We start from the raw sequence: 102,788 nt of genomic DNA on the forward strand, positions 1-102,788 counted from the left end.
AAATTTGAATGGATAGATATTAACCACTTTTCTGGGCTCACCTAGCTTGCCGGTAGCCTGAGTCAATTATTTCATTAGTTCCAAATGTTTTGGAATAATATTCTTTCTCTTCTCACTTCTTCATTCTTTGTTATTACTTGTTTTATTTTTATTGTGTGGGTTGTTTTTTCTTTTCTATTTTTTAAATTTTATTTATTAATTAACTGAAATTACCTGAATTGATCAAATAATTTGATTTTTTTTTTCCACAGATAGAACATGTGAGCAGTAGAAAATATTTAGGAAAGCATACCTTTTCCTCAGAAATACAGGAGTCAGGATTACCATGAAACATTCTCATGAAGAAAGTAACACTAATGTATTTCACATTACCTAACTTTACTCTTAAAATTACTATAATTTCAAGTGGGGTTTAAATGATTTTGAGTTTACAAGGAGGGCATTTTAGCTAGAGCTCCCTAGCTGTGAGAGCTACAGTTTATACAAGATGAAATGAGGTTGTGTGTACTTGTAATGTGGTGTTCATTTTAGGAGACAGATTTCATGCTTTTATCCTGTTGTCAGGCACTTTGGATTAGATCCCAACAGGGACTTTGAGAACACAAGCCAAGGATTACCAAATTTAACTTCAGAAGGCATCTGGCTCCAGGGTAAGATCCACAATTGCAAGTGCAAAACCTAGGGTTTTTAACTTGCACCCATGCAAACATTTAGGTACCTCAGTATAAAGCCTAACTGCATTAAAAAAAATATATATATATATATAGATATCTATACATATATATAGGGTGAACTAAAAGCTTATTTCAATTTGTTCAGATGAAAACACTTTATGATTTTTCCCCCCCCCACCCCCCCTACTTCCCATACTTTTGGTTGTAATTCCTCTCACTTTTCAAAACTAGATTCTTCTAGCCCCATGGAGGCAGACTTCTTTTGACATCTTGTTCGTGTAGTCTTAGCATCTTACACGAAATGTACAAGCAGACACAGGAAAAGCATGTGGAATGCAGTACATTTTGTGGAAAGTGGAACAAATTCACTGGGAAGGTCATAAAATCCTTGACTAGGGTCTCTGCTTGATTTCCTAGGAGATGTTATTGACTCCTTTTAAGAGGATGAAATGAGTCTTCCACGTGAGAACCTTGAGCTACCAGTTGTTTCTTTCCACTGTGGGGCCAAGTAGATGAATGTGCTTGTGAATATATATACCTTGGTAAGTTAATGTACTACCCTGAAGAGGAAATTGAGTTTGAATTGTTAGTACATAGACTGTGTTAAATTGGATGATGAGAAAATCTATAGGCATCATTGTTGACATTAAAAATAAATCATTGGATTTACTGTGATTTATGAAGAGAAAGAAATTAAAGATAAAGGCAGGGGGGAAAAAAAAGCATCTTTGGAAAAAATCTGTGTGACCTTGGTAGCAAATGTATAGACTGAAAGAAGTCTAATTATCGGGATTTGTGAACTGAATAAGTTATTGAATTTCAGAATATTCTGGGTATAAAATATATGCTAAAATTACTGATTTGAAACTCATAAAAGTACAGTATGAACCACAAGGAACATGAAGCAGAGCTATTCAAAGGAATTATTTCCATGATAGTGGTAATTGTAGCAAGCATTAAATTATTCTTCTAAATGTTGCTTTGAATGTAACATTGCTGCATTTTGTGATACATTTTGGAGATACATAAATACCTACAAACAAGAGCCTGCCACCATCATCATTTGACACCAAGAAAACCCCAACATAGAAATGTATCCTGTGCATAAAAGACAAAATTATCTTTAGACCTAGAGCTGCTCTGAAGCAAACCATCTCTCCCTGATCCTAATGAGCTAAACAGCACTCGTCTTTAGTGCCACTTCAGTACAGACTATTAGGAAATGAACCAATTTTAGGTGAATATTTATATTTCATCCAGATGTGAAATGTGAAAGAAGGCTCTAGTAAACCAAAAATCTGCTTGAGGTTCAGGCTATAAGTACTCTATTAACCTACAGAATAGCTTTGAAGTTCCCAACAATTTTCTCCATTATTTTATCTAATTGAGTTGGTCTCATCATTTGGACAATGCCATAACAAGCAAGCGAACTACATTTAAACTTAATAATAGTGTATAGCAGCTTCACTTTTGGGATTGAGTCATAAAGAAACTATTACCAGAAAATCTATTTTTTGAAGGCATTGTACAGAAGTATCAGTTTCTAAGCTCAAAGCCAGTCAACTTGTGCTGTTCCAGTGATGCCATGAATTTTCTTACTTTCTTATATAAAAGCCCTTCAGAGAAAGTGACCTTATTTACATTTTCTAATTGAATCATTCTAAAAGTTCTCACAGGACTTAAGAAAATCATTTTCCTCAGTGTACACACCAGCCTACATAAAAGATAATATATTTGAACAAATCAAACATTTTAATACATAATAAAATAAAGGAGAGCTGTATTTCTGAAGTGTTCTTGAAGATATCAGAAGTGAAAAGAATGCATTCATGCTTCATGCAACATCTGTGAAAAGGAAAAGGTTTTCCTACAAAAATAATGCCATCAAGCAAAGTCTGATTGTTTTTTTCCCCCTTCTCTATAGTTGCTATCCAGTTTATAGTTGGTAAAGCTCTTTAGGATCGACATTATCAAAATCATGTCAGAATAGACAGGCAACTAGGATCTTTTGAGATTAAAATGAAGTAGAATTCACAACTGCACAATCTGGATAATAATGAATCACTTTTTCTGAAACAAATTACATCTTTACGTGATTTTGCGTATTTTGAAAAATGATCTGACTGTAGCTCCATGAGTTCACCAGGCTTTGCAGATTACTCTTATTAAGATTCCATTATTCACAATTGCAATTGTATGTTGCAATGATACCTCCAGTATTAAAATGTTTACCAGTCCAGGAAAGAGACCTGCTTTTTGTCCAGAAAGTTTATTAAATAACAAAATAAGGCAGAATAGTGTGAGCAGAACAAGGTGGAGAGGGAATGAAGAGTAAGAAATGTGGTGATAATCACTCTCTCAGCCCTTCCAGAGCTATGATGGTATTCTACCTGGAAAGAAGGGAGCAGGGGGAACAAACAAACTTAGTCAAATAGCTCTCTTTTCTTTTAACAGCTTAGCCAGGGTTACTGACACTGAATCACACTAAAGAATCATTGCTGACAGGAATTATATTTTTGTAGCTGATGTGTGTTTTCAAGATTATTTTTTTCAATAAAAATGGGAATAAGAACTGGAGATTTCATTTTCTGTTAAGAAGAAATTATATTAGTTATGCATATTGTTATTTAGGGGTGAATACATTGTCATGATATTTGATGGATGAAAAAACCCGGGAAAGCACTTGTGGATCATTTTGTTGACTGATAAATATTTAGAAGGCAAGAATGGAACAGTAAATTGCATTTTAATTCCCTTTTTTATGTATTATGACACAGAGGAGATTTGATACTTAACACGTGCTACCTATTAAGCTAAGTACGTAAGAACCACGAAAAAGTGACTCAGTTCATCAGTAGACACTACATGACATTCTACTGACTGTTACAGACAGGAATAAACTAGTTTGCTTCTGTTAGACTGAGCTGTCACATCAGTTCACTCTGCTGTTTCATCAACGGGAAAGAGCTGTAAATTTCTCTGGTTTTCAAGGTGAATTTTCCCTCCTATCACCCCAAAGATTCACTGAAATTTAAACACTTGGTTATAGTTTCTCCAAGGGGTAATCCAAGCCATTTTAAACAAATTTAATAGTTTCAATCTTCACTTCTTCTTCATTTTTTTTTTTTCCCCTCAGCATTTATTACATGTACAGTAGCCTAGAAAACCAAATAGAGCAGAAAGTCTTTAAATAATCCATCACAGAATAACTCATAGCCCAAAGACTTCTAGTGAGAAGCAGAAAGAAAACAGATTCTCAGGTCTGTTTTCCTTGTTTGAAACAGGAATTTTTGTCTTCGTCCTCCTCTTTCTCCATTGTAAGTTTCTTTGCACAAAGTAATTGAACAGTTGTTGATCCAAAACAGAATAAATCCTAAAGTGGAACATGACACCTAACTTGAGACATCCAAATATTTATTTTTTCAAGGTGAAGTTTTCACTTTAAAATGGGTGCATTAAACTTCATTAAACTTAATTTTCAAAGTAGATTAAGCAATAGTTGCAAATCTCATATTACTATTCCTCCTTTCTAGCAGTGCTGGATTAACATATACACTTGCCTTCCTAGTCATTGGATGTGGTTGGAGGCATGTAGTTATACAATTAAAATCAACCACATTCCAGCTCAAGAACTGTGGTTACTTAGTTCTTAATGAGTATATCTACGTAGCGGTCTAATAAGGAATTTAAAGTGTGTGTTGTTTTGTTTTCACTAAATTCATTTTAAGTCTCCTGTGAATAAAATTTCTTAGTATTTGTTTTCATTGATGTTGCAACTTCAGTTGGCATAATACTGTTATCCTGGGAGTATATGAAGGACTAGATAAGACTTTTTAATTATTTTTTTTCTCTATAGAGAAACCATGATGAAAAATTCAGGAAATCTCTAATTTGTGTACCTATCATTTGGTGAGTTCTCTATGATTGTTGTATTTAGCAATTCATATATTTTTGCCTAAATAGAAATGCAAGTTTTTACTACAATTCTCTACTGACTGCTTCAGACCTAAAGGGTGCCAAGTGTACATATTTAGTCAATCTGCAAAATGACTTTTATAAAAATATAGGTTTCTTTAAATTATGCACTTGGAAATTATGTAAATAGTCCCCTTTAAATTATATACAATAATCAGATAGTCACTATGAAATCAGAGATTAGATTTATTTTTTTAGACTAGGCTGCAGTTAGACTCAGCCCTTCCTGTTTGCAAAGATCCCTTGCTTTACTCTGTGTGCACAGATATGCATATATATATATATATATATATATATATATATATATAAGGAGAAAGCCAGAGAAAAATTATGTTTTAGATTATAAGGTGGGAATGAAAGGTATTAGAATGGAAAGTATACTCCAGATGTTTTAATTGTTGAATTTTGTGTTGCATTAATGTATCGTTTTATAATCTCATGGGTGCATGTCATATTTGAGCAGGGAGGAGGAGAATAATCAGGCTGTAAATGAGGCTTTAGAAGGGCTCCACAACTGAACAGCAGAAGGCTGCTCCTGCCATTTCTTTATTCTGCAGCAGGGCTATGAAGCTTCTATATGTAAATTAAGGGTATTGAGGGAGAAATGTTCTGCAGCCTCATGAGAAATAACAGTGAATGAACTCAGAGGACTGAGAGCTGGGGCTAGAAAGTCTGTGTGTTCCTCCCTGTGAAAGATGTGTACACGTGAAGGGCAGAATAACCTGAGCAAAGCTATACCGTGGCTGTACAGTACAACTGTAAGAGTAGAGAGACAAAGAATTTATACAGATCTTTGGAAAAACACATGTAAAACAAGTCTCTCTAGAGAGCAGTACCACTTTACATTAGCAGCTGGCAGGGAGTGGAGTAACGTGTGTGTGTGTCCCTGCCCATACACTGGAAAGGAAGGAAAGGCAAAGGAAGCCAAATATAACATTTGGCTGTAGTTAGGAGCTGTCAGAGGAGAGATTAAGGCCTGGTTAATCCAACCAGAGGAAAAACAAATGATCAGAATTTCATCTCTCCCCTCAGGATTCACAATCTAAAACTTGGTCATAAATGTAAACACTTGCTGTATAAGAAAGCATCTTTCTTGCTGAAAAAGTGTTTGCTTTGAAGGACTTCATAACAAATTCTCTTTACAGTTTATTTGGTTCACAACAGGTAAATTTAGCTGGAGGAGAATCTTGTTCCTTAGAAATCAAAAATGTAATAAATATGGATTTAACTCACAATACAAAATGAAAAATTATCCCAAAAGTTTCATCTGAAATAAAATTCTACTACAAATTTAGTGTGCTATCACAGTCCCTGAACAGATGAGACTGTGAGTGGAACAAGAAAATCAGATTCTGATTAGAGACAAAGAATTAAACCGAATCTTGAGGGCTGCAAACATTTTGTTTTCAAGAAAACTTGAGTATAGTTACACCACAGTAACTAGGGATATGAAAATGTTTAGAAAAACTGTACATTATACATGGATTACCTGTAGTCAGCACCCTGGGCACAGGAACTGCATCACAGATGTGTTCTATTAGTTCAACTGCAGCATTGTGGAAGTCAGGAACAAATACTTACCAGAAAAATGGATTTATTGTCCCATACCATTACTGCTGATAATTCAAGAAACATTTCTGAAAGTAAAAAGATATTAATGTTACTTTACTATCTACATTATTTGTTTGATAATTTGATTATAAATTTTTCCAAACTGAATGCTATATAGATATTGATGTTTTTAAGTTTGAATTTGTTGCTGGGTTTCTGGTTTTGGCATTGTGGTTTGTTTTGTTTTGTTTTCTTAACGTTCTAGCTAGTGTTAGGTAGAGTGGGAGAATAGGAGGGAAATTATTCTTGAGCAAGTGGTAGGGCTCCAATCACTAAATAAAAGGATTTATGGCTCTCCTGGATGAATTAGAAAGATGGGCTTTAAGAATTACTGTCCTAAAGAAAGCAAATGCATACTAGGGTTTCCCCCCTCTACCTCCTACATTCTCCTCACCATTGTCTCATTCAGTTCAAAATAACTTTGCACCTGATGATTCAAGGCTATGTGTGAATTAATCAGTGGAATTTGTACAATTTTTTCTTTAATATATGTAATAAATGGGGCAGAAAATGGTTTACAAAAATTAAGATTTTGTAATTAAGACAGCATAATTTATGTTGCTCTAGAGAAATCCATTTTTGTGGCTCATTAAAAAAAAAAAAAAAGATGGTCACTTAAATAAAACTTTCAGGTCAGTACTTTTGTGCTAGGCACGGATAATGCAATCAGGCATCCAGAAAACATGATCCTGGGGGTGTGATGTGCAAAACTGAAGAGCACTCAGAGGTAAACTTCAGTTAAATGTACTCTGAGAGTGTATCTCTGAGGTTTATACCCTGCTGAATTAGACTTATTTATCTAAAAGTAAGTATCTGCTTAATCAATGTGATTTAAGGTGCTCTTCAGGGTTTCCCTGAAGAACATTTGTAATTCTTAATTTCATTTTTAATTCTTAATTTCTATTTTAATCCCTTTGCATTTATCATTTGGTGGCAGAGCACCTCTGCCTGAAGAATTAAAAGAACTAGCAATCAAACAGAGTTTCATTCATTTGCTTAGTTTATATTAGTACAAATATGCACACCATTTTAAGTGCATATAATGAAATGTATATTTACAATATACGAAGCAGCTAGTAGTTGCTCTTAGAAGCATAAGCATAATGAAATATACAGGAGCTTAAAAGACCTGAAAGTTCTGAAAGTCCTAATATACAAGTTTCGAATACATCTGGTCTGTTGCAGAAAGGAAATAAAAAAGCACCAAAAAGAAGAATAAACACAGGTCACTTATCTCTAGAGAATAGATTATGCTAAGACACTGTTTTTCTATATAAAACTGCTTCTTGAAGGGAAAATAAATTGAATGCCGTGCAACAAATGCATGGGGCCACATACAGAAAAAAAAGAAATAGGGACCATGGAACCTCTTGGACTTTCTTGCTTATGTTCCAAGGAAAACAAACAATAGCAAAAAGGGCGTGGAATTACAAATACAAAAATGAATTTTGTTTCAATTCTGGTGATGAAACATGCATAAAGCCTTTGAAATTAATGTAGTAGCTCTTCAAAATCAGACTAATATAAACTCTTTTCATTTATAGTTTTTAGGTGGAGTTTTTTGTTGTTTTTTGGGGGTTTCTGCTTTTTTGGGGGGGTGTGGTTTTCTAACTTTTTTTTTTTTTTTTTAATGGAAAACCTCCTAAATGACAAGGTTATAATCAAGGACAGAATAGACATATGGTAGATAACATAAGCAGTCAAATTAAAATCTAACAAAGTTATATATAACTTCACACAGCATTAATTCTCAGCATAAAACATCTGTAATGTACTGTGAGCTAAATTATGAATATTCAATTCTATCTTGCTTTAACTTTATTAATAGTATCAATATTTACTATGCCATATGCAAAGCTAATTAAAATAATAGCGTTGCATTAATATACATGAGTTGACTCAATTTGCATGGATCATAAATGCTTTATAAAGCTTAACAAAGAACACATAGGTCAAATTCTGTTTCAATTATTCAAGTCAATTTTACATTGGTTGGACTCGCTTGAGTTTCAAGGTATGACAAAGAATATACCTTGTCATAATACACATGAGAATCACTTTGTTCACAAATGAAGTGCAACCATCCCTAGAGTGAACATCTGCCATTTTTAATTGCGTACTGCAGCATTACACAAGATAGGAATCTAACTGTAGACTACTGAATGATCAGAATGTTTCAGATACACAAAGTTTATCCATCACATGACACTTTTTGATAAGTGGTTTGCATCAAAATGATACACAGCTGTGCTTAAAACAGTACAGTTCTCCTGGTGGAAATACTGCTAAAGTATTGTGACACCCACGCACAGATTGCATTTAACTAACCTGTGTAACTAAAATTTCAGAATTTTCATAATCACAGTTCTAGAGGGGATAAAATCTATCTGTAAAAAATGTTCCAGTAAGAAATAGCAAATAAGGGAAACACTAGTGGGGAAAAAAATAAAATAAAATTGCACTACGTGCAACTTGCACCTATTTTAAAATGTGAGATGTGAGATATAATTCAATTTTACTCCAAAATAAGGAAAAATACAAATATAAAAATTTGTGAAATATTAAAGAAAGAGTGTTGGCTTGTGTTTACTTACCCATTGGTGTCACAGATACTGGGGCTAATGCAGAGACTGTCACAGTCTACTTTCATCTCCATGCCACCCTCCTTCAGGAGGTAATTTCTTCAGACTGAAATCCTCTCAGCATTGGTGGGCAAGCTTTGCTCTGACTGTGATTAATAAAAAGGAAGAACATAATTATCTTTTAGGATACAAGTTTGTGTTCAAAGCTGAAAAGCATGGAACACAAATTAACCCCTTCACACATAACACACACAGATTCTGAAGTTTCCCACATCCAGAATCACATTTCACTGTTACTTATCCTGCCCCTATATATCTGCCTTTTTCCATTCTTGGGCTCAACAAGTTTTTTGTTTTGATTTTTCAAGGAAATGTCTCAAATACAGTACTGAAAAATACTGGCACCAAAAAAATCAGGAGAAAAAAAGGATTTAAACGTGGCATCAAAATTACTTACATGATATTCACACAATAACAGGAAAAATGTGAACAAAACAGTGTCTGCATTTACAGAAGAGCTCCTGCAGGAAAAACTGTTCTGTAAATAGCTTTGGGCCTGCTCCAGACGCATGATAGATGTTGCAGAGGTGGTTCCACAGCTCTTACAGATGGCTACAAATGTTGTGCTACAGCTTGTAACAGTTGAGCACCTGAGAATTTGGATACTGGTTAACTATCAATTATGAGTGTGTAGTAAGAAACTGAGATACTGAGCAGCTATACACACAGACAACCTCCAGCTGGCATATGGTGTTTGCAAGGATGCATGGCATGTGTGGGTCAGACGATCCCATTACATCCTATACAGAACAATAACAAATAAAATGTGGTTTACAAAGCTTCAAGTTCACTAATGCTTATGAATGCCACTAGAAATTAATGTACCACTGCTGACTAGGGCACAGAGGGGTGTGTTTGGGGTATCCACAAGTACACGAACAATCTTCCAATGTCCTCTAACATAAGCATTTAAATATTGACGTTTTGCTTAAAAATCAGATTGAGACCAAACAATATAACCCAAACCAAGATCAAAAAAGTGGCTCTAAACCATATCCTATTAGCAGTTAAACAGGAGCACTGAATACGGCGATTCTTGACATCAGGTTATTTCTGAAAAGATTTGAATTCTAGAAGGGTTGAACAAATCCTTGTTCTTAGAAAATGTAAGTGTCAAAGTGCGGAAGTTTCAGCTCACCTTGGCAGAGTTTTCTTTGGCAAAATAAGTGCAATCCACACCATTCTTCAGATACTCAAGTAGGGCGGGCAGCGAGGAAATAGCTGGGAGCACATCACAGTCGATTCAGCATGACGGTGCATTCAGTGCCTGAACAGATTGCATGGGGAACAAGTCAACACAAATCTAACCTTACATGTATGTGCTTATCCTCATGCCTGGTTATATGATCGTGTTTCTGTTAGCTAGTACCAGTCTTAAGAGAGACAATATGGACTAGAGATCTCTTGAGGAGTTAACAAAAGGGAACTTGGAGAGCGTACAAAGAAAGGCCCTACCTATGACCAGTAGCCAGGGTGAGCGTGGGGAGACGGATGCATTATTTTGACTTCTTTTTCCCTCCAGCCTGCTAAATTTCTTTCTTTCTGGATAAGCCCAAAATAGCTGAACACAGACACAATGAGAACATTTTCCTTTAGTTACACGAGGAATTTTCTTGGGAAAAGGTGTCTGATTCCAAATTCCTTTTTACTCTAGATGTCTTAGCACATAGTTAGACAGTACACTTGGGAGATCCTTGTTGCCTAAACTACTCTATGGGCTGTGTTTAACATCTAGGCAGACACAGTATGTCTTTAGTTTAAAAAAAAAAAAAAAAAACCACTAAATTATAGATGAACATTTTCATTCTAATGAAAACATTGCAAACTGTAGCAAGAAACAGCAGTAATAGTAAACAAAATAGCAAAAGTAATAAACCAGTAGAAATTACCTGAGACAGCCGTTAAAAACATGCAGATCATAGTATGGTTGCAGTTGTCATCATCATAACCATATGCCTCCTACAGTGGTCCAGAAAAGCATAAAGACACTGTTTGGAGAAAAACAAATAAGACTGCTAACCTTATCTGTAACAAATCCGTTTAAAAAAGTAATTTGAGAGTGCCAATAACAAGAGATATCCAAAGGGCAGAGAATGGAAACCTTAGAGAAAACTGTGAGAAGAAGTTGCTGAGCCCCGTCCTCCCCGCAGGCTCTGAGGGTACTGCACAGCAAGCAGTAATAATTAAATTACTCACAGACACTTATAAGGAGAGGGCTGTCAAGTGTTCTCGCAATAGCACAGTTAAAATTAAAAGCCTCTTTCTTTTCTGCTGTGGGCATGAATGAAGATGGAGCATTTGTACGCTCAAATTCAGAAAGCAACTTTCACCTTGAGGGTTATAAACCATACTGCACGTGCCCCTTCCTAGCTTAAAACTCTTATCCACTGCCAATGAAGGAGGTTGTGACTGTGTGTGTAGAAATCCTGTTCTTGTCCACCCTTGTCCCTTATATCCTCCACTCTAAATAATAACCTTTTTTTCCATATTAATCTGTTTGTTATCAGCATTCAGGAACTCTGGAAAACAAACCACTTTTTCCTGAATAGTCTCTGGAATAAAGGTCATTATGCTTGACCCCTTTTCAGTCATTGCAGAGGGATGGGGAATTATGTTGATTTGTTTAACTTAGGCACTAAAAATCACATTTAACCCACTTTCTCCAATGTGCTTGTGTTCCAAAAAAAGAACCAAATATACCGGAAAGGTATTTTTACCCAAAGGAAAAAGACACAAAGGCACACAAATCACACTTAAATTGTTTTTTTAACCTACTTCACTGATAATCATTTATGCCTTAGAAAATGTTATTTCTCCTCATTTCCAATAATTGCCAGAGAACATCAGACTGCTATGGCATGGATAAAGGTCTCTAACTGTCACTAGCCCATCTGTTTCTCCTGCATCTATGCCACAGAAATTGCAAGAATCCCCAAAATAACCATGACTTTCTTGGGGCTAAAAACACTGTCACAAAAATTCCACATCTTAGAAGCATTTATATGTACAATTGTAATGCTTCTTTGTTTCACAGCTCTGGTGTAGAAACAGAGAAGCATATATTTGTGCTATCAAAAGGAGCAACTCCAAGATCCTGCTCTAGTATCCCATAACATGGCAGAGCAGTGGATGTCTGTTGCCTGTCTAATCTGCTACCAAAGAAAAAACAAGACAAAAATAGGCAATGCAGTAATGACCTGCAGGGCCACAGGTGTGACATAACCCCATCATGGAAGTTCTGAAATACTTAACTGCAGATAAGAAACATGAAAAATCTGAATTTCTAAATGAGAACTCTACCGGATACCCCAACACTCATTAGAAATGTGTGTTAATAGAAATATAAGGGGTTTTTAATCCTTTCACTTGGGTTGGCTTCTGTTTCTGCAAAAATATCCTTGCCCTCCCTTAAATTAGGATTTTTGGATCAGACTGTGCACCGTTCTATACAGAAGTTCACCATCTTTCATTCTTCTTTCACTGGTGGCATCCCTCCTTGTCCCTCAGACCTGTTCCAGAACTCTCCTGGGTAATTTACTTTCTATTCTGTGCCTGTCAAAGTCACCTCAACTTTGTGCATTACAGCTGTAGCTGTATCTCACCCTCCATAGGATCAGTAACTTATTATATTACCTGTTTTCCAGCAGCTGCCCTTCCTATATAAACCACCTGCTCATTTTACTCTGAAGACCTTGCTTCTCACAGTTCTTGGTAGCTGTTGTCCTCTGTTTGTGGCTGACTTAAAATGCTCAGTTCCTAACACGTCCTGTCTTTGGTGGCTGAGTTTCTCTTCCTCTCAGCATCTCTTCACCTTTCCTGGGAATAAAAAGGGACTTTTGCCATTTGCTAGTCCAGGATTTCCAGGTGGGCAGCACCTGAGCCAGACCAACAGCCATGAAAAAGTCCCAGCCTGTGAGTCAACTGTGTTATGAATGCATGGGGTTTCAGTGTTATGAATGCATGGGGTTTCAGTGTTTTCAATTAAGAGCTGTACATTGCTTTCACACTACATTGTGGAAGTGCCACAGAGCCCAACATTAACCTCTGTCTGAGGTCAGTGTCAGGTACATGAAGGAGGTATTAGAAGAGGACAAGCCTGAAGTGATATGGCTCCTGCCATACTGTTTCCATCAATCAGAAGTTCATTAACTTCCTTATTTTATTTCTTTTAATTTGGTTAATCATATCTGAAACCTGGTAACATATGAATCTCTGTGGAATCCTGTGAAATGTGGCAATTATAATGAAATATCTATATCAACAAATAATTAACTCAGTTACCGCTAAGCGCAGCAAGTCGTGCTCTTTCCTCCGCTCTCTCAGTTGTGAATGCAGCCCATTTGTGAGTTACCTGAGGCTACAGCTGCCACATTTTGTCTTTGCTGATATGTTCAATAGCTTGGGATCTACTGTGCTAAACAGATAAAATGTTTTGAAGCAAGTGCTCTGGGAGAAAAAAAAGCAGCAGCCACAACACTGTTATATAACTGAGGGGGTAGGGAGATAAAAAAAAATAACCTGAAAAATTTAGATTTTTCTTAGATTGAGCTCTTCCACGCTACACTGTCAACACAATAAAAATGTTTCAATGTCATGAACTAAGGAAATAAGGATAAGAGGGTACATACATTGTCTGAAAGGTCAGTGATACTAGCTTCAGAAGTTTAAAAAGTATGAGCTGAAGAAGAGCTGAAAGGAAGATCCATCTAGTAACAGTTTTTCAGGTAACTGGAAAAGATCCAAATTTTGGAAATCCCACCTGCCTGGCTTTTTCTTTATGCCTGCAATACCTATGTTTTGGTAGATTAAACTTTGTACTAAAACAGTCACATTGCATTGCATACCTCTCAGCTTCAGGGCTTAAAAATGCTACCACAGTATTCATTTTTTGTTCTGCTTAAATTAATCGTTAGCTTCCTTGGAAAACAAAGTATAAAATTGCATGATACACAGTGAAAATTTACAAATGCCATCATGTAAGAATTTCGGAGGATCTGACAGCTGAAAAGTGGCTGCAATTCCTCACATCATGCGTTTCTTTGCTTAACATATTTTCTTGTCCAGTACCAACCTAAACTCATATAATGCCTGCAGCATCCTATATTAAGGCCCCAAAGTCCTCGTACTGAGGTTAGACCTGCCACCTTCTACCTTAACTTGATACTTAAGCTTTTCTGGTGGAAGAGACAATGACTATAAATACCCACACTCTCTCTAGACTACGTTCAGGTCTTTTGCTAGTTCTTCAGAAAAACTCCCAGCTTATTTGACCTTCTTTGCATGGAAGCTACTCTACACCTTTGAACATCCCTTTTATTCTTCTCTAAGCCGTTTCCTATTCCATCATTTTTTTTTAATTATTATTTTTATTTGGGAGGACTATATCTATACACACTATTTAGTACTTTTAGACCAGGAATAAATCACAGACATACACACCAGCTTAATCACCAGGGAGTGGGGTGGTAGTGGTTTCCTTTAATCTCATAATTATTCCTTTTTTTTTTTTCTTTTTTTTTTTTTAAACACAGTAAAGACTATATTTCCCTTCCTCCCTCACATGCAGGTTTTTTGTGGCTGAAAACTCTGTGATAGCTGCTTGGTGGAATTATATTACTGTACCATGAGCACGTCCCACATGACATACCAACAAATGTGGTATAAAAACATCAGCCAAAAATACTGAAGATCTATATAATGTGAAATAGCTTCTCTAGAACTGAGATTTTAGGATAAAAATTTGGCCAAAAATGTTTTTGATATATACTGGCACACATACACATGTGCACATACACATATGCAAACACACAGCCACAAATGCAAAGCTCGTGCTATTCTCATTCTGTACCAAAACCTCCATTACTGTTAGTTTGATTCTTCACCTATCTCACCTCTGGCAAATATATATATATATATATTTTTTTTATTTTTTTTTTAAAGAAGTGTACGCATCTATTTATCTGCCTTGACTGATAAAATATCACCAGGTATAATTCCACTGACTCTAATGGTTCTGTGCTGTGCACAAAGATTGACCTCATACACATTACAAATACTTAAGTGTGTTATTTTTGAAAGGTTATAATGATTTTGGATATTCTGAAAAACTCAGAGAGGAATATAGACAAATAGCAAGACAGGCGAGAGAGCAAGGGAACATCCAATTAAGAATGTCAAAAGGATTTAAATGCTCTGCTTTCAACTGCTATAACTACTTATGTATTTGGAAACCCAGGCTGAAAACTTGTCTACCCTCCTTTAAAACCCATCATTAAATGTCACCACTCTCTTTGATTTTACTCAGAATACACCAGGTTTTAATTTCTTCTTAATGGAAATATGTTAAAAGTTACTTTTAAAACACATTTTCCAGAAAGTATCTTAAAATAAGAAGCATAAATTAACATTTAAAAACAACTCTGTCTTTTCTTTCCCTCAGATAATTTAAGTTACTAGACAGCTTTTTAAACTTTACAGTTTAAAATTATGAACCTATTGTTAAAACATAGCTGACACTGTACTATGTTAAACAGTGTGACAGAATCATTTTAAACTGAATCATAAAAGACTTTTCGATTGACCGCTATAGGGACTCCATATGTTCTGATGTGTACAATGTGTTGAAACACAAAAAGAAAAAGTCATATCAGCCCAACAATCTACAGTCTATATAGGGAATAAAACGGTATGTATACTAGTACTTAATTCAGATACTATGAGATTTTTGTGATTTGGTATTTCTTGCTTACTAATGCATGAGGGGATAGACTTACAACCTTTCGCAAGGTTAACACCTTCAAATGTAAATCTGTAAATACAGTGTAGCATCTAGGTAATGAAATATTTGAATATGGGTACTGCTTATGGGAGTGTATTTCCTGCTTATTAAAAACATTTCCTACAAAAGACGAGCACTATTTATTTTTTTATCTTATTTTATAGTTACTATATAAATTAACCCTCTGGTCTTCTACTGTGGCAACACATTTTAGACAAAAAAAATCATCAGACTAGATCCTTGACATATAAAACACTCTTACAGGATATTAGACCTTCCAGTTTTCCAAAGATGATGAAAATGATGTAGTGCATTTTTCATAACCTGATTATATTAATGTCTTAATTATAAGTACATATTTTCTGTAAAAGTGTACCTAAAAAAATGACAATAGCTACCACGCTCGATTACATGTATCTACTTAGTTATCTCTGTGGCTATGAACACTGGGTACTAAAGTAGGCTAACCTGAAGATGTCCATCATTTCATCAACTCAAAAAAAAACAATTGGCATTATTCATTGGATGGCTATAATTTGTGTGCATTTTATAACTCTGTAACCACATTTTACACTAGCATCTGCTCAATCTAACATCTTTGCCGTATTCTAACTTTAGTTTGCTGAATGTTGCCAGCCATACATTGTTTCATTTACTTGTAGCATTGTTGCACGTCTCCCTCCAGTATTTTTGGGATTGAGCAGCTCACTGATTAAGCTGAATATTTTACTCCAACATAAGTGTTTAGCTTCATATATAGACCTCGGGCAGACCTTCTCTTCTGGCATTTCACCTTGGGTAATCTCCTGATGCTTGCAATGCATTGTGCCATTTTTTTCCACATGTGAAGTATGGATGATGATTCTTTCCTTAGCTGTGAAGCGCTTTGAGATCTGCATATGTATAATACTTTTAAAGAGAGTTCTCTCTCTTTCAGATAGTTCTTACATTCAAAATAAATAACTTTGGTCTTTTATCTGTAAACAAATTTAGGGTTCAGGGCTCAATGGCAGTAAAATTCCTCCATTCATTTAACAACAAGCAAACAAACAAAGGTTTAGGCAAGCAGAATTTAATACCTAGTGTGGAATTTTGCCAGGACCGAGACTGATATGTCTATGTTTAAATTATTTTATTCTAGCAGCAAATAAGCTGAATCATTATGTTGGATGTCTTAGAAAAGCCAATTCTATCTGCAGAGCAATGACAATGATTCAGAGCTAAATAAGGAATAAGAGTTTATCTGCTGCTACTAGATCACCCTGTGAGACAGCAGATCCTTCATCCAAGTATTGACCTGGTTTTATCCTATTTTATTAATTTAGACATGAAAGGTTACAACTTCAAAGCTTTCAGGTAGAAATTGGATACCAAAGTAAAACTCTGCAAACTGTGGAGGTGTTAAGTCTGTCAAGACTCTAAAAGACATGTTTGTGACTAACAAGCTAGGCTTGTGAAGTTTGTAAATTCGGGTTTAGCTAATAATTAGTTAAGGAAAGGTCTTCTGCTAAATGTTTCTAGAAGCTTTGTATAACTTTATATGATGCAAACAGTGAAAGTGAGACTGATATGTAGAAGATAGGGCCAGCTTTTTCATTTTGCCCTATAATTTAACACAAGCAAAATAAAGAGGAGTAGGAATACTGTTGTGGGGGTTTTTTTCTGAATTCATCTGTGTGCACAGTAATCATTGACCTGAAAAAACCTACAACGTATGCTGTAGGAAAAGCTTCAAGCAACCTCAGCATCATTGTGCAAATTTCAGTAAAACGTCTGTTAAGTAAGACTTAATTATGGAGTTGACACAATTCACATGATATTAGAATTGTTTTCATAATAACAAATTTGTTTCTCAATTTCTGTTAAAATGAAAGTTCAACAGCTTCTATGTTTTCATTGTCACAAGACCACCAATGCCAGGCTTTTAGTTCATTTTATTTACTTCCTGACCAACAACTGTGGTATGTGCTAACGATGCAGAATGGAAACCACTTCAGTGCTATTTCTGGAGACAGCAGAGCAGCACAATGATGAGAGGTTGTAGGTATTTGAAGCATCAGCTTTTTTAACTATAGTGTGTTTTCCTCAGAGCAATAAGAACTCTCGTCTGTCAGGTGCTCTACAAATTCAGGGTTTGGTTTGGTTTGGTTTGTTTTTCTAAATAAAGCATGACAGACTTTGAGTTGGCTCGATATAGTTCTGAGACAATGGATTCTTCTGAGTGCACATAATGCTAGTGCTTAAACTGCTATATCAAGAGATTCTAATGTTGCTCTGTTGCATATATTTTTGCTGATTCCACATAGTAGAGCTGTAGCATAATAAAGACTACCGATATTCATTCAAGCCAAACCATTCTATGATTTCATGATTACAAGAAGATGCTAGAGTTGTTAGGCATGAAAACTATTCACTTCCTTCCTCCTATTTTGTGTTACATTGGATAGCATTATCCGTGCTCAGGTTTATTTTAGAGCACTCCTCAGACATCAATTCACCAATGCTTTTGTCATAATCCTTTATGTTTTCAGCTCAACTCCTGCTCTTCCACAAAACAACAGTGTAGAATAAAATCATCACTGTTCCATCCATTTACCTATTTTCTATCTCCTTCTGAAATATTTTTTATTCCCACATGAGTGATGTAGGGGCTAGAAACTATAGTGATTTCCTTGTACAGTTATAATCTTCAGCTTCATAAAAACTGTACAGAAAGATAACAGGTATGTATAAATCCCATCAAGGAGGACTTTTGTTCACTTACAAACATGTACTAAAATATACTTACTTTCAGATAAAAACAAAATCAAACAAAGAAAATCTACATTTGAGGAGAAACTTTAAAAATTCAGTAATTTTACAAGAATTTTGTGCATATGTTTGAATAACAATTTCTCTCCTACTTGCAGACTTGGCTTCCTACAAACTCTGGGCTGTTTTTGCAGTTAGATCTACGTATTTTTAAATAATTTGGTGTCATTGGACTGCATAAGAGGGACCATATTTTTTTTTTTTAGTGACACACTAACCACCAATTTCACAGTAATTTTGATTGGAAAGCAGCAGTATGCTTTCAACCTAAGTCTGGAAGATTTTCAAATTATCAGGACTTAATGAGCGACTGTTAAAAACAAACTAACCAGCTAAGAAATGGAAAGCTAGCTAACATGTTAAAAGATTTGAGCACAAGTACATGGCTTACCAAAATGCCGTAATCCAACACCTTATTTGGTCTAAGCAATGCTAGCATTGTTCCTAAGATGTATTAAAGTTTCAGTTACATCAAGATGGAGAGGGATTGGTAATCACAGTTATGGTTCACTCAGAACTGAAATAAGAAATTCTGGAAGCCAGCTGAGGAAGCTACATTTGTGCTTCCTTCTTCCCCCAAAGTATGTACAAGGATGTGGAAAGACTAACAGGAGGTCTGGAGTAGCTATGGGCTACTGTGAGAGGGCAGGGCTGCTCCTGGCATCACTGCATGGAGAGGCTCAGGACAGATTTCACTTTGTCCTTTCATCCCTGCCAGAGCTAATTCTGGAACTGGCAGGAGGGAAGAGTGTCTGCAAAGTGTTTGCCTCCCTTCTCCAGTGTCATGAGCTCTTTTCTCTTGCTGAGTACAAGGGTCCTTTCTGAAGCCTTGCTGCATGTGCTGCAGGCTCAAGTGGAAGCTTCCAGTTTGGCAAGCATCAATTTCTACCTCCCCATGAGGCTTCATAGGTACAAATTCAAATTATGACACATGTAGATTAAAAACAAAAATTACAAAGTTCCTTCAGCATATTTTTTGCCATTACGTTGAAAAGAAACAGGCTGTGAACACTCTCCACATTAAATGACTTAGAAAACACGTTTCTGTTCCTTCCATGGCAGATATTTTTAATCTCTCTTCTTTCAAGATCAAGCTGGCTCTTTGACCTTTCTGTAACAACACACTTGAGGTTTTCTGGCCTGCTGCTGCTGTTGCATAGCCTAAGGCAGCTTCCTGAGCCTTGGGTACACTGAACTTCAGCTTTCACCAGTCAGCCCTCATGTGTTACAATACCCTCACCAACTAGAAGAACCCTCTGAACTTACCCTTGTCTGCTTTCAACAAAGATGAGAGAAGAGCTCTGAGATGGGAAGATGCCGGCGGGGGTTGTGGTGGTGCACTAGCAGAGGTGAGCTGTCTGGTCTCTCTCTTGGGGCATTACTACATAGTTTTCCACATCATACATCGTCATAGTTAGATGAAGAGCCTTTTCCTTTATCCTTTCACTTCACCACTGACATCTATCAGATACTTAAAAAATTGCTTTCTGGAAGTCCTCTAGCCAAAATCTCAACCTTAGTTTTCCATATGAAAATAGAGCCTGACTCATTGCCTACCTAATCAAATTATACCAAGCTACATGAGTGGCAGAAAATTAATATTACTCTTTGTTCCTCTTGCCCCAACAGTTTACCACCTCTATCTCTTTCGCTTTTTTTTTTTTTTTTTTTAATTAGGAAAAACTTCCTTAAGAGATGCAGACTCTTGATCTTGCACAAATGCCACTTCCTTTCAGTGTGTCCTACTGCCAGTACAGGGTCATACCCTAGCAATACAACTCAAAAATCCTAGGCGTGAAAATAAAAGTGATAACAAAATTATAGACTAGTTGTAAATGGAGAAATGGATGTCTCTATAAAATGTTTATGAAGCATTGTTTAATTTTCTAGCTAGCAAATATACTATTTTAAATAAAACTCTCATTATTAATTTTGTTTATTATAGACTGTCTATGAATAAAACTTGAATGCAATTCCATTTTCCAAAATGCAATATACAATAATAGGCATCTCCGCTCCCTCAAGAAACTATTTTTACTATAAGCAGCCAAAAATTTTCAACAGCCATTTTTCTTGTTTTCAAATAATTCTTAAAAAAAAAAAAAAAAAAGGTCAACAGTAGAAGGATATAGATAAGTTATCAGTCTCCCTACAAGATAAATATTCTCTGGAAAGTATGGATTAGACTGACTGGACATTCCAGCCTATGTAAATTAATTTTCTGAAGACATATCTACAGATATTCATCTAGGTAAACAATGGTTAAAAGCAAATAAAATTATTTTTATGAAAAGCATATATTAATATGTATATTTAAGCTTTCTAGTAGATCTAGGCATGGCACTTGAATCATTCATCATAACCATACCTAAGAGCATTTGATATCACCTGTCACTGGGGGTAAATTCTGAATAATTTCAAAATGAAGAATACTGGCTAATGCTGTCAATTCTTCAATGCGAGCAAATAGATATATTTCCTAGTTCAATGACCTAAGAATGTGAAAATATCCTCATTTTTCAAGGTAGAGTACCCTCAGTTTTCTACGGTCTCTCCGCAGTGTCCCAAAAATAAATTCTTTTAATAAACTTAAATATATGATTTTTTAAAATAAAAATAAGCTATGATGATGAAGTAGCTTCCTGGTGGATGGAGCATGCCTTTTCCAGTGGTGAGAGGATTATAATGACATCTTAAATTTCTTTCCTTATACTCCATGTCTTCTCAACAGAAATTTTCCCTTCTCTCCTGCTTTTAGGGAAAAGGAAATGGTTGTCTTCTGTAATTTTCACATCTTTTATTATATTCATCTGTACTCAAAAGCAAAGCAGCAATTTCACAATAGGAACTCCAATACTGGTGAGCTGTTTCTTTAGTCTGTTCCAAGATTACTCTCTTTTTTTCATGGCTGTGGCTAAAATTCAGTTATAATAATTTCCTTTTTAAATGATGAATCAAGTAGATAACATAACCCACTGTTCAAGCACATGAATAAATCAGGTTATGTCAGATCTCATGCTACAACACTTGCTCCTACCTCCATCACCCTCACCCCAAGAGAACTACATGCTAACTGTAAAAGATCTGTAGTGCCAAATACTGTAACCTTCAGTCATTTTTCATGTTGGTTTTAATGTTACCTTCCAGTAATAACTACAATTCCTGTGAAATGTTCTGTGCAAAAGCACTTGCCTGACTAAAAGCTGTTATGTACTACAGGGTGTAACTATCAAACTTGGCACTTATAACACAGCATGTGTCTGTGCCCATCAGCCCCCCAGCTGCATTCAGATGGAACGCAAGACCCCAGCAGAGCAGCTGGCCCACAGCAACAGTGGGTTTGATGGCCCACATCAACAAATTAAACCATGTTTAATTTTCCCTTGACTTTTCTGAAACACTGACAGTACAGTAATACATAGGTAATCTTTTAACCCCATTAGTGCATGTAGTCAAAGAAACAGGACACCACCTATTTCTTCTTATTTTTTTCCTCTTTTGTCTTTTGAAATTATGGTTAAAGAACTGAAGATTTTTTCCTCAGTGGACCTGGATTAGTTCCCCTTTAATTCAGATATCTAAATGCAACAGCTATTTAGGAATTTAACCAAGGTCTCTCCCATAGTAAACGGAGGCTGTGCACTGACACCCATTTGTTGTGTCTACATGTTCACAGTGTTCCCCCGGTTTGGATCTCTCTGAGGTTAGACTTAGATGTTAAACCTGTGTTTGAGACCCTCACCAGATTATTATCTGGACTTCCTTTATTCCTGGAGAGAAATAGTGAGTGAATCATTAAATCTAAAACCCATACTTAAAACAATGAACTGTGGTATGAAACTGCCTCTTCCTCTTCACTTACGAAAAAAGGTGGATTAACATACATGTAGATGTTTACAGTATGTATATACATTTACAATATAGACAAAAAAGGATAAAAGCTGAATCCCAAAGCATCATAACTGTGCAGTCCTTCTAAACACCAACAGCAGTACAACAATGGGAAATTATTACTAATATTATTCAAATGTAAGTGTATCCTCAGGCCTGATATTTTTCATACAGTTTTGCCATCCTCTCTTTTAGCTAAAAGTTACCAAGCTAATGTGATTGGCAAAATGTTATGGATTATGGTTATTACAAGCCTAAACAAAAAAGCACCCGCTGTTGTTTCTATATCTGCTTTTACTGCTGCAGGAAGAAAGAAAGATTAGCAATTTATTTTACTCTCTTCCCTTATTTAACTAAGAATTTAATAAGGCTGGAGGTCCTGATGCCCAGTATATGGGAATATAGCGGAAGAATGGGGAGGAGATTATTTAAATGTAAATACACTCAAGTAACTTGCATCTCTCTGTAGAAAAAGCACATACATCACACTAATTGTTTTACTGACCTTGTGTGCTTGATGAGTAGAACCTCTGTGTTAGATAACATAGGCCTGTGAGAAACTCTAGGCACCTTATCACCATGTCTGAGATTCCTGCTGACAAAGAGCGGGAGGCTGCGCCTGCCTGAAGCCTTCAAATACAGGGGAGCTCAGCAGGCCCAGTGATCTTCCAGCAGGGCTGAACTGACCAGCGCCTGCGTCCCCGCTTGTGTCACCTCTGCCTGGGAGCTCAGGTGTGACTTTGGAGATCCCCCAGTAGAGAGGTAACTAAAATGAAATTTGTTCTTTGCAATGCATTCGTGGCCTCTGGCTCTTCTTGTGATGTGCCTGCATATGTGTACATCCACAGTAAAATGAGGAGAAGTTCCTCATTCTTCAGCTGTTTAGGTCTCATATGAAGGTCACACCTGTAAGTATAAGAAACTATGAGAAATATTTTATGGAGTCTGAGTTTAAAAGCAATTTGTCCTGGAAGATGACCTGGGTTGAGGCAAGAATCCTTGGATAGTTGAGATGCACTGACAAAGAGACAGAATGGTTAAATCTTTTGGGGAGTAAAATAATTATTTTAACAACATAATGATCTGGCTCTAGGTACAAAAGAATAAAATATATTTTATCCTGGGATCAAAAAGATTGGTCTGAAAATAAAAACTCTTGTATTAATAAAAAGCAAACTTCCTCATTTTCAATTCCTCCATCTTCATTATTCTAAATGCTAAAGTTTCACCAATTTATGAACTTCCTTTTTCTACAGTTGTGAAAGGCTGCATAAAATTGATATATCAAGAGAATTTTCTAACATTCAGGCCAAAAAAATTTGACCAATTTAAGATATTTTCTTTCCTTGTTTGTTTGGTTTTTGATGTTTTGTTTTCTGTTTTGATTGTTTGTTGTTGTTGGGGGGGGGGTGGTGGTGTTTGTTTTTTGGGGGTTGTTGTTGTTGTTCTTTTCCCCACAAGCACATTTGCTGTTAAGGTCTCATTTCCAAGACCTAATGTTCTAAACTTGACAGCAATTCTCATTACCTGCTAATTTCCATGAGTCTCTTGCACTAGTCTCTTAGAGTTAGAATCTGTCCTGAGAGAACATAAAGTTGCCTAGACAAATTTTGAGAAACTCCTCCTGGGTGACTGATGTGCCTTCAGGTTTGCTGGGCGTGGAGCACTCTGCTGGAGTAGGGAGGGCACGGCTCTCCCCACCCCTTCTAACTCTGCCTCCTTCACGCAAAAGTCGATGATGTCCATTTACTTTTCGTTGGTGAAGTGGCAGCCCAAGCCTTTGCATGCCTCTGGTGGGTGCTGTAGTTCCCTGATCACACCATGGCGTGGCAGGCTGGAGGCACTACTGACTTCAGCTTTCCTCAGCACGCAAAGGAGCATCAACCTTAGTCAGGTCCTCCTCTAACTTCGTATGAGCAGTTTCACATTCTTGTTAGACCCAGGCTACCTACAAGAGGCTATTATGTTGCAATAAAAGGTACCTTTGAAAGAGAACTTTCTATTTACTGTAACACATCCTTAAGGCTAGAGATTTCAGGGCCTGGATACCACCCATTTAACATAAATGCAGACTGTAGCTCCTAAGAACATACACATTAAAAATGTGGAGTGCACCAGTACTGAGAAGCACAAAGTATCCGTCAATTTCTGTGTGTACCCCACCAGCTACACGACATGATCCCTCTCTCCCTGACCTCTAGATTGCAAAACTCTGAACAACTCTTGGAGAGAAAAATAGCAGCAAATGGTACCTAACACTCAAGTAATATTAATATCAGTAGTCAGATTAAACAGTATTAGGACTGAATTTGAGAAAAAGATTGAAAGATTTATAAACTTGAGATCACAGGAAAAAAAACAAAAAAAACAAAAAAAAAGAAAATGCAAGCCTACAATAACATGGGGAAAACACCATGCCAGTTTCTGTTCGTTCAGGTGATCTTCAAGAATAGTATAGGTTTAAAACCAAACAAAAAGTATACCTTCAAAAACAGATGAAGTTCAACTTCAAGAGGAATAAAAGGATTACACAGTGAACTGAAACCTAAGAAAATTCAATAAAACTGGTATCTGATTTGAATTGAGGAAGCAGATTACCTTACAAGCTGGAGATGCTTGTAAGGTTATATAGACTTGAAGTACATTAAAATACTCTGCTCTTACTCCTCTAAAAATACATGGCTTTGGAAGCCAGTAAAGATCAAAACTGAAATGATTTTCAGTCTGTAAAGAGAAAACCAGATTTTTAAAATAAAAATTATTCTTAATTCAGCTTTAAGTATATTATAAAAAGACCTGCTGCTCTGGGTCCTCCAAAAGTTTTGTTTGTGTGTCAAATACAAATTGTTTTCTGCTCTCAGTGGTTTTTGGTTTTTGAAGGAGAAGGGAGGAGGAGAAGGGAAAGGTTATTTTTAGATTTTTTTTTGTTATTTTTTTCTGGAGAATTACAATTTTTTTTAAATGCTCTCATTGACATAACACATTATGAAGCATTGTGCTGTGAAGTGTAACATCAGCTTGTATCAGTCACACTGCATTACTTTACATGCCTAAACTAATGTGTCACTGCACAGTAACAGCAGAAACATCCTACATAACTGAAAGCAGTAATAGCTTGCAGATGAAAATATTGTTAAATAATTTTTATACGCAGATATAGTGCTTGTATAGACATGCTCCCAGTTCTGAAAGGTAACACCACTTGCTTGTAATTTCCCTAGGACAGCAGGAGGTTATCTGCAATAAAACTGGCATCAGAAAACAGACCATCAATAAAATTCTAGCAAAAGGAAGTATCTCCTGTGGCTATTTTAGAAATATCTATGTGCTGAAAAGCGGCTTTTTACTGTTCATACAATCCTCTGAAAAATCAAATATTTCTGAGAAAAACTGCTACTCTTACGGCTAAATCTGTCTGCATTTTGGTTTGGAAACCTTATTTTCATGTAAAAGGAAGCATGACTTTTCTGTCAATTTGTAGATATAAGGGACTATTTTTGGATTGACTAACCCTCTCCTCTGTTCCTCCTGTCCTCACAAGCTGAAAGGGTTTATTTTTAGTTACATTTTTACATTCTCACTCTACAGCAAAGATTCCATTTAACCCTTTTGTACCTACATGTTTTCAGATGATGAGTAATTACCGTCTAGCTTCAGTATTTTATCTAGGTATGATTATACAGATAGCCAAGTTCATAGGTAATAATCTACTTTTGAATGAATAGGCAAGAGGTAAGAGAATAAAATTTTAAAATAAAGGTTATTGTCTTCTAGGTGTGACATGCTCTGATTTGAAGTTGGGTTACTGATTGAACCACTTCATGTTAAAAACACCAGACATTTAGGGATAATTTTTCAAACTGTCTGTTATGTTCTCCAACAAGAAAACTTTTTACCATTTTTCAAGACTTCTGTTTTATCGCAAGTGAAGACTAAAGATGGTTTTCATAGAACATGTTTTTTTGATAGTCTGATTTAAGCATGCAGTGACATAGAGCTCTGGTTTATTTCCCTTTTCTGTTCAAGTTATTGCTTGCATGTTTGTATTTAATAGCAGTCTTATGTACATCTTCTATTAATTTAAAATGGTAAGAAGGGTTCAAAAACATCTGTAAGGGCATTGAATGTTGCTGTCAGTTGCAGTCTGATCCCATCTGCTCAGCTAAGGGAAAGCAGAGCTGGCTTCACAGCCCAGTACTAGAGAAAAACCTGAATATGCCTACTAAGTGTCACGTGTGTACAATTAAACAGTCCATGCTCTCAGAGTGCTGTCAGTCCTCACCCATCCTATGCTACATTCCAGGAAGGTTTTCAGATTGTCTAATTGTGCATTCTTCCCCCATTTTCTGATAACAACTCCTCTTTTGGTGTAAGAGAAAAATACAGCATTGTCCATAATTGGACTGGACCAGAAGGAAATTATTCTTTCCTCTTTTTTTTTCTTTTTTTTTGTCCTGAAGCCCCTGTATGAAAATGTGCACAGAGCTTACCAGAAAGCTGGCTTGGTCTCCTCTCCATTAAGTGAAAGTGATAGTACTGGAGTTGTGAAGTAACTGTGCACTATCCTCAAATCACATCCCTCTCCACAAGATTTAACTCTCCCTGTGATTAGCAAAAGTGATTTTGTGTGTGATTCCTAAATCTTCCAGTGCATTCAACAAGTTCAATCTAGCTGACATGTGTAATTTCTCTTACACTATCACATTCCAGCTCAAGAAATATACATTCTTTCTTCTGAGGATCAGAGGAGTTGATAATTGGTCTCAAGCATGCAGAAAAAAAAAAAAAATGAAACTTCTTCTGTGCTCAGGTTACAGGAACACAAAAGTTAAGCTACATTAACCTGTACTTTTGGAAACAACGCATCTTCTGTGGCCTCCTCTGTGGGTGTATTACAGCTGACTTTCACTACCACATGAGAATTGCACAGTCTTCTTTCTGTTTTAACTTGTTTGTCAGGTATTTTTCCTTTCCTATTGTACACCAACTTTTCCATCTATGGATACCAAAACTATATTCACAACAATTTATAGCTTCCAAAATAACTTCAGTGGCAGCTAATGAAAATTACCATAGTCTTTTCATATAATCTTCCCTTTATTATCTATTATAATTTTCAGTGTGAAACCAATGCTTAGATTTTTCAATTAGTTCTCCAGCATCATGTAAGGAAGCATCAAAAATTAAATTAGTTTCAATTTATATAAAAGTCACCTAGATTTTAATTGCATATATTCGTGGCATTACCTTGTTTAAATCTCTAGATCCTTACCGTGAGTCCTGTTAAGTGGTAGTTTATCAATGACTGACTGAAATCTGAAAAGCTTAGATCTGCAATTTATTCACATACATGTATAACTTCGCAATCTGACTTACAACATATTTAGATAACTCTAGGAAAGACATTAAATCAATGACCCTTGTTCCTCCTAAAATCTAATCCACATCCACTGATCACCACAACTATTTTATAACATTTTTAACTGAAAAAATCAATAAACAAGTAGGTTTTTTTCCTTTTTTATCATACTGCTGATTTTCAGAGACCAGAGGAAACAGAGGACACTTGAAAGAACGTAAGTGCTGACAAAAGTAACATCCCAGAGGGATAAGATTATCAAGTTTTTATGTGCTTCCCAAAAATTTACTTTCACCAAATCCTCATTTGCCAGACACTGAACCTCTCCATTTTACATTCCTGTTCTTTGCACGGCCTAGTCTAGATTTTTTAAAAATAATGATTTTCTGTTCCTCTTTATAGCTTGAGACATCATTTCATCATGTAATGTGTACAGGTGAAAATACTTTTTCAGTAAATGAGCTTGCCTCCAAGGCAGTAACTAATTAACAGCCAGACACAATATTCCAGTAGCTAACATTCTTTTTTTTTCAAAGTAAGTATACAATCTCCAGACTCTTAACAGTTAGTTAATCTGTAGTTTAGGAGCTGATAGTTTGTTACTCGCTGCAATGGCACTGGCAGCAAAACTACTGGGGCTTTATCCTAGCGGCAGCATGAGCACCATTCCTGCATTCCCTCCTGCCAGGGTTCTACCTACCAGCCAAGGCAAGCATTGCAACATCATGCAAGCTGAAATCATCGTTAAACAAATTATGAGGGCTGGTAAATACTAAATCTTGTTTACAATGTACTCAGGAGATATTACAGGCCCACGAAAGAAACTGATCCGTAAGTTTGCTATTTCAATGTGCTTTACACCAACTGTAACACTGGACTGTACACGAGGAGTTTCTGAACTGCATTTTCCCTTTTATTGACTTACTAAGAAAAGTGAGGTGAATATATCAATGTAAGTATTGTTATCACAAATTGTTTACGCATAAATGTTAGCACAATCATTAACAAACAAATGTGAGAAATTATCTGTTTACCATCCACATTGCAGGTTTATACTTTGAAAGGTGACTGAAGACCTGTGAGTGTAATATTGGGAAACAGTAAGTACCAACAACTCAGCTGTCAAAAATTTCTTTTGAACTACTAATTTGATTTAAAATCAACAACAACAACCCAACAAAACCAGTCTTGAAGGTGTAATTAAAAGCACGTAAGTGTAAAGATGACTGATTTGTTCACATTTTACCTGGCAAATAAATGTAGGTCAATATAGAAAAGAACCATTTTTACAGTGTCCAGAGCAGTTGTCATTAAGATCTCTGAGGAAATCTTGGCTCCAGTGGACATTTCTCCATAGACTTCAGTGAAGAAAAGACTTTGCCCTCTATACAACATATAAAAAAAAAACCCAATAGCCTCTCTTCTTTTAGATACAAAAAAAAAATTACTTCGAACTTTTCAGTGTTTTAGATATTTCTGGAAGTAGCAAGCCAAAACAAGGGCATAAGTTACATATGAATGCCTTATGTATCCTTAATAAAATTTTAACAATCTTAAATGAAAGCAGCAATAGTTGAAAGTAAGAAGAACGGTTGAAGGACAATAAGGCTTTCTTTTCCAGTGCATGTGGCACAGCACAACATTTAAGGATTCATTCCTGCTCATCATACATTTGCACAGAAGTAAAACAGATGGGGCCTAAAGAATTTTTCCAATACCTCAGAAATTTCAAAGTACAGTTAAACATCAACTCTGAGAAAACCTTTTCCATGATTTCAGAGATAAAACACTCCAAATAAATCTGTGAAAAATGTCTGCATTGTCAGCATTATACGTATTACAGAGCACGACAGGTCTCTGATTATTTTTTTTTGCCTATTAAATCATTACATGCACACATATGCTATGCTATACATATGCTTTGAAACAAAAAGAGGTAATAAACACATGTGCCATAAACACATGGCACCAATAATCCACAAGCTAATTGCATTTATCATGTTTCATTCACCTTCACTCTGCTCAATAACCCACATTTGCAACCACCTATTAAGAAAACAAAAACCTCCCTTTCTGACTTTATTAGAGATGAAACTGGCTCTATTTTAACTTCCACGTGGGAAACCATCCTGCTAAATTCATCTTCATGAAACCTTTATATTTTGTAAGAGTGCACTGTAATAATGCATGATGTGTGAATATATAAAAATGCATCATTATGCACTGACAAGAAAATCCATCTATACAAAATGAATGGAGATAATTAAGTAGTGAAAAATACAGAACAAAAAGCACTTATCAATTTGTAAATATCAACTTTATATATAGGTTAATTTGCAAAGAAATGTAAGATACTATTATGGGTATATGATTTTATTTCACTGGAAACTAAAATTTTTGTTTAAGTCTACATTTCAAATGTGTACATTTAAAAAGTATTTTGAGGAGGTACAAATGTTATTTTTCCACACTAATTCCATAGAAATCCATAGTTTACTGAGCAGCAGCTTTGTTAATGTCAACAGGAGCCTCATGATTTAGCTCTGTTGCAGTAATCTGGTACCACTTACATGTATAAACATGTATGATCTCGAGCAAGTTTAAGATAGAAACACTGAAATGCTTTTTATTCTAATTTGCTGTTATGTTTGGAAGGTGGTGGTGGTTTTGTTGTTACTTTTGGTGATGGTGGTGTTTGTTTTGTTTTATTCTGTTATTCAGGTGTGGTACAATATTTTGTTAGATACCACAGTCTGGTTGAGTGATAAGCTGGATAATAAACATTCTCACCCAGACACACTTGCGTCTGTTTATTTCAGCTGAGTGGAACTGATTATATGTGCACTTGCAGTATCACAGTGATCTGCAACTACGCTCCTGTGACAAGGATATTCAGAGACAGACACTTAAAATCCTTCTTGTCACATTCCTGGCCAGTGCAAAGTAGGTCTGTAAGAGGAGCAAGGAACAAAATCTTCCTGTCATTACTTCTACGCTGTTCCTGCAGTACAAGGGAAATGCAGCACCTCATCAAGAAGCAAAGTGAGCTAAAGAAACCAGGGAACTCAGACATATCATTAGAATTCAGTCTTTTGGCTCTTCATTAAGACAAAACACAGAATTTAACTGGTTTAGACAGAGGTGTCCTATAATACTATTAGCACTTGTGTTGTAGACATTGCTTTTGAGGTCATGGATATTGCTAAATATTTAGTCATTTATTCTTCCATTTTTCATTGAGACAAAATTATTGTTGCAGCAGTTGGAAATTCTAACTGGGAGATTCTGTGTGATTAAAACAAGAATTGAGGTTGTGGCTGGCTTGGAAATACACTTCATGATTTCTTCTGGTCCTTCAGCTGTCTCTATTCAAGTGTCTACTGCTCCTATGTAATTGGGTATTTGTGTATGCACTAATTAGCAGAAGAGCTCGCTGCTGTCGCCTGCCTGAGCAAGCAGTGTTGCAGGCTCGCCTAGCGAGGGCAAGAGATGGGTGAGACTCTTTGCTAGCTCACCAGGGCAGCCCTGGCATTGCTGTTACATGCTCCAGCCTTTGATTACATCCAAAAGCAAGTGTGCCTATGTATATATGCTAACAATGTCTCATACTTCAGTACAGAGCTACTTTTCAGCCTTCATTAAAAAATAAAATTAATTTTAAAAAAATCTACAAATGTATTTTTCTCCATTTTGCTGGCAGTTAATTAGATGTAGATAATAACCAGTCCTGGCAGGTAGAACAGGTACACCTAGTGTTTTACTTTGACAGTTGTTCCAGAGGTTATTTGGGATTAGTTCCTCCATGGAAGCAAAATGCCACAAACGAACTATTTTATTTGATATTTTATTTGACCTCTTTGCTAATTAGTGCATATGAAAATGTCAGTTTACCCAAGGGCAGCAGTAACCCAACTAACAGTTGCTGAATTACCAGAAAATGTTACTATATTTTTATTCCATTATTTTATTTGCAAAAATTTGTGTTTCAGTATTTTTTTCTGTACTTTTATTCTTCCTTTATTAATTCATAACAAATTGCTTGCCGTACTTCTTCCATCAATAGTTCATTAAGAAAGTTATTCCAACTAATGTGTCAATTACTGTGATCATAAGGGATCCTGGGTGGTCATCTGGAACAGGATGATTTATTTTATATAAGCATACACTGCTGTCCCCCGAAAACACGTTCTGGAGAAGTTTGACAATAATTTCCCAGATAGTAAAGCAATTTTTCCCATTAAAAATTATTTAATGGAGAGATGATGTAGAAAGGGTCTTAAAAATATGTGCACTTCAAATGACTAGGAAACATATTGTACTATATGATCTTTCTCGTTTGTATCACAAGAACATTGCTCGAAAAAGTAAGACTTCTACAGCATAATGCAGAATAAACACAAGAGGGATGCTGCTACACAGCCACAGGCAGTATGTTTCAATTCCTTTCTACCAGCAAAAATGTAAAATGTAAATAACATTATTGAAAAATTAAAAATATTGTACTATAGCCTGCTGTATCTGGATTTGTAGCAGTTATTTTAGCATAAACGTTACATTCAGAAAGTTTAACATAGCAGAGTGAAGAATGAAAAATACTGTGATAACAACAACTATTAAAGCAGATTTTTAACAGGTGATGATGTAACTCTGCAATGACTGAAAAGTGACTATAGTGCTACTGTAATACTTTTGGCTGAGGCTCATGAGCAATGCCAATAATAGCCAATCCTCTCCTCAGGACAGAGAAATGGAGTAAGTGTGACATGGAAAAGTCATTTTCAGTTATTTGCTATGAAAGTTGGAGAGAAATGTTTCTGGAAATAAAATATTAGTTCAACATCATTAACATTTCATGGCATACCGCACACACCTTGAAAATATATGGCTTTTTCAGATGTTCTCACATATATTCATTCATTTTGTTCAACTGCATGGCAATTCTTTGTTGCCAGTTCCTTCCTGAAACCATTAATATTGAAGCTCTTCAATTATATGAGACATATTTAGTTTTAACTTCACACATGAACACTGGACCGTTTACTATGAACTTCAAAATTCAATTTAAAACAACAACAAAAAAAACCCACACATGTACAAAACTGATTTCTCTGCCTATAACTCTGCATTCCCAAATCAGGTACTGTATTGCTTCATCTTCTTTCTGTTGCTCCCCCAATGAAAAAAATTTCTCCATTGTTACAACATTGAATTCTGAAATTTTGAAAAATGAGATTTCCAATGTCATTAGAAAATGATAAATAACAGTTACAAAAGTTAGGGGATGCAGTATTCAGAATTTACATCAGAAAATAGATTCATAAAATTCATTCAAATGTAATTCTCAAATTTTTCTCGATTAAATATTAAAACATATTTAAAATATTAAAAACATAAATACCTCAGAAAATACAACTCTTTTATACAGTATGAAAGTCTACTGATATAGGAGAAGACAAAAGGGACTGCAAAGATAAGAGTGGCAGTTCAGAGATTACAGTTTCTACATTTCAAAGGCCTGAAGGCTAAAACATCTAGACTTACTAAAAATAGAAAACGTGGGGAAAAGAGCACCAAGCCAGCCTTGCAGCAGGTAAGAATGCTTAAAGAAAAACAGAGAAAGGACGGGTACATGAGCAATGAAATCTGGTACAAAATTTCAGAAATAGAATTGCCCACTGTGACTTTTTTTGTTGTAGGCCTAGGAAACTTGAAGCATATATAGCTAGTAAATAGCATGAGAGGTGTTCTGTGAATCGAAGAAAGAATATGAGATGGTGAAGTGTTACCAATTTTTAAACTAGAATGAAACTTTGCTGATGTCTAGGAAACACCTGCCTTCCTTGAGGGCAATATGGCTACTGAAGGCCAGCAGATGAGCTGCATTAGACAACTGTCTTGACTTAAGTCCAAAATATATAGGACTTGTGAGCCTTCTAGGATCTTAGTTTCTCCCAGCTGAAGACTGTACAGCTAACACATCCACTGCCCGAAAAAATATAATCTGATAACTGTAAATTATCTACGATTTTGGTGGTCTCCAAAGGAAGGTGAGAATTTGCACGTGGAGGGTGCGTTCCCTGACCGTTTGTCATGACCCCATTAGCTGTCAAGTCCCTAGTCATGGCATCATGCAAGCTGACTGTACAGCCAGTTACTGCAGCAGCTGTCTTTGGGTCAAACTTGACAGAAGGTTAACAGGGCTTAAACAGTTACTATATGTCAGCTGACTTGGGATAAGTCTCCATGTGCCAGAATTGCAGGCTGGTTGAAGCTGTTCAGGATTTCTGGAAATCATATGGTCCAATCCCCCTGCTCAGACAGGGCCACCTAGATCCAGTTAACTGTGTTGAGATTACTTTTGAACATGTCCAAGGAGGAAGACTTCACAGCCTCCTTGGACAACCTCTTCCAATGCTCAGTCACCCACACAGTTGTGTTTTCTGAAGTTCAGAGGGAATCCTGTGTCTCAGTTCATGCCTATTGCCTCCGATCCTGTCAATTAAAAAGGTCGCATGTAATAGCCTACAGTGAACTGAACAGACAGAAGATAATTCATGTATTTCATTCTAGTGTCCAACTGAAAAGTGTAGCACGATACAGTCCCTGGCAAAATCTTTGGTTTGTTTCCAGGAAAGAAAGACACAAGTCATGCAGTTCATGCTGAACCATGCTCAGCACTGCCAGCCACTCACAGATGCAGGGTTTGGGACTGGACATGTCTTTAATTCCAAAGGTGTGAAATATCACCTTCAGTCAATGTAACAAGAATTTTTCTTTCAGAACCGTCTTTAAACCAAATAAATCTCAACAGCAAATACCACACAAGTCTTTAAAATTGAACAGTGGGTAGTACTTGCTGGTTTTAATTCTTTTCTAACCTTTGCTGAGGTCCTGCTTTTTAAAATGTTGCTATAGCTACCTTATTTTCTACTATCTCAGTATTATCACCTGTTATTTAATTATATATTTTTATTATTTGTTTCTTCTTGCCTGAATAATGAAAGACAACCATATCACAGTGATGCAGCACTAACTCCAGGCACCAGCACTGGTGATATCATGTCTATGTCAGAGCAGGCAGCCATCAGCTCCTAGATCCAGTCCTGATATTATCATGGTTGTGTCACAGGTGAGCTGTTGGTGATGTGGGTGGCCAAGGAGGGGTATAAAAAGGGCTGTACCAGACAAGTGGCCAGGTCAATGAGGGCTGAGAGGGCAGGAAAGGGATAGACAAGGGCTGCCCAGGACAGTGGAAAGTGGCTACTCCTTTGTTGCTTTTCCTGTCTATTACAGCTGGATGGCTGGCTAGGTATGTGACCAGAGACACATTCATGTCCTCTTTCTCCTCCAACACTCAGCCAGAGATTTGTTAGCACCCTACAAGACAGATAAGGGTGCCCAAATCCATACCCTGTTGTAGCCTTACTGGGAACTGGGAGCTCTCTACAGCTATGGCAAAGCCATGCACCATTTTTCCCAAGTAGTGAAGAGCTAGGCCACACAGGTGCTCCTGCAGGAGCCCTAGTGTCCAGGTCACAACAGGGAAAATACTGGTAGTGACCCCCATTGCAGTTTGCTTGGTGATATGGACCAGGACAGGTGTCTCCTGTCCATCAGGGAGACAGGGGTTAGGCAGCCTTGACATGAGGCTGGAAGAGCCTCAGGCAGGGAGGTAAGGACTGGTCTATGGCAATGGGAGTGGGCTGCCCTGTTCTTTGATGCTCCTGTCTTGGATAGCCACATGCCCAGACAGGGACATGACCAGATCATATCATATCACATCATATCACACACTTGTCATCCTCTTCTTCTATCACTCAGCTGGAGATCGTTGCAACTTGCTACAAGGACATTGACCTAAAAATAAGAAAACACTAATAGCACCAGTCTGTACCCTGTTACAGTTACACAGGCAGCTGGAAGCTCCCTGTAGCTGTGGACAAAGGGAGCTCTGCACTACGCAAAATCTTTGTATCCTCTCATGGTCCTACAGGCATCTAGAAGCTCCCTGTAGCCACGGACAAAGGAAGCTTCGCACCCACTGTCTCTGTACCCCACCATGGAAGCTCTCCATAGCTGTGGACAAAGGGAGCTTTGCACCACCCACCATCACTATGTGAAACTTACCTCAAAGTTTAATATTCATGGAGTTTTTGATGGTTGAAAGGGCTGAAAGGCATGTCATATGAGGAGCAGCTGAGGACTTTAGATTTCTCTAGTTTGGAGAAAAGGAGGCTAAGGGCCAACTTCATTGCTTTCTTCAGTTTCCTGAGGAGGGAACAGAGAGGGAGGTGCTGAGCTCCTCTCCCTAGTATCTAGTGACAGGACACATGGGAATCATTCAAAGCTGCTCCAGAAGAGATTTAGGCTGGACATTATGAAACATTTATTTACCGAGAGGATGATCAAACCTTGGAACAGGCTTCCTAGACAGGTGATTGATACCTTAAGCCTGTCATTGTTTAAGAGGCATCTGGACAATGCCCTTAATAACTTTATACTTTAATTTCTGGTCAGCCCTAAAGTGGTCAGACAGTTGGAACTAGATGATCATTGTAGGTCCGTTCTAACTAAAATATTCTGTTCTATTAATTCTGTCCTAATAAAAAAGCTGAGCTATAAACATTATGTTCAAATTTAGATCAGACAGGGTAAAAGCCACTCATCATAAATAGAGAAAGTATATGATAAAATACTAGTCTAGAATATATAGAGGGGTGGATTCTTTAAAACGGGATATCAAAATTAAACCAAGGGCTGCCTGGAAATTATTCTTCATCATAACAACATGATTCTGCAGCTGAACTCCAGGAGGCACTTAAAAATTCAGAACTAAGATCTCACATGTCATTCCTGAAGAATTCACATGCTATCAAAATTTTATTTTGAGTGGTATTTTCATTCATGCTCTTGTTTTGCAGAACTGAATTTTGCACTTCTGTCCTTAAAACAAGTAAAATACTGAAAAAGTATAGAAGAGTATAATAAAGCCAACAGAATACATCTGCACAGGTGTTTTCCACTTTAAGCGAAAAACAGATAACGTATAGAAGTGGTCTAATATAGTACACAAAACAATCACAGTGACTTTCACCTGTACTTGTGACACTCAGTTCAGTGCTTGACACCCCTATACTCTTCTTTTTACTGACCGTCTATTAATGTTATTAGTTTCAATAAGATACATATTTCAAAATGCTGTTATACAAAACTATAGAAAATATTAGTAAGCAATTACTGGTGAGGTTTTTTGTGTGTGTGGTTTTGTCTGTTTATGTGGGGTTTTGTTTTAAATTACACAAAGTATGATTGCACAGCCTAGGTAAGCAAGCCAAAATCAGTAGGGAATGAGGTATGTACTACAAAATACACAGAGAAGAAAATTATGGTTGAATTTCCACTCACTTCATGAGTTTTCCAAGAATCATTTTGTTTCGTAATCCTGAGACATAATCCAGTTCGCAGTCCACCTCACTACCCATTTATCCAGACCACACTCCCTCAACTTACCTGTGAGGATGCTGTGGGACACTGTGTCAAATGCCTTACTCAGGTCAAGGTAGACCACGTCCACTGCTCTGCCATCATTCATCCATCTCGTTATGTCCTCATAAAAGTCAATGAGGTTGGTCAAGCATGACTTCCCTTAGGTGAAGCCATGTTGACTGCCCCTAATGACCCTCTTATCCCTAATATGCCTTGAGATGGCACCAAGGATAAGTCGTTCCATCAGTTTCCCAGGGATGGAGGTGAGGCTGACTGTTGTATAGTTACCCAGGTCCTCCCTCTTGCCCTTTTTGAAAACTGGAGTAACATTTGCTTTCCTCCAGTCCTCAGGCACCTCTCCTGTTTCCCAAGTCTTGGCAAAGATGATGGAGAGCTGTCCAGCAATGACCTCAGCCAGCTTCCTCAGCACCCACGGGTGCATCTCATCCAGACCCATGGATTTATGGATGTCCAGATTGCATAACTGCTCCCTAACCCAGTCCTCATCAACCAAAGCAAACTCCTCCATTGTCCTGCGTTCCTCTGAGGCCTCAGCAGTACAGGGCTCCTCAGGACAGCTTCCGGCAGAGCAGACAGAGACAAAGAAGGCATTCAGTAACTCTGCCTTCTCTGTAACTTCTGTCACCAGGGCACCCACCCCATTCATCAGTGGGCCTACATTACCTGTGGTGTCAGTTTAACCTGCTACGTATTTGAAAAAGCTCTTCCTGTTGTCCTTGACCCCTCTCACCAGGTGTAATTCTAAGGAGGCCTTAGCTTAGTTGCCTCCCTATGCCCTTTGACTTATATGCCTTATACTCTCCCCAAGTGGCCAACCCCTCCTTCCATGATCTGTAAACTCTCCTCTTCCACTTGAGTTTACTCAGCAGTTCCCTGTTAAACCACACAGGTCTCCTGGATTCCTTCCTTGACTTCCTACGTGTCAGGATGCTCTGATCTTGTGCCTGGTAGAAACAGTCCCTGAACACTAACCAACTATCTCAGGCCCCTTTTACCTTCAAGCAGCCTTGCCAATGGAATTTCCTTTAGCAATTGCCTGAAAAGGCCAAAGTTAGCCTTGCTGAAATCCAGGGTTGCAATTCTGCTTGCTATCCTGCTCCTACCACATGAGATCCTGAACTCCACCATCTCATGGTCACTGCAACCAAGGCAGCCCTTAACCTTTACTGCTTCAACCAGACCCTCCTTGTTAGAGAGGATGATACCAAGAGAGGGAAAGACAGTGAAGAGAAAGAGATCAGTGCTCACTGCTGCAGCTTACACTGACAGCACCTGCCCCTGGAAGCAGGTGTGGTGCCCACAGTGAGAATCTGGACAGGTAGTGCCATGGGGTCTGAGCTTGCCCATTTTGTGAATCTAGCCCTGGAATCCTGATCTAGTAAGTTAAGGAATAGTTTTTCTTTTAACTCCTGTGGAGTCACTTCAGAAACTGAGCTCATGCACGTTTCTCAATTCCATTTGAAAAGTTTGTTTTGCAGTGTTCAGCCAACCAAGTCATCAAGTGAGTGGGAAAACCACTATCAAGAGAAAACTTGAACAGATAAAGAAAAATAAAAAAAGTAATTGACTGAGGTCATTCAGACATTATAAAACAAAAGAGGATGTGTTTTCAAACCAAATATACTAATTGCATTTATTTTACAATGTGTCTCTCAGGATATAAAAACAATAGCATAAAACTGATGAGGATTAAAGTGTTAGAATATGGTAGCTCTCTTCTGACTAATTGCATATATTACTAGTCCTAAAATTTTACAATACACAAGATCAAGTTGTTTCCTTTAATACCACACAGGAAAATGTAGGCAGCAAGAAGAATAAAACTGGTCAGTTACATGATTTTTAAATTTTGTTTTAAGTCAGCCTGAAGCTGAACATGAAAAGCTGAGCACTGCTTTCCGTTAACATTAATGGTAATTTCACCCAGTCATTTATCACTGGATTTTAACTGATAACAAGGTTGTTTCTAAAAACAAAGAATTGCAATATGTAATTCTCCAAGTGTGTAAGTCATACACACAGAGAAATCAACAATGTAGTTCCGTAAATTCTTCTGAAGGCATTACAACTTGCCTGTTTTATCACTATTTACAGACATTGTCCTTCAAAGGAAGAAAAAATTGTGTTCCATAAAATAAAAGCAGTCTTTTCTGACAACAGGGTGTTTTTAAAAATATAGTAGTGGTTAAATTATCGGAACTTGTGTAATTGATCCAGATGAAGATCTATGATTAAAGAAACTGGGACTTTTCACATATTTTCTAAACGTGAGTTTTCACACACAATGAGGGTTGTACAAATTAATTAACCAAGGGGCACACTTCAAAACCCTGAAACCTGTTCAATAGGGGATACTGCATGACAAAAAGATTTTTCATAGCACGTGTGAGCTGCCTGAAGTAAATGAAATTATGTCACAAGATGCTTTCTAGAAGGGTTGACAAAAAAATTAAACTTTACTTCTCCAGTGATGAGCTAACTCCAGCCTGGCTCCTGAGTCTTGTGTGAAATTTCCCTTACCAGTATCAACATTTCATGTATCCTGAATTTCCCCACACAACAGAAGCACTGAGCTTTGCTTTCTGGGTTAAAGCATATGGAAAAGAGACACCTGACACGGTGCTGTTATTGTTCCCGGCAGGCTGCTACCCTTAGCAACTATTTCACTATTGCCAATAATATTAAAAGTGCATTGTGAATTTTAAATATATTTATGCTCTCTGGATGAGCTTTATGAATTTGAAAGTCCCACTCTATTTTAAATGAGCGTGTTTATGTTATGTTTATCTTGTATGATAAGCAATTATTGTTAAAAACACAGCCTATAACATGACCATCATTTTAGGAATCCAGATCTCAGCTCTGTCTCTGCAGTCACAAAATGAACATTTAAAAGATAAAACTTTATTAGAAAAACATTCCAATTTGCAGTCTTGCAAAAAAGTATCCAATGTTAATAGTAATCATGAGTTTTATGCATGCAAGTTAGCAATTAATGTGAATATTCTCTTTACTCTGAATCTTTGAGTTATTGCACAAAAAGTTGAAGTTGTATAGATATTTTTTTTTTCCTTTAAAATAAATGTAAAGACACCTAGTGAACTGAAAAAAACAATAATGTTTAGCTCTGGTCCATCTGTCTTAAATAACTTGCATATAGCTATTTAGTGAAGTATAGTATCTCATTCATTCAAGTCCGCTTTCCACATGACTGAAGATTTCTTCAGCCTTTGCACAATGACTGCAGAAACAGAATAGTAAAGCTTAAAAGCTAATAGATACGTATGTTTTTCAATTGATTTCTGGGCACAATGAAGAAAACACGTTAGAAATATCGATACATACATAATCTTATTTGTAGAAATAGCTATATGTTTGGATCCAACCTCTGCTAACCTCCTGGTGGGCATGGACAGGGACACTGGAAACTCCACATCACTAACATGAGACTCTTAAATCCAAGTCCAGACAAAGTTTAAAATGAAAAAGACTGAAAAGGCATAACATTTTGATTCGCTACCTGGCATTGATTTCAGTTGATGAAATTATATAAAATGCACACACTAAGCTACAGATCTTAAAATATATTGCTGGAATAATTCTGCTTGAGACTGAACACCAAACAAGAACACTACATTTTGCATGTATTCATTTTATATGAGCCACACTTGATGAGTCAAATACATGCAAGGCCTGTTGCTCCTGATAAATATTATACCACAAACCACAATTCTAGCCTCTTTTTATCAAGAATACAAAACATTTAGCAACAAGCTTGAGAAGATGACAGCCCACTACAACTCTCTGTGATTCCCTCTTGAGGAAACAGTTGCTGAAAACCTGATCACTTGGAGAGTGAGAAGAAGGTTACATATTAATAAGCTTTTAAATAACAATTTATAACTGTATTGTTAAGAAGTTTTGTTTTGTGTTAACTAATTTGGACATAATGTTATCATTGTTGTAACTAGACTAACCGCAGTAATTTTTTCTTGTATTTTTATTAACTTTTAAGATTTTAATTAGCCTAGCAATACTATTTTACTTCTGTGTAAGATTTGCTCCTCATAATAACAAAAATCCAAAGTACAAAGATAGAAATTTTCATGGTTTTGATAGATTATCAGTACATATATACATTTTGAAAAAATCATCACATCAGTTACCAAAACAGAGTAAGCTTTTGTTTTCACAACCAGAGAAGTGGCCATGATACAAAACTGGAAATACTGTTTCATTTATAGTTACTTTCATTAAAAAATCAAAGTTAACTTATGATTATAATTTAGTCAAAGTTTATATTTCAAATTAGTTGGTTGCACCTTATGCTCATGAAAGACTTAAAACTTCTTATAAATTGTGATTTTAGGTAGCTGAGATCCAGAAGAGTCATTTTGTCTATGTCATACATGGAGGACAAGGCAGAATCAGTGATTAAACTTAGAATTGCCTATTTTCTGGTCCATTGCCCTAATCACAAGATCATCCTTCTCTGTTCAATTTTGGGTAATAAAAAAAATTATATAATATGGACTTTTCAAGCTTCATTTCCAATGACTTGTCTGTAACCAGGGTACAATTTTATTTGGTTCATCTCTTAGGCAATACTCTTCATATCAATACTCTTCATATCAATTTGTTTTGAAGTTAATAGATCTTTCATATGCAGTGAGTTCTTCCTCCTACCCCCCAACTGGTATAGATTATTCAGAATACGAATAGTCATATTCAGCTGTTCATGGTGTATTTCTTTCTTTGGCTGGGTAAGTGATCACTATTTCATTTCCAACCGGCTTATCTGCCTTTACAGATTCCAAATTGATTTTCCATGGTGAACAATAGCATTAGGTCCAAAACCAAATTGCATAAATTTTTTGTCAATGAACTAATTAGATGGAACCCTTGTAGAAAGTGGATCACTAATTTTGTTTGTAATACTTTGAGGCATTCACACTTGCATACACACAATCACTAAGTTTTACACATTTAAGGTGTTTCTAGATCTTTACTTTCCAAAATCAGCTGTGTGTAGTAGTTAAAAAAACCAACCAAACAAACAAAAGAAAACCCCAAAGAAAACCCCAAAACACAACAAAACAGTGTGTAGCAATACAAATATATACTGCCAAAAGCCAATGAAGCAAGTACTGCCTGTAGTTGGCAAGACTATGTAGCAAGCTACAGGATGGTAACTCTGAATTTGACGAATTCAGTTTTAGTTGCATATGAAAAACAAGAATCCTCTACTGTGAACTAATATGCTCCTTTCCCAAGTGCCACAAACATTTGATGCAAAAAATTAATTTATCCAAAACTTAGGTGTTTATAACAACCCTCAAATGCCTCAAAATGTAGAACCCAGCATCCAACAGTGATCTCTATTCAGGTATCAGGAGACACAGTGGAATTATCAGCAAGTGTCACACTTCAAATCTCTCTGAGTGATTACGTCAGCTTTTGAAATTCCTTTTCACATCACAAGTTAGAAAGATTTCTCATGTTATTGACATATGAAGTAGAACTCATTCTCTACCACGACTGCTTTCAGAATGAGGATACTATGAGAATAGTATAGTTAACAAAGATGAGGAGAAAGCTGAGGTACTTAATACCTACTTTGCCTCAGTTTCTACCAGTAAGACAAGTGGCCCTCAGGACAACTCATCTCTGGAGGTGGTTGACAGAGATAGGAAGCCAAATAGGCCCCTTGTATTCCAGGAGGAAATAGCTGGTGATTTACTGAGCCATCTGGATCCTCACAAGTCTATGGGACCAGATGAGATCCATTCTAGGGTGATGAGGGAGCTAGCAGAAGAACTTGCCAAGCCGCTCTCCATCATCTTCCAACAGTCCTGGCTCACTGGGGAGGTCCCATATGATTGGAAATTGGCCAATGTTACCCCAGTCCACAAAAAGGGCTGTAAAGCTGACCCTGGCAACTACAGGCCTGTCAGCCTGACCTCGGTGCCTGGCAGGGTTATGGAGCAGATCATCCTGAATGGAATCACACAGCACCTTCAGGATGGACAAGGGATCAGACCCAGCCAGCATGGGTTTAGGAGAGGCAGGTCCTGTCTGACCAACCTGATCTCCTTTTATGATCAAGTGAGTCACCTGGTGGATGAGGGGAAAGCCGTGGATGTGGTCTATCTGGACTTCAGCAAGGCCTTTGACACTGTCTCCCATAATATACTCCTGCAAAAGCTGGTAGCCCGTGGCTTGGACAAGTGTACTCTACGCTGGGTTAAGAACTGGCTGGAGGGCCGGGCCCATACAGTGCTGGCGAATGGGGCTGCATCTAGCTGGTGGCCAGTCACTAGTGGTGTCCCCAAGGGGTCAGTGTCGGGTCCAGTCCTGTTTAACATCTTTATTGATGATTTAGATGAGGGGATTGACACCATCATCAGCAAATTTGCTGATGACACCAAGTTGGGAGGGAGTGTCGACCTGCTGGAAGGCAGGAGGGCTCTGCAGAGGGATCTGGATAGACTGGAAAAATGGGCCGATTCCAACAGGATGAAGTTCAATAAGGCCAAGTGCCCGGTCCTGCACTTTGGTCACAACAACCCCCTGCAGCGCTACAGGCTGGGCACAGAGTGGCTGGAGAGCAGTCAGGCAGAAAGGGACCTGGGGGTACTAACTGACAGGAAGCTCAACATGAGCCATCAGTGTGCCCAGGTGGCCAAGAAGGCCAACGGTATCCTGTCCTGTATCAAAAATAGCGTGGTCAGCAGGACAAGGGAAGTGATCCTTCCCCTGTACTCTGCATTGGTGAGGCCACACCTCGAGTATTGTGTTCAGTTCTGGGCCCCTCAGTTCAGGAAAGATATTGAAGTGCTGGAGCGGGTCCAGAGAAGAGCAACATGACTGGTGAAGGGACCTGAACATAAGACCTATGGGGAGAGGCTGATGGAGCTGGGGTTGTTTGGTCTAAAGAAGAGGAGGCTTAGAGGTGACCTCATCACTCTCTATAACTACCTGAAGGGAAGTTATAGCCAGGTGGGTTTTGGTCTCTTCTCCCAGGCAGTTAGCAATAGGACAAGGGGGCATGGGCTTAAACTCTGCCAGGGGAAATTTAGGCTGGATATTAGAAAGAAATTCTTTACAGAGAGAGTGGTCAGGCATTGGAATGGCCTGCCCAGGGAGGTAGTGGACTCACTGTCCCTGGAGGTTTTTAAACTGAGATTGGACATGGCACTTAGTGCCATGATCTAGTAAACGGACTAGAGTTGGACCAAGAGTTGGACTTGATGATCTCTGAGGTCTTTTCCAACCCAGTCGATTCTGTGATTCTGTGATCTATCTTACCAGTTCTTAGAGGTCTAACTTGATGTATCAGTCAAAATCTTCAGACTGTCTGAAACATAATTCAAGTAATCTTTCAAAATGAAAAACAATAGTTCATTCACAAGTCTATAGGCACTTCTTTATGCAAGTCTGAAAATTACTCTTCTATGACAGCATTCTTTATGGAATATATTTGTTACTGTAAACTTCAGTGCTGCAAAATGGTTACTGTAAAAATAAATAAGTAAATGCCTACATCAATAATTAAAGTATTAGATGATAATTATAACTATATATTAATATACTGATTAATATTGTCCTTTCTCACTGCTCTTAGCAACCATGACCCAGACTAGAATCAAACACCATCTTTTTGTCCAGTTTTAATAATGTTTGTATATTCAGTAGTAAGAAACAATTTCCTGTCAAGAAACTAAATTTTTGTCAAAGTGTTCTCTTTTTTATCACTACAGGGGAGCTTTTTGTCATTATTAGTCAAGATTTTCCAAGGTCTTGAATAATGACAACATGTCTGAAAGTAATGGTGGAAAAACATTAGCAGCTACCGTAAGTAGCAGAGATAGACATCAACAAGTCTTTCCACTTCCTGAATCAGAGACAACACTAATATGAACATATGGGTACATGAACTTGAAACACTCTTAACCAATATTTGGAACTCATATTTTGGTTTTTAGACTTCAAAGAAATGAAACATAGCTGAATAAATAATATTGCTTAGAGTGCTGAGAAATCTTAAAATCTTAAGCATAGTAAACAACGGACAAGTTTTTCAACAGTAATACATAAAGAAGAAAAGAGGTAATTGATCACATGTATGCTTATCCAACACACTACAATGACAGGAGGCTTGATGACAATGCATAATTTTATCTGTAATTTATATTCAGAAGCTTATTCATATAAGCATTGTTGATCAGTTTTAGGTGATGAGTCCAATGAAGTGGTCCAAAGTCCCATGCTCAGAATATAGGAGATATGAACTCTGTTGTATTTGACTAAGTCAGCACAGCAGATATATCCATCAAGAGCTTTCATCAGAATTTAACAAAATCGTAAAGAAATTTGCTTATCGTTTAATCACAAATGAGAAAAAATATTTTAAACATTTGAAGTACTCTGCCACTAATCGCAAGAGAGTTACCCTCTCTGATGTCAGGGCTGTACACGTAAAATCAAACCATATAACAAAAATAAGGAAAATGGCTGTGTCTAATAGATCCTTAGTAGCCCATAGCTCATCAGTTTGCATTTATCCCAGTTGTTCTGCAGAAAATGTGCACAAATTTCTAATAATGAAAAATTGTTTATGCAAAACTGTAATTCCTTTTTTCTGCAGTTAAAAGATACCTATTAATAGCTACAGAGGAATAGTAACATAATATCTCTGTTCATCTTTGGAAAGGTAACAATGAAATAAATATTAACTTCTTAGATTGTCATTGACAAAGGCCAATTTCAAGAACTCTGCAAACACTTAACACCATTCTAATCAGTTTTGAACAATGAATTCTTTGAAGTTACATGCAAGCTAACACATTCAGTATAATAGATGTCATTTATGCTTGTGATGTAATCCATCTTGTTCTAAGATTATTTTGCTTGTGCTTCTAATATTAAGGCTTGTATCAGTATTTGTCTTTAGGCTTGAATCTTGTTATTTACGGTTTAAGGTATGCTATTAAGTCTCCTCAGAATGACTAACCATCAGTTATTTATACAAAGTTTCACTTAACCTTTTTCTATGATAAATTACAATTGATAGTTAGCTTAGGAACATGTTGTTTCAGTAATGATGTGATCAATATTAAATATACCAAGATAATTAAGAGTGTTTATCAATGATAAAAAGGGTAAGCTTTTTCAGTTTTTACATACAATCCCATTGCATAGCTAATGGTAATAGGCAGGGCTTGGTTTTCTAATTTATGCTGCCTTTTGAATTATCTCATATTTTTATTTTGCTAAAGGAAAGGAACAGAAAGGCCGATATAAACTTGTTGCACTGAACTCTTGTTTACTGCTGCTGTACTGACTTTAAGCTGGGGACAAAAAAATCCCACCATGAGATCTTGTCTGAAAAGCAAAGAATGAATTTGGGCAAAATTTGTAGAATAAGCCAAGGGTTCTGCTATTTTGAAAAACAGTTTCAGTGCCAAAGCCAATGGGCTATTCCTTTCCCTCTGTATGGCTGTAATGAACACTTAATACTTCATTTTCTTCTTTGATTGAGGTGTAGAAAACTGGAATTACACTCCTGTGTGAGCAGAGAACTTGTGCAGGTAAATTCAAGGGACTGTTTCTTAATTACCCTTTAATTTCTTTAATTAGCTTCAGACTTGAAAACCACATGTTGGTTAAAAAAAAAAAAAAAATAGAAAAATAGAAAAATATTCAGGTTAAATGAATTTTGCTTCAGGTTCTTATGAGACTGAATACTTTGCAGGTATTTTGAAAGGCACATCAAATTTAATTTCTTACTTACTGTCAAGAAGTACTTGAAAACAAGAATATTTTTCTATTTACTATTTGAAATTTTAAATGGTTATATGAGTCACTGAGGAAAGGATAACTTCAGTTTGGCTTAGTTTTCCCAGACAAGTGAGAAAAACAGAACTCTGTTTTGTGTTATGTTGCACTTTTATATACGTTCATGGCCTCACATCTAAACTTTATTCATAAAATCTTTCCCGAAGAGCTGGAAAATACACTTTTCATGTAGATCCCACCGTATTACAACCACATTCACTGTATGTCAAAATGAAACTGCACTATAGAGAGGCTGTATTTTGGAAGTCAGTTTCTTAGCTGAGATATATTAATACATTAAAAGAGAAGACAGGAAAACAAATTTCTGCTACTGAAATTTCACGCAGTCCTGCACCTTTTCATAGATGATGAAGCAGATGAGAAGCTTCTGTACTTTTTGATTGGGAAACTATTTTCTTTAAGTGACACTTTTGCTTGAGTGGAAACTACAGATAAAGCTAGCACAATTGTTTCATTCAGAATACACTAGTGTTTGAAGAGTATATGCAAGACATACTAGAATTTAAAGTTTACTCTCATTGAACTGCATGTTCAGATGACTGCTTATAACATCTGACCCTCATCTTTCCCTTACCCTTCTCACCAAGAGTTGTTTTGAGTGCAACAGAACCTCCAACTAAGAAATTCTTACACATGCTCTGCAAAAATTCTACAGAACCAATGCTGAATTCATTTGGCCAAGAAAGACTAAGCCAAGAAGATGCCTGTGGAGATTCACCACTGTGTTAGATCAGGAAACGCTTTCAACCTTTGTGAATATGTTTTATCACTTTGGTCAATATGAAATCATATTTTCATGTCCTTTTTCCTTTGCAAAATTAACTTATCTCTGCCTAGTGATATTAGTGATATTATTAGTTTTATGGTTTTTAAAGTAAATAGGTCCATCTCTTTAGGGGTTTATTTGTCTTTTTCTGCTGTCTCCTTTACTCTTTTTTTGGCCCAAGTTAGTGTAGCCCTGAATAGAATGCAGCACATCAGAAGCCACAAGGTGAAGTTACAGAAGATGTACCTTTTTACTCTCTGTTCACCATGCTGCACTGAGCAAATGCCCTCATTAAATTATCATAAATGATGGCAATGTCTCTCTTTTACTTGATCACAATTAATTTAGTATCCACTAGTGTGCCTACATAATTCAAAGGGTCTCAAGATTAAAAAAAAAAAAAAAAAAAAAAAAGATAAAATAAAATAAAATAAAATCCAGAACATGTTCTAAAGGCATTATCTAGGGTGAAAGAGGTGAAAGAGTAGAAAACCAATCTTTTTCACAGATTTAACATAATGTGCAAATAGATCTGTGTTGGGAATACCATATTTTCAGTGACATCATAACAAATACTGCCAACACATATTCCAGTTCCAAGTTCATTAGTAGGACCAAGCAGTCTAGTACTTGATAAAATGTCTGTAAATGCAACTGATCTCCAAGTGAAAATCCAGCCCTGAACAGTTTAAAAATAGCAAGTCCAGGCTTATCCCTGTTATGCTGTTAGAAAAGATGTATAATAAGCCATATAAACTGCATGCAATAATCTTATCTATTCTGAGAAATCCCTTATATTTGCAAGAAAGCAAAATGTGAATGATTTCTTATCTCTCCCTTTGACAGCCAGCATTGAAAGAGAATTTAAGAAATAGAACCAGTAAATGTGTATATCATCCTGTTGTGTTGGGTTTTTTTTTCCCCCCCCTAACAAATAGAGGAAGAACAAATCCATATATTATGCCTGTATAAACATATATCAACATTTTGTTGCTTCATCTCAGTAAAATTAGTTTCATCAAAAGAAGGAATAGCAGGGAGAGAAGGAAGACCCCACACCTGCACAAATGAGACAGGTGGAAAAAAATCTATAGTGTTGTAAATGAATAAAAACATTCTTATTTTGAGAATGTACAGCTGCATTTATAAGGAGCGGAGCTGTTTTATACTAATGCAGACTGAATAGTGAACTACTTTCTCAAAGTCCAATCTAGAGGTGTCTTGCATCTCCTTGCACAGCCCAAATGACTTTAAGGGGCAATACCACATGGATTCTGACCTAGAGCAGCCTCCAAGAGCTCTCTACATGTTTTTGGTATTTTTTACTCATATATTCTATGTATTCCCACAGATGCAATTTTCAGGCATTTCCTGCAACAAGAGTCTGTGTTTTAGATATGTTATCACAGTTAAACTGACAGCAATTATTTTAATTAGCAGAACTGCAATACTATGAGGTTCATCAGACCTCACATCTACAGATTAACGTTCCTCCTTGTAGAAGTTAGAAACTCTGGCCCATAGCTCAACAATAGGATCTTGTGACCATTTAAAAATATTTTTTTCCTCAATCATGTTCTTAGCTAAAAATTCAAAACACAACCAATGTCTTCCAAAAAAAAGAATTATTCCTATATAGTAAAGGCTTAAAATGAAATAGAAGCCTTATTGAGACATTAAGTAGCCATTTCAACTTATACTTTGCAAGTAATGAGTACATTATATATATATTTCCCAGTATTATATTTCTATATCCATATACACATGAAAAAATGTCCAAAAATCTACATGCATTTGTGCTCCATCAAGAAAGAACAAAATCTTTTTACCAAAAGCTGAGAGAAAGGAAGAAGCTGCATTCCAGCCAAAACTTTCTGATGAGTAAGCAGCCCAGTACCCAATTCACTCTTTCCTTAGCCAGATCCTTCGCACCATCCCAGACTGAATTTTCCTATTGTGTCTCTAAAAAAAGGTAGCACAGAAGTAAAACTCCTGTCACTGAACCAAGCACTGTTGTTTTTTTTCCAGCCCATCCCTGCAACAGGATCTGATATTAGCTTTACTGCACTGCTGAGGGTTAAAGGTGGTTTGAAAAGTGAGATTTTGTCAGAGAACCAGAAGAGAGAGAGAGAAAAAAAAATATAAACAAACAAACAAACACACACACACACAAAACAAAAACAAACAAACAAAACCCCAAAACAAACAAATGAAAAGAAAAAAAAACACAACACACAACTCAGAAATGGACAAATCCTTTTTATGCTACCTGTTGCATTTTTTTACTCATAAATGTCTATTTTCCTTTCTACCTTCTTTATTAAAATAGTTTCAATGCATTAAATTTATAAATGTTGATGTCTTAGTCACTAAGGTTTGTAACTTTTCTTAGTGGAAATACAGAGCTAAGATTTCAGCCATTCCAAGAGTTTTCTAGCTCTCTGAATTTGCTGAAAATATTAATAGCAGTGTCTCTGGAATACAATTGTTTTATTTATGCCAGCAAGCCCATTGGCACAAGGTGGTGAAGTCTCAGAATAGTGTTGGAGGCATGCCAAATGTTACTGGTATCAGTGAAAATAGTAAAAACTGCTTCCCTGTGGCAGGTTTTACTATCTTCTCCCCTGCTTCTACTCATTTCTTTATAACATATGCAAACTCTTAAAATTTAACGTCAATAGTACGCCTAAATTTTTAATAATTTTTCAATTAAATAAAATTATTTCCTAAAGAAAAGTATAGAAGTATTCTCACTACAGTAGGAGTTGGGTTTTTAAAGAGTAATTACTGTAATGCTTTTTACTTTTCCGACATACGCCATATATTCTTTAATCAGTCACAGAACAATCCATAGTACACCTTCCAATGAAGCAGAAATAATGGTTCATTTGCTTGGGGGCGGGAAGTGGTATAGCTTCTCCTGAGGATGAGCAGGTATAAATGTATTATATCAAAGATTCATAGCTACTGCTGTCATCAACATTCATGAAATAGAAGTCATGTTTCAGTTGACAAGTCCTACAATTCACATTCTTTGTTTCAGGACACACAATTTGGGATACTTTTACAAGTAGCATTAATAAAAAAAATCCCTAGCTCTAAGTCATTCTTTAATGACACTTTAGTAGTGTCAAGCAATTTCTCTACATGACAATTCTAATTGCTGCAAAGTGTGAAAAAACATTACCTGAAGTATCAGTTTACACATACACAGGTGTTTGACCTCATTTATATTCTTCTTCCATCTAGCACAGATAAAGCACATCTGGCAGTTGATATTTTGTGCGTGAAAGGCTTGCTGAGCCTCATCACAAGCAAGTGTGTCCAATTTTCTCACCCTGCATGAAGCATGTAGTAACTTCACGCATCAAAACTTATCACAATTTTTCCAGCACATAAATGTTTATCCTCTTCCAACCACTGCTGCACTCAAAATACAAATGCATTAGACAGTACAGGTAGACAGGTGTTTGAAAGTCTTTGCCAACGTGAGAATGAAGCACCTTTTCCTTTTCAAACTACAAATGAAAATCTTTTGGTTTTCCTCCTATATAACTACAGAAATCTCATGAAACCAGCAAATCCCTTCTACTGCCATCCATAACTGGAACATGGAAGCAACACCATCTGTATCCCGTTCCAGCCAATCTGACAGCACCTTCCAGCCCATCTGAAAAGTAAAGCCAGGAATTCCCTGATTCAGAACAAGCATTTTGAGTCAAGAAAAATCCTTTAGTACAGACTCCATCAGGAACTACAACTCCAGGAGCAAAGGCAATCATCTTTCACATCAAAACCACCCCATACTCATAGGGCTCTTTAGACAACAGTAATGTTATCATGCGGGTCTTTTAAGATGTTAGCAGTGCAATTCTTTTAACCTCCATCTCCCCACCAGTGTTTTCCCCATTTTCTTCCTCTTTTTTTTCCCTGGATTACTACTACCACCATGTATATAAATGTCTACACACAGAAAAGGCAAGACAACAAAGTTTCTTGGAATAACTTCAATCTCACTACAACTTTTCTGACCTTATTTAACACTTCTATTTCACCTGTTCATCTCCATACTTCCATACTTCTAACAGAAAAAGAGTGGGGTTTTTTCTCTTTCTTTCTCTCTCTCTTTTTTTTTTTTTTTTTTTTTTAATCAGGAAAAAAGAATAAAAATTGGAAACAAAATACTTAAATCATTATAAAAGGTTTGACCACATATATAACTGAAGGGGAATCAATTAGACACCTGAGACATCATACACTATAGCATTATCTGTGATGTTGTCAGAGCACAGGAGAACAGAGAGATACTCCTCTTTGTCACAAAGTGGACTGCCAAAAAGTGAAAGTACATGTTTTCAGATTCCATTTCAAACTTAGAATTCACTTTGGCTTTTTCTAAAGGTTAAAACCAGACATTCCCCATTTTCCCTTGGACTCTCGTGTGTCTTTTCCATTTGCAATTACCTTTACTTCTTGTTCTGACCATTAGGGATACTTCATTTAAACATCTCATAGTCCTTTCCTGATGTTTTACCTCCAGGTTTTAAAGTTCTGAGATTGAGTCAATATTTTAAAAAGGAATGCATTATGGGAGGCTGAGTCAGTCAATGTATTTTGGAACATAACAAGAAACTATTTATGCCAAACAAAAAGTTCAAATAGCATTGGATAAGAATATGAAATAATGCAGGTATCCTTCATGGTGCTGGGTGCACTAGAGTAAGGCTTTTCATAAGCTTTTCTTCTTTTAAAAACAAAAGGAAAAAAATCAGCCAGGTTCCTTACTGTTTCAAAATCATTAACTACCAATTACTTTTATAAGATTCTGAAGGTCTTGACACTACGCAAATTCTGTATACAGTTTTTGTGGTTTAACCCCTGTAGGCAGCTCTGCCCCACCCAGCCGGTTGCTCACTTCCCCACAGGGGGATAGGGGAGAGAACTGGAAGGATAAAAGTGAGAAAACTCTTGCTTTAAGGCAAAGACAGTTTAATAGGGAAAGTAAAAGTTTCACATGCAAGCAAAGCAAGAAATTAATTTGCAACTTCCCATCAGCAGGCAGACATTTAGCCATTTCCAGGAAACAAGGGCTCCATCACACGTCTTTTGGAAATAAAAGTATTTTTTGTGGTATATAATGTGATTGAACATAAAGTGATGCCTCAAAAAGGACAGAAAGAAAAACTTATAGAACTGTATCTGCTTCTTCTGTAAGAAGTAGAAAAGAAAATAGAGGAGATTCATGTTTTATTTTGTACAGGCTTGCTTGGAAGTATGAGACACTAGTCATTTTATTTGCAATAAACAACAGAAGGGAATGTTTTTGATGTCAAAGTTGCTTAGATACATAGCCCTACTTAAATCAACACGAATTAAGCATCTAAAAATATTATTGTAGAGCTGAGCCTATGGTGCTTGTATATCAGAATAATCAGGAGAGATTTAGTATGCATGGTTTGTTTCCCTGAAGGCTGAGCAAGAGTTGTGGTCAGCTGGCATTAAAAATGACTCAAGATGAATGGATAAGCAAGTTTCACAGATTTGAGCTTCTGGTGTAGACTGAGGTATTTGCACATACAGACAACCCTTCTGTACTGATCAGTGATCCTCAGCTATTCCAAATGCAACAAGCTTCCTATGGGATTTATTGTGTTATTGCATTACCATCTGTGCTGGTGTCATGTTGTGGAAAGGTCCAAAAGCATAGGTAGGAATTATGGTGACACTAGTTTGTACAGGAAATATTACCCGGCTAATAGCATTTGGCCATGCTCTCATTCTTCCACAGCTTCAACTGCTCTAAAAAATACCAAGAAATATCCATCACATTGACATTAAATGACCTTATGGCACTTTCATGGACAGTGAGCTCTCCTCACAATTGTGTCAGGGGTTTTTTTGCACCTATTTATTGTAACTATTGATTGACTAATATATTGGAACAGGGAGGGGAGCAATAAGATATGGTGGGTTTGACACCTTACATTAATAGAAAGTGCAACAATTTCAGATTCACTTTGCACACTACAACATATTTAAACTCTTTCTTTGTTTAGTCGTTGCTCTTTATCATTGAGTCAGAGGTATCAACAGCTCATCATTAACCAATCACTCCAAAATTCCAGGCACATCACAGTAAAAGGAGCTAAATAGCACTCATTTTATCATTGCATATTTTTGCATTAAATCGATTTCAATTATTATGGTATTTTTAATGAGACATAGTACTTCATTTTGATTCCCATGAGGAAACAGCATGCTTTGTGATATTTCTAGTTTCATACACGAGTGAGGAAGATAGAAAAAACAAAAGAAATATAAGAAAGACTGAGAAGAAGAAAGTAGAATTCTTGTACCAAGAAGTAAAACTGTAAGAAGTCAAGAGTCAGAATTTGACTCCCCAAGGGGGAAAAGGGAACCAAAAGGACATAAGATTGTCTAGAAAAGAATATAGGCCTTTCAAAAATAAGTTATTTTTCAATAATAATAATAAGTTATAAATAAATCCTCGAGAAGTCAAAAATTGAAAGAAAAAGTAATAGTGAAAACACCACCAATCAAAACCATGGTCTGGATGGTCTGGGAAGTGCTACAGACTCACCAGACAGTTCACAACAGTGGGGTCAGTGTTGGGTCCAGTCCTGTTTAACATCTTTATTGATGATTTAGATGAGGGGATTGACACCATCATCAGCAAATCTGCTGATGACACCAAGTTGGGAGGGAGTGTCGACCTGCTGGAAGGCAGGAGGGCTCTGCAGAGGGATCTGGATAGGCTGGAAAAATGGGCCGATTCCAATGGGATGAAGTTCAATAAGGCCCAAGTGCCCGGTCCTGCACTTTGGTCACAACAACCCCCTGCAGCGCTACAGGCTGGGCACAGAGTGGCTGGAGAGCAGTCAGACAGAAAGGGACCTGGGGGTACTAATTGACAGGAAGCTCAACATGAGCCATCAGTGTGCCCAGGTAGCCAAAGAAGGCCAACGGTATCCTGTCCTGTATCAAAAATAGCGTGGCCAGCAGGACAAGGGAAGTGATCCTTCCCCTGTACTCTGCATTGGTGAGGCCACACCTCGAGTATTGTGTTCAGTTCTGGGCCCCTCAGTTCAGGAAAGACATTGAAGTGCTGGAGCGGGTCCAGAGAAGAGCAACAAGACTGGTAAAGGGACTTGAACACAAGACCTATGGGGAGAGGCTGAGGGAGCTGGGGTTGTTTAGTCTAGAGAAGAGGAGGCTTAGAGGTGACCTCATCACTCTCTATAACTACCTGAAGGGAAGTTATAGCCAGGTGGGGGTTGGTCTCTTCTCCCAGGCAGTTAGCAATAGGACAAGGGGGCATGGGCTTAAACTCTGCAGGGGAAATTTAGGCTGGATATTAGAAAGAAATTCTTTACAGAGAGAGTGGTCAGGCATTGGAATGGCCTGCCCAGGGAGGTAGTGGACTCACCGTCCCTGGAGGTTTTTAAACTGAGATTGGGCATGGCACTTAGTGCCATGATCTAGTAAATGGACTGGAGTTGGACCAAGGGTTGGACTTGATGATCTCTGAGGTCTTTTCCAACCCAGTCAATTCTGTGTGATGGTACAAGAATTTTCTATACTATAAACACCGCGTCTTCCTTTTAATGCTTTTTTTTTGATCCACTCCATCCTCAGATCATACCTTCCTGTCCAACAACCTGAGGATGATATAGTGGGAGAAGAGCTTGGTAAAGCACAGATGTTCCAGGTCTCCTAACTACTCCAAACCACTCTGAAATCACAAAGCCAGGGCTGTGCTGAAGGCAAAGAGATGAAGCTTGCTTTGCTTCTGCAAAGCCATCTGTCATACCCCAATCTGCAGAACCATTCCAGGTGGTGCACAACCTGGTTAATCAAAGCTCTGTCCAGTTGGATACACAAATGAGATGTTTTTGCTAGGAGGGATTTTCAAGCTTCTTTGCAGATAACTGTTCAGTTGACACGCTCTGTCTCACTGCTGTTGGAGCAGAGACCAAGACCACAGTGGCAGAACCTTTGTCTTCCCAAGGCTGTATTCAAGGGTGCTTTAAGATGGATTCAGTTGTAGTCTGAAAGATGAACCTACATTTTATAACTAAAAATGACCAAAATTACTGTACTCACCTTCCCTCAAGAGTCAGAAAAACTGCAGCAAAGCTACTCTACTGGTTTGAAAGTATCTTGGGTGCTCAAAAATTGGGTAAAAAAACCCTCAATCCATGCTAGACATTCAAACAACCAGATTTCTGGTTGAAACAAAGCAGGACAGAGGAAGGAAGAAGGCAAGTCTTCCACAGAAAAGTAGCTGAAACATGGCATGTAGCTCTTATTCCTAGAACTCCTTGATCAGCCACTATGATCAGTATTTTCTCCAGTGAAAAATGTAGCCAGCTAATATGATGTGATTTGTGGTAGCCCTATAAGAGTTTGTTATGACAGGAGGTCTAGCATGATGGATGTATAATCAGGATAAAATATAGAGTACTCCGAATTTTTGGTATTATACTGGCACAAAAGTTGAGATATTGCTAATATAATAAATGCTGAATGACAAGCAAAATGTAAAATCAACAAAAGATAAGAAAAATCAGGAAAGATAAATCAAAAGAGCTGCTCAAAGAATTCAGAGGCAGAGAAGGGGGGGCCAGGAATTTAATTTTGCTCTAAGCAATGAGTCTCACCTTAGATATTGCCAGATAATATTTAGATCAGGTTTTTTTCTTTTATTCTATACCATGATAGTAAGTGAAAGTAAAATTCACTTGGAGTTTTAGTACTTAGAAGTACAGAATGAAAATGAATAAGAGGTTCTTGAATAATAATAGGCCCTTTAAAATGATTATGTTTATAATTTGGTAATGCTGTTTTGCAAAAACTCACCAAAATGATTAAAGACTTTTGGATTTGATTCTCTACATTGAGTAACAAGTGTTACATTAACTTTGAGAGGCAGAACTATTTATGACAGATGTCAATTACTTTTTCAGAAATAAACAGCTGCGTTGGAACTCTATTCTAGCTCCTTTGCCCCCACTGAAGCAACAGAAACTTTTGAGAGACTAAAAACACCTGGCTTATTTCTTAGATCATGGAATATCAAAAACATCCTTATGCATGGTATGGAACCAACCTGCTTTTGATTTTAGACTTCCAGAGTTTGCTACCAAGTTCAGAGATTGAATATGAAATTTACAACTACTGTTATTTTTCTTTTTCCAAGAAATTTATAGGACTTCTGGAGGCAAAAATCTGGTGTCGGTGTTAGGCTAATCTCCTTTCTGATCTCTAAAGGTTATATTGATTTGGACAACTGACTGTAAAACCACCCAAATAAAATCTTCAGAAAACATTTCACATACAATAAAGTTTGAATTCTTTCAAGGCCACATCTTCAAATAAAAGATTGCCTACAAGGACACCAGATTTTACTGTCACTTCTGTACTCCAGCATTATTGGTTCCAATTCCTTCATGTCCTCCACAATTTACTTTTGGAGAATTAACATATTGAAAACTTAGAGATCTATTAGCATGCAGCAAGTAATGGCATCAGCAACCTCTCTCAATTTTCATTGCACTACTTTTTGCAAATGTGAATAGTAATTTCTAAACACGTTTTCAAATAAATAATGGCGGACAATCTGAAACCCTAACGTTTCCATTTATGTTACACTGTTTCCATTTATGGATGCAAAACACATTAAGCAAGCTGTGTTACTGTCAGTGTTACTGTACCTTTGCTAAATGCCAAAAAAAAAAAAGTCTAAAGAAAACTATTACGCAAAAAAAAAAAAAAAAAAAAAAAAGGCTAGCCAATCAATTGTTTCAGTTAGACATGAGGCTGAACTGAAATTTCTGAAAATATTTAGTTTTCCTAAAATAGTGCTATCTGAATTGAATACAAGATCAATGACCTCTTGTTTTTCATGAATTCTAAAATGCATTGGACATAACTCTCAAGTGCTGCCAGTTCTATCACACAGACTGTAATTTAACACGCCTCAGTAGGCAGAAATTAAGAGTTTTAATCAGTCGGAACCAGTATAGTATTTCTCAATTTAAGAGAATTATATATACAAAATCCATTTTTTTTTTTCTTAGAACAAGTTCCCATCTAAAATATTTATACAAAAAAAAGTTAAAGACACTGTCATACAACCCATAAAAATCTAACCAGAAACTTTTAAAAAAAATATACCTGAAATAGCTGAACACAACTGCCAGAATTTTGCCATCAATAAAAACATTTTGCACACTTCTTGAATATTGCCTGCTTATTGTATCCTTCTTCTGCCTTTTTTTTTTCCTTTTACTTAACTTGCACATACAAAAATGTAGGTTCAGACAATAAGCAAAAAAAATATTCCCATATCCCGAAATAAAAATTGAAACGCACACTGTAACCAACATAGTAGGTTACTATTTGCTCCACTGCAATTTTCAGACTCAAGTCACAGCATGAAACTTCTACGTATTCATAAGAAAAATCTGCTAAGCCAATAACATTGCAATAAGGCATTTATTAGTTTCCTTAACAATGTTTTTCACCCATTAGTCTTTTGTTTGTTTGCTTGTTTTCTTCTTACAGTTACTGCTACCACCTTTCGCATTTCACACATAACTATTTAGATACCTGGACATCCCTCTTTGATGTCTGTTTTTGTTATTCTGCCAATCTTAAATTATTCTAGAGTCTTGTGTTGCAAAGCTATGGTCTCATGGGAGTGTCAGATATGTGGTGCGACAGGCACTGATGAGCACTGCCATGGATGGATATCAGTTCTTTGTGAAGGATGGGCTGGGAGGCAGAGGAGGACAAGTCTCCCACAGCATGGTAGAACAGCAGGGAAAGCTAGGACCTCTGTCTAGGACAGACAATGAGGCAGCCTTGGCTAAAAAAAAAACAAAACAAAAAAAACACCACACACAAACAAACAAAACAAAACAACACCCACACAACAAACAAACAAACAAAGACAGCAAGAGAAGAGAAAGCTCAAGGAAAGTCACATCAGTGTGTATGAATACCTGTGTGGAGTGGTAAAGAAGAAAGAGCCAAACTCCTCTCAGTGGTTCCTAGAGATAGGACAAGAGGCAACAGACACAAACTGGAATTCAAAAAATTCCATTTAAATATTAGAAAAGAAAGCTTTATTCCTGTGAGGGTGATAAAACATTGACACAGATTGGCCAGAGATGTTGTAGAGTCTCCCTCCTTGGAGACATTCAAAAGCCAGCTGGGCACAGCCCTGAGCAAATAGATCCAGGTTGTTCTGCTTTGGGCAAAGGGATTGGACTAGGCAGTTTCCAGACATCCCTTCCTACCTCAGCTATTTTGAGATTCTCTGATATTTAGTTCAGACAGATAACCACAGAACAAAAATTCTATGGTAACTATACAGATTTCTGAGGCATGACCATAAAACTTCGCACAGCGTCTTATGTAAAACTTTAATGATTATTAAAAATATCAAGTCATGTAACTGGAACAATTTCAATTTTCTTTTTTTTTTTTTTTTTGGCAATGCTTTCAGAAATTTACCTTGTCCATTAAAACTTTTTCCACATTTCCTTTACCATACCTGAAATTTAGAACCAAGCCAGCCTAAGGACCAATTCTGAAACACTAAGAAGCTGTTTGACATTCCGTTTCAACTAGGCTGCCAGCAATGAACCGACGCAGTAAGTTTAAGTCTCGACAACTAAAGATAGAAGAAAAGTAATGCTTATGAAATGTTTAATATCATCACACACAAAGCAATTGCAAAACTGTATTGTCTCTCCAAAAGATGCAACATTCAGACAAGATCAGAGACCTCATCACAGGTTAGAGCTTCCTCACAAGGGGATGAGGAAAGGTAGGTGGCTAATCTCTTCTCTCTGGTGACCAATGATAGAACGTGAGGGAAGGACAGGAATATGTGCCAGGGGAGGTTTAGGTTGTACAATAGGAAAAGGCTCTTCACGCAGAGGGTGACAAAGCACTGGAACAGGCTCCCCAAGGGGAGGCAGTCACAGCCCCAAGCCTGACAGTGTTCAAGAAGCAATTGGACAATGCCCTCAGACACATGGTATGAATTTGGGGTTGTCAAATGCAGGGACAGGAGTTGGACTCAAGGATCCCTGTGGGTCCCTTCCAACTCAGATGCTCTATGATTTTATAAGATATGTTACAAAAATATGATCAACATATACCAATAATATAACATATATCAACATATACTTCAATAGCATTGAATTTAAAGACTTTTCCCATGCTAGCCAGAAAGTTAAAAAGATATAAAATTATGAAAATTATATAAACCGACCCATAAGCACCTGGGATCATATTAGAATGTGCTGTATGTCCAAAGATCTTCCATGATTTCAAATATGACATGAAGTCAAGTACTTGATGATTTTTCAGGAACCTTTTCATAATTTATTTCTAAAACGGCAAACTGTATGTCTCCAGATTAAAATATCAGGTAGTTACTTGGCTGATAAGTAGCAATCATCTAGCAAATATCACAGTCTACCACCTTCAGATTTCCTCCAGAAAAGACAGTCATCTCAGAAGTTCAGATCCATACTTTTCTAAAATATTTGAAAGAAATCATTGTGGGTACAAATCAAAATTCATTAGAATCAGATCTGGTAAAAAACACAGAGATTCTGTACATTTGGGTCAAAGCATCCAGGCAAATCTTGCATTTTGGAGCTTGTCTGTGTGATTTTCTACTGAAAGATACTAAAGAGTTTATAAAATTCTTTACATGTTGAATGCAATGGTCATTACTAAAATATATATATATATATATATATATATATATATATATATATATATATATATATGTAAAAATCAAGATCTTAAGTTCTCAAATAACTGATGAAAAGCAGCACATGAAGTTCAGTTATCAGAATTCCATTCACAGTTGCTTGAAATAATTTCTGTGGTAGGCAGCTCACAAGTAAAGTGGCTCTGCATCCTACAGTAAATTCAGTAAAGCAAATTCAGCAGCAATAATCCTGCTAACAAACACCATTTTAACAGTTTCAAGAAAACTGCCCAGGAGATAATTTATGAAGTGATACCTCTCAGCAAGCACCACTGTAAAAGGTTAACTAGATGATTCAGAGCTTGAGCACTGGATGTTTCACTGAGTCAGCTCATAATACTTAATTTCTGTCCACACTATTGCATGACTTGGTGACTGCAATAATTACAGTACTAATTTATACGATGAGGACTACATAATAGTTGCATAAATATGAAGTTTGGCATACTGCATCTTCAGTGTGTCACACTGACTTATTTTCTAAAAGTAGGTATTTACACAGCTGTTATGACTCCTGTTTCAGAGGTCATTTTTATGCTTGGTGATAAGGGCAATTCTGATGAAATATAGATTCTAACAGCAGGATACATTTTAAAAGCGTTTTATAAAGAAAGTAAAAGAGTAAACAGACTAGAAGAGACGACAGAGTTTCTGAGTTTCAAGAATCAGTCTTTGTAAAATAATTTGTCTCCTATGTTACACTAAATCTGCCAGCTTATGTTTTGAGAATAATTGTTTATTTCTGACTTCATAAACCCCAATAAATTTGTTCTGCTCAGCTCTTAGTAGCTAGGTTTTTACTGGATAGCTTAATAATATCAAAACCCTCAGAAAACTGCATGCTCAGAACCCAAACAATACTCTCAAGAAGTTTCTTCATGCCCAAAGTTTTCCATAAATGCTAGGATATCTGATAGGGAATATTGCTTCCCTGACAGAGCATTTAATAGTTTCCTTCATCATCTAGGAATTTTTAATGTTCTCTATGTTTGATAACAATTAACATTATGACCTAAAGTGCACAATTAGATCCTCATGTAGTTAACTACTGCTATAGCTAAACAATACACTAAGTAATTTCTGTCCTTACACAGGTGTTTGAGGTTGAAAATTACCACCATCTTTAGTTCTAATCTTATGGTAACTGGGGCCAAACACATTTTTCTTATTTCTGCAACAGGTGTAATTAGTCATCCTCTTACAGCTTCTACACCTAACAAGGTTTAGCCTAATTCAGTACATGTAAGAGCCTACTGGTCAGCAAAGGGGAAATACTCTGAACTTCATCATCTTTGTGCCCTCCCCTCCATTTCCTGTACTCAGCACTAAGACCCCTGAACCTAACTTCCTCAGGCCCCCTTTTCTTTACCCAGTGCTTACACATCCACTACTTTTCCCAGTTTCACATTCCACCTCATCCCACAGCCCTAGTAAAAAACTTTCCAAAGTTTCTGACTGGCTTTTCAGGCACTTGGAACCCATCACACTACTCTGACCCATGTCCCATTGCTCTGACACTTGCTGCTGATTGTCAGTACAATGCTGTCCATCACAAGAACATGAGCGTGCTGCCAGGCTGCTCATCTGAACACCTGCCAAGCAGGAATGGTGCTGAGCTACTTCATAGTCTGCCTATCCCACACTACACAAAACCACAGCGACATTGGTAGAGGAATCTCATGATCTACGTGGTTCAAAAGCACTGCTAAACAGTTTGATTATCATTAGCAGTTTCAACAAAAGTAAACAATGATTTAAAGAGCAGTAATCATTCTTAATAACCCTATGCTGTCTCCCACTGCCATCAATGTCAACACTTACAAAATAAAGTGGTCTATTTAAAATAATTGAAAAATAACCCACTCTGTCCATGCCAAACCTTTTTTTTTTTGTTTCCCTTTTCATTTTGTCATTCAAACGAAAATCAAACTGAAAGACCATTTTTTCATACCCATTTTCAGAAAGATAGAAAATGCTTGGATTTTTTCTTTTAATGCTTTTTCATCACAACTGACATATTCCTATGGTTTTGCTTTGATTTAAAAAATAATAATAAAAATACCCACTCCAAGCATTTTTAGAGTACTTAAGTTATACTCATCAAACTAAATAGTTCTGGTAAAGATTTGATTCCTTCTGCACACTAGATCTCATCATGGACTCACCAAAACAACAGGTATACACAGAAAGTATTTCTGTCAGCAGGATAATCTTCAATACCAGTTGAGCTATGTTGGCCTTCTTTCTATAACTATTCTTATCCAGATAACGTCTATTATTAAACACACATTTTGGTTGAAATAGATCAGGACAAATTCACCGTCATAGACCCTTCAGAGCCTAGATTTATTTTCAGAAATACAGAATACCATTTCATTTTTTATTTTTGTATTGTATTTTAAAAAAATGCATTTCCATCATACTGAATGAATATTTCCTGGATATGATTACAAATACAACCAATAGATGAAAATACTGTGTTTTCTTTCAACTATTTTACATAAAGTGCATGCTATTGCAATATTACAGCATCACAACACTAAATGTCACAAACTTTTATAATGGTTGGACATAATTTTGAAGTTCCTATAGTGACTGAAATCTTTATGCGTTTTTGAGAACCATTATATTGTAAACGTTATCAGGAATATTAACAGGAAGTATCAGCCCTCAAAAGCTTCAGATCTGAACAAGGCCCCAGACTTCTGTCCAAGGATGGTCTACAGTACCGCCAGCAGCAAATTATGGCTGACATTGTTTGTTAGCTTAGGAAGACACAACTAACTCCTATTGCCCTCATGTTTTCCCTCTAACAATCCTTGCTGAAAAGACATTCAGGGCAAGAATGAGATGGAAGGAGAGAGGATGGCATACTGACCAAGATTAAATTTAGGTTCTCATGTCTCAGTTAATTCCTCTTGTTTTTTATCATCCCTTGTGCCTTGAGAAAGGTACATACTGTTCCTTCCTATTGAGGTCAACAGTAGTTTTACATAAAACACTTAGCACCTAAAGATCATTATTTAATTAAGGTACAAAATAATAGTTCTGTGGTGGTGTTCACTAATCTAAGGGACAAGAGTAGGTCAGTGTTTAAACTAAGAAAGCAATAACAATGGATTTTGTATTCATGTCAGTACTGCATATTTAAACCTCGGGGAAGAACTGTCATGGTCTACTTGTCCAACCGCAAAAGCTGGCCTCCTCAAGCTATATTTTGAATAACTGTCACAGAAGAGCGAACACTCCTCCTTCAGAGCCTCAAGGTCCCAGACTCTTTAGTCTATCATGAGGGTAAAAACTCTGAGAAGGTATTTTATGTGAAAAACATGTTTAAAGTTATGCCTATGTGATTTTGCATAAATATAATTCTGTTTTTATCTTTGTGTCAGCAAAACCCGTTGCTGAATCACACATTTCAGATAAAACTTCAGCTATCTGACAAAGACATGACCTACAAAAAAAGCAATCAAGTTTTATGTTTTACATTAAAAATTAATTACATATATAATTTAAAATACTAAATATAAATTAATTTAAATATAATTTACCAATTTTAGAGCACTCCTTTCATATCAAGCCATCTCTAAAACATTTATCATCTCCAGTAAAATAAAAAATGTTGAAAAGCAGATCCCATTAGCCAAAAAGATTTGGGTCAAATACTCATTTCAAGACCAGCATTTTAGTCCACAGGGTAAATTTAAAAGTATACATATTTCATGATAAAGAGTGAAATTCAGTGCTCTGGACACAAAAGCCTAAGAAACTGGATTCTTTCTAGGAATGCAGTAAGACCTTAGACAATGCAATCCAGAAGCAAGTTCTGAAGCTGTTGCTTTATCTCTCAGTGGTTTATCCTGCAACCAGCAACAGAACTGCCTTCTAACGCACAATGCCAGTGGCTCCTCCTGGCCTGCCCATGTTTTTGTTCTTTAGAAAACAAGCAGGCAGAGATGGAAGGACAACTGACATGGTTCAGGTTAAACACTCAGTATTTATTCTAGAACAGAATCCAAATTTGATGACTTTAGAAAGCTGAGAATTGAGCTAAACAAATAACAAGTACTAACTGTAGAGCATATTACGATACTATGAATCAATCCCTTTCTGCTTCTCAAAGGTCATTTGAGCCCTCTTTCCCTTATGTTCTAATGATCAGGTGGTGACTCCCTCAAACATCTTCACGTTGTTTTTTAACAGACTAGTCAAGCTTAGTCTAACTTAGCTGTTCTGAAAAAAAATACGCTGAAGGATGACATGTTCCTCTGTTCACTCAATTTCTCACCTATGAGAGAATATGCATTTACATCAAAGACTTTCATGCTCATTAAAATGTCTCTCCGGTCAGGGAAATATAAGACCATTGGAGTTTTTAAAGTCTTGAAAGTTCAAATGACATATGCAGTAAAGAAAGGGAGTGCAGTGCCCGCTTTTACCTCTATGGTCATACCCAGAAGAAACCTCACACAGATTCATCTTCTCGCATATCACATTGTCATAGAAATATCTAAAGTGTTTTCCTCTTGAAAACATCAATCACTATCACTTGGAACATTTTTTCTACTGGTTGAAACAGTGTTCTTCAAAACAATTTATTTTTTGTCCTAAAATATTCCACCAGTGCCATACAACATAAATTTACCCTTAGAAATGTCATCTTGAGCTTACAACTTGGATATTTTAAAAGAAAGCTGTTTGTCATGAGAACCCGCTTTTAGCAAGGATATCTACATATAATTTTGAAACAGGTCTTTGAAATGAACATCTCCGTTATTTCCAACACAAAAACATTTAAACAACTACTGTTCACCAAAAAACAAAACAAACAAACAAAAAAACCCACTCCAAAAAAATAATTTAAAGAACAGATTAACCTACTACCAGGTTAGCTGTTTTTCTCTGTTGTGTATGATGATCAGTAACCACCAATTTATCTCCTGAAGTACAAATGTTTTCTTCTTAATTGAGTATTTGCTGGTCATTATTTTGGTCCCTGATTGCAGACCTGTCAAAATAGTAATACATAGATCATACATACATACTACATACATACTAGCTGAGATTATTTCATCTGATAGAGGCCCCACTGCATCTACCAGTTTTAGTTTCTCTGTTCTTTGGTGATTCTGTTTCCAATAGCATCTGCTGGCATATGGCCTGTAAATACCTTCACGCCCAAAACCATCCAGCAACATGCTGATGTATCTAAACCTAGGGATGCATGTGACCAGCTTGCTTTTATTTAAAAAAAACAAAACAAAACACACACAAAAAAACCCACCCCCCACACAGTAAACCAAAACTATTTAACTTACATTTGATTACTACAAATAAGGATGCACAGACACATGTATACTTGTCACCTTGCGAGCGTATATAATGACTGACACAATACATAGCACGTACACACAACCTAAGCTACAAATTCTGTCTAGTTATATAAATTTTCTGGAATATAAACATCTTTTGCCAACATGTGATAAACTGTTTGCAAACTGACTTCTCCCTCCTTGGCTGCCACTGCATACAAACTCCTGTAAGTATGGGGCCTTGCTTTATCTACATGAAGTAGTACAAGAAGCTATTCTGATAATCTACACATAAGAGAACAATACCTCTTCGTATTGGTATCACAGTCCTTTCTGGTTTTTAAAGTGCTGATTGCCTGCCACTGCCAAACGTGTTTGAAGGCACATCTTACACAGATGTACTACCAACAGTTCAAAGCAGTAATGTCCAGGTAAAATACTTTGGTTTATGGTCCAAAAATACAGCTAGGTGCTGTGCAATACTCTCAACAGTCTGCTCATTTACACAGTGAAATACCCAGAAGCTGACAAACTCTATTACAAATTCTAGTCCCCTCAGTATGCATTTATAAACACACATATCTTTCAAGGCACAGTGCTATGTTGTATGGAAGCCACTGCACCCACATGCAGCACACAATTACAACCAAAACCAGATTTGTTGGAAACTGTAAGCAGACACAGCTGGAAGCAACCGTGAGCAACTACTCACAGTCAGAACCTGCCTTCAAGGATACCCATATAAAACAAGGTAGAAGTAAAACAAACATTTTACTTCCAGCACCATGCTGCCTGCATTGATCAGTGTGGTACATCTGGGTGGAAAAACAATAATATTCTGAGGAAAACCTTCAACATTGAAATAAACAAACAAAATTATCAAGCATACAACCCTTCAGTGTTTTGGTTTCTCTAGACAGCTATTGAGATATTTTTATAGGAACTTTTGTTGTCCAGAGTGTGAATCACACCTGTTCAAATGGTGCCAAAAGTGGTGGAAACCTGTTTACTTCAGCCCTTAGGAAGGGCTGTGACCTGCATGAGGAGTAACAGACCTGCCAATCTGTTTGACTTTACTACATAACCATGTAAAGCTTGAAAGCATAGCAGATGTAAATAACATGGCTCAGAAGGTACGATTAAACAGATGAACAAGAAATACAATGTAAACATAAACAAATCCCAGATAAAAATTAATTAAGTAATAAGCTAAAGCAGACAAACATAAAGGGCACTGTCAAAGACTGGTGGACCACACAAAATCATTAATTTGCCATTTGCACTGTCTAATAGTAATCTGAATTGAATCTGTTCTTAATCAATAAATCACTGAGCAAGAGGGATGCCTATGAAAATCAAAGTGGTATATTCTGGAACAGAGGATATCTCAATAGCCAAGTCAGAAATTAGATATAAAAAGAGTCTGGATAGAAAAAGCAGCAAACTTGCTTCACTCATTAATAGCCACAGATCTTTTATGTGGGAAGAGCTTTAGAATTTATTACTTACATCTGCAATGTAGCAAAGGATAGAAAAGGCAATAAACTTTTAACGTATATACATGCATATGCACATTCAGATAATTCATGTAACAGAAATGAAGCAAACTGGAGTTTTAGAGTAACACATGAAACTTCTGTAAATACAAACCTAGACACTGTAGACTATTTCACTCTCATTTAACTGGTTCCTTTCCACTGAATGATCTGAAACTGTAAGGCACAAAATACTGCAGGTAAAATGGACAACTTTTGCAGTGTATTTCCAGCACTTAGAAAATCATGGGAAACAAAGTGAAGCAATTTAAACTCAAGAGATTTAGAAGTTTGAACTCATTGTGCGTTCAGAAATAAAGTTTTGAAGCAGTTTCTTTGGATACTTCTCCAAGTCTCTATAAACCATTTTTCATTCAATTAAAAATAAAAAAAAAAAAAAAAAAAAAAAAAAAAAAAAGTTCCTCAAACAAGCACCTTTAGTTTAAGTGTTGAACACCTTTAGTTTAAGCATTTGGCATTATGCACTAGATAAAGTGGAACCAGCTATAACCATCTTGCAATCTCTATTAGACAACATACATGGTCACAAAATTCACCAATATGAATATGAAACAAACAATATACTATTTGCATAACATATGCTGTTAAAAAGATCTGATACTGGTTTAAACACAGATCCTTTTAAACAGAACTCATCCTGAAGCATGATGATTTGGCACTGCTAAGGGCATATGTTTTTTTTTTTTTTCCCCTTCTTCTCTTGGAGATAAAAGAATAAAAAGCCTGCAAAGGCAGAAGAAAAAGTCTACATGTCTTTTTTTTTTGTTTTAAATATACAATTTTTCAGTGTCAAGTGCCTTTTTACTTCAAATTTGTTTTGATAGTTTAAGAATTTAATGTAAAACTCAAACAACTGCTGAATACAACAGGCACATCTCAAAACCAGGAGAATCCTTGTGTTAGAACTCAAATTTTGACATCAATAAAGCAGATAAAATTACTATGAAACTTCATTCATCCTGTACCATCATATTTTGAATGTTAAACTACAGTCATGTAAGAGATTTCCAGTTTTAGATTTGTAAATTTGTTTGTTTGTTTGGGGGTTTGTTGTTGTTGGTTTTGTTTTTTAAATATATATATATTTAAGTACTCCTGAACCTTTCCCCATGTCTGGCCAGATGTGAGCAGCCTCTGAATGGAAGGTACTCATCTTCATTGATATGGTACCAAGGTAGTGAGTTTCCTGACAGGCAGAATATCACATTCAATATGTCACTGATGTCATTACATTACTTCAAGCTGGCTTCTGTAACTGGCTTGGAGAATCTGCAAATGACATTAGCACCTGTTTTCAACCTGCTACTTAATATATTATATATTTGTGCTTGTACAGTTCTTTGTACTTCTTGCACATACCTTTGAAGTGCTCATGAGTCAGATTTTCATCAAGAGCAAAATTTACTTTCCTCCTGTTTGAGTGGGTGCTCACAGTGCTGCAACTAGTTGTTAAGACTGACATTGTATGCATAAGACCATGATTTTTTAATTTTTTTTTTTTTTTTTTTTTTCTCCAGGGTAATTTCAAAATCCAGAATCTCCATACAATGCCTCGTTCCTCCACCACCTCCACAAAAAGTTAACCTTATTGGGAAAGAGTATCTTCTCACCCTCTCCATTCACTATTTTCTTTCTATGTCAGCATCTATCAACACCTGTCAATATATCTTTCCTAGCCTAATGAGGTTAAATACATATTTTAGCATGTTCTTAATCGACTGTTTGTTTATTTCTCAGAAACAAATATAGATTGTATTTTATTACTTGAAAGCAATACAAATTTAGGTAACATAATAAAATGGTCAATTTGGTACAAGGCATTACTCTTAAAAAAAGCAGCAGTGAGATGTGTTAATATCCACTTACAGGAGTAAGACACCAGCAAAAAGGATTTCACCCTTTGTTATAAATTTTTACTTATTGTTATTGAAAATACATTATTTCATTACGATGTTTGAAGCTATAAATAAAGGCAAAAGTAAAAACACTTTAGCAACAGATAAAGTCTGATTATTGACCAAAGGAGAGCAGAAGGGTTAGACAGAATTTATTAAGCTTTAATAGACTTCTAAATAAGTTTCCAAGGCTACAACATTCACTGAAACTCAAGGAAAACAAATGACTTCTATATAGCTACAATAAATATTATTCAGTACAAATATAACAAAGAACGACAAAAAAAGATCAGGAATTCAGTTTCTCACTAACATTCCTAACAGTGAGTACACGAAGTAAAATCAATATAAAAGATTGTGACTGAAGATATGTAACATCTTGCTGAGCTATTTATGATATATCAAGCCACCAGGTCCAACAATTAAACCTGCAAAACAACGGCAAAAAAACCCAATACAAAGCCAACAATTGACACAGCCTGTTGCTCTACAATCCGCCAATGATTTACAACAACAAGTTCAACTGTCAAAGCATGATACAGATTAATACATTTAACACTCAACAGTGTATGAAAATTAGAACTTTGTTTACTTCAACAAATATATCACTTAAGACAAGGTCAGTAATTTCTAAAGCATCTCTTTTTTGCCCTCGTAGAAGGGAACAATTATCTAACCACCTTGTAAGCAGCCAGAAGAAAACAAACAAACATAACAAACCCCAACACAAAAAGCCCACACTACCACCACCCAAAACAGAAAAATTAGACTCCTGAAAGGAGATAATTTTACCACATTTCTTTGAATTATTGTGTGACTATTACCAAATGAATCAAACAAAATCTACAAGTGTAGCAGCTATTTTTCTCCAGAATCATTAATAGTTAAGTCCCTTCAAATTCAATATAACCACACCCTGCAAGGTTTTTCTCACTGTTTATTACTTTATTATAATAGTCTCATAAATGTACTACCCACGTGCATAGCTGCTCTTTAGACTGAATATCAGTTTTGAACAAAGCACACATTTAAACAGAGTTAAGATATTTGAACTGGTAGACAGACTGACAAATAGAAATGAGTAGTGGGATTATTTCCAGAACTCTGTTCTAGAAACCAAATTTTTCTTCTTTTTCTCTTAAAACTGCCTTCAGGGGCTAAAAGCTTTCTGATCTACCTCATCATTGTGAAAACATGATGGAAGGAAATAAAAAAACTTCAGAAAACTAATTTATTGCAAGAACCTGTTAGCTACATTTGCTAAAAGGAAAAATATCTCAGCATAGGTTACCATATTACTTGAGTCCTATTCTATTAATTATCCAGAATTCAATCTCTAATAAAATATTTATGCTTCTTTGCACGGGTGGGAAAATATGAACAATAGGCATAGCAAGAAGTTCTGCCTATGAACACAATTCAAACTTAGTTTAGTGCAGAAGTGTTCTTTGAAAACTTTGTTCATCCTGAAAAATTAATGATCAATGGAGGATGTGAAATATCAACAAATTTTAAAAAAAGCTTTTTCAATAATATTTAAGAAACAGTTGTATCTCAAGATCAATGATGTATATGCAAATTTTCATACTTGAAAACTAGAAAATTGCTGATAATTCGCAGGTAAATGAATCAGGAATTGATTTAATTTCCATAACCTCAATCAGTATTGCTATTATAATCTAATGTCTAACACTCAATTTCATTTCTGTGCAGTTATGTCAATAATTTAAAATTAAGACCTATCAAGGACAACGGAGATCATAATAAAACATGACAACACTTCCCTAGCATATGCTTACTGTCATAATACTTCTCCGTGACACAGACTGTTATGACATCATATCATGATCTCAATTTTGTATTAAAAAGTGCCTTGTTTTCAAAGTTCAGGACATAGACATGATTTATTTTTAGTCAATACTGTACAGTCTTCTAAACAGGAAAGAAGACAAAACCAATGTTGCTAAATCCAGAATAAATTTTGGAAGTATGTGTTGTAAATCAAAACAGGGTTTGGAGAAAAAGACAAGGCAAGGGTGGTGTTGAGAGTTGAGAAAAAACAGTGGGCTAGTTCAGGTCTGGGTTATACCCCAAAAAGATTCAAGGTAGGTCTTGTTCTCATATGTGTAGGCCTGGGAACTAAGATGCCCTGTTGGGTCACTTGATTTTAAAAGTTCATGTTACTTACATTACAGGTTGTCCCACAAACAGTGCAAACAGACAAACTAGTGATGACTCTGCAGTCACTGACTTGCCAAGTGTATCAGATGAATAATACCTTTGCCATTGCTCAGAACCCACAACCACCAGGCTTAGCACCACAAATATACCTAGAAGAGAGTAGTTTACTTTTGATATTGCTCATATTGTGTTCCCAAATGATGCTGTTGGAGGAATTAAATTGTACCCTCACAAAAAATGATTGCTGATGAGCATTAATTAATGGACCCCATAGCAAATACCCATGGTTTTTACTACAGAGAGGCCATATGCTCCCTTTGGATATACTTGCAGCCAGAAACAGGTCGGTGCTCACAAAAAGACAAAAGTAACTTGAAAGGGCATATTGAATAAAAACACATTTGTGTCATGCGGTATCAAAAAGCATAGCCCAAATACAGGAAATGTCAAGTCAAATCAAATCACATGAAGTCTCCAATGCAAGGTCCTATGTCTGATTATACTTTGTATCAGACATTTCAGATTTTCAAACAGCTATCTGCAAAGATTTGCATAATATAATACACTCTCTACAAAGTACACACAACTATCTTGTCACCACTAGCTTCTTTATATGCCCTATATTCAACATCAATCTTTCAAGCTTACGGTAAAGTCAACAGCTAATAATAGCATAGCTTAAAGTTTTTTACACTGAAGACCAGGAATCTCTGTTCTTTCTAAATCTTCCCCTTCTGAATTGCTTTTAACCACGCTCTTCTGTGCTGGAAGACACCTATTTCAATTGAATTCTCCTAACTGAGCAGAAAATTACATTAAGTGTCCGCTGTTATTGAACTTCATGTACTGGATTCACCTCATCCAAATTTAATTATTTTAAAATTGAGTGCTGCTCACTGTGTGTTAGTCAAATAGTGGAAAGAGATTGGAATTCCTCAGTTCCATGATTTTTCACAGCCCAATGTTCTTTAGTAAGTTAATCTTACAAAGATGCTTCTCCCTTCCACAATTATAGAGTCTAAAACACACAAAGCTTGGACAAAATGCTTAACATTTTTGATGGTTAATGGAAGTGAAAATAATTCTTATGAACACTGCTTATAGCAACTCCTTACACTGATATTTTATGCAGAGTGAAAACGTGAAATTTTAAAGATAGCTTAAATGTTTGTAGTAACAACAGATGCATGGAAATAATTGAGAAAATTAGCATACTTAAGCATAGTTATTCACTTTTCCTAGTAAATCCAACAAAACAAGGAATTTTGTTCAGTGAAGAAATCTAAGTAAGCATGCAATGAAAAATCTCTTCAGTTAATTGATTTGACATTTGTCACTTGAACATGATGACTTATGGAATGTCATCTTTTTACTGAATTTATTTCCAGTGTTGAATACTGGATGTACAGCACATACATTATTTCCAGCCATCTTGTTTTAAAAGGTGGTTATAGGAGACTGGCCCCAAGATAGACTACTTAACACAGATGAGAACACCACCGGCACTCCTGGACTCTATACTTATTGTCCAAGGTCACACTGAACTCATTGCCTGAGAGCAATACCTTTCCACATAGTTTCGTGATGGGTTACAACTGTGTTACTGTATAAAGGACATAAAACTGGAGAAATGCAGTGGTGACTACAGCTCTAGTGATGACTACACCTACAGATTTCAGAGAACCCCTCTCTTTTTTTTTTTTTTTTTTTCTAACAATAATCTCTTTTAGTTCTGCTTATCCCTTCATCTTAGGTGTAAGAGATACTTTCTAAAAAAGTAAAGGCTCTTGCTTGTACAGTGAAGGGAGTTCATACATTTCTGGCATAGCACATAAGTTTGCAGATGACACTGAGATGAGTGGTGCAGTTGACACACCTGAGGGACAGGATATCATTCAGAGGGACCTGGTCAACTCAAGAAGTCAGCCCATTTGAACCTTATGAGGTTTGCCAACACTAAGTGCAAGGTCCTGCACCTGGGCTGGTGGCAAACCCCGCTATCAATACCAGCTAGGGGACGTAGGGATTGAGATCAACCCTGAGGAGAAGGAGTTGGGGGTACTGCTGGATGAAAGACTGGACATAAGCCAGCAGGTCAAGGGAGGTGATTCTGCCCCTCTACTCCACTCCGGTGAGACCTCACCAGGAATACTGTGTCCAGCTCTGGAGCACTCAGTGCAGGAAAGACATGAACCTGTTGGAGAGGGTCCAGAGGGGGGCCACCAAGATGATCAGAGGGATGGAACATTTCTCTTATGGGGACAGGCTGAGAGAGTTGGGGTTGTTCAGCCTGGAGAAGGCTCCAGGGAGAACTTATTGCAGCTTTTCAGTACTTAAAAGGAACCTATAAGAAAGATGGGGACAGACTTTTTAGCAGGGCCTGTTATGGTAGGGTAAGAGGTAATGTTTTTAAACTCAAGGAGATAGATTCAGGCTACACATGAGGAAGAAATTTTTTTACAGTGAGGGTGATAAAACACTGGCACAGGTTGCCCAGAGAGGTGGTAGTTGCCCCATCCCTGAAGACATTCAAGTCCAGGCTGGACAGGGCTCTGAGCAACATGATCTAGTTGAAGATGTCCCTGCTCATTGCAGGGGACTTGAACTGGATGACCTTTGAAGATCCCTTCCAACCCAAATTATTATGTGATTCTATGATAACAAATGGTTGAGAAATGGAGTCACTCGTAGAAACATATTTAAAGTTTACAGTGCAGCTTGTCTTGGTATTCTGTTTCCCATTAAAAGATGTAGCCTGCCTTTCTACAGAATATGTATAAGGCTTCATCTTTAATACCAGACTCGTAATTTCAGTGCTAAGCTTATAGTACTTCAGAGCAGTTGCTTGTTGGGTGGACAGACCTAACTCATGCTCATCACTGCTAATAAATCTGTGTGGGATGAGGTCACGGTCTTTGCATATCTGATGCGACATGAGAACATTTTTATTCCCCTGTGCAATCAGCAAATGCAGCATCTATTCTCACCCTGCAATAACCTAGCAACAACAGCATGTGCCTGCATGACCAAAATGTGCAATTAACTCCCACTTCACAAGGTTTACAGCTCAGCAGCTCCACTACCTGAGGCTTATTTCAAATGTCACATCACGCTTTCCAAGTGATTTGAACAACTGATTTGCCACACAGACCTACACACCTAATTTTTTTTTTCATAAATCACTTCAATAAGGTTAATCAACTATCACTATATGAGTAGTTACCATAGGTAATTATTTTATTTTTTTTTTTAATGGGTAGGCTGAGTAATTATTTTTGAGAGTCTTCGCTATCTCAGGTCATTAGGTATTTTTAGGTTGTGCTGTAAGTGTACGATCACACCTATCCTCAAAGGTAAAACTGCTGAATATGCATAGCATTTGCAAGTTGGCACATTTTTCAGGACACATCAGCGCAAAGGGCAAACAAGCAACTGAGTGGCAAAACTTAAACTGGCCAAATTTATTTTAGAGAATGTATAAAACCAGCCTTTTTACATCATCGCCATCCATAGCCAAGCTGCTCCCCAGATTCTGTCTGCCAAAAGTACTCCCACATGTCACTGAAGCCAGGCAGTCTCGAGCTGTGTCTGAAGTTTTGCACTATTCCTGACCGGATTACTCATGTGCCCTAACAGATAACAAAGACAAATGTTGAACTCCTTGTGACTCATAGAAAACCAGGACTTTTAGCATGATAAATGAGCCCCGTCAGAAGCAGAAGATGAAGTATTTCGCAATTTTGAGCACAAGAGGAAAGCTAAAGATTCAGTATATGTTCAACTCTTCTAGTTTTGATGAGGAGAGGAAGGCTACAAAACTACAGAGAACAAACTGCAAAGACAGAAGTAAAATAAAAAAAAAGAAAAAAGTCTCTTATATTTACTTATTCTAATACAGCAAAATAAATGGGTAAACATTTTTCTGTACCCAAGAAGGTACTTATTTTGAAACAATAACATTCATGTGCAGGGTAAAGAAACACAATACCAGATTGTGAACAATTAGTCATGAGCAAGAGTGAGACAAACATGTTTACATTCAAATTATTGTTTAGAAATAGCAAATTATTTTAATTGGCAAAGAATTTTACAGCATGCAGATGTTTTTGAGCTGTGTTAAAGCAGAGATATGGATGACAATCCAGTGATTCCCATACTAAGTGACGTGAAAGACATTTGTCCTTTATCTAAACCCCAAAAGAAATACACAATATCAACATATGAAATTTAACTATACAGGAAGATACACAGATTTGATTTGACCTTGAAATGGCCCAGACACTGTTTGGGTTTGGTTCTACTTCTATGACAATGCTGAAATTATCTTGCTATATTTGCTCACAAGGCTACTTTATAATTGCGAGATTTATATAAAAGCTATGTCCCATTACTGATTTTAACGAGTCACATCTGCAAAAACAATTAGACAACTTTCTGTATTTTAAGAGCAAATACAGACTATTGCTTTTGTCTGTGTTTTGGGTTTTGTTTTTGGTTTTGCTCTTTATGGAAGTGTGCATACCAGAATTCCTTACACATTCTTGTACTTTATCCACAGGAGGAAAACAGAAAGACAAATATAGCTGAAACAGACAAGGGAAATATTCCCAGAGCTATTTTTTCTATAGCTTTCCATCACTACATTTCCAGAGGAAATAACGACTGATATTCATGCTTCAGAAACTGCAGTGATAAGCAGTCACGCATTTCACAAGCCTCTTCAGATGATTTTAGCACAACTCTAACGTCTTCACTGCATGCAAGTGTCTACATGATGATGTCATTTGGGGTTAGTTGCCATTTTGTTTTTTATTGAAGCCTAAAAACAGGTGTGCAAGTCATCTTTAATTATAGTCATCACTTTGATGTGACTACTCTGGTGAAGTAGTAACTTTCATGGAACTACTCTTTTTTTCTTCTTTGTATAAGTTGCCAGAACAGTGACAGAAACTTCCTTTTTTCTTATGCTGGGACTAATTGGGAATGAGTAGCTGGAAACACTAGTCCACAAAACCTGACTGACTCTGGTGTGATAAGGCTCATAGCCACCTGCAGCTGACAATGTTAGTCAAAATTTTTTTCTCAAATAAAATAAACTGGCATGCATTCTTAAAAGTTCTTCAAATGATTGCTTTTAGAGCCAATGTAGGAATTACAAGATTATTTTTTAAAAGACTTTGGAGGAAAAAGGTCATTTGGAGGGCTTGACCACCAGGAAAAAAAAAAAAAAAAAAAATCAGCAAGTGATCTATTCTGAAAACTTTCTGCAGATGAAAAAGATTTTTTGAGCAATGCTATATGACCCCTACATCAAAAGCACCACACTGGTGGCTAAACTATTGGCCTAGCACAAGAGATTTTGTTCAGCATTCTGGCCTGGCATAAGCAGGGCAGAACTCATGCAAGCACTGTCACATCTCATACAAGAGCCTTGATTTTCAGGCTACTGTCTGCTCTTGATATGGTTATCTAGCCCATTTTATAAAACAACTTCAAACATGTTTGGTAGGAAACAGCTTCAGGCATACCTTGTTTTCATCCCTTAGCCAGATAAGTTGTAGAATGTCAAAAGTCTTCACAGGAAGAAAAAAATTCAATGTTTTAAACAACAAAGTAAACTATCACTTTAAGTTTATGAAAACTAAATTATATTCTAATCATTGTCACTTTTAGATTTCTAACATTCTAAACAATTACTGAGTATTGGTATGGCTCAACCACAACTGCCAAATTACAAAACTAGGGAGCTATAATCTTATATCAACAATGTTTAAGCTCCCTGTTTTGTTTTTTGTTTTTTTGTTTTTTTGTTTTTTTTTTTTTTTTTTTTTTTTTGTTGTTGTTGTTGTTTTTGTTTTTTCCCAAATGAAGCACTTTCTTTTTCCTCAAGGAATTATAAATAGTATTTTTCTCTTTGCTCATTTTCACCTTCCACCCATCACACTTGTTGAATCATATTATTTTTTTCCTCCCTATAAGAAAGTTTGGCCCAAACAAAACCCCAGGCATACCAAAGAAAAGCCTAATCTTGAGGGCTGTTTATAGAATACAGAGAAAAAGAGAAACAGTGTAACACAATGAGACTACTTTGAAAGACAGAAGCATCACCTACATACATAGTGAGGAAAAGGAAAGTAAGGTTACATGTGATAAATATCTCAGGTTTGCTGTCTTGGTTCAGGTTACTGTGTTTCAGAAATACAAAATTTCAAAAGTGAGTTGTCATTGCTGTGCTGAGGCTAGCCAAAAGTAAAGAGAACTGTTTCCAAGGTCACAGATATCCAAAGATCTATCTATAATGACCAATGTGTTGATTAAAAAACAAAACAAAGCACAAAACAATAAACAAACCGTTTCTTACTAGGAAGGTACTTTGACCTAGAGTACAAGAAATGAAAATAAAAACCGTCAGATCTTTATTTGTATTTCTATCTTGGATTCACTTGTGAGCTTCAGCAAATTTCCTGCTTAAGTTTACTTTCTCTACACAAAGAATAAGAAAAAAAGCATCAATTTTATACAGTTCCCAATATCCATGGAAATCACCTGAGCCATACTAAAGTTCTCGGAAAGCATAATGACTGTTACATTCACTTGTTAACACAGGAGAAAGCAGCAGCTGAAAGCAGAACAAGAAGGAACACCCTACAAAATTAAGAATTTACTATCAGTTAATCATAAATCTCTCTTACAAGTATTTTCTTCACCCATAAAGGAAGAGATCATTAGGTCTTCCATCTCATCTCAACCACTTCCAGTTCACTATCATGTTAAAGAGAAAATGGAAAAGATAAAAACTACCAAATAAACCACTGGATATTTTTAAACCTGTGAACTTAGAGGAAAATTCTGTTATTGCAAATGAAATTATTTTTTCCTTTAACAAGTTATTCTGATTTCAAAGTTTGTTACCTCAGATGATTAAAAATACACAAGTGAAGTCTTTCTGATACTACAATAATTGTTATTATATTTCGTGTAGTCTATTCTTCATTGTGCTATTTTTTTATTCTGGGCACTGGTTTTGGATGAGAGGAAAAAATTTTTTTTCTCTTCCAGACTTTCTCACAGTTCTCATGGTCTTTTAGCTGGTCTAATACTTGAATTTTTGTGATCATAACTAAGAGTGAACAAGGATGACGCTAATTTAATAATAGAGTATATACTGGAGATATATATATATATATAGATATATAGATATATATATATACACACACGCATATATATATATATATATATATATATATATATAATGCAATGAGTATAGCCCTTTTTAATTTCTGTTTCAATTTATTTTTCATTTCTTACCATCGTTATCAGTAAAAACATGAATACTCTCTTTGTGTAAGGCAGTCTAACATAATTAGAAAGGTGGGTTTTGGTTTTAGGTCTCACCCAGCGCTGGTTTACATTCATTTGTAGGACAGTCTTTGTTAAACCAAGTTACCATCCATGAGTAATCTTGATGGAATATTTTCTAGACCCAGTGGACCCTTTGGAAATATGTATGCACACACATACACACGTACACATACATACTTAAATAATGTAGAAAAAAAATCAGTACGTGTACTGTATTATCTGACAATACCTGTAACTTCAAAGATTTAAAAATTCAAGCTTTATACGCAAAGTCCTAAGTCTATAGGTTTTAACTAGTAGAGAGTGATGCAGTATAAGGTTGAATCATTCATCTTTTATTATTTACATAAGTTCAAAAAATTATCAACTCCCATATAACTGATACATATTTTTCCTTTGAAGAACTTGAAGTACTTACTTCTTATCTCTCAAATACAGATTTTTTTCATTAATAACCATAAAATACTATTAACACATTTTTATAAAAGCTTTTGACATCTCAATTACAGAAGAAAAGCAAGACAATTTAACTGAAAAATGCTATTACCCTAACAAACATCCTTCCAATCTTATGAAAGACTCAAGATGTGTAAACACAGTTAAAAAGAATGTTTGTGTCTTTCTCCAAACTGGCCTTCAAAAGGAGAATAAAAATCTCTATTTGATAAGAGAAGGCCATTGTTACTCAACCAGCAATTTTCCACTAATGTAACAAAGTTTCCTATTTGGTTTCATATAATTCTTAGAAAATTCCTATAGATGAGCAATAATGTAGTACTGTACACTGAATGAAACATGTGACAAAAATCCCTCCCAATAATTTAATAGATTTATTTCCCTAATACATAAATGCGGGGGGAGGGATTTTATGCTTCAATTTTACTTGTATGTTAAGATAAAAAATGAACTTGTAATTTCTATAACAAGCATCTTCAAGGAATGGAAGTGTCTGTTTTTCTTGCAAAATAAGTCTTAAGAACTGTATCTTTTTCATTTTTTTCATTAGTTCAAAGAATTTGTTAATTCATAATTTAAAGGTTTTGTCAGCTCAATGAAATAATGAAAGTAGATAGAGCAGATAGCATGGCTTAACCTTCACTTACCAAGGAAGGCAGGGTAATACAAAATATTTATTTTGGAATGTGGATCTGTGAAAATAGTTTTCCATAGGAGACAGTCCATATGTTGTGTGTGTCTCCTGGTTTTGCTAAAAACAAGACCAGTTTACTTTTAATGATTTTTACGTTCAGCTAAGTGCCTTCTAACTGCATATTTTTCCCAGAAACCATACTTGGTGCAGATAAGAGGACCAACAGAATGCTGAAGAAGCTCATGTTTAGATTTATTACATGGTAACCAAGGCTAACTGATAACGGGACATATTTGAAAGGAGGAGCAGACAGAACAGGTGATGAAACTGATCAGCTGAGTATTCCATCCCATAATCATCATACCCCTATATAAGATGGTGATTAGGAGGTCCTCCTCTCTCTTCAACCATGACCAGTATCTAGAGAGGACCCTATCTGTCTGTGTGCCTGTGATCTACAGGCCTCAGGCCCTGCATCCCTGAAATCCAGTTTCCAGTTTGCTGTGAAGTCCCACCCATGACTCCTGGGCACCTGCCCTGCAGCTGCTAGAGCCAGGCCAGCTCCCAGCTCTATCACTGCTGGAGTGACACCAACTCCATATCAGGCATTTCAACATTGGTTTCATATATAATTGCTATTTATTAGTAGCATTAGTAAAGCCTTTTAAAACTTTTCCAACTTGCATGAATCTTTCTAAATTAAAGACTCTATTCCTTATCTTTCTATCACATTTTATAGGGGGGAGGGATTAACAGAGAGCATCTACCATGGTTTATTGTCATTTTGCTTTAATCCTTGACAGTGTGGGATATGCAGACAAGAACTGACTTCCTTCCAGCATGTGCTTTTGTACACACACATTTGCAGTTCTTCATTGCAATGCTTCTGTGATACTGGACAGGCAAAGTCAAATCCTGAAAAACCCCCGAGACATTTTTTCTACAACTGAACTATAGGGGATTTAACCAAATAGTTTCTGTTGTCATTATTGACTTGACTGTCAACTAAAAAAAGGCTTATTTGGTGAAGTAAGCCGACTTTGCCGAAAGCAAGAGCAGAGAGTGGACATCAGATAGGGGTTTATTGTTGGTTTTAAAATAACATTGCTGTTCATACAAGACAGATTCTAAATAGCATTGTTGGTTTATAAACTGTTTAATCAAAAGCAAAATATCACCCTATCTTTTGATATAGAATCCAGTTCAAATATTACATGTGGTTCCAAAAGAGATTAGGCAGAAAAATACAGATTTGTGCTCCAACCAGTTTCTTTTTATTTAATCACACACTAGATAAAAGGTGGATTATTAATAGAAATCAGAAGCCATATATACTTGGAATAATCATGTAACTTCAACCGTGTTAAGCCCCAATCGTGTATTCTTATTTAGCTCTTTGAAATTTGAACAGAAGTAATATAGAATCAAGATTTTACAAAGCTAAGTTAGGTAACACAGTAACACATAGCAATATTTATATTAAATACCTATCTAACAGGTTTTAAAAGTATTTGAGGTACTGTCTACAGGACCAAAGTGTAGCAATTTTGCTAAAGGACAGCAGATAGGAAGTAAGCAATTTCATAATTGAAGTCTTCATAGGATTTCAATTCCCTGAGTAATTTTTACCACATAATGGGAATTTGTGTAACTGAAGTTAAGAGTTACTCTCTCTCAGGGGTGTCCAACTGATTTTTCACCTGGGGCCACATGGGCCTCACGGTTGCCTTCAAAGGGCCAAATATAATTGTAGGACTGTATAAATGTTGTTAGTCCACAAGGCTGATGTTGCCCTCAGTGAAAATGAGTTTGACACCCCCTACTCTATCTGAAATAGCTTTTCAAGAATCTGGAGCTGATACTTCTTTTCAGTACAGATTAGTTAGCTACTACAAGCGCTTTAAAGCTTTAAGTAGATGAGAATAAAGAGCTCATACTATTATGGATACTTCTTTTTTAAACAGAACACATAACTTGATTTATTTCTGTCCCACTTTCATTCTTCATCAGTTATGAATCTTAGCCCTGTTTGGTATCATCTCCAGCCGTGAACGTAGAAATGAAAAGACAACAGCTCCACACTATTCAGAGTTTCCTGAACAGGGTCTTTTCTCTTGACAAGAAATCTGATCTTGCTTCCAAACTCTTTGATGTACTGACAGACAGTAAATGGGCATTCTGTTTACAGAAAAGCAATGCAGAAAGAAACACTAGGAAAATTAATACATCTATTAGGCACACTCTAGTTTCTGATACTAGAAATATTAACTTTTTCTTTCCAAAACATATTAAAGTTTATGTTATGATAATAATGTGGTTGTGGGTGGGGTTTTATTACTTTCTTTCCTTGCATTTGTTTGTTTTAATGTATAGATACATTGTTTTGTTAGAAAATGAGTTTTGAGAAACAGGATTACTTTCTTCTTCAAGTGACACCTCCAGAAGCTTTTTCAGAGATTCAGATTTTTCACAGCAGCCAGACTTTCAAACTCTAGGCTGTGAAGTTGACATTCTGCTTTGAAGCCTAGAAAGGTAATCCTCTTCTAATTGCAACACCCAGAGCCTCTTTAATTATGTAACTGTTGGAGTCACCATGTTTCCCAATCAGATTTGGTTTCACAAACTTCAGCACTAGTGATGAGAGAGAGAAGAGTGAGCTAGGAGAAATAAGGAAGGGAGAACCTTGTGAACTGGGAGAAGCATGCTTGTAAACTAAAAACTAGCTTGAAAGATCAATGAGAGCTACATTTTCAAAAAGGAACTTCAGAAGAACAAACCTGCCAGTTAAAAGTCATGTTAATGCTGCAGTGGAAGTTTGGCTTTCTTATGTCTGTGCTGTGTTACCAAGTTTATATTCATGCCATTTAAATAATAAGCTTTAGAGTTATTGTTGCCATCTACGCAGAAAACAGTGCTCCAATGCTAACTTTACATTATTAAATACAGTAAGATCAAACTCTTTGAGAGTAAGTGAAAGGATATTTTAATCCAATAGCAATACAAAAGACATTACATCATCCTCAAGCAGAGCTAAGTACCATTATTACTATTATCAAGCTGTAAGGCTATATTTTCACTCTTTTAACCCCTTTTATTGCTTGGGGTTATTGTATCTTAGAGCTACAATCCACAAACACCTTTACAGCTAGCGAATCTGTTTTCTGCACTTTAAGCAGCATGTACTTTTACTGGATTTCTTGCAGTTGGAAAAAACAAATGCCAAATGCATTTAAGTATGCCTATAAATATGGATGGGTTTTCCTTTGCTGACTAGACTGCGTATGGTTTGCATGTAAGGGACATATTTTATAAATAAATTCTTGTTTCATCAGCCTCAGCTAATGAGGACACAGAAAAGTGTCTGAGTTCCTCACTGAAGAAATTAAATTTCAGAAAATTTTAGTGGTTCAACTCCATCAGCAGAAGTTACTCCAGGAACCCACTCTGTACTCAAAATCCATTTGTGACTCAGTAATAGATTGAAAAACATCTTCTGAAGTTGATGTAGCTTTTGGTTTGCCCATATAATACAAAAAAGCCACTTAAGCTGCACTGTTATGTATGATTCTTGTGCATCTATTCACACTGCACCAACAAGTGCTTAGAAAAAAAATTCTAGTGAAAGAGAAGTACAAGAAAAAGACTTAAGAAACTGACTCAAAACAGGCAGTTTCTGAAAACAACTTCAAAAGATACTTTATTAATACCTCAGAAGTGGATTATTGTAGCTAATTCAATTATAGGACAGTTGTATATAAGTCACTCAGATTAATTTTGTAATGCCATTTTAGCTTTCTATAAGATCCCATTTACACACCTGCACCACGAATCTGAACATTGTATTCAGTAAGTAGTAAGACTGAACTAACTACAGTTCAATGGGAACTCACAACATGTTAAAGCTTCATTCTGGACAAAGTAACACAATCCCAAATTCCTCCATTTTGTTATTTTATTGTTAGATAAGAAGAACTCCCAATGACTCTGTGGTTTGCTTAAATAAAAAGTTAGTGAAAAAATTGTTATTTTGCTTTTTATGAAAGGTTCTGCTCTAGAATCTTATTTTGATTGCTTTCATCTCATAGCAACGCATAAATAGTTTTCTTATTTTCTGAGATTTGTCCCTCATAATCCAACACCTGAGTTACACTAAACACTATTCCAGTGTGTATTGCTCATAACTAATCATATCATTAGGTAAAATCAATGCCTAAGCACAAGATGAAGTTATTAAGTTAAACAATAGAAATATTCCCCAAATTAAGGGTTTACAGGGTACGTTTGTGTTTATGATAAGTAAGGTTCCTTTCACATTACATGTAAAGAAACAATTTAATACATTAAAAAAAAAAAAAAAGTGTCTTCAGCAAATATTACACTGGAACTTGGAGAGAAAGGAGAAGAGAGGAAAACAAACAAACCAGCCTGAAAACACCACACAAAATCAAATACAGACCAGAAGAGATCCATGAGACCAAATCACACATGGAGCAAGGAGAGGTCTTGTGCATAAAAAAAAATATACAAAAACCTGAGTGTTTTGTGAGACAGTGAGTTTCAATAAAAAAGAAAAGCTCTAGAATCCAAACAGCAAAATTCCCTGCACAAGAAAACAGTTTCATGTAGTTTCCATACGTATATTTTTAAACATCAATGGACTGAAAAGACTGTAAGGCTGAGGAAACTGGGTCTCTCTAGTTCAGAGGAGACTGAGGGGTGACCTCATTAATGTTTATAAATACATAAAGGGTGAGTGACACAAGGGTGGAGCCAGGCTCTTCTTGGTGACAACCAATGGTAAGACAAAGGTTAATAGATGCAAACTGGAACACAAGAGGTTCCACTTAATTTTGAGAAGAAACTTCTCAGTAAGGGTAACAGAGCACTGGAACAAACTGCCCAGGGGGGTTGTGGAGTCTCCTGCTCTGGAGACATTCAAAACCCACCTGGACACATTCCTGTGTAACCTCATCTAGGTGTTCCTGCTCCAGCAGGGGGATTGGACTAGATGATCTTTTGAGGGCCCTTCCAATCCCTAATATTCTGTGATTCTGTGACAAAGTCTTTGTACACTTCTTTGTGTACACTTCTTGACTCTTCCAAACCAGTGGTTTTGCACAAAATGTTTACATTAACGCAGCACATTGGACAGACATCAGAAAAGTCTACATTGTACATTATTCCCACTGAGGTCAGAAACATCCTGTTGTGTTTAAAAGGTGTGGAGGTGCTAACAGGCTTTGTTGAATGAAGACATTAAATAGAGGCTCAAGATAGCAACAATAAGCTGTTACTAACACCAACAGCATTTTTTTTTAAACCAGGGGGTCTCCATTGGTTTCAATGGAGATACAGAGACAACTTTTGATGACTCAGTTCCAGGAAGAAATTATTACAAAGAAGGATTAAAATTATTTTTTTTTAATAAAATTAAAACTGCCTTTGCTGTCTCCTTAATAACAGTAAAAACACTAACTCAAAGTTTCATGTTACTCTTCTGACCAAATAAGTAGAAGTTTTTACTGTTTTCTTAATTAAAAAAAAAAAAAAAAAAAAAAAAAAGAGGAGTAGGTAAAGTAATTATTTGCATTAAAAAAAAAAAAACACTAAGAAAAAAACCTAAAAATCGGTATTTGTCTACAGATGTAGCTCAGCCAACCAGTGTGTATTTCGAAATAATCACTGAGCTGTGAAATTAACAATTGAACCAGTAAATTGGACTTTTTAATCTTCTTACCCACAATAGTATTTGTTATAAAGCTTTATCAGTAGGACAATCGAAAGTAGCAGAGTGCTACAATGGGGAAAAGGAGACCAAAGTTCCTTTGACAATATTTAAAAGCAACAATTACCAAGGAAAAATAATGTTAGATTTCCTTTAATTTAGCAATCAGCTCCTTTAGACTTGCTGAGTGCAAGTTTAATAAAAAAAGTCTTTCTAGCAATGGTAGAGCTTCCATTAATAACACTTTATAAAGTATTTATCTGAACTACATAAAAGGGGGAAAAAAAAAAGGGAGGGGTGAAAAAACAAATGTTTAACAATGATTTTCTACATTTTTAAGAAAGGGTAAACAGACCACTATTGTTAATTACAGCCATATACCTACTTTGAATAGGGGAACAACCTTTTTCGTATGATGGTAAGTATATTCACAATAGACACACTATAACAAAAAAACACACCACACCACTAACAACTTTTATCTATTGTAGCTATTTTCTTACCCTACTTGTGACATCTGCAAGAATGAACACCACTCTGCTTGACTGTAGGCTCTAATATGACTAAAACTATTTATTTGACTTTGTCCAAATGTTGGAACTGCTTTTATAACTGGTCAGGAAAAGGTCTAACTCTAATCTACCCACAGAGGAGTTGGTGACTAGCTGAAAACTGAGCAGAAAGGCACCAGTCCCCCCAGATAAAAATACCTCAGTTCCCTTATAAAACACAGCCTTATCAATTTTGCACCATGCAGAAGCATATTGCATAGCCCCATTCACATCCAAGTGATTTAGCTTTCTGTGAACATTGCCTTATGTATCAGAAGTTACAGTGTGGGAAAAACGAAAAAAAAAAAAAAAAAAAAAAAAAAGAGATTCTCTCCTTCGAACACTGGAATAATTATTGGGCCTTTTGTCCCTGAAATGTATCTTTCATCCAGCCACACTAAAACTTACAAATACATGGTTCAAAACACACCAGAGCTTACCTTGACTATTTATTAGACTGCAGTTGGTCCTGCTTATATCTACAACATGTCATTAACACTGCCATTTAACTCCTTGCCAGTGGTCCTAATTATGATGCAAGAAATTTCTTTTTCATTTAATTTCCAGATGTAATAAACCAGAAGCCAAATTGATTTCCCTCTGCTATTGTAATAGAGCTTTCTTTGTTAATGGCTGAAAGTCTCAAACTTGTGGTGGGCAGTAAAAATTAGCAGTTTTTACCTTGTAAAGACTAACCTAGATGAGACAGGGCTATTTTAATCTGATTTGTTCCAAACGTAAGTCAGAGATCTCATTATCAGACCTCAGGTTAGGACTATGCATATCAGTGTCATCTCATCTTGACCAAGATCTCTGTGGGCTTGTCAGAGCAATATCCTGATGGTGTTTGGCTGAACTATTTTGTCAAAAGATTTGGTAGTATATATGTTAGGCAACAGTATGTTCCTTTAATAGCTGCTGTCATATGATAGGAAACTCTCCTTTTATCACATCAGCCTATTTTAAGGCATTATCTCCACCTGAAATGATATTGAGAAAGACTATGCTTGCCTAAGGTAATATGAATATATTATCTCATAGTAGCAGGAAGATAAAAGTGCGGCACCTTTCAGAGCAATACTCTGCAACTAGACCATATAAACAACAGCTGCAAGCTATTTAGTTTGAAAAGCCCAGAGGCTGCTGTAGTCTAGGAGAAATACCATGTGGAAGGTCAAAGTAAAGAGCTAAAAGGTTGGGTTTGAGGGGGAAAGAAACAGGAGGGCAGAGGGAGGAAAGGCATACGAGCAGTAAGTTTGTTAGAGAGAGTAAAACTCAGTAAATCCTGAGTAAAATGAAAAGTCTCCATGAATAAAAACTTCATGAAAAATGTAAAACATGTAAAACTGCTACCAAATGGAGTGGCATAAGCAGGGATTATTTCTGTCAGAAACTATAAATGAGAGGACACTCCTAATTTCTCATGGGTATCTTGACTTTAGGAAAAAAAAATCCTGCTTGCTTTGGAAAAGCAAAAAATAACAGTTGGCAATCAGTCCCCAAATATAAGAAACACAGGAAGAACAAGAGCATGAGTGGCTGTGCAATGCCAATGGTGGTGGATGGCTTGAGTTCTGAAATGTCCCAAGGAGCCCAGACTTGTCTCTCCAATCTTTGCCATGTGCATGGGTTTCCCAGTCATCATGCCAGGACTGATCTCACTGGTCCCCTGGGGTTCTGAGCACTCACACAAATACTACACGTCTGTGGTTTCTCTCCAGGTTGTGTTACCCCGAAATTCTCAGGATCATACTGCTCTACCATTTATGTCAGTTCACGCTGGCTGCAAACCCAAATCAGTTTCTCACATGTGCTTTTCTGAAGCTCCCTCCTATCTGACAGCATACAAGCAGCAGCATTTTCTGTCCCTTTGTCTTGTATGAAAGGACATAAACAGCGTATGGATTGAGCACACCCTCAGCAAGTTTGCCAGTGACACCAAGCTGTGTGGTGTGGTGTGGTCACCACATTGGAGGGAAAGGTTGCCATACAGAGGCTTGAGAGGTGGGCCTGTGCAAACCTCATTAAGTCCAGCAAGGCCAGGTGCAAGGTCCTGCATACTGGTCAGGGCAATCCCAAGCACAAATATGGGCTGTGCAGATAATGGATTCAGGGCAGCCCTGAGGAGAAGGACTTGGGGATGTTTGTTGATGAGAAAGTCAACATGAGCTGGCATAAGTTAACTATATCCTGAGCTGCATCAAAAGAATTGTGGCCAGCAGGCCAAGGAAGGCAATTCTCCCCCTCTACTCTGCTCTAGTGAGACCTCGCTTGGAGTACTGCGTTCAGCTCTGGGACCCTGAACATAAAGAGGCACCTGGACCTGTTGGAACAAGTCCAGAGGAAGCCACAAAGATGATCAGAGGGCTGGAGCACCTCTCCTATAAAGACAAGCTGAGAGAGTTGGGATTATTCAGCCATGAGAAGAGGAGGCTCTGGGGAGACCTTATAGCAGCCTGCCATTACCTAAAGGGGGCCTCCAAAAAGCTGAAGAGATACCTTTTACAAATAGGATATAGTGATAGGACAAGGGGTAATAGCATTAAACTGAAAGAATGTAGATTTAGATTAGATATTAGAAAGAAATTTTCTACCATGATGGTGGGTGGCACTGGAACAGGCTGCCCAGAGAAGCTGTGGATGCCCCATCCCTGATAGTATTCAAGGCAGGTTGGGTGGGGTTTTGAGCAACCTATTCTAGTGGACAATGAGCCTGTCCACAGCAGGGGGGTTGGAAGTAGATGATCTTTTAGGTCCTTCCCAACCCAAACCATTCTATGATTCTATTCAAGCATATGACTTCCACAGAGAATATATCCTGTTATTTGCAGCAACAATCAAACAGCCAATGCAGGACCAAAAACTTACTCTAAGACATCCTACACTGTTCATTCCAAAAAGTCGAATATGTTAATATTCAAATGGTCACCTAATATCTATTGGAAGGAAGTGATTCTTTCTTGGACACAAGTATCAAGATGCTAGAAGCAGAGGCTGGAGTAACAGTTCTTCTGCTCAAGTCACATGTGTTTGCCCATGCCATGGATCCAATCTTAGATTGCCTTGGAATGCAATTAAACAAAACCTATAGGACTTTTGAGATACGACTAAGTAGAAGATCACAGACCACAATAAAGCATTTAAATTTGACCTAACAATGTTAATTCACTTCTAAAGTACTTACAAAAGATTACTAAAAAACAGTTGAAGTGTAATCAAGTTGGAAAAACTGCTTTAACATTAATTTACAAAACAAAAAAGGATTATCATATTAAAAAACACACAGAAAAAATACATTGTCAACTGCAAATTTTTTTTTTATCATAGACAGCAAACATCCACAATCTGTATCTCATCTGATATTGGCAAGATCTCTGTTGTTCTACATAATTATCACAAAAAGAGCTGTAACAACAAAAGAACGTTTCTAAACTCATTGAACAGAAAACCCTCCAAGAACACAAAATAGCAGGTGTTGGTTTTGACACCTTAAGAACCTTCTAATCTGTCTCTTCACTGTGTTTTAAGAAGGATATTAAGCTACTTTCTAAATGCAATTCAATGTTACACCAGAATATGTTGTACATAAAGATTATTTTCATTTTTCATATTTTTCTTCACTACAATCTCTGAGATCAAAATCTAGTTAAATAAGTAGCTTTTTACATTGCTAATGATTTTTGCATTCAGTTTGTCCTATTCAATAAATTGAGTGAAAAAGCAGCCACCTAAATTCAATAGCATTACTGTCGTACCATTTGTATTCACTAGCTTCCTGTTACAGAAAAGCTTTAAAAAGTCAATAATTTATTCTCTGGTTTTCAGCAATTTCTAGACATGCTAATGAAAAACAATCAGTGCAAATGTCAGATATATTTGATTTCCTCATCTATGAAGCATTATTGTGTAGCCATAAAACTTAACTTGTAAATTCTTGCCTGTAGATACCCATAATACATCAAAAAATGTGTAAAGCATCAATTAAAGCAATATAAAGTAAAGGTTGGATGTCTCTATCCAGGACTGTGTTTTTGACATTCAGGACACTGTGGAGCTGAGGCAAAACACTTGAGAACACTCATTGTGATGGCTGTTTGCCTGAAAGTAGTCATTGCTTGGAGCAGGTTAGTAAAATAAACAACATTTTAATGGCTGTTTGATAGGAAACTGAGCACAAAGCAAATGCCTGTTTTCAGAATTCATTTTGTTTGCCATTCTTCCTCTTCTTCAAAGTCACATCTGAGACAAGACACAGATAACTTAGTTCCTCATGTTCTTCAGCACCCTGGGTCTTCCCATCCTGCAGCATCCTCTGGTAATGCCCTCTGGATACTCTACCTGCCCTCAACTGCCAGCACCCATGGCTCTTCATAAGACTTTTGATACTTTGCAATCCCACTCAAGTTCCTCCTAGGCTAATCTCCCTCTCATATTCTCCAAGTCTTTCAGCTGTTTTTATTGGTGGGGGTTTTTTTGTTGTTTTTGTTTTGTTTTGTGTTTTTTTTTTTTTTTTTTTTTTTTGTTTTTTTTTTTTTAATGTTGGGGTTTTCTGGATTTATTAGCTTCATAGTAACCTGAGGCCTACAACTGCTCCTCATTACTCCTCATTAATATCCCTCAAATCCTCATACTACTTCCGTTTTCATTTCATACCATCATCATCCCCATCATTTTGAGAAAGTGGAAAATGCAGCTATGTTATTCATTGTACCAGAAGCTCCTTTGAGAGACACAGAGGGAGGCAAGATTTCATATCACAATCCCCAAATTTGTCTTTCAAATCTACAGAAAGACTCCAAAAACACATTTGCTAGTAACGTAAAGATTCAGCTTCTAGAAGAAAAGTTTTTATTTGGGTGTTCAGTCATCATAAGACTCACTGTCTCATAATGCCTTTAATGTGTAGAATAAAAAGCTACCACTAAGTCTGTTGAACTATTCAGCATTTTTGCTGGTGTTTTCCTGGATTCCTTTTATTCCCATACCAATAAAAGGAGTTGTTAATTTTGTAATAATAAGCTCAGAGAATAAAGACCAAACAAAAAAGGCAAATGTCAAAACTTAACCAAGTTGCAAACCTGAAGGCTTACGTGAAAACTTTACACTTTTTTTTCTTATACAGAAAGCCTATTAGATTCTGCACCAGTTTTCAACAGCAGGTCAAGTTCTGAAGTAAACTTGAGAAGGAATTTTCTTAGAGATGATAATCACAAAATAACAAAAGACATTTTAATCCAACAGTAGCTCATCTCTAATACAAATAACAATTACTGCTGCCTTCCATAGATATATCATGTCCTTTCTTGTCTAACTATGAAATTATGAGTCATACAATCTTTAAACATTCAGTTAGGCACAGCAAATGCCTGAGAAGAGGCTTATTACCAATGCAAAAATGCTTCCAGTTGACTAATAGAAGAAAATATCTGGGAAGTCTAAGGGGCAACATAAGGCTGAGAACTTATTTCAGAGAAGCAGTGCTCTTTCTTAAAAGCTCTGGGAGAGGCAAGTCCTTTATCTCAAGGTTAAAAACAAACAAACAAAAAAAAACCAAAACACCATAACATACACCACACACACAAACACCAACCACGCTATCGACAAACAAAACACAAAAAAGAAACTACAGGAAAAAGTAGGCATAACCATCTATCCAGGACCAAGTTGCACACAGATATTAGCTACCATTAAAATTAACCTGTATTTTAAAAGATTAGTAAAAACAAAATTCAATACAATTATTTTCCAACCCCACAAATTTCAATATCTATAAATTATAGGGTTTTTTTTTTTAAAGTGACACATTAACATTTGCCATTTGTTTTTCTGAATTAAACAGGAAATATTATTAGTTTACAACTGTACAAGGAACAGAAATGAATTTAACAAGTCAGTAGAGAAAAAGAGATCAGATCTAATTTTTGTTTGTTTTTAAAGTCCAGAAATTTAAGTTTAATGTGAAGGAGAAAAACACCTAAAACAAGTAGCCATATCTGACAAGTTTGATTCTTTTATAGCATTCATTCTTTCCTTCATACTTTTAGTTCTACCTCTAAATATTTTGTCTCATCTTATACAGCCTAAGTCACTAATGTCTGGTTAAATTATAACTTTGAGGACCTAGTCACTACAAACTAAATTCTGTGCTTACACCTTATTTAAGGTATTTTCTACAATTAAAGCACCATGTCTAGTGCAGATCAATGAAGACATCTGAAGACTCTCCTACTAGTTTTTACATAGTGACACAAAAAAAAACTGGACAACTTTCTACCAGTTTATTTTGTTGCCGTATAGTTATTCCTGAAATCTTTTAAGAAGGATAATGAAGCTTAAGCTCACTCAGGTGTTTTAAAAACCTCACTTTAAGTTGTACTCTTAAAATACCACTCATTGAATCAACAGTTCCATCAGCTCTGTACAATTCCATCTCCCTTTCTTCCTAGTGTAACTTTGATCTTAGTATACCTGAATATTTTAGTCCATAAATTAGCATCCAAATTATTTATCCTCGCAGTAATACATCAGATGTTACCTACATCACGTTATAGAATTTTTAGATATTAGATTACCATACAAATTAGAGTAATAATAATTATGACATGAAATTTTTAGCTGGTTTTTGTGCTTTTTCCACTAGAATGTCTTCCAGAACTAGAGATAATTGATTTTCATTGAACTTGTATGCATATTGTTTTAACAGAAACTGTTTTGATTTCTGAAACATTCTCACCGCTCCTTGGATTTTTAAATTTTTTTTTTAAGTGACAGGTTTGAATTTTGAGATCTAGCTGACTTTGGCCAGACCACCTCACATGCAAAGTAGGTCTCTTTCCCCTGAGAACATAATTTGTCAACACTAATGACTAAGGCAGTACTGTGAACTAGCAATGAAATGTGACACTTTTGGTAAAGTAATTTGCAAAAAGACAACAAAACAAGTCTCATATTTCACTATGACAATATTTACATTCGCAAGCTTCAATTTGATGGCATTAAAATTAATGTTTGAATAGCATAGGAACTAAGAATAATTACACATTTACTTTGCTGAACATAAGATTGCACTGGGCAATGAAGCTTATGAAGTATTTATCCTGTTGCAGGCAAAGAGAAACATCTTAGGCAAAGTCTAGTTTTATGCAAGTAGGTATCAAAAGGAATTTCTCTATTCAACATTCTCTTACAGATTTTTGTTTAACTAGAAGGTGACACTGAAAAAAAAAAAGTTACTAGATGAAGACAAACCAAAATAACCCAGGGGAAACGAAGGAAGAGATCTGTCTGTATGTCTTGTATGCTGAAACTAGATGAAGCTAGGATTTCATTTTGGTAAAATTAACATACTGGAGTGAGTTTGGATCTATCACTCATTTCTTAAACTGAGACTCATCTTTGAGAGTAGAAAAACCAGTGGTTTGGCTTTTTGAGACGTATGTAGTAATGAGAGTACACACCTCTTTTACTCAATATTTCTGAGCACACTTGGCTGTTATTTTCATGTCTCAGTGCATTATTATCAAAGTCCTACAGAAAACAAAAAGTCACTGTTTAATTTCACATCTTTTTAAGCAGTCAATCGCAGCATGTTTTTCTTACCAGAGGATTATCTGATAACATTCTTGACCATTTTCTAAAGTAAATATTTTATATTTGAAATTTCTGAAAGTATACTGAAAAAACTATTTACAAATATATAACAGGATTTGAGGACATGCTGCCAAAAAATGTAGTATAATATCGCACCTCAATAATACCTATGTCAACAAAATTCAGCAGAATTTATTCTCCTAAATACTTCACAAGGACGAGGAGAAAGAGACTTTGCTTTAAAGTTTGCACCATGAAATCCAGTTTCCCAAGCCAAACTTGCTAACAGCAAGGCAAGGAAGAATTTACGCTGGACCATCCTTGCTCCCAGCCACATTCCAGATTGTCCAATCAACTTTCTATCTTGCCTTAAGTCCACTGACTCTTCCCCTTCAAGATCCCAAAGATACATTAGACTAGGAAGTACTGAAATCCTTACCCTTAAACGATGCTTTAAATTTTCATTTAAAATGTGTAGTCAGGATTTACACAACAAAAGATAAGTTTAGAAGTGAAACATAAAAAAAAAAAAAAAAAAAAAAAAAAAAAAACACCACACCAAACATGAAAGCATACTCATTATGTACTTTTTAATAGGGAGCATTAATCTTCACTTTATCACACAACTGAATTCCTTAAAGCTTTTAGGTTGTTTTTACTGATACTTCATACTGATACTTTCTGTCATATTCTATGGAGACAGCCTATGCCAACTGAAGTTTGGCAAGAAGGAAAAAAAAATGTGAACATTCACAGGAAAAAAGAGTGAGATAGCTGAAGGCTCAAGATGGAGCAGGAAGCACTCTTCTCTTCATGAGCTGACAAACTACACATGTGGCTGCAAAGTTCACATCTAACCTCATTCTGAGGTCTGTCCAGCTATTTTTTCAGTTCTGATATCACATCCAGCACAGATGCGTGAAGTTAACAAAATTAAAGAAAAAAAAATAAAAACACATGAGACATTTTTCTATTTATAGGTTTATAGACCTGAAAAATCATTGTCCAATAAGGTTGGGATGGGGGGGGGGCGCGGTGGGAAGGAGTAAATTATATCTCCACAGTAAGAGAAGAGTGGAAACATTCATCCTAGATCAGAGAGTTCAAAAGTCCTTTAGAAAAATTTTAGCTAGTGCATAGTGACACTACCCTTGTAAGCTCACCCTCAGTTCATAAGATTCTGAGCCTGAGTAACTGCCAGTCAGATCAAGTTTCTAAGTACACATATAGAGGTATTTAAAAGTAACAACAACAAATCCAGGAAGTTCACTTCAGTTAGACATAAACTTTGATTATCAGTATCCACTCTGAACAAAGGCTAAAAGTTTACCTCTGTATCACTATGTGTGAGCATTGCATCACACCACACATCTGCCAGGATACACAGCATCTCGTAAGTGTTATTGCAGGTTCTTAATATTCCTGTCACGTACTATCATCTCATTCCTAAAACGTTCCCTCTGGCACTGATTCTATACTAGCAAAAGAGGGGATACTCTGTAGTAAGAACAGATGGATTTGGAAACAACATGGTGGAAGGAAACAAGAAACCTACACCTGAGACAATGCATGCCAGCCTGACACACAAGTCCCAAATTTGGAAAAGTTTACAAGGAATTTCTGCCAGGTGGAAGGACTAGCAAGAGCAAAAATACACCTCCTATTTACACACACAGATTCATTTCCTTCTCCTATTGTATATTTATTTATTTTTATCTATAATATGCACACACAGCGTTTACATCAGTTATTAAACACACTTTTGTTCATTGCGAATGCAAGATTTTTCTTGGAGATAACTTTCTAAATTAATTTTATGCTAGAAAATTAGGCCTTCTAATTTCTTGCAAACATCACCCCCCAAAACAAGTTTAAAAGATTGATAATTCAGTTTTAAATATCAAATTACTCATGCTGAAACCTATTCCACAAGTCAGAACAGAAACAATATATTTTACTTTTGTGGTGTTTTATTTCTCAGTTACGTTAAGTTCCATGAAGTTGATCTACTTGTAACTATCCTTTCAAAAACTGAGTGTAAAATCACAGCAGACCATGTAACATAAAAGAAGTATATTAGCTTGTCACATTAAAATTATTTTTTTCAATTACTGTCTTAGGGTATACATTTTCCAAATAATTATATTTGCATTTATTTGCAGCATAACAAGCTACAATAAAGCAAATTAATCCTTTGTCTGCTTCTCTTTCCTCCTACTAGCTTCTGAAATAACAGACTAACACTCAGTATTAGGTAGTACATGCAAGATTTTTTTCTTGTTTCACCATTTCAATACTGTGTATTACTTGATCCATAATCAGTCATATTTAACAGAACTCACACTAGTTTTGAATTCTTCTGGTTTTGACACAACATGTCAAACTGCAGCACTATTCCATAACCAATAACATGTTACACTGTTAAATTTCAGCTTTTCCATGAAAGGCCCTGACAACTAACCCAATTGTTCATAATACAAATCTATACTAGTTGCAAATGCTTTAGGTAGATTGATACTGGAAATACAAGTATATTTTTCAAAAGGCTATACCATCAGCTTTGTAATCTAATATTTTTCTGGCTTGGGAGCTAACACAGGTATTATGACATAGGAGCTGTATAAATAAGTTGCATCAATATTTTTCAACACATCCCTATTGCCAGCTGAAAATATTCTTCATTTGGATGACACACGTATTGCATTGCTATAGAATGGCAAAATATTTCTTAAACTTGAGCAAGCTCAATTAAAACAAACAAACAAAAAAACACACAAAAAACCCCCACACCACCAAACAAAACACACACACACACGCATACACAAAACAAACACCCACAAATACACCTTTACTGATGTAATAGTTGTTACCTTTCCCATACACCAGACTGCAGATACTGAAACCTAGCTCTCTGCTTTCCCTTAAATAACATACTCTTTTGATTTAACTGGTGCAACCGATCCCATAAATCTTTTCAATTTATGTACCGTATGAATTCTTGAAATTATATTCAAAATTAGTAATCCCAAATCAAATCCTGCTCTGATGTATTTTGGGTGTCATTCAAAGACAGTAGTGTGCCACAAGTGCCTGCCAACAGCTGTTTTCCTCCTACAATGATTGTAGAAACCACATAAAATATTTGAGGTTAGAGACCTTTAGCAACAGATACATATATACACAGGAGAAAGAAATAATCTCACAAATGAAAAAGCTGATTCCTTGTCCAAAGACTGGCATCTTCACAGGAAGAAAAATAATAAATAAAATAAAATGCCTTAAAGGAGAGAGATAGGGACGAACACACTTGCTGTGGAATTGAGAGTAGGTTAAGGGGAGAGAGGCCACATGCGAAAGGCAAGTCAGGAGAAAATAGGAGCTTTCATTTAGCACCAGTGAAGAAATTCTCATCTGCTCTTCCAAGAGGTGCAGAAGTCAGTTACTGATTAGTCTTTAGAAAGCTTTTCAAGTCTTTCATCCGTGTAGGATAATATAAATCAATCTCTTTTTGCTCCTACCTACACCCAGAACTAGAAACATACAATCAAATTCCAACCTGCATATCAGGGCTGAATGGCTATGAAATAGCCTGAAAGTAGCAGCAGACTGCTAGCAGGCAAGCAAGTGACCACACTTCATACTAGAAAGCAATGTTTAAGGCCGCAAAGCCTCTGTCTTTGTTCAAAATATAGACTCTCCCATGAAAACAAGGGAGAAGAGAAGGATTATTAAAATTTGAGGAGGTGGATAAGAAAGATGTGTGACAATGTAAATAAGGAATAAGATGCGATTCATCTTGCTATACTTTGAAACAGCTTAAGAAAAAGGAAGTTATGGTCTCATCACTTTATTGCTGTTTTGCCCTGACATTTGTTCTGCCAAAAAAAGATTATGCAGCTGGAAGGTATATTCCCGTTCAATACTTGTCTGCAAAAAACAGATTTAGGCCATCACTGTAGTTAACCTTCTTGTGTTCTGGTGTTTTTTGAAGGGGAACCTTGTTTTCCATTGCATATGCATGCTCATCAAAAATTTCCGTTTATATTTTCCCTTCATCAAACAACACACAACATAACTTTTTCAGAGTATGTTGATTTCATGCAAGAGTAAGAAAGGAGGGAGGGAAGAAGAGTGCCAGAAGATTCTTCCACCCCCTGCAGTAGTAATTTTCCAGTTTCTAGTTATCAGCTATCACATTCATTTCAATTACATCCAAGATACCACTGAGAACAGTGAATGAACTTGAATCATTCTGAATTACTGTAGTACCAGTGGCAATAAAACAAGACAGATTCTGCAAGTGTGTTGTAAAAGGCTGCTATGCTTTATATAATACTGCATGTCAAAGCTCTGAACTGACTGTGTCAAATTTATCTATGTTTGAAAACAAATAAGATTTTTATATCCCATTATAAATTTGGATACATATGTAGTGTAAAATTCAGCTTGTGAATTTTAGTGGCAAACCAAAATTGACTGATGATTTATCAGCATTTATGGCACTAAAAGAGGTTATATGAAAAACAGATAAATGTTTTCTTTTAAAGAATATACTAGGAATACAAGCAGTGTATCAAGTTTGAATTAAAATAAACTCCATACATGTGGTCCTATGATTTTTTTATAACAGAATACCCTCACCCTGAAAATATTCTGGCAAAATACTCCCAGAAACTTCATGATCTCTGCTCCATCGTGTCCTTTTCTCCCCAGGGTTTAGGGTCAGAATCTTGCATGGGGGAAGAAGAGACATCATCTGTCCCCTTCCTTAAGCTAGGAAGCTGTGAGCCAGCTATGTAAGTCAAAGTATCTGATTTATTGCTGTCCTTGATATTCCAGACTTCAACTCCCAGCAGTGTCTAGAAAGGCAAATATTCATCCATCAAAATTATTACAAATTTTTACAGTTGTAATCAGCACTAAGCAACAGCATAAGTTATTTTTCTTCAACTACTTGGGAAAAAAAAAAAATTAAGTTTTCTTTGTTTGCTTCCAGCTTTAATTTGAGCTATTTTTACTGAGACATAACTGCCATATAACACCATTGGTAGAAATGTTAGCTTGGAGATTATTTCCTCCCTGCTCATAAAGTCTATGTACAGAAATTGCTTTTCATGTCTAATATTAAGACCATTTAGGAGTGATCTGCCTTAAAAAGCTCATACTCTAAATTATAGCTTCTCAAATGGTTCAGTAAGCACTGAGCACTCAGAAGACTGAGGCAGACTGATTGTGTGAACATAAAAATATATTTAAACTTCAATTTACTACAGATGTTGCACTATTTTTCATAATAAAGTTTTAAAATTTCAGAGAACTAAAAGTCAACTGATTTAACATCAGCTATTAAAATGTTACTAAGCCATAACTCATTGCAACAATAAGTGTGTCTGACCCATGCTCATATTTCTTGTTGAGCCTACCTTGTGGCCAGCGAGCGAAAACTGAAAACAATTTTATTTTATTTTTTTCCTGTATCATGTATATTTGTGCACTCCACTCCAACATCCAGGATACAGGATCAAAATCTGGCCAACTAAAAATTCACCTAATCCAACATTAATTCAAAAACGTATTACATGATACATTACATGATACACACAAAAACAAATCTAAGCCAAACTATTGGCCAGAAGGTTTAATTCTTTCTCACGTATAAAACACTTCACAAACCCTACATAGAAACATCTTTCAGAAAAATAAGTTCAAGAACCTGAGTACTTGCAGAATACTGCTGCTCAACACAGAGCTTCACAGTGCTGTAAAACAGAAATAGCTTGATGCAATCCATATTTGCTTTAAAATTGTGTTATACTGTGACTTTGTCAGGGGCAAGATCGAGCTCAAGAACCCTCTACAAAGTGCAGATCAGAGGTTACCTGAGGTTTCACAAAGCATCACAGAGCAAGGAAAAAGACTTTTGCTTGTGCAAAACATGACTGATTTTGGATTCTGCACGTGTCCAAGAGTTAGCTATGTGACATTTTATGAAGATAGACAGTCATCTTCATTTATTCTGTTAGACTATTTACCACTAAAGGATTGCAATGGGTTACACATGAAGTTTGTAGCAGCCCTGAAAAATCATGCTGGATTTTGATCTGTTTCAATAGCTAGTTGTATAACACTTCGAAAGGAAGTAACTTTTCTTTTTATCAATATAGATCTCAAGCAACTAGTTGGACAAAGACTTGGTAGCAGACATTTCAATTTTTAATCTGCCCTGGAGCAAGATATAAAGCTCCCTGTTCTCCCCTAGTAAGAGATTCGACCTAGCCTTTTTAGCAAATCAGGTCAGAGGCAACACAAAGAGAACACGTCATTGTCAGGCACACATACAAGCTGCGTTTAATAACCCATACCACAGTGAAGTTCACTGGGCTGTTGCTAGCCACTTCAGATTATTTTGACAAATCTGGATGAAAGTAAATAGAAATACATTCATAGCTGCCCCTTTGTTGTAAGGTATAACTTGTTTATACCGTAAATAGTTCCAGGGGCAGTAAATCAACAATAGGCAACATATTCTAGCCAGAAAGTTGTTACCAGAAGGAGCTAGTGGTACCCTGAAACCATGTAACAGTGGGGGGAAAAAAATAAAAAAAAAAATCTGCCAGCTGTTTTTATAGTAGTTGCAGTTCTTAAAGAACATACGTGAAGGTTTTGTTGGGATCAACACTTAAGAAATATTTTCTTTCCTCTATTATAATTTAACAGGAGAAAAAAAAATAGTGTTTACTGTAATAGATGGTTAACTGTATTTATTTATTTTGTTTTCCTGATGAAATATAAAGCTTACTAGTGCAATAAATATCATTGACTTGAGTAGGGAAGGGGAGAGGGGAAAAAAAAAAAAAAAAACAAAAAAACAAAAAGAGCTTCTCAAACAGTTCACATTGGAGTTGGTGAGACAACAGTTGCCTCAACCCTGACTATGTTGGTTGGATATGGTAGTCATAAGAGGTTGTCTAGTCTGAGCAGTGCAACAACATCAGCATGAATAAAGTTGCCTGGACGCATCCACTGGTCAAGTAAACTTTGGTTTCCTGAACTTGCTTATGAAATAGAATATAGTTCTAAACAAATTAATTCAAAGTAACAGACCTAATACCCAGATAATAAAATATATATAATAATTTTTTCAACTCATTTCACAGTTCCTTTCTTCATTTAATTAAAACATCATTGAACGCATAGATGTTCCATGATCTTTTATACCTGCAAGATGATTTTGTGATTTTCATCTTGCCTGTTTCCACAATACCTGATGCTTAGAATCTCTTTGGGTCATTTCACTGACACTGCTGTAATGCCATCCTCCTCCAGATCTCCATCCCATGGGGACAGCACACAAATCATCACCTCACAAATCAAATAAATCACAAGTAAAATATCTATTTAAAATCAATGTGCTTAAAAAGAAACAAAAAGGATTAAAAATTATCTCCTAAAAAGATCTTTTTGAAAATTAAAGATGACATTATTCTGAGTGGAAGGTAATTACTAGTACCTTGGCAACATGCATTTGATTGTAATTGCATATCAATTTGTATGTATAAACATACACCTCATCTAAACTAAGGTATTGATATCACATATTCAGCTGTATTTCTTTACAAAAAAGCATGTGAGTGCATGCACATATGTATGCTCCCTTCTGCATAAGCACCAATGTCACTAGCATCCCAACTATTTGACGACAATACAAGTTCTCCCTTCATTGTCAGAAATAGCTGTTTCCCAAAGTGCATGTTCACATTATTCTGCAAGTGCAAATATTTCTATAGCACTCATCAATACTGATAAAGTCATTTAACAATGTCTAGATTAAGTTTTGGAAACTTCTTTTGTTTAAGTAAAACACCATCTTGCAGAACTACATCCAACAAGGATTATCTTGGGAAAAAAGATAACATAAGGAAGTACTCAATGTAGTAAGCTTACACAGCCACCACAGAATTTGAGCATGCAGATAGAGTAGAATCTGTATGAAAGTCTGGAAGGGGGAGTAATTTATGAATAAAAAACACTACACACAGCTACTTCCCATTTCAAAGACCCCTTCAAAGAAAGCATATTCGAGCAAGTCAACACAGCCATACAAAGACAGTGAAAATGAAGTTTTCTTTCCTCTACCAGCTTCAAAAGGAAGAACGAAAATCTCTCCCTTTGTCCTTGTACACATTCTTATTATGCCTATGAGATTTGTTTGACACAAGGATTTCTAACAGTGCAAGAACAAATTGTAGAAATGTTTTCAAGAACTAGTACACAGCCACTTAGCTCTTCAGAAATCCAGCAAAGACAGTTAAATACCCAGGCTGTTAACAAATGAAGCATTTGTAGAAAGAGCTGTTTGGAAGATCCTAAATATCAGTGCATCAAACCAAGTCCAAGAGTGTTCCATGTCATGTCATTTGCAGGTGGGCTCACTGCTCTAAATCTGTCAGATACCAACATGACATATTATCCTGAAGAGCAGAAAGTTTATAGGATTTTAAGATCATCTAAGCCTTATCCCTGTCTATGCCTGCTTCTGGAGCATATAAACTAGGTCTTAATTCCAAAACTCACACTGTCTACTTGTAAGTGTGAGTTCCAATAACCAAAGTAGATATTAAAATCCTCAGCTGGATTTTTTTTTTTTTTTCAGGTTTTAAGCATCAATTTTGTAGTCTTACCTATGAAAAAATGAATATTCAAGTATGACCATTAGTTAAGTTCTGGATAGCTTGTTTGAATTGCATGTATTTGACAGTAGAGATACCCACAATATTGACAAACAAGCCTATTAAAGACCACTTATATGTCATCAAATTAACATGCAATTGAAGAAT

General features: G+C 36.3%; 2 long non-coding RNA genes across 2 annotated transcripts; one reads left to right on the forward strand and one right to left on the reverse strand.

Moving 5' to 3' along the window:
• Nucleotides 1–929: 929 nt before the first annotated feature.
• LOC110354920 (uncharacterized) lies at nt 930–69,518 on the forward strand. Its single transcript, XR_010472241.1, has 4 exons — nt 930–1,216; nt 4,531–4,583; nt 28,790–28,841; nt 69,075–69,518. It is a non-coding gene; the product is annotated as an uncharacterized LOC110354920 (long non-coding RNA).
• Nucleotides 8,855–11,314, reverse strand: LOC110354919 (uncharacterized). The gene is made up of 3 exons (XR_010472620.1): nt 10,792–11,314; nt 10,041–10,169; nt 8,855–8,988 (listed from the first exon to the last, which is right to left on the reverse strand). It is a non-coding gene; the product is annotated as an uncharacterized LOC110354919 (long non-coding RNA).
• Nucleotides 69,519–102,788: the final 33,270 nt, after the last annotated feature.

Source organism: Columba livia, chromosome 4 (genome assembly GCF_036013475.1).
Source record: "Columba livia isolate bColLiv1 breed racing homer chromosome 4, bColLiv1.pat.W.v2, whole genome shotgun sequence".
Classification (NCBI taxonomy): domain Eukaryota; kingdom Metazoa; phylum Chordata; class Aves; order Columbiformes; family Columbidae; genus Columba; species Columba livia.